Source organism: Spermophilus citellus (assembly GCF_964194105.1).
Source record: "Spermophilus citellus genome assembly, chromosome: 4".
Lineage (NCBI taxonomy): Eukaryota > Metazoa > Chordata > Mammalia > Rodentia > Sciuridae > Spermophilus > Spermophilus citellus.
The window spans coordinates 4,942,410-5,064,305 of NC_138185.1; the positions used below are offsets into that span (position 1 = coordinate 4,942,410).

General features: G+C 52.3%; 2 protein-coding genes across 12 annotated transcripts; both read right to left on the minus strand.

Moving 5' to 3' along the window:
• Positions 1 to 44,674: 44,674 nt before the first annotated feature.
• SLC35H1 (solute carrier family 35 member H1) lies at positions 44,675 to 57,440 on the minus strand. 7 transcript variants are annotated; one of them, XM_081290152.1, is made up of 12 exons: positions 57,389 to 57,435; positions 54,965 to 55,198; positions 54,513 to 54,589; positions 52,610 to 52,972; positions 52,147 to 52,297; positions 51,305 to 51,368; positions 50,547 to 50,619; positions 49,880 to 50,048; positions 49,700 to 49,783; positions 46,590 to 46,765; positions 45,430 to 45,559; positions 44,675 to 45,248 (listed from the first exon to the last, which is right to left on the minus strand). In XM_081290152.1, exons 4-12 carry the CDS (start codon positions 52,727 to 52,729, stop codon positions 45,118 to 45,120), a joined length of 1,098 nt encoding a protein of 365 aa, XP_081146278.1. In that variant the 5' UTR covers positions 52,730 to 52,972; positions 54,513 to 54,589; positions 54,965 to 55,198; positions 57,389 to 57,435; the 3' UTR covers positions 44,675 to 45,117. The 7 variants fall into 7 exon arrangements, with proteins under 7 accessions (XP_081146278.1, XP_081146277.1, XP_081146280.1 ...); XM_081290151.1 differs by having other exon boundaries at positions 52,610 to 52,975; XM_081290154.1 differs by lacking the exon at positions 54,513 to 54,589.
• Positions 57,441 to 58,977: 1,537 nt separating this feature from the next.
• ELMO2 (engulfment and cell motility 2) lies at positions 58,978 to 98,534 on the minus strand. 5 transcript variants are annotated; one of them, XM_081292181.1, is made up of 21 exons: positions 98,446 to 98,534; positions 87,339 to 87,466; positions 87,009 to 87,049; positions 86,494 to 86,566; positions 85,630 to 85,680; positions 81,933 to 82,114; positions 80,253 to 80,346; positions 78,670 to 78,821; positions 75,804 to 75,882; positions 72,515 to 72,565; positions 67,524 to 67,646; positions 67,091 to 67,225; positions 66,426 to 66,530; positions 66,226 to 66,334; positions 65,647 to 65,783; positions 64,650 to 64,813; positions 64,426 to 64,538; positions 64,143 to 64,250; positions 63,337 to 63,419; positions 61,656 to 61,733; positions 58,979 to 60,459 (listed from the first exon to the last, which is right to left on the minus strand). In XM_081292181.1, the coding sequence occupies exons 2-21, from the start codon at positions 87,414 to 87,416 to the stop codon at positions 60,259 to 60,261; spliced, it is 2,157 nt and encodes a 718-aa protein (XP_081148307.1). In that variant the 5' UTR covers positions 87,417 to 87,466; positions 98,446 to 98,534; the 3' UTR covers positions 58,979 to 60,258. The 5 variants fall into 5 exon arrangements, with proteins under 5 accessions (XP_081148308.1, XP_081148307.1, XP_081148306.1 ...); XM_081292180.1 differs by having other exon boundaries at positions 80,253 to 80,352; XM_081292182.1 differs by lacking the exons at positions 87,009 to 87,049; positions 87,339 to 87,466; positions 98,446 to 98,534 and adding an exon at positions 85,287 to 85,514 and having other exon boundaries at positions 58,978 to 60,459; positions 80,253 to 80,352; positions 86,494 to 86,567.
• Positions 98,535 to 121,896: the final 23,362 nt, after the last annotated feature.

Genomic DNA, 121,896 nt, shown 5'->3' on the forward strand with positions numbered 1-121,896 from the left:
ACTTATCAGGTAAACTACTTCAGACCTTGTAGTGATCAATGGGTTAGTTCTCCCTCACAGCTAGCCTTGATCCCTCCAGCTGCCAAGTTCCTCTCTTGTGTCCTGGGAAGCTTCCTGAATCCCCTCAGCCAGATGATGAGCATTTGACACATTTATGGAGCACCTACTATGTGCCCGTCTGGCTTTTAAATACTTCTGATAGGAGGGTAGTTTAGAGGATGTGAAAGACAGTTTTTGCCTTCAAGGGGACTCAGCCTACTTGTGCAGGTGTGTGTGAGCGTGCATTCGCACTCAAACACGTACAGAATTCAAGGGGGAAATGGCAAAACAGTGTTAATGGCTAAAGCTTCTAGAACATGGCCCATCTGCCGGCCATTGTCCACCCTCTGAGGACACAAAGTCTCTTCCCAAGTTTCTCTCTGCTAGATAAAAGTGTCCCGGTCACTTCCGTCAGCTTTTCTAATCGCTATCCTCATTTTCAGGCATCTCCAAATACTTGTGTCAAGATTTCACCTGAAGAGCGCTCGCCTAGCACGTGCGTTCGATCCTCAGCACCACGTAAAACGAAATAATAAAATAAAGGTTTTGGTCCAACTACAACTAAACATTAAAAAAGAAGGATTTCACCTGACCCCTGCACATAGTAGGTGCACCAAAAGTAGATCTTGCATTGATGGATAGGAGAGGACAGGGCCTCTGGTGGATTTGTGGATGAATGAGCATGGACAGATGGGTAGAGCCAAGAAAGAGAGAGGTCCATATGCAGTGGATGGCAGGGGAGTGGATGAGTGTGTGGAGACAGCAGGGTGTGGACCACAGGAAGACGGAGAGTTAAATAGACTGGACGGATGGACGCATGGACGGATGGATGGACGGATCGACGGATGGATGGTTGGATAGATAGATGGATGGATGGGATGGATAAATGGTTGGTTGGATGGATGGATGGATGCTTGGATGGATAGATGGATGGACAGATGGATGGTTGGATGATGGATGGATGGATGGTTGGCTGGCTGGCTGGCTGGCTGGATGGATGGATGGCTGGTAGATGGTTGGATGGATGGACGGATGGATGGATGGTTGGCTGGATGGCTGGTAGATGGATGGTTGAATGGATGAATGGATGGTTGGATGGATGGATGGTTGGATGGGATGGATAAATGGTTGGATGGATGGTTGGATGGGATGGATAGATGGATGGCTGGATGGGATGGTTAAATGGATGGATGATGGCTGCTTGGGTGGGTGCTGGCATTTCGACTATCTCTCCTATTTTGGAGCTGGGGTGTAGGTTGGGAGGTAGAGCACTCTCCTAGTCCAGGGCCTGGGGTCAACCCCCAGCTCCCCCCAGGTTTCCCACGAGTAGACTCCTGTAATTTGGTTAGTGGACCCTGGTTCTCCCAGGCCCTGGCTTGAGACCTCACCGTACTCGGGTCCTCCTCTCACTCCACTGCTCTCCCATGCCCGAGCAGCTCAAGCCTTGGGTCCTATGTCCTTGGTATTTTCCCTGTGGCCCCTGATCTCTGCAACCTCATGCAGCCCTGCCCACTGTCTGCTGGGTGGTTCCAGATGCCCTGTCCCCGGCTGCTTTCCCCCCCTGCCAGGGGCTGCCAGCTCCGCTCGGGTCAGCACCTCCAGTGGCTCCCTGTCGCCCACCTTCCTCAGCCCGCGGCTCCGCATGGAGTCCTGCTGGCCCTCCCTTCTGCTCCTCTCTCATTCCTCCCTTTTGTGTCCTCCGTGCTCTGGTCAACTGGGTCACAAGCTGTCACCCAGACATTCACCAAGCCTCCTCCACCCCCCAGGAAGCCGGCCCTGTCCGTCCACCTGCGGCAATGTCGTGCAGCTCAACAGAGCGCCGTCTGCCTCCCCCTGGGAACCCTCCCTCGTGCCCCTACCTGATGGAGCCCACGAACTAGGCCATCAAGACACACGACTGGAGGTCCTACTATGTGCCCGCCTGGCTAACAGGGCCCTGGAGGCGGGAGAGAGAGAGAGGATACGGGAGGTAAGGGCTCAGCTTGCTTGTGCAGGTGTGTGTGAGGGCAGGCTTGCACACGTGCACACTCGCGCACACACACACACAAGCACACACAAACACACACGGAGTTCAGGGGAAAAAATAAGGGCACAGTGATGTGGCATTAGGGTGCTGCTTCCAGAGCACGTACACAGGGGGCACTCGTCATGGGATCCTCTCAACAAACCTCGGGGTCGGTGCAGAGGAGGCTGAGGCAGGAGGCTGGGTGACACTAAGGCCACTCAGCTGGTGCGGGGCAGGGCTGGGGCGGAGCCCCAACCACCCTGTCCTGTACTCAAGGCAGGACCCAGTGGGGGTGTGTAAATAGGATGGCCAGAGGGGGGTGGACAGAGAGGACTCAGGACCAGGTTCCTACCGCCTGCGCCCCCTCGGCCACACTGTGGCCCCCTCTGCCACCCTCTCTCCCTTCCCTGCCAGCCGGGGTGTGAAGACCCTCGGCTCTGAGGCCCAGCAGACCCTGGGCCCGTCGCCACCTCTCTCAAAGCCTCCGTTCCCCATCTGCACCGTGGGCTGGGCTCAGCCACCGCAGAGCCCCATGGACACCCAACTGCAGAGACCTAAACGCAGCACCCGGGAAGGTGTAAGCCTGGGAGCCTCGTGGCCCTGGGGCCCGGCTGGAGCTCCCTGGAGTCCCCAGAACGCACAGCTTCAGCCCCTGGTCCCCGCAGGCCCCTGCTGGGAGGCCAGGGTCCTAATGTGATCACCTGATTCAGCCCGACGTGTCACCTGTCTGTCATCTGACTGCCTGCTGACCTGGATCCACCTGTCTCTGCCACCCATCCATCAGCTTGCCTGGGCCCGTCCACCCCGTGTCCCTCTGCCTGGTGTCTGTCACTCTTCCTGTCACACACACAGCCCACCTCCCTACCCTCTGTCCACCCGTCTGCGATTCTGCCAGTGCTGCGGTGACAACAGAGGTGTGGCGCGGCCTTCTCCATTCCCCCGGGGGCTGGCGACTGTCTGAACAGTCAGACCTGCCCCCAGGAGCCAGCCGCTCTCTGTCGTCCACCCTGTCCCTCCCCAGGGACCCGCCCCCTCCTCGATGGACCCAAAGGCTTCGACTTGAGCAATCTGGTCAGGGCCACGCGCCTCCTGCCAAAAGTGCCCAAGTGGTCCCCAAGGAAATCGCTGGACAAGTGCGTGAAGACGTGTGAACAGGGATGTCCGTTGCGGAATCATTTGTAGCAAAGAACTGGAAACAACCCAGATGGCCGGTGGCGGGCGGCTGAATGAATCACGGACCAGCCGCACACGGTGAGCCACGCAGCTCTTAAAACTGATGATGTAGATGTATGTTCATCGACACGGCGAGACACTCACGGTACAGTACAGAGGGGAAAGCAGGTCACCCAGGCCACATAGAAAGCAAGGTGCCATTTTAAAAACCTACCTGTGTCAACGAGGATATGCTGGAGACGGTGGCCAACACCCAGAGTGGTACTGTGGCTGATCAAAAATGCTCCCGTACACGCGAACACACGCACACTCACACGCACACACGAACACACACGCACACTCACACGCACTCACACACACACACATACATGCACTCACACACACGCATGTGTACACACACATATAAATTCACACGGGCGCGTGCCCCCCGGCCACTCTGATGGAAACTCCCTGCCGGGCGGGCTCTGGGTTAAGTGCTGGGGCCACCTTAGCAGATGAGGAAACCGGGTGCCCACTAGCTCAGGGCACAGCCAGGCTAGACCCGCAGGCCCACTGGACAGGCTCTCGGTCAGCAGGTGGCCTTTTTGGCCGTGTATGTCTATAGCTTGCCTATTTTTTAAAAAGTAACCTATGTTTACGTGGGTGGTAACGAAATGACAGAACCTACCCAGGCAAGGAAAGCAGGGGGGCCGGGCGCCCACAGGCAGTGTGCCCCCCATGCCCATTTCTGGGCCCAGCCTTGCCTGCCCCCAGCTCCTGGGAGGGAACCGGTGTGCGGCCCGTGCTGGGCACCCGAGGCCCTCTCCTCAGGCCCAGGCTGCGTTCCGTGAGGACCAAGGGGAGGCTGCGCCTGCCTCGCGGCCCCCGGGGCTGGGCTCCCCGACTCGGCAGCCCCCATCCTGGGCTGCAGGATCCTCTGGGGTGGGGCGGGGTCTGTGCACTGCAGGGTGACCGCACATCCCTGGTCTGTCCCCACTAGATGCCAGCAGCAGCCTTCTACCCAGAGCGACAACTGAACACATTCACAGACGTTGCCAAGGGCCCCTCGAGGCGGACACTGCTCTAAGGTGTGGTGGGTGACCGAGGCAGCCCTGGGGACACCGAGGCGTACTGCTCTGCAGAGGAGCTGGGCGGGTGGGGCAGGGCTGGGGTGAGGCGGCTGCCCGGGCCTCACCTGGCCCTGAGACAGGGCCCTCGGGGTTCCTTTCACTCCACTGGCTCTGCCTGGACGCTGACCTCTTCCATCCTCCAGGGCCAGCGCGTCAGGGTGGCCCGTTCCTACACAGGCGGAGCCCACCCAGAGCCCGCATGCCCAGTGCCAGCTGGGCCCACCTGCTCTTGAGACCCTTCCCTGTCACATTGACCATCTCCGTGACCCATGAGACTCCTGCTGTCCCCGGGCCTCCACAGCCACCCAGCCCTCTCAGGTCCTGCAGCCCACCCGGCAGGCCTGGCCACCACCAGCTCTGGCCGGGACATCCCCGCCAACCCATTTTCCATGCGGCTCAGGGGGAGGCTCCTCAGGGGAAGTGCCACCAAGGCCCCTCCCTGCTGAAGGCCTCGAGGTGGCCCTGCTCAGGGTGGCTCCCAGCGTCTCCTGTGGCGTTCCGGCCCCGGGGACTGCCTGTCTCTCACCTTGCCCGCCTGGCCTTCAGCCCCGGGACTCGGAATCCCCCCAATATCCTCCCTCCCCTGGGGACCCGGTACCCCCACCCCAGGCCTGGGCCTGCGTCCCTGCCCCGTCCTTCCTCCCGTCTCCCCTGGATGACTGCGGCTCCACCTGACCCCGCCTGCAGGCTCTCGGCCCTCGTGGAAGCCCCTGCTGCTCTGTCCACGGACACAGGAACTGTCCATTGTGTCCCTGCCCAGGACCCCCAGACGCCCGTGGGCTGGGATCCATCGCTCGCGCCCCGCGTGCTTAGCACACAGCGCACGCTGGACATAAATATGTAAGTAGACGTTTGAAAGTGGAAGCGACCGGTCGGGAGGCCAGCAGGCGGCGGGCGGGTGAGGACGGGGCGCTGTGGGGTTGGGTCTTGAACCCGCTGCAAGATCGCCAGGGGAGGGCCACCAGGTGGAAGGGCAGGTGTGGCTGTGAGGGAGAGTGGGCTTGGAGGCCCAGTGGGGGATAAGGGGGAGGCAGACGGATTACAAGGGCCTTGAGTGTCACTGTGCAGAGGAGCTGGACTTAATTCAGTAGGCGATGGGGAGCCATGGAAGGGTTTTAATCAAGAAAGTGACATGATCCCCACCTGCGTTGGAGAAGATGGCTCTGGCTGCTGCAGGGAGCACGCAGGGGAGGCCGGGGGCCAGGAGGGGCTGCCCAGTGGTGCAGGCCGAAGCCTGTGAGGTCTGAGAAGGGTGGTGGGAGGGGGCGTGGGGGGAACCAGGGTGTTGGGAACCTGGGGGACGCTGTATGACTGAGCAGCCTCCACCCCCTGAGGCCAGGGCCGTCCATGGAGGACCCTGAGGTCAGAAGCACATCCTGGTGGTCCCGACCCCACTCCCCAGGCAGCCAAGGTCATGCACGGAGCCAAACAGAAGTCGCTGCCTTCAGCCCTGTGGGAACTGAGGGTTACAGCCGGGGGACGCTAAGAGTAACAATACCGCTCTGTTTGCAGAGTGTGCAGTGTGCTGGGCGCCGGGCTAAGCACCGCACACATGCTTGCATATTTAACTTCACAATGACCCAGTGAGGTATATTTTCCTTCCACTTCATAGAGGAAGACACAGACTCAGAGAAGTGAAGTAACTTTCCTGAAGTCACACAGCCACCCAGTTGCAAACCGAGGCGGGTCTGACTCTCCAATGCCTCTGTTCCCGAGCAGCTATTGATATTATATGAAGGAAGGAGCTGGTAGCCGGTGGATGGCGAAGGCTTGTGGGTCTGATGAGGAAGTAAGAAGTCCCCAGGCTCATCTCCATGTGACAGCCGGAGGGAGCCCGTTGATAGGGAGGGAGATAACCCTGGGGGTGATGGAAGCTCTAGGTTCCTGCACCTCGGGTCAGACCCAGCTCCAAGGCTGCGTCCCACTGTCAGGGAACTGGGCCAAGGAGGGGGTGTATATCCTCGACCCCAGTCGGGCCACCTTTGTGCTAACTCAAGAAGGCCTGCTTCTCTGAGGACAAGCAGCTCCACAGGCCATGGGTAACACTAGAGGAGGCCTCTTTGCAAATTAAAGAAAGGTGCCCCTTCCTCCGAGCAGAGCTTGCCTTTAGGGCACCTGACTTGTTGAGTGGAGCTTAAAATAGATTTCAGCCACTCTTCTCCTCCTGACTGAGCGCCCTTGGACAGTCAACAACCTACCCACCTGGACATGCCAGCCACACCTCCAGCCTTCCCGTCTTGCACCCTGGTCCCTTAATAGCCACACTGAGTCATCTTCAATGACAAAAACATGCATCCACCTTGCCAGATACCTAGAACACAAATTAGATGGAACTTTCCTGCTAATGCTTGCCTGCCTCACCCATGAGAGAAAAGACAGTCCTTTAGACCCACTGGTCTGAGGGAAAAGTTGAGACCACAACCTGTCCTGACAGCTGGGGTGGGGTGGGGGGCTCCTAGGCTTTCTCTAAAGGGGTCGGAATCAGAACCCGCGGGCCCTAGGAGGCAGACACTTCCTATTAGGAGTTCCATCTTAGGTGCTCCAAAGAACCCCGAGAGGGAGGGTGGGGTGCAGTGCGGAGGGCCCACCACCATCGCTGGGGACCCGGGGCTCCTCTCCCTGACCTGGGCTGGGGCCTTCCTTCTCTCCGAGGAATGATGGTGGACGCCCCACCTTGTCCCCAACCCCTGGCCTGCTCCCCGCTCATCTGGCAGGGATGGGGAAGCCCACCCCCTGGGCCCCAGCCCAGCCACCTCTTTAGGGCCATCTCTACCCTCACAGCCACCTGCCTCCCTCTCAGACCCAGCCCCTCCTCCCAGGCCACACAGCAGCCGCTGCCCGAGTTATGTAAACCGGAGCCATTCCCTCTTTCTCTCTCTCTCTCCCTCTCTCTCTCTCTCTCTCTCTCTCTCTCTGTACCTGAGGATGCATTTCCAAATGGAACTTCCTGATGGAAGGAAAAGGGGGAGAAAACCCGAGAGGAGAGGAAATCTGATTGTCTGACTCCCCTAGCCCAGTGGTGAGCAAACTGGCTGCTGCCCACTTTGCTCGCAGGGAGGGGACGGCCACCTAGAGCCCTGCCCTGAGAGGGTTTCAGAATGCAGCTCCCCGGAATGCAGATCCTCGGAAAAGCAGGGTTTGGGGAGCTGGGGGAGATGGAGCCGTTGGAAGTCCAGCCTGGAGCCTCCGTCCTCGTAGGCCACCACCAGAAACACCCTGAGACCCTCGCACCCTCCCCCTTTACAGAAGGACTGTGACTTGCCTGGGGTCACAATACTCTTTTAGGGACCAAGTTTGTCTTCAGTGTCTGTTATTTAGGTTTCTCTGTCGAAGCCCCGTAGCTGGTTTCCCCTGAAAGCACAGGGGCTGGGGGTGTCTGACTTAAACATCTCAGGCTGCTTTTTTTTTTTTTTTGTACTAGAGATTGAACTCGGGGACACTCGACCACTGAGCCACACCCCCAGCCCTATTTGGTATTTTATTTAGAGACAGGGTCTCACTGAGTTGCTTAGCGCCTCGCTGTTGCTGAGGCTGGCTTGGAACTCCTGATCCTCCTGCCTCAGCCTCCCAAGCTGCTGGGAGGACAGGTGTGCACCACCGTGCCGGCTCTCAGGCCGCTTTTAAGCCTTGTCTTCCTGCACTGCTTCTCCCCAGACCTGCCCATCGCACTAGGACGATGGTGATGTCTGCAAGTCAAGACACCTGGGTCCCGATTTCTGACTCTGGACCTTGGGCCTCTGTTTCTAGTACTTTAAATGGGCAAGAAGGCAGCCCAGGTGCCTCCAGTGTGGTAACCGTCAGGAATAGAGGACTGGTTCTGTCTCCAGGAACCGGCAACAGCGCTCCCAGGAGGAGCAGGGTCCTCAGCTGAGTTCCCAGAGGGGCACATGGCCACTCCCAGGGATAGTGCTTAAAGGTGGCACTGGCCATCCCTTTCAGGAGGCATGGAAGAGAAGCACCAGGACACTGGGAAGCAGAGGAATGGGGGTGAATGGAGTGGAGGAGTGGCTGGGCAGATCTGAGGGGTAGGTGACAGGGAGACACTGAGGCAGGCAGGATGGGAGCCAGATGGAGAAATAATCGTGGATGGGCAAAGACTAGGACACCAACGACGGGTATCATTAGGGCGCACAAGGAAACTGCAGACAGGGCTGTGGGACGGGAGGGATTAAAGGGGCCGGGTGGGCGCTGATGAGCAAGTACAGGGATGTGGATGGGGCCTAGGGGCATGAAGGTTAGGGAGGGGTCCTGGGATTCTACGCAGTGGAGATGTCCATGTAGGGCAGTGGCGCTGACCGGTGGGGGAAGAAGACGATGAGATGGAGCACCGGCTCCTGGAGAGGCCAACAGAGGGCTGGCAGCAGCCAGAGTCCTCAAATGAACGGTGGCGGGTGCTGGGGCACCTTAGCCAATCCCAGGGACCCGGAGGGTGCTGAAATTAGACCCACGGAAATAGAAGCTGGCACCCGCAACCTCTGCGACGCGGGCCAGGGTGGGAGGCAAGGCAAGAGGGCTCCCAGCAGTGCCTGTGGGAAGCCTTCCGCCGGCTTCCTGCCGGCCACCCGGGGGTGCCCCCGCAGCCCGGGAGACCCCGGGGTATCCGGCTCAGCTCCTGGCGCTGCAGCCCCGCCTGGTGGTCTCCCGTGGGGACCCAGCTGAGGCAGGAGCCCGACGGTGCCACAGAAGAGGGAGTGGGGAGATCAGGTCCAGAGGCGCGAGCCAGAGGGGGCCTCGGCGCCCACAGAGGAAGGTCCAGTACTCCGCGCCCACAGTCCACCCTCCGCCTGAAGCGCCCCGGCCCGGGGGCCAGTCCTAAGTGGCACTCCCTTTAGACGTGAGGCTGTCGGGGCCCCGTCCGTCTTCCGTGGCGGGAACAGTGTCCCCGGAGTCAGATCTTAAGAAAGAGGACCTGTCACCCCGACGGCTGGAGGGCGCAGGGTCGCGCCCGTACGAGTCCCTGAGCGCCAGATGCCCGCACCCTGAGGTGGCCGCAGCCCTGCGTGTCGCCGCCGCTGGAGTCCGCCTCCGGGGGACCCCGGACGCGGCCCGACCTCGCGCACACATCGCGCGCCCACGCTCCGCCGTGCGGTATTTCCCGGCCCGGACCCGCCTCCGGGAGGGCGCGAGCCGAGCCCCGGCAGCGCGGGTGGTGGCGCGAGCGCCCGGTCCCGGCCCCGCTGGGCTGCGCGCCGCCTCCCGGCCCCCCGCGCTGCCGGCCCCGGCCTGCGGGGGTCCCCGGGCTCGCGGGCGGCGGCGGCGGGGCGGGGGGCAGCCGGGCCGGGCTGCGGCCGAGGGGCGGCCGGCTCCGCGCCGGGGAAAGTTTGGACGTGGGAAACTCGCGCCCGCCGCCCGCCCGCCGCCGCCGCCGCCGAGGGGAGGCGCGGCCGGCCCGGGCCCCTGCGGCGGGAGGCTCCCCCCCGCGCCGCCGCCGCCGCCCCCCGCCGGGCGCCCTCCGGGCCGGCAGCCTCCCTCGCCGATCCCGCCGCCCCCCCGCGCCCCCGGCGCTCTTACCTCGGGGAGCGGCCCGGGGCTCCCCAGCCCTGCGCCTCGGGACGCTGCGTGCGGCGGGAGCCCGGCGCGGCGCGCGGCGAGTCCGGAGGAGCCGGAGGGAGAGCGGGAGCGAGAGGGGAGCCGCGGCGGCGAGTGCGCGCGTGTGTGTGAGCGAGAGAGCGAGGGAGCGAGGGAGTGAGCGAGCGGGAGCGAGGGAGGGTGCGTGTCTGACTGGGGGAGTGTGCCAGGGACGATCCCTGCCTTCCTCCCGCAGCCTCTGGTGGAGACTCGCAGAATGCAGCGCCGCCGGGCAGAGCCGAGCTGAGCGCCGCGCCGAGCCGCGGGCGGCCGCCAGCCCGGACCCCTCGGCGGGAGCCGCGCCCCCCACCCCGACCGCGGCCCTCCCCCGCCCGGAGGGGCCGGCCTCTGCCTCTCGCCGCCCAGACCCAGGAGCCCCGCCCCCGGGGACGGTGCCCCTCCCTCCTCCAACCCCAGATCTGCGCGAAGGGAGCGCCCCCAGGAGGGGGACCGACTCGCTCCCCGCCTGGCAGCTCAGCTCTCGGCAGACCCGGGAGCCCGACCCTGCTCCCCCACCTGACTCCACTGGGTCCGGTTTCCCTTTCCCACCACCGTGGGAGCCTGGCTTCAGAGGGGACAGGTGCGATGGAAGGTGGGGGCAGGCTCCTCACGCGGCCACCCCTGGCTGCCTGCCTAGAAAGACCCCTTGCACAGGCCAGGCCACTTCAGAAATTATCACTGGCAGGAGGTGGCAGACACTGGTGCCCAGGGCTGTGCGTCCCCAGGCAGGTGGGAGGTCGAGTATCCGGGAAGGGAACCCTGTGGGCTTCTCCTGCCTCTGGACACCGCTGCAGCCAACCAATTGAGCAGGTAGGCGGGACAGCCCCGTCCCAAGCTGAGCACCCTCCCCTTGCCCAGAAACCCCCTGTAACTGGCTCGCCCCTTCTGTTAAAATGCCCCAGCCTGCTGCCTGTCTTTTCTGCCTGGCCCGGTTTCTTGGTCTCTGCCGCACGGTTGTCCTGAGTCTCATCTCTCTGCCATGAAGCCTCACCGAGGAGACGCCTCACCCGGCCTCTTAATTATCAATATGAAGTTGCAGTGGACGAAGACCAGTGACTCCCGTAATTCCACACTTCATCTTGGGTTGGGGGTCCCCCGAGTGGTCGCTCCTCCCCCGTGAATGCCAGATAGGTAGGTGAAGGATGACAGGGCTCAGAAGGGCCACCTACCTCGGCCCCTGCCGCACTGTCACATCTCAACCAGCTGTTGAAGTCCATGCAAAGAGGCAGCAGGGCCTCCAGGTCCCAGCTTCTGAGGCTCCTTAGGACCCACACTGCCCAGCTCATCCTGCTCGCTGTCTCACCTCCTCCCCTGGTTGCGTCCCACCCACAGCCTGGGTCTCCCGTGCTGTGCTCCTGCCCCTCCTGGAAACCCATCTTTGTTTATTTGGAGATGTGTTCCCCACCCGCCCAGCCTGTCTCCTGCCCTGAGTCCTTCTCGGCTGGTCCCCTTCACTGATCCCTCCCAGCCTGCCTTTGTGTCACCCCTGCTCGCACTCTCTATTCTTAGCCTCCACTCTTTCATGCTCTCAGAGGCCGGCCCTTTCAGAGCATCTCTTCACTTTCTGTGTTCTCCTTCCCTCCGACCACTGTTCCCATTTCTCCAGCTCCACTGTCTTTTCCCCTCCCTCCAGGCCCTGGTGTGTGCCGTTCATCTCCAGTCAGACCTACGTAATTGTCCACAGGTTGTTTGGACTTGAAACACTGTTGCTCTCACATCTGCATGCACACAGTAGGTGCTCAATAAATGGGCATCCCTTTGCTCTCTTCTACCCAGAACTCTTTTTTTTTTTAAAGAGAGAGTGGGGAGAGAGAGAGAGAGAGAATTTTTTTTAATATTTATTTTTTTTTAGTTCTCGGCAGACACAACAACTTTGTTGGTATGTGGTGCTGAGGATCGAACCCAGATCGCACACACGCCAGGCGAGCGCGCTACCGCTTGAGCCACATCCCCAGCCCCTACCCAGAACTCTTTATTAGAACACCCTTTCTTCTCCCAGCATATCATCTCCTCTTTCTGATCTCACTTCCACCTAATCTCCAATTCTTCCTTCCTTCAATACATCTCTGTGTGTCCCTGTGCCAGGCACTCTGCTAGGCTCTGAGAACACATTGAAATCGCCATCACTGATTATTGAGCACTTGCTGTGTGCCATGATTCTGCTTTTAGGTCTTCACAACAATCAGATGCTAATGCAAGCCCCATTTACAAATGAGGAAACTGAGGCACAGGATGTTGAAACACCAAGAAGACACATCAGATTGAAACAGGACACTTTGGTCTGGGAGAAAGTAAGCTGGGACTTCTGCTGCAGTGTGGCAGATGCAGCAAGAGACATTGTGGTGTGATAGAGGAAGAACGGGTAGAGCTGGGCTCTGAGCACAGCTCTGCCCCACACAGGCTGTATGATGCATCCCACAAGCCCCTTCTCCCAATATGCAGATAAAATGAGGCAATTTTGACAGTGGCATTTGGCAACCCTATGCCATGTGTCACCTAGATTGTCCCATTTAATCCTCATGGAACCAACATCTACATTTATAGAGGGGAAACTGAGGCATGGAGACGCTATGAAACCTGCCCAAGGCCACACAATTAGTGTGTAGAAGAGCTGGGGTTCCAGCCCAGGCAGGCGGGGCCACACTGAACAGGTGTGGAGTACTGCTTCTGGGCAGGTGACACACCTGGTGCTTTTAGGGGCTTGGCTGTAGGTCTGAGCTGCGGGTTTGTACTATAACATGGAGAGTGTTCACAGAAGGAAGTGCTACTCCTTCCAGGGGCTGTGGTAGGGGTGAGGAGGACGTGGGAGAAAGGTGTGGCTAGGGAAGGACTCTGGGACCAGGAGCTTGTGAGATTCCGCCAGGATGGTACGGTCTGGCACCCTGAGAAGTCCTCCATTTGGAGTGACTGTCTGCATCCCTGGGCCTCTGGGTCCATCCAGCCCAGGATTCCTCTAGCTCCCTCTACTGACATTGGGCCAGGATCCTTTCTTTGCCAAGGGGGCTGGGTGCTTGATAGAGTCTGGGGCATCTACCCACCAGATGCCTACACACACCATCCCCCCTCCCCATATGCAGGTTGTGACAACCAAATATGTGACTCCTGAAGGGCAAAATCAGCCTGCTGCGAACCACTGCTGCAACCCCAGCAGCAGGTCTGCTCCAGGGGGCCGAGAGTTTGAGCAGGTGTCAGCGAAGGGCGAGAGTGTGTGTGTGTGTGTGTGTGTGTGTGTGTGTGTGTCTGCCACACTCCCTGGCTCTCCCTCTCCTTTCCTGCCCTTGCCCACCCCACGCCCAGATCCCACAGGGCCTCACTTCCCTCTGTCATCTGCGACCCTCTTCACCCCTGTCTGGGCCTCTCACACTCTGTCTGTCCGCCCTTCTCTGACTCCCCTCCCCCGTCCCTCCTTCCAGCCGCCCTGGGTCCTTCCGCTTCCTCCTCCTGCCTTTCTTCCCATGTCCTCAGGTCCTGTCGCCGCCTCTTCTCTTCGTGTCTCTGGGTCTCTTTCCATCTCTGCCCATCTCCAGCCACCCCGGGCCCTGGCCCTCTGCCCCATCCTCAGCCTCCCGGCTCCCTACCTTCATTTGGGGGGGGGGGATTCCTCTCCCTTCCCCCTCCCCTCCTCTCCCCTCCTCTCCCCTTCCCCCCCTCCTCCCCTTCCCTCCTCTCTCCCCCCTCCCCTCCCCCCTCCTCGGCTCCCCTCCCTCTTCCCTCCGGCCTCCCCTCCCCCTCGGTCCGTGGGAGCTGGAAGTTAAAAGCTTTTCCGAACTTGCTCTCCAGTCGCTGTCCCCGCGCCTTTCATCTCCCAGCACATTTGTAAAACCGCGCAGACTGAAGGGCCGCGACACGAACAACCAAAGAAATGTCAGCGCGGGGACGGGGCGGGCGGCCGGCGCCGCGGGGCGGGGCGGGGCGGGGCGGGCGAGCCGTCGGGGCACCTCGGCCCCTCCCGGAGGCGGTGCGGAGCGGGACCTGCTCGGCCACACGGGAGTGCAGGGCGGAGGGGAGGCGCGGGCTGCGCCGAGGGGACGCAGCGGGCGGAGGCTGGGGGGCCGCCCAGGGAGCTGGGAGCGGCGCCCTCAGCACCTCGAGGCCCGGGGCCGGCTGTCTGGTTCGAATCCCGTCGCCGCCACTTCCCCGCTGCGCCACCCCGGGCGAGCGGCGTCGCCTGTCCCTCTGGCTTCCTGGTAGGTAGAACAGGGATGGCGACCTCCTCGTGCCTGCTTCAGAAGACGGGGCCAAGCTTAAATAAACGAATCCATGCCAGACGCCCGGAGTGAGTGTTTTCTATAACTAACGGGACGGTGACAACGGCTCTGCGGAGGGGACGTCGTCCGCCCGGTGCTGCAGAGAGGGAAACCGAGGCCGAGGCGAGAGCGGCTGTCTGCGCACCCAGAGCAGGGGGGACAGGATTGGAGCCCGGCGCCCTCCCTGCCCTCCCCCCTTTCTCCTCCGAAGAGGGGGCGCTGGGTGGAACATAAGCTCCCGGAGCTCGAGACTGAGTCTGTTCTGTTCACTCTGCATCCTCTGGAGGGAGCACGTAGTAAGTCCTCAACAAACATTTGATGCGTGAATGAGTGGACGGCTAAATGAAAATGCTGCAGAGGGCCAAGGTAGCAGACTGGAAGGCCTTTGTTTGCGGGGTGGGGTGTACTGAAGTGGGGAAAGGAAGAGCCCGGGGCCTGGGGATGTTTAGGGCCAGGGAGCTCGTGCAGATCCAGGATTTCCAGCGGGTCTAAGCGGTGGCAGCACCATGGACAGCAGACCTGGTCCTGGCCTGGAGTCAGCCCAGGAGTTATCCAGCCACCTGGCCCTCCCTTGCCACCCTCCTGCCACCTCAGTCTGGGCCCCAGATTCAAGAGCGGGGCTTCTCACGGAGAAGAGCAGCCTCCCCCACCCCCTTCCCGATGTCGTCGCCTGCCCTAGCCAGCTTCTGCAGGCCTGAGGCCTGACTGCAGGTGGCTGTGGGGATGTGAACAGTCAGTCCCCCGAGGCTTCCTGAAAGGCTGTGAAGACAGCAGACGCACAGGGCTCCAACACCTGGACCATCCCTGCGGAGCCTCTTCCCTGGGGTGGCAGGGTGAGACAGCCCTGCCACACACCCCTCCAGAACACACTTCAAACACTCGCCTCCCTGAATTATTCACCTGGCTCTCCCCAGGGTCGCTGCAGCGCCCAGCCCAGGTGCGGGGGAGGGAGAAAGCCGGAAGGCCCATTACATCTCCACAGGCTGAGGCCCTCAGGTGTGCAGTTCTATTCCTGGCCCCAGAGGAGCAGCCAGAGGGGACAGGGGAGCAGCCAGCGGAGGCACCCAACACGGGGTGCATGACATACTGAGCACTGGAAGGGCACGGCAGGGTCACTGGAGAGGGCCTTCCCCCCACTGCGGTCCTCCCTCGGTTGGTTCTGGTAAGATGGGGACACCCATCTAGAAATAGCCTCCCTGCAGTACCTGAAAGCCACCAGGGTGGCCTCAGCACAGGGACAGGGCATTGCCTCTCCAGCTTCACCCTTTCTTTCTCTCTCTCTCTCTCTCTCTCTCTCTCTCTCTCTCTCTCTTTTTCTTTTGAGACAGGGTCTCCCTGAGTTGCTTAGGGCCTTGGTAAGTTGCTGAGGCTGGCTTTGAACTTGAGATCTTCCTGCCTCAGCCTCCCGAGCCACTACAATCACAGGCGTGCGCCCCCACCCGGCTTGGAGCTGTCTTCTTGCTGCTCCCTTCTTGCACCTTACATCCTGGTAGTCAGGCTATTTTTTTTTTTTTCATCACAGTCTGAGGTTTCTCAGTGTTGTTCTTAGCCCTCGGAGCTCCATTTCTTCCTTGCTCCTGGAGAAGTCCTGTTTATCCGTCCAGCTCCAGCTCCAGCAGAGGCACACAGCTCTCCCCCTGAGCTGCTCTGGCTGGAGCGCATGGCCCTGGCGCTTCTCTCCTGCCCCGTGGGTCACAGAACCCTCGACTGTCAGCCTCAGAGCAGTGGGAAGAAGCTGAGGGGCTGATCACCCTGGCACCTCTCTCCTCCAAGTCTGAGCTATGTCTCTTGTTTTGGGCAAGTCCCTGGCCCTGTCTTGACTTGGTCTCACTCATCCGTCTCTCCCTTCTTCCTTCCTTCCCTCCTTTTCTCTCTACCCCTCCCTCTCTCTCTTTTTTCTCCCCTCCCTCCTTCCTTCTTTCTTTTGCTGAGGATTGAACCTGGGGGGGGGGGTGCTCTACCCCTGAGCTGCTTTCCCAGCTTCTTTATTCTTTATTTTGAGACTGGGTCTCCCTAAGTTGCCCAGGCTGGCCACGAACTTCCATCCTCCTGCCTCAGCCTCCCAGTCTCTGCTGGGCCCTGGTTTTCTATCCTGTAAACAAATGGGGGTGGGGCTGGGGGAGTGGCTCAGTAGGTAGAGTGTCGCCTCCCATACCCACGGCCCTGGGTTCAGTCCCCAGCACCACAAAATCAGGGTTCAGGAAGCTGCCTTCCCCTGTGTGAACCCTGCTCCAGGACCCCTCAGCGAGGCCTGAAGCGGTCCTGCGCTGCAGCTGGCGGACACTGGCTTATCAAAGCAATTGTTAGTTTTTTCCCCAGGAATTTTGCAAGCCAGTTTTGCAAGTCCTTGAAATTGACCCTGTTGTGAGTATTTACCCCTGAAAATCCACAAACAGGGTCTGTCTCTGCCCTCCCCAGAGCCCAGGCTCCTCAGCCTCCCCCCCTCCCCTGCTGCCCCCTCCCCAGGCCTCTCCCGCTCAGGGTTCAGGCACCAACTCCCGTGCTGCCTCTGGGGCTGGGTGCTCCTTGCTTCACCGTGTGGTGGTCCTCGCTGTCCAGTGCTCACTTTTAGTGCAGCAGAGTTCAACTGGGGGGGATCAACACTTGGAACACACAGATCTGCAGCGTGGAGATGGGCTCCCTGCTCACGGGCTGCCTCCTTGTCTGTGGGGCCCCGGACGAGCTGGGCATGACGCGCTTCCCTGGCACTGCAAGTTAAATGGTGCCACCTCGCCCACCCCCTCTCCCCTTCACCTGGATATTTACTCTCTGAGCTCGTCCCACTTCCTGACATTTACATTGACTTCTCAACTCCTAGAATGAGTGCAGCCAGGGCGGGGACCTTTCCTGTCTTGCTCACCGCTATGTCCTCGTCACCTGGAGAGCTTGGGCACATAGTAGTTACTCAGTTATGACTCTGAGTAAATGACTGCATGACCTCGGGCGACTCACAGCCTCCCTGAGTTCCAGTTTCCTCAACCCCCCACCTAGAAAAATCTCCGTGGGCTGAGCCACCTTCCAGAAGAGCCCAGGACCAGGGTCAAACCCGACGTTGCCACGAATTCACTGTGTCGACCTGGGCCAGTCGCCGCCCACCGGCCCCTGCCTCTCTTGAGCCTCCCCCTCAGAGCCAGGTGGAATGACAAGCTGCAGGGAGATGTCATTCCAGTCCTTGGGCCCATCTGCCACCCCTCAGGTGCCACCCCACCTCTTCCATCCCTTCGACAAGTGTGCCCGAGGCACCTTCCCCTAGACACCAGGAAATGTCCCCGTGAACAGGAGCAGCTCGCCCAGTGACCAGCGTGTCAACGGCCGAGCTATGGGAGTCAGAGAAGGAAGGGCACAGGCGTCTTGAAGGGGGGGCTCCGTTTTAGGACAGGAAGTCAGGGGACTCTCTCCCTGAGGAGGGGACATGTGCAGAAGACACAGAAGAGGTGGCCCTCTTAGAGGAGGGTGGCTTCCGGGCGGAGAGCAACGCAAAGGCCAGAGCAGGTGGCCTGGGGGTCGGTGCCTGTGACTTCAAGGGACCATCAGAGGTGGAGATGAGTGCCCGTGCCTCCCCCTCTCCTTAGGAAGCTGGTCCCAACGTTGGTGACTGGTGAGGTGACGTTGGTGACATAGAGTCTGGAAGGGAGGAGGGGCTCCCGTGCCTCCTCCCTCCTCCCGCGGGGAGCCCCCTGGGGGCGCAGCCTGGACGTCATTTATCTCGGTGCCAGCGGTGCCAGCGGCCTTCCGGAGCCCAGCTCTGCTCAGCTCAGCTCAGCCGGCTCCCGGGGCGCGGAGACAGGTGTGAGGAATTAGCTGTGGGGACTAATGCCATGACAGGAACCGGCACAAAAGAAGGGGACAGAGTGTAATGTTTATTGCGTTGGAGGCAAAGCAAACCCGCGGCCTATTTATGTATCTATGGAGAATTAATTGGCGAGCGGCAGCAAGAAGCAGATTATAAATTAGGATCATTTTCGCCAACTGAAAGCCATTCATCTTGCTTCAGAATGGGCCTGTCACCTCCTCCTGACTAACTCCTAGATTCCTGGCCTTTCCTCCCTAGCCCCGCTGCAGCTCTCACCCGAGGCCTGAACCCCGAGGTCGCCCGCCCCAGGGAAGGGCCGCTCCACCTGGCCTCCGGCAGCCGGCTCCCACGGACCTGAGCTGGGGCTGAGCCGGGCACCCGGCCTCCCCCACCGCGGTCCCCTCTCATTCAGCTCCTCTCTGGCTCTGGTCTGCCCCCCAGGAAGGGGACACAGGCTCAGGGCAGGCAGGTGCAGGGGCAGCGCAGGGCTGCCAAGCCAGGGACCCTGGGGCACAGCTGCGGCTGCTTTTGATTCTGGCTCCCAGCCGCCAGCCTCCGCGGGAATCAAAGGAGCCTCGCTGCTGGGGCCGCGAAGGGCTCTTGCGGGGCTCACCTGGAGCCTGTGGAGATGAAAGGCTAAGGCAGGGGCCAGCTCTGCCCGGCCTGCCCTGGGCTGTGGCCCCGTTAACCCTTCCCGTCCCCCTTCCTGGGCTGCACCCACAGGGTCAGGGGGAAGGCCTTGGGCAAGGCCTTGCGGGGCAGCAGCCATAAGGGGAGCCCCTGGTCGGGGACAGCGCAGCCAAACACCAGGAGCTAATGATGAATGGCCTGGGCCCAGCCCAGGTCTAAATTCAGGAAGCACCCTCCGGGCAGAGGTGGCATCTGCCTGGTATAAAATGAGGTGATTATAACAGAACTGTAACCTGAGCTGGCAGCCAGCGGGCTGGTGGGGAAAGAGCCAGGGACCACATGCTCCTTCCGTGGACCACCCTTGTCCCACAGAGAGGCACCTTCCCTCCCCACATCCCAAAACTCAAGGCTGACTCCTCCGGGCCTTGGGGACCTGCTCTAGCGTGGTCCCAATGTTCTGTGGTCCAGAATGTTCCAAATGACCCGCAGGTGCTGCGCAGAGCATCAGACAGTTTCCATATCCACCTGACCGCACCCTCAGACGTCCGTGGGTTAATACGATGGTGGGTGGACGGGGCCCTGCATCGGCAGATACTCCATAGAGTAGGTATCATGACACTCGTTACTTGCACGGGGTTGCAAGCCTGGAACCCTGCCGTTTACCCCACTCTTCCCCAGCCCCCAACCTTTAAAACCCACCACACACACACACACACACACACACACACCCCACAAACACACACCACACACATACACACACACCACATACACACACACATACATACACACACACATACACACACCACACACACACACCACACACACACACACATACATACACACACCACACACACACCACACACACACCACACACACACACACCACACACACACACCACACACACACACCCCACAAACACACACCACACACATACCACACACACACACACCACACACATACCACACACACACCACACACACACCACACACACACACACCACACACATACCACACATGACCAATAACTTCCAGCTTCCCCCTAGAATGCCCCCCCCCCAGCTGCTGGCCCTGGAGAACCTGTGCTGACCCCTGAGGCCTGCTGGAGCCCAGAGCTGGAGACCCCTCCCTGGGGAACGCTGAGTCTCAGGCACAGCCCTGGGTCCCGGAGGCAGGACCTCAGCTAACAGCCTCTCTGACCCCTCTCCCCAGATCCACACAGCCCTGCATATATAAAGGGCCCCACCATGAGACCCCAGAAAGACTGGGCACAGTCACCACGGGGACCAAGACCCCAAACAGTACTCAAGCAGTTTTCAAGGGAGAGAGAGAGAAAGAGAGAGAGAGAGAAAGAGGGAAGTTTGGCTTCAAAATACAAAAAGAAAACTGCAAAATCAGAATTAATGAGTGTTTAATTAAATGTCCACAGAACCCAGCCTCGAGCCAGCTGGTCAAGGACTCCAGTCACCTCCCTGGAACTCACCCCCAAGAGAGGCCTGAGGCGGAGGCTGGTGCCTTGGATGTGGAGGCGGGTGGCCTCCAAGCAGGGGCGCTCCTGGGTCCCAGCTCTCCTCCTACTCGTTGTGTGATCTTGGGCAAGTCACCCCCACCCTCTGGGCCTCAGGTTGTCATCTGTCAGAGGAGAACCACTTCCTAGCTGCAGAGTGGCTGGGACAGGGTGGGGGTGGGGCGAGCCTGGTTCCCAAGGTCGCGGGAGGAGCTTGCCGAGGACCAGCGAGGGACTTGAACTCAGCACAGGAGTCCCTGTCTGAGTCCTTCCCCTGCACAGGGCTGTGGACAAGGATGACACTCAGAATGTGCAACAGTTGGCTGTGGACGTCTGAGGCTCGGCCAGGCCATGTGTGACCCTTTCACCGTGGGATGCTGGGAAGAGATAGGGGTCCCAGGGGAAAACGGGGGTCAAGGAGGTGGGCTAAGGCCTTGGGAGGTCATGACACAGGGAATCAGCCACTTGCCTGCCAGAATGGTCCAATGCCAACTGGAACAGTGGCCAAGTCCTGCTGGTACATGCCAGCTTGGTGTAGCCTGTTAAGGGTCACCTCCAAGACGGGCCGGGGAATCCTGTGAGTGACATGAGCATTAGAGGTCATTGTACCCCGACCCCATGACCCAGAGATCCCTCCTCCTGAGAATAACTCCAAGTGACATTCTTGGTGTCCCCGCCAGGGACAAGGCTGAGGATGCTCATCCCAACACTGTTTGTACCAGGAGGAGTCGGAAGCAGCGGGTGCCCTCTCTGGGGGAGTGAGCAGAGAAGACATGGGGACACCTGCCGTGGAGGCCCTGGGAGCTGTTAGAGCAAGTCACAAGCGCACGGTGACAGCCACGATGCAGCTGTGAAAGTTGAAGTGCAAGAGTGAGGAGCCCGCGGGAGCCACAGGGTGCTACCGTGTCTGGTGTCTGTGGGTTGACAGTCCCTCAGAGGCTGGGCACGTGAGTCTAGTGCATTCAGACCTAGAGAGCTGTCCACACAGAAGAGTCAGAGTTACTGTGTGACGACAAAACAAGACGAGAGACCTCCCTCAGGGCTCACAGTTTGGGAAGGAGACACACGATTTGAAAGTGGATCCACACAAATGGAGGTCACTCTGCAGATACAATCAAACTCACGGTTCCCAGGACCTGGCCTCTCTGGGAGGCCCAGGGCTCCGGCAGGAAGAGGAAAACCACCCTCCCTCATATCCTCAGGGCTGTGTGCACACATACGGCACCTGGGGCCACAGAGGGGGAACAATGCATCCTGCCTGGGGGACCCCAGAAAGCCGCCCCTGAAACGTGATGGTTGTGTAATTTGAGTCCTCAGACTGCCCAGAAGAGCCCAGGCATCATGCCGTCCCTCCATCAGAGAACAGGCAGTTTAGCCCGTGACCCCAGGGAGCAAAGCTGGACTTGGGGGGGTGCGCAGTCCGACAGGGCCTTTCAGGCTTGTGCCCTATCAGCTCCTGGGCTGGGCCTCCTGTGGCCCCGCTGGGATAGAGTTGCAGGCTGGACCCCCACCCATGGCTCCCTGTGCCAGGGGAGAGAGGCACAGGGATTCTTCCCTCTGTTCCCAGCCCTCCCCCCGTCCTGCGGGCCCAACTCCAGGTCACCTGCTGGCTTGGCCTCTTGGCCCGGCAGCCCCTGGTCAGCCCCTCCTGCCCTGCTCTGGCGTGTCCATCTCCTGCACTGGGAGGCCAGCAGGAGCTCCCTGGAGGCAGGTCCTCTCTGCTCCCAGCAGGTGGCCTTCAGCATGGCCTCCAGCTCCTCCTAGGGCTCCACCCACCCTCACCTGTCCAGACCCCCAGTTCCGCCCTCTTGGCCCTGGGCGTTGGCCGGCTCTCCCCTCCGTCCAGGATCCCAGTTGCTTCCCCTTGTGGCTAATGCCCCCTCCCTCTGGGCTCTCACCTCCTCCCAGAATCCTTCACCCACACCTTGAACACTGGGCCTCCTTGGGGCTCCCCAAACACCCCAATTTTAGCAGAGCTCCTGCTGCATTAAAATTCTCTTTCTCCCTTCCCTGTGACAGGTTTGTGTGATCAGAACGAGCGGCTTCATCAACAGGAGAGGTGCCCCGTTCATGCCCGGCTTCCACCTTGTTGTGACCTGGACAAGTTACCTGATCTTTCTGCACCTTGGGTTTCTCATCTGCAAAATGGGGGTGAAGCGAATACCTACTCCAAACTTAAAGATGAACAATAACAAACAAACGAAAATCCCTAAAGACGAAAGTGCCCGCCTCCCAGGTTTGTTGGAAAAATCAAGGAAGTAGGATGCAAAGTTCTCAGTCCTGTGCCCGGCACTTAGCAGGTGTCAAGGAAGGTGGGTTGTTTTTGTGCAGCTCCCGCCATGAAGCTGTGAGGCCCTGGGGTTCCGGGCAGCGTCAGGCTCAGGTCTGCTTGTGGAGCGGGCATCTGCCGCAGGATGCAGACCCAGCGAGGGGCTCACCATTAGCCTCTCCTGAGCTTGGGTCTCACGTCGAAGCTAGGTCTAGAAGTGCCTGTGGCAGTGAAGAGGCCACCACCTGCCACATCTCTTTCCCTGGCCTCCACCCTGGTCCCTGTCCAGCCTCCCACTTAGCCCTCACCTATGAGTAGCTGGGCAGCAGACAGGGTCCCCGCTATAGGAGCTGTCCCTGGCCTGACAGGCCCTCCCTGGCACCCGGGGCCCATGCCCGCCCCCCCAGGCCCCCAGCGTGGCTGCAGCCTGCTGCCCAACCCAGCTGTCCTTCCTGGGTGGCGGTGGCCTCCCTAGCCGGATTCCTCGGCAGCGTCACTAATGAGAGGGAAGGCGATCAGCGTCATTAACACACTCCAGACATTTGGGCTCTGAGCTCCTGTGGGCTCGGGGTGCCCTGGACAGAGCTGAGAGGGAGCTGGTGGCGGGCCACCGCGGGCGGAGGGAAGGAGTTGGGCGAGAAAAAGCGAAATTTAAAGTGGATGAATTATTTACTGCAGCAAACAATTCCGGACTCACTTACTCTCGCTCGGCGCATCCCCAGCTGTAATCTGCGGCATTTTTCACGTCTCCCCGGGGTGCCGCGGGATTTTCTTTACGATTGGACGCCAGGGCCGGGATCAGCTCAGTATCGATCACCGTCTTCCGCTCCAGGCTCCCGCCCACCCTGGACGCTGCCCCGCAGCCTGGACGACACCCCAGGCGGCCCGGGCTGGGTGGTGGGGCTGACGAGGGGTCAGGACCCTGGTGGGCAGTTGGAGCCCCCGATGGATGCCACTCGGCATCGTTGGTCTTGGCCCTCGGTGGTCACTAAATGAGCCCTGCTACTTTGCCGCGTCTTCAGATGCCTCATGTCATTATCTCAGCAGGACCCTAAGGCGGAGATTATTAATCCCATTTTTCAGACGACCAGAGTAGCTACTCGATACCAGCCCCTCCCGAGTCCTGGCCCAGCCGATGCCTGTGCTTTATCACCTTGTTGTCTCCTCACAGCAGCCTGGTCACTGAGAGGCACAGAGAGGCCACCTGGTCTGCCTGGAGTCACAAGGTGAGTTGGTAGACTTGTCCCCAAGCCCTGCTGTCCTCACTGACATCATGGGGCACACACGGACCACTACCGGGAGCGATGGAGGGGCACCCCAAGAAAAGGGTGAGTACGGCAGGTGCTGATGCTGCCTAGGTGCCCCCCCCACTCCCGACAAGGGTCATGCTTTGCCCTCCAGAAGGGACGTGTCCCCAAGGGCAAGCATCAGGCAGAGCGGGGTGCCAGGTGCCCGGTTGCCCCTTGGGAGCCAGAGGTGGCCTTCAAGTAGAGATGAGGGGGTCTGGCAGGCCGAGGGGACCTCGCTGGGCTGCTGTGCTGCTGGCCCCAGGCGGAGGGATCTCCAGGGAATGAGGAGGAGGAGAGGGGTCCTGGGGTGCAGGCGCTGGGTATGCCCCAGCGCTGCCTCTCCTCCCTGGGGAGGAGGAAGAAGCCTCCCAGGCCCCAGGGCTGCAGGAGCGGGAGCTTTGTGGGCGTCCTGCCTTCTCTGGGCTCCGACTTCCTATCTGCAAAGTGAGACCTTGGTCTTAGGTCACTTCAGGTCCTTAATTGAGGGACAGATGGTCAGGCAGCAGCTGTCTTGGGTGCACCCTCCTCCAGAAGGTCCGCTGATGCGTTGGAATGAGCCTCCGTGCCTGGTGGCCAGCCCGCCATTCTACAGATGAGAAACCTGAGGTCCAGGAAGAGGGCAGAGGCCACATGTCCAGTCAGGGCAGGGGCAGGACAGGCCCAGGCATCCTGGTTCCAAAGTCACACTTCCATAGTGGGTCAAAGGCAACTTGACTCTGCAGCCACTTTTCTTGGGATGGGAAGGAAGTGGGTCTCGTCACAGGGCTGGGGCTCTAGTATCTGGCCACCTTTCTCTGTGAGTGTAACTGTAAATAACGCATCTGGGAGACTCCCGGCGCTTTAAAGTGTTTAACGAGCAATAATGTGTGACCCACACTTTAAGTGGATCTTTTAATAATGAATAAGCATTTATTTAACAAGTAATAACAGCTTTACCACCCTCAGGATCCTCAGAAATTCAAAGTACTGGCCTCAGCTCCTCAGACTAGCATCTTCTGCCTGTATCTTTTGTTCATTTTAAAAATGATCTTTCTCTTATTTATTGATAAATACTCTTTGCATATTAAGGCCATTAACCTTTTACCTGCTATGTGCAAATATCTTTTTCTGAAACTGTACATTTATTTTTTCTTAGATTTTTAGAGATGCTTAAATATTTTATGGAGTAAAATCTGTTTTGGTTTTTAACTTTGAGAGTTGCTTATGAACCTAAGGGTTCCTCTGGCTCCCTTGGGGAATTTCTGGCTAAGACCAAGGCAGAGGCTGGGAGTGTAGGGTCAGTGACGCTCAACAGAGTTCAGGCACCAGAGCCTTGGTCATGGGGTACAGATTGGGTGACTGCCTTTCTTTGGGGGCCTCAGTTGTCCCATGTGTATGACGATGTATTGAAATAGACCTGTTAGCCAGCCCCTGGCTGAATGTCCTGTATCCCAAGAGGGCCTTCTAGGGAGAGCTGCTGTGCACACGGGAATCGGTATCCCACACCAGGTCCCCAGCCCCTTGGCTTCAGGAACTGCCTGCTTTTGTTGAGTGTCCTGACAACCTGCAGAAGGCTGGCTGAGAGGAAGCCCTCAGGAGCCAGTCACCTAACTGACCTGCTGACCACACCCTGGTTGTTCTCCCAGCAGAGTACACGGAAGGGATAAGACAGGGTACTGCATGAGTTTGGATCCTGATTCTCTGTGCTGACTGTGTGACCTTGGGCAGATCACTTCACCTCTCTGAGCATCTCTTTTCTCCTGTGTGAAACTGAGACAACCCTCCAGTGCTGACTCTCAGGGTGAATGAAAAGTTGATCCAGGAGCAAGAAACACGGTACCTGCCGCAGGCACTCTGTACCTCCACCGTGTCTCCACAGCTGCCAGAGTGCATGTGACTTGACGTGACTGACACTGTCTGGGGAGGGTCTTAGTTGGGTTCCTGCAGAAGAAGACCCAGAGGAAAGAGTTCGAGGGCAGGCATTTCAGTAGGAAGTGAAGTCCAGGAGGTACCGAGGGCAGTGGGGGAGGCTGCCCACCCAGGGCCCCCTCTCTGGCCTGCTACCCCTGGGGACGACTGAATGCTGGGAGGCGGTGCGCGGTTCACCCCTGAGTTCTTCTCCCCTCCCTCCCAGGGGTGACCAGGCAGTGGACCTCCAGTTCCTAAGGGTCATCAGCTAAGAGCTGGGTGCCACCCTGGTGGCCAGGTGGCTGACAAGACCCAGGCCCAGAGGTGCAGGCAGCTGGAAGCCAAGTGCACCGACAGGCTCAGGCAGAGACCGGGGGCTGGAAACCCTCCCTGGAAGGGCCGGAGGCAGACGCCCCAGGGGTGTAAGGAGAGGGTTGGGGGCTGAGGGGGTGAGCGGGACCTGGACCTGTTGCTCCCTGCCTTAGACGGAGAGCTGGCACCCAAGGGCAGAAGTGTCGCCTCTCAATAAGATGAAATCTACGTCTCCAGCGAGGAGACGACAGGAGGATTTATGGAGGCCCTGGCAAAATTAACATTTGGACAGGGGACGCGGCCAGAGCGGCCTCCGGGGGGGTCTCTCTGCATTCAGTCCAGCTGGTTCCTGCCAGCGGCTGGACCACAAAGGGCGGTGGGGTCAGCCATCAAGGTGGCCTTGTAGGGGTGGGACGCCGACGGACAGATGCGGACACCCAGGGCAAAAGGAGGCTGCCAGGACACCCGGGGCTGAGTTCCCAGCCCGGGCCAGCTGGAAGCCAAGGGCAGGGTCTCGCGGGGAGTTGGGCTGTGCGGACTCAAACTCTGCTGGTCCCCGGTCAGGGCCCTTCCCCTCTTGGGCCCTGGTTCTAGAGATTTTCTGCTGCTGCGACTTTGAGTCTGATTCTCTCTCCACAGTGGAGCTGCTCGGAGCTCGGGCTCTGCATCCAGACGGCTGCTTTGCGTCTGGGCTCAGTCAGGGCCCCGCGTGGGACGTGCCTGAGTCCTTCATTACGCCTCCGTCTCTTCACCTGTAAAAGGGGCAGCTCTGTCATGAAGATGACAGGAAGTGACAGATGTAAAGGTCCCGGGTCCTGGGAACAGGCTCCTGCCCAGGGCACTACCTGTACCTGGGCTTCACCTGGGGGTGGACCTGGGGAGGGGAGAACCGCCCTCCACTCCGCAGTGTGGGTGGCGGGGCCTCAGGCCTGGAGGGTGCTGGGATGGAGGCCCCCGTTCAGGAAAGGAAAGAGGCCGTTGATGGGGGAAAGACAGGTGTCGGGGGCACGGTTCCCGGCCCCGCTTCAGTGACTGGCGCCAAAGGTACGACCTGAAAACCCGGCCTCACCCTGGAAACGCCGGGACCTTGGGGCGGGAGGGCAGAATCCTAAAGCTAAAGCAGCCCCAGACCAGGTCTCCGCTTCCTCGACTGCGAAATGGGCACCGACAGCCACTCCCGCCTGGGGCTGCTGGGTGGACCTGGGCTTCTAAACTCCAGGCACTTTACAGCCGGGACGTCTGTCTCTCTGTGGGTACTGCCTGGACCTGAGCCCCGGGTGCCCCCTGCACAACGGGCAGAATAACCTCCCTGTACTGGGCCTGGGGCGGGTTAGAGGAGAGGAGTGAGGCTGTGGCCCTCAGCTCTGCAGCTGCACTTGGTGGCTGGGGACGCAGGGAGGGCCTGTGATTGTCCTTGTCACCCCCACACACCCCAGACAGGGAATGAGAGGGCAGAGGATCGCCCAAGGCCACGTGGCAGTCAGTCTGGTCACAGGGACCACAGCCACCCACGCTGAGCCCAGCCCCAGCCCAGGTCCCCAGTGAGCGTCCCCTCCCCCATCACAGCTGCCCCTCCCGCGCCCAGGAGTGAGAGGAGGCCCAAATCCAATTAGCCTGGGAGCCGACTGCAGATTGTCGCCCCTTTAATATCGCCGCCGGAGAAGCTGCAGAGATAAATGGGAAATTAGAATTCTGCTGGGGTCCCCAGGACCCGCCTGCCAGCCTGCCCTGAGCCGAGGCTGTCGCAGTCCTCAGGACCGATGGGACCGTCTCAGCCCTAATGGAGGCCCTGCCCTGCGAGGCCTGGTCTGCTGCCCTGGCTCCCGGCCACCAGCTCCTGCCACCTTCATTCCCGGCTGCCTCACCCTGCCCCCTCCTGCCTCTGGAGGGCAGGTGCCTCGGGAGCAGGAGGGCACCTGCCCTGGCCACCTTCTTCCCTCAGTCTCCTCCAAACCCAGGTCCTGCCCTCCGTGCCTTGGTGTGGACCCAAGATGAGCTGGGCTCTGGGCAGGGCCAACTCCGGGGCCGAGCCTCCCCGGGGCCCGGGGGTACCTCCTTAGTGACCCCAGGAAGATCAGGCTCAGGGTCTGCAGCAGGGCTCCTTCTGAGGGACCCCAAAGAGGGTATGAGGAGGGGGCGCCTGCAGCCTCGTCCCCGAGAGGGCTACGGCTGCCTCCCCGAGCCCAGGCCACACACAGCCCAGATGGGGCCGCACTCCTGCTCAGGCACCCCCTTTACAGTGGGGAAGGGGCAAACATCCGTGGAGGCCCAAGCCAGGGCCTGACACCAAGGCCTGACCCTGGGAAGCCACAGGCCCTCCCGTGATCAACCCAGAGCCACCGATCCTCCCCTGCTCCCTCCCTCGGGGGACACATTTGCTGCTGGGAAAGTTAATCCATTACAGTTTAAAGGCTCTGTTCCTCGCTGGCACTAAATTACCTGCTTTGCATTTTGCAGCAACAACTTAACGGTATTAATTTATTGTGCTCTGTCTTTAACAAACATCATTATCATATTGCCAGCCAGGATTATGCAAATAGAGGGACAAGGGAGAAAGAGGCCGATTCTTGTCCCCAAAGTCACCTTGATTTATTAACTTTGGGGCCCTGCAATTGGCCAGGTCTGGGAGACCCAGGTGGGAAGGGAGGCCCAGGTGGGCAGGGAGACCCAGGTGGGCAGGGAGACCCAGGTGGGCAGGGAGGCCCAGGTGGGCAGGGAGGCTCAGGTGAGCAGGGAGACCCAGGTGAGCAGGGAGGCCCAGGTGGGCAGGGAGGCCCAGGTGGGCAGGGAGGCCCAGGTGGGCAGGGAGACCCAGGTGGGCAGGGAGGCCCAGGTGGGCAGGGAGGCTCAGGTGAGCAGGGAGACCCAGGTGAGCAGGGAGGCCCAGGTGGGCAGGGAGGCCCAGGTGGGCAGGGAGGCTCAGGTGGGCAGGGAGGCAGGAGAACATGGAAGTCTGGTCAGAGTCCTGAGGCCATGGGTCTCTCAGGGGAGTCCCCTTGAAGGGAAGGACTGGCTGGGGCTCAGAGGGATTCCCTTGTCATGTGACTTTGCACAAGTCCATTCCCTCTCAGGGCCTCAGTTTCCCCACCCGTGAAATGGGGCTTGGATTAAGAGGTCTCGGAGTTGACAAGTTGTGAACTTGAGATTCAGCAGTGCATTCGGAGTGATCCCAAAGAGGGGGTCAGTGTGTTGGGGCTGAGTAGGGAAGGACCACATGATCCTGGGGCCAGGGCCCTCTGGGTGCTGCTGCTCCCCACCCCCAGTCTGCCTGACCACTCTTCCTGTGGAACTGGGTCCAGGGAAGGGGAGACTGGCTGCCTGTCGGGCCCTGGCTAAGAGGTTCCTAGACTTAGGCTGCTGGTTGAGAAGGGTGAGCCAGAACCACGCCGGGAGATGACAATAGTGGCATCTCATGTGCCACGGGCCTGAGGGCCAGGCTGGCCCACTGCACTGTGGAGGACCAGCCCCCTGGACAGAGGCTCAGCTCCTTCTGAGTTTCTGAACTGAGTCTCCCCCACCCGCCGCCCCACGAGGCCCCGGTTGCCTGATTGGAGAGCTGGAGGCAGGTGGCCAGGCTGTCCCCTGCCACTCCCGTCCACACCCCTGTCTCCTGGTGTGGGAGAGCTCCCTGCTTACACAGCTGGCTGCCCCGGGCCACGGCGACCCAGTCCCCAGCACCTGCAGCCGGGCTCTGCCAGGAACTCACTGCAGTTGCTTCCCAGCACCCGTGGGCTCTGGCCCAGGTTCCGCCCGGGCCATCAGGGCCTATCCCCCTGCCCTGTGGAGGCGCCAAGGTGGGGGCTGGACAGGGGCCAGCAGGGAGGAGAGGGCAGAACCTGTGGGGCCCAACTCCGGCTTGATGGGCATGGGGCCCACGGGGGACCAGCAGGGAGAGCAGCTGCCTCAGCTGGATCCCCACTGCCCCCATCTCTGCCCCCTGCACCCCCCCGTCTCTGGCCCCCCCCCCCCCCCCCCCCCCCCCCGTCTCCGAATCCCAGCTCCCCTCGCTCCAGCTCCTTCCTGCCTCTCTGTCTCCTGGCCTCTCCCAACAGGGACCAGGACCAGGACCGAGGCCAGGGAGGGGATGGGGAGGTGATTCAATTTCCAGAGTCGTCCTGGCAGTTGGGCTGTCATGATAAGAAAGCCATTTCCCATGACCACACCCGCTTCCCATTCCAAGGAACCTCCTCCCTCTGCCTGTGCTCGCCCTCCCAGGCCAGGGGCGGGTCCACTCCAAGGGCACCACCGAGGAGCATCTGCATGGCTGGGACAAAGGCCCGCCCACGGGGAGGGAAGGAGGCTCCACCTCTGACCCCGTCATCCCTCGGGCTGCGCACAGCTGGGGTCTAACTGAGCCACCACTGGCCCTTGAGATACGCAGGGTCGCCCCCATTTTGCAGATGGGGAAAGTGAGGTTTCCTGAAGCGGTTCCACGGTTCACAGAGGCCCAAGCAGGCACGTAAAGCAAGGGCAGGTGACATGAGCAGGGCGAGAGGGGAGCCCAAGTGTGGGAGAGGAGCCTGAGCCCCGGGTGGGCCTGGGAAGGGGGGGTGCAGGCCGGGAGATGGGCCGGGGAGGGGAGCGGAGGATCTTCCCGGCAAGGAGAGGGGATGGGAGTCCTCCGCCCTCTCTGCTCCCCCTGACCCAGCCAGGTGCCCGGCAGGGAGGACGTCCCCAGCCAGCGGGGAGCTCCGACCTTAGAGACAGCAGCCCTGGGCCTCCAGCCGGAGACTGAGCCTCAGGGCAGCTCAAGCTACCAGGCTGACCTCTGGAGTCCCACTCCTAGCTGGACAGGGGCCTGTGAGATACAGAGCTAGGGAAGATGAGGACAGGCAGATACAGAGGTGCTGGACCAGAGACCGGGGCGGGCAAGGCTTCAGTCAGGGACATAGCTGCCCGTTGGAACCCAGGAACCTGACAAGACCCCACCAGGCCCGGCTCCAGGGGCCATGCGCCTCGCCCAGGAGCCTGCTGGCTCCTTTACAGACCTGGAGGATCCTCCAGCTGGGCTGGGCCGGGGGGCCGGCTGGACCCTGCTTCCTGCTGGGTGCCCCACACGGGCGGGAGGGGGCAGGGGGTGCTGGGGCTGGGTGGACCCTTCTTGCTTGTTCCCCAGGGGCCCAAGGGGGGAAGAAGTGGAGGGGGGAGTTCAGGCCCCCTGCAAGTCCCCAGGATGCCACAAGAGGAGAGGTGGCAATGTGGAAGAAGCTGGGTGGCCTGCGTCCCATTTGCTCCCCTAGGAGGAACATGGGCAGGGGACACAAAGCAAGGGACAGTCCTTGATCTGGGTTGTCTCCCTCGGCATCTCCTCCTCCCCGTTGCTGACTCTTGGTCTGCTGGGGAGAGGTGGCAGGGCTACGAGGCCAGGCAGGACCCTTGTCCTCTTCCCACCTGCCCCTCATGGCCCGGGTTTGGATGGGGGCGAGGGGGCAGGGGCCAGGGCTGGGCCTCCTTGGCTGTGGGAGGCGCAGAACAGCTGGTAGCTGCAGGCTGTGGTGGTGGCGAGGGGACTTGCTCTTGCAGGCAAGCTAATCTCATTTGGTTGCTGCAGCCGCACACCCGTGCTGCATGCTAAGTGGCCTGAGGCAACGGCTGGCCCCAAACAGACCCAGGGGAGGCGCCTAGGCCTGTGTGCGCCCAGGAGAGCTGGAGGCTGCCCTGACTTGGAGGAGAAGCCACATTGGACGGGGCGGGGGGCTGTGGGTGGGAGGGCACATCCTGTGGGGTCTGAGGTAACTCCCAGGGTGGGTCACCTGCCAAAGATGGGGCTCCAGGGTGGCCCAGCTCCTCCCAATTCTCAGACCTCTCCTGTGGGTTCCTGGGTGGTGCCGGTGGATCCCTGAGCACGTGTCCTTGGGCCAGGGCCCCTAGAGAGCAAGGTGGCAGGATCGTGATTGAGGGGCTGGCTGCTGTGGTCACCTGAGCCAGGAGACAAGGAGCTGGTGGGAGGCTCTGGGAGGAGGAGGAGGCCACTGTGGCCGGGAGGAGTCCTTGAGTCTGCAGCCCCATGGGCCTGGCCTGCTGCTCACCCAGCTGCCCTGAGCCAAGCAGGGGCGTGTTTGGAGGGAAGGCCAGGAAGGGCCCAGCTGAGAAATGACGGGTTGGGACTCCTGGGAAATGACCTAAAACATCTTTAGTTTGGGGGAGGGAGAGAAGGGCCAGGGCGAGGCTGGGGGTTCGGGCTGAGCCAGGCTGGGCGCTACCACCCGCCGTGCCTCCTGACGGCAGCTGCACAACTGCTGTCGGCCTGCAGCGCCACGTCCGCGGAGCCCCAGGGCCACCCTGCGCCACCCGCACTGTAGAGGCCGGGGAGAGTCCTGGAGGCACACGGGGAGCCCGCCTGGCTTCGAGATGGGGCGGCTGCAACGGAGGCCGCACCCTGGCAAGACCTGGGGTGAAGCCAGAGTCTGCGAGTGGCTCCAGAGGCCACAGCAGTCATCTAGGTCCCTGCCTGGCATTCGCCGGACCCGGTGCAGCCGAGTTCCCAACCCTGGACTCCGGAGCTCAGGTCTTGCTGGCTCCCAGGGGGTTTGGACGGGGGGTGGACCACCCGTGACGGCCGGGGAGAGGAAACCCTCTCTCCACCTTGTAGCACCCCGAGACCCGCAGCCCCACACGGCCTCTAGAACACCATGCTGCCCTCGGTGCCGTGGGACTGTGGGCAAATGCCTCGCCTCTCTCTGAACCTCAGTCTCCGCCTGGTACGTGAGAACAGTGAGCGCTCACAGGAGACTTGTGAGGAGCTGAGGAGGCAAAGGACACAAGAAGACCATCACTGGAGACACGACGGTGCCGGGCTGCGTGGGTGCTCAGCACATGCCCGTTCCCTCCCGGGGAAGCCACCTGTCCAAACTTGAGCCCTCAGGGGATACCCCGAGTCCAGAGAGGGATACAGAGCCCACCAGGGCCTGGAGGAGGGTCAAAGGTCGCCCGAGTGCGCCTGCTGGGGAGAGAGGAAGACGAAAACTGTGGCCCTTGGTGCCATACTTTGCTGGTCCGGGGCTCTCAGGGCCACAGCTGTGGTCAATGCCAAGTCCTCGGAGCTCCAGGACCACTCTTCGGGTTCACCTGACCACCCCTCTCACTCATGGGGACCACAGACCATTAGATGGAAAGTTCTGCTGCTAAGCCTCAGATGTGGGCTGGCAGCCTGGACTGCTCAGCCCTCTCCACAGGCCCCTCACTGCACCCCTGCCCACAGGCCCTCCCCACCCGTCTGGGTCAGGGCTGGCCCAGCTCCTGGCTGGGGGTCAGTGGACAAGAAAGGAGCTGCACCCCGCCCCCAGCCAGCTGGAGCCTGGGCCTGGGATGCGGTTCCACGGGCAGTTAAAAGTCCCCCTGGCTGTCTAATTTAATCACAGCTGTGTGCACGGTGACTCTATAAATAATTTTTAGTGCGACATAACCATTATTTCACTAATTGCTTCACACGCACCCCTGGCCTGTGAGATAAATTAAAGTTTGCTGAGTCAGCACCTTTGGCCGCTGCAGCTTTGGGGCTTGGGAAGTGCAGCCTGATAACTGAGCTGTCCCCACAGCCACCTCAACCTGGCACCCCGAGAGCAAAGTGCCCCTAGCATGCAGGGGCAGAGGATACAAGGAGCAAGAAGCACTGAGGAGAAAGGAGTGAGTCAGGGTCACCCTGTACGGTTGTGTATGTTGTATCCTGCACAATGGTACTTGCCAAGAGGGTAGGTGGGTGCTGGAATTCAGCCCAAGCCATACCGCATCAATCCAGGTGCCCTGTGCGGGATTGCGTTGGTCCGATGAAGGTGGCGCTTTTTTGTAATTGACACAAAGGTACAGTATGGACTAGCAGCCCCTGAGCTGACGCCCACCTCGCAGGTTGTCAGGGGGAGGACAAGCAGTGTGTGCCCTGAGGACACCTTTGTGTTAGCTGCTGGGTGGGGACCTGGGTTCTGGGTCTGATGCTGAGTGACCTTGGGTACATCACTTTCCCTCCTGCGGTTACGGGGCCCCAGTTGATCCTGTGCTAATCACCTGAGGCTGGGCCGGGAACTCCCGCCACCCTGCCCCTGGGCATTCCAAATCAGTAGGTGGGCCAAGGGCCTCTCCTGTGGCCAGGTAAGCTGCGGACCACTGGGTTCAAAGGTTTCTTTTCTGCAGGACTTTCCACAGCACCGTCCTGTGCTCAAGAGCAGCGGGAGTCTCAGAGGCCAGAGATGCTGTCGCTTTCCTCAACGCACCCGGCCACGCACCACCTGACTCCCCAGCGCCCTTCCCAGAGGGCGGGAGGCGCATCCTGGAGGGACCGCAGCCAGGGGCAGCTGCTGGCCCAGTGGGGACCGTGCACCTGGCCGGGAGCTGGTGCTCTGGAGTCATTACTTCCCCCTCGAACCCTCACCCCAAACCTGTGATGTGGAGAGCACCCCCCATCCCAGAGACTGGGACGAGGCCTGGAGCCGGGTGTGACCTCCTCGACCTCATGCACTCAAGAGCAGGTGGCAGAGCCCGAGCTCCCCGGGGTGGTCTGGCTCCGGGAACTGGCTCACTTCCCTGGTTCTCAGGGGGCTGTAAAGACTCCACCTTCCCGAGTAGCCAGACCCAGGCTGGGGGGTGTGACCAGCTCCTCTGGGTCCAACACATGGGGTCCCTCTGCAGTGGCTGCCTTTGAGACGTCCCCAGGGCGTGTCCTGAGTTTGGGGCCTCTCCTTCCTTCAGTCCCCTGGGCCCTGGCCTCACCTGCATGCTGTTCCTGCCAGAATGAAGAATGGTGACAGCCCTCGGCCGGTTCTCCAAGGTCCCGCTTAGCATCCAGGGAGCCAGAGGAGGAGCTGGGGAGTGGGGGGACGTGCCTGTGACACCCACAGTGGGTGTGCTTCCTCAGAGGCCGCCTCTGAGGCCGGTCACAGTCTGCTCACCTCCAGCTCAGCTCATCCGCCAGCCTGGCCGGCCTGGGGACAGTGACCTCCCTAGACCGGCCTCCCCTTCCAGGGTGAGTCCCTCCCCACAGTCCCAGCCACCCTCCGAGGGTGGCACTCCAGCTCTTGCTCATGGGACTCCAGCCGCCTGGTGACATCTCCTGCCTGTTCATGGTGAGACCCTTGCTCGCCACCTGCGCGTCCGCCTGTCCCAGGCACTGCAGGGACAGCAGGGGACAGAGGAGTGACACCTGTGGAGCTCTGAGAGCAGCAAGTCTGCAGGTACCCCGGGCTGGCTGCCGGGCCAAGACAAGGACTTAGAAGGTGGGGTGCCCAGCCAAGGCGTCTGCAGAGAGAATTCAGGGGTCGGTGAGGATCACACTTTTTGTTTCACTAACCCTTAACTGAAACGCAGTATTTCTCTTTAATTATGAATGTTGGTGACACGTCATGCCAGGCTTAAGAGTGCCTGTGACTTTGTCCTATCACATTAGAGCCGCTGCAGACCTATCAAAACCTCATCGGCCGCCATGGCTGCTTCAGAGTCATGGAAGCTGACGGAGCCAGCGCTAGATCTTGCTGTTGACTGCATCGATAAAGAGGCACGTTGAGTGTCGTGTCACATTGGTCTTGTGACTACGTGGGAGCTGGTTGGGTACAGTTGTCTGCCTCAGTGCATCTGTGTGTGTCCTTCGGGGCAATGACAAACATCATTATGGTCCCTGAGGAAGGGACCATAAGCTTCGCCAAGTGTCAAGGGACCTGGGGCCCCATGGGTTCCCTCCTGCTTGGGCGTGGGTGGGGGGGCAGGTGGCAGCAGAGTGGCCAGCAAGGCTCTGGGTGGTGTCTCATCAGCAGCCCGAGGGAGGCTGAGGGGCCTCCGGAGCGTGAGGATTCCCGGTCAAGTTCACCGCAGCAGGTGGGACCGCAGGGCTGAGGCCTTTGGGTGGGAAGGAGCAGCGGCGGCCAGGGTGGTTGGGGAGTGGCCATGGGGGGAGGACAGAGAGGAACAGGGACCGTGTGACGGAAGGCCCTGTATTCCCAGGGGCCAGGCATTCCCGGGTATCCGTAGGAAGGCTCACTCTGGATGTCGGGCTTCAGGTGACGGGTAAGTGGGAAGCAGGGACACCAGGGACATGGTGGCCACAGTCACACCATGGTCGAAAATGACGGTGGCCTGGAGCGGGGCAAGCTGTCCCAGCCTCATTCCAGATGCTGCGTTTGTTTCTGTCTGGGGACAAGCTCTCCCTTAGTTGCCTAACTGGCCTCAGGCTCACGATCCTCCTGCCTCAGCCTCCCAGTAGCTGTGGCTAGGGGAACACAGGCTCTCACCACTGCACCCAGGAGGCTTTGTGTTTTGAGGCTGAAGTCGTTGGGACTTTGCTGAATGGAGTGCAGGGACCTTCCCCCTGGGCTTTGGTTCCTGCTGCTGCCTGGGATGCGCTCTCCAGGTCTCCGCCCCTGGCCAGCTCTCTCCTCTGACCCTTTGCCCCCATGGTAGAGGCTGCCAACTGCCCCCCTTCTATCCACGTCTCCTTCCCTCCCAACAGCATCTGGGGGAGTAATGTGCCCAGCTTGGAGGCCACACGTCCCAGGCTTCTTTGCAGTTAGGGGTTGCCATGGAGATCTAATTACAGTCACTGGGCAGGGCTTCCAGGATGGGCTTTTGATAGGATGCTGACTCATTCTCTCGTCCCTCTTCTTCCTCTTGCTGACGGCTGAGACCCCCTTCCTCCCTTGGGAACCGTGAGAGAAAGGTCAGGGGAACGGCGCCCTTGACCTGGGGTCCTCCAGAGCAGAACTTCCACCTGGACTTCCCACCCTGAGAAAATAAAGCACGGTGGGCTCAAGGCAGTGTGGTCGAGTCATGTTGCTAACGGTAGAACAAAGCTCCTTCCTGACGTGACCACAGACCCAACTGCCTGTTAGACGCTCCGCTGCATAGCAGACCCCTCAGACTGCACACGCGCAAGGCGGGCCTGTCATCCTTTCTCAGGGTCTCCTCACTGGGAACTCAGACACGTGAGAGAAGAGAGATCTGGTCACTCAAGAGCTGCGACAACCCACCACCACCCACCACCACCCACCCATCCATCCGTCCACCTATTTCTCCACTCATGCATCTGTCCATCCATCCACCCATCATCCATCCATCTACACCTCCCTCCTCCTCTCCCTCTATCTACCTACCCAACCATCTATCCACCCACCCAACCATCCATCCATCCATCTACCCACATCCACCCATCATCCTCACCATCTCTCTGTTCCTATGTGCTCACAGTGAGGACAGAGACATGCATAATATATCTTGTTCGATGCTCATTTGTGTCTGTGTGACAATATTTCTGGAAGGATACACTGTGCAGGGAAACCGGGTACCAGGAGACAGGGATACTTATTTCCTTTGAACATTTTGAGTTCTGTAAAGTGTGTATGCAATCACTATCTAAACATTTTTAATTAAAAATATATGTACATCTCATTTGGATTTTCAGAATCTGCCTTGCTCCTGAAAGGCTTTGAGGCGGGTTACAAGAGCACACAGATGAACAGACACAGCCCTGCTGACAGGGCGGACAGTCTTGCGGGGAAGACAGATGAGTAAACAATCCAGTATCACGTCCTGGGAGGGCGGAGGGGCACGGATGCCGTGCGGCTCAACATGGCCTCCAGTGATCCTGGTGGTGCACTAAACCAGCGTCCCTGAGTGATGGCCTGACACAGCCACCTTCCTCTTGCCCCTGGCTGGGCTTGGAAACCAAGATGTCCACTGCTGGGATGCATGTGGCCACGTCCCCCTCCTCCAAGTTCAGGCTGTGTGTGGAGCTGCTCCTGAAGTCACTGTCCTGTGTCCAGAGGCCGCGCAGGCTGTCTGTGTGTTTACGCCTGGGAGTCCCCAGGGCTGGGGGCAGGAGGCTGCTGTGTCCAGTGCAGCCACAACCCACGACCCCTTCCACAGCCCGAGGCTGCGAGGTGGGACAGCGAGGGTGGGAGCTCAGCCAGGGCACAGAGGAGCGGCCGAGGCTGCGGGGAGAACACGGTCTTTTCAGAGCAGACCTTTGAAATCGAGCAAGAATAACTTTAAACAATAAGATGCTTCTCTCCCCCGGCTGTTGCCCAGGCAACGCCAGAGTGCTCAACAACTATTTAGTTTTTTAAGAAACCAAATCTCCCTCCCTTGGTCAGCTCCCGCCAGGAAGATGAAGAGGCGGTGGAGGCGCCCCTCGCGGCCCATTGTGCGGGAACCCGGGTCAGCCGCCTGCAGCAGTGACATTTAAATCTGACGTTACACATTATATATGAACCCCGGCTGCACTCCTCTGTGGCTGGTGCTCCTGAACTGGGGCGGCCGCAGGCTCCCAGCCCAGACTCTGTGCCCATGTGCTACTTTGGCAGTTTGGGGGTCACAGACCCGGCTGATCTCTGCCCGCCAAGCGTCTGTTAGCTGGTAAGAGTGTGCGGTGGTGACGTGTCCCAGCCCTCTCCATCACTGCCCAAGAGAGTCAGGGGTGGCCTTGTGCAGCTGGGGACTGTGCAGCCCCCAGAAGGGGCCTTGACGGAGAATACCAGCTCCCAAGGCAAACTGGTGCTGCTGTTTCTGGGCTTCCAACAACCTGGCCAGGAGGCTTCTTGTTATCCCCAAACGACACACCGATTAAAAAAAAAAAAAAAAGGTGCCTAGAGTTCTGAAGAAGATGCTAGATGTCAGTACTTCCCAAAGGAAACCCTTGGGTATCCAAGGGTGTAGGTGTCACTGTGAGCCCATTTCTCCAGACATGGAAACAGAGGATCCACTGAGACAAGCTAGAGTTGGGCAGGATTTGAACCCAGCTCAATCTAGCTTCAGGGCCTGGGCTCCCTGAATCTCATCCCACCTTGCCTGGGGAGGCCCTGTGACCTGGGGACAGATGAGCGGATCTTTCCTGGCTCCTGGGGCTTGGCCGGTGGTGCTGTCCTAGAGGGGGCCCACGTCACCTTCATGGAAGGAGGAGGAGGAGCTTTGGCAACACCAAGTTCTGGGTTGTGCGTCCTTGGGTGAGTCGATGCACGTGAAGCTCGTTTTGCTGATCTGCAAGGTGGGGCCACACTCCTTGGGAGCTCGGCAGTGAAGAGGGGTCAGCAGCCACCCAGGCGCTGGTCTCAGTGTCTGCAGTGGTCACCTCAGACACAGTAGCATTGTGACCGTTGTCAGTGTGGAGATGGAGCCTGTGGCGCGTGGCGGTGGGGTCGGACGCTGGAAGTTACCGCTGATTAGCGCAACCATGAGCTCAGGCAGGCCCTGGCACGTAGTAGGTGCAGAGCGGCCGTGGCTCGTGTCTCCCTGGAAGATAAATGGAGGGGCTCTGTCTCCCAGGAAACAAAACATGGGAGAAAGTCAAATTTAGAAAAGCCCAGCCAGGTTAGAAGGAGCGCCTTATCCAGCCCGCAGCGGCTGGGAGGGGAACCTGCTTTAGCTGGGGAGTCTGAGCAAGGACAGGACTGGTGGGGCTGGCCTCGCCTGGGGGGGCTCCCCTGGGGGACTCCCCTGGATCTGGGCCCCTGGCAGGCAGTGTGGGGGTTGCCGCTGGCAGCTGCTGGAGTGGAGAAGCCCCTCACCTGAGACAGATGACCTTGCCCTGTCTGAGAATCCCTGGAGGCTGCACTGAGTCCCCGGCAATGACAGGGAACACAGGCTGATGACAAGCCACCAAGGTGCAGAATAACGTTTCCTCGCTGACACTTTGGCCACCTCTCCCTGGGCCCTCTCTCTAGGAAGCCAGCAGATGCTCTTCCTCCACTTCCCAGCTCCCCCTGTGATTCCTGCCCCCCACCCCAGCACGTCTGGATGGGGGACAGCATTTAGCGCCACTAAATGGCAACCTCAGAGGTGCGGCGGGGGAAGGGCCAGGCACTGAACTCCCATCGGCTTCCTTCGCGAGATCACTGCCTTAATTTACGAGGCCGGAGTCTCATTCCCCAGTGCTCCTTGAGTAATTAACTATTAATAAAAGCATTACTGAGTTAACCAGGGGGCATGTTTAATTCATAGGGCAGCCCCCGGGAACAGGAACAGGACGGAGCAGGGCTCAGTGGGAGATTCCTCCCTCGGCAAAATACTACCAGCAGGATGCCGCCCAGCTAGACCCAGGGCCCCTTGGAGGGCCATTATTCTCATCCCTAACCAGAGGGACGCACCCCTGGGAGGCAGAGCCTGCCCTCCCTTCAGAGCAGGGGCTGCAGAGTGCGGGCGGGGGAGGGGAGGGACTCTGGGATGGGTGGGCCCCGGAGAGGGCTCCCTTGGTGGCTACTGAGGTGAGTGACCTTGGGCAAGTCACTTAGCTTCTCTGATCCTGTTTCTCATCTGCAAACCAGGACCACTAATAACAAGGACTTCCGGGTGGGCTGCAGGAGGACTAAAGGAAATTGGGGTGGGAAAGGAGGTGGCGAGTGGATGAGATGGTTGGTGCTTCTCCTCCTGGCATGGAATTCTCTTTAGGATCAGCCTCCTGCCCCTCCCTAACTTAGAGATACCCCCAGTTGTTAAGTGAGGTGGGGGGAGGGAGGTATACCTGCTTGTTCCAGAGAACCCAGTGGAACAGTCCCTAGCAGGATACCTCCTGGGTCCTGGGGGCTCTTCAGGGGCAGGTGGACCTCTCCACCCCTCTTTCCCCACAGACACCTCCAGCCAGCTGTGGTGAGTTAATTCTTCCCTCCCAACACACTGTCATCTCGGGCTCATCCACACCTCTGTGCCTTGCTTAGCAAACTCCTGTTAGTTCTCAAGACTCAGCCCTTCCTGGAAGACCCCCCACCCATGCAGATAGACCCAGGCAGAATTGATTCCTCCCCTTTCTGTGCCTCCTGGACATTCTTCAATTATGGCATCTACCTGTCCACCCACTCATCCATCACCCATCATCATCCACCCATCCACCCGTTCACCAGCCGCCCCCCATCCACCTTTCCACCCGTCCAACCACCATCCATCATCCATCCACCCATCGCCCATTCATCCAGACTTTCTGCTGAACACCTGGAGTACGCATCTCTGATCCCACTGAACTTTTGGACAAGTCTGGGGCTTTCCTTAGACCAGCGGTTCTTGGTCTTTTGGGGATCTAGGACTCTTCCAGAAAAATACACGTATGTACACACATGCCAGGTGCAGCATCCCTTTTCATGGATCCTGGTTATCTCTGGAGGCAGATTGTGGCCCTGGGTACCATGGACACTGTGGGGCCATGCTCAGACCACCCTTTGGGCGTGAAGGCCTTATCCCCCTGGGGCATGGCAAGGGGACTGTCAACCTCTGGGGGGTTCTCTTGGTTTGGAGATAACCGGCACACCTGAAGTCAGGCCCCCTTCCAGGGGCCGGTCACTGCGGGTCTCCTGTCTCAGGGCACCTCTGCTGGGCCATCCCAGCTGTAGGGCACAACTGTGGGGCTGGGGCCTGCCTTGGGGACGCTCAGCTTCCTCCTCTGCAAGTCCCGTCTTGCTCCCTCTGCGGTGTTTTCCCAAGACCTCTTTGTAGTCAGCAGCCTGCTCTGGTCTTCATCTCTAAGTCTGCTTTCCAGGGAACCACTGGGCTTAAAGGCCCGCAGATGTTCCTTGAGGACAGGGACAGTGGGTGTGTTACTGTCACCTGTCACTGACTCCTCTTATCAACTGCAGGCCCCTTGTAGGTGCTGCAGAAACCTTGTTTGAATACCCGCTAATGCGTTCTCTCGGTCCTCTGTTCTGGGCCTCTGTTGTCTCCAGCAGGGGAGTTCCCATCAGGTATCGGGAGAAAGGGACACCCCACCAGCTGAAGCCAGCAGGACTCAGGGGCCTGTTCAGGAAAATACACTAGTTGCCAACGAAACTGTAAATAACCATGGGAACAGAAGTCAGGCTACCTGGTTACCAGGAAGCAGGGGAAGGGGACTGGCTGATGTCAGGGCTGGGCTGGCAGGAGGGACAGGCTCAGAGGGAAGCTGGGAGGCTGAGGCCTGGCATGAACGCTGCTGGTGGTGGGCACAGCCTCTTCTTAGAGCCCCCGGGTCCCGGGGTGGAACCAGGGCCTCCTGCACGCCGCCGGGCAGGTGCTCTACTGAGCTAAGCTCCGCCCCGGGACTTCAAAGTGAAAACCTAGAAACCCCCCATTTAGTTCCCAATATTGGAAATTCCTTTGCAGAACAAATGTCCAAATGGCTCCTCTTTGAGGCAAGGATGGGGACCATGGTGGTGGGGCCTTAGTGCTGGCCACTCCTCTTTCATGCTGTCACTGGGAACGGTGTGTGACATTTCCACTCCTGATGTTCACTGAGAGCTAAGGAGAATGTGCCCAGCACCGTGCCAACCACTTTGCATATTACTGTGTCTTTACAGCCACTTATAGATTATCATTCCTTCTTTTTTTTTTTTTTTAAAGAGAGAGTGAGAGAGAGGGGGACAGAGAGAGAATTTTAATATTTATTTTTTAGTTCTCGGCGGACACAACATCTTTGTTGGTATGTGGTGCTGAGGATCGAACCTGGGCCGCACGCACGCTAGGCGAGCGCGCTACCGCTTGAGCCACATTCCCAGCCCAATCATTCCTTCTTTATAGACAAGGAAGAGAGGACCAGCAATATGGCCGAGATCACAGGGCAGAGAAAAGCGAATCTGAATCTGGTCGTGTCCCCAGGCTGAATTCTTAGCTGCTCTCATGCCTTGCCTCTGTGAACTCAGTTTCCGCAGCCATGAAATAGGTGCAGCGGTTCCTGCTGCACGGGGCTGCTCAGGATCCAGTAACCTGTGTGAAGGGCCAGAGGGCGTCCAGTGGCTGATCCCTTCGTCCTTCCTTCCCCATTCCCATCTTCTGCCTGTCTCTGCTCCCAGTCTGGGCTGGGAGGAAGGGCAGGCTTCTCCAAGGACAAACATCTCTGTCCCCAAGTCCAGCAGTGCCTGCCACATGGCCAGCACCGTCTGAATGCTGTTGCCCTAAATGGATGATCTGAGGGTCCCCACTTTTGTTTCTCTGCACTGGAAACTTGGAACCCAACTCAATAGCTAGTCCACGTAGCGAGTACCACTGAGAATTCTCCCGCTGCCGTGTAACTACTCTCGGGCCACCGGGACGTCAGGGTTTCACAGCAGATTGGAGCAGATACAGCCGCAGATGATCCGGAGTCCCCAGGGCTGAGGCGAGGACCAGAATGAAGATGCAGGTACACAGGGTCCTGCCTGGTGGCTCAGGCCTCTCCCACAGCACTCTCGAGCTCGCGCAAGTCCCCGCTCCAATGCCAGCTGAGGACGTCCTCATATACTGGGGCATTAACCTTCCTCCCACCGTGGGCTCCTGGAGAGGCAGTGGGCACGTAAGCACTTAAAACCCGAACCCGCAGCTCAGCCCTCCTCCCTCCTCCCCTTCTGCTGGGGACAGACACCACAGCCTGGAGAGACCAGTCACATCCTCAGCTCCTGTCAACCTGTGCAAGCACCGAGTTTCCATGGTGACGCTGCAGCCCCGAGATGCAATGGCTGCAGACGGCACGGGTGGTTGGAGGGCTGAGCCGGGTGAAGGCTGTCTGGCCTGGGAGGCCAGGCGGAGGGGCGGGGGAGTAGGGGAGGGAGCTCTCCTCTAGGCCTGGCTGGTAATTGCTGCTAAGTGAGGGGCTGTCATTGAGGCCAACAGGAGTGTGGCAGGAGCCCGGTGCTGCACCCTGTAATTACTGCACCAGACATCGCTCCCTCGGTGTGGGGGGGGGGTGGCAGGAAGTGCTCATCCACCTGCGCCTGGGGCAGTGGCAGGCACTCCCACCCCAAGCAGCAGCGGGCTCTGAGGCTGAGGCCACCTCCCCAGCAGGCTTACTTCCTCTGGCCCCTGGCCCCCGGAACCTGCAGGATCCAAGGTGGACAGATGGGCAGAAACAGACAAGGGTGGGCAGCCTGTTTGCTGGCGTCAGCAGGGAATGGGAACTGGAGGCTGGTCCTCTATGGAGGATCTGAGGGCCTGTCCCGATGGCCAGGGACCTGGCTCCACACTTGAGGACCCTTCACAGCAGGGTTCAGCAGCCAGCCACTGTCTCAGTCCCTCCTCCCCAAGTCAGGTTTCGTGGGGACACAGCCACACCCTTTTGTTTCTGTATTGGCTCTGGCTTCCCTTCACGCTACAACAGAGTTGAGAAGTTGTAACAGATGCCATATGGTCCCCAAACTGAAGTATTTACCATGTGTCCCTTTACAGGAAGTTTGCAGGCCCAGGCCAGTGAGTTCTAGCAGATTCAACAGGGCTAGCCTTTTATAAGAGCCCGTCCTGGTCCCCACTAAGTCGCCTCCTCTGGACAGAGGTGGCAGGCCTGCGGAGTGCTGCAGCCAGTGCAATGGCGCCACCTGCTGTGAGTGCCCAAGCACCCCAGGGGAAGCCCTGGCTGTAGGCCTGGGGCTGGGAGTCACAGGTATCAGGCTGGGGCTTGCTCCCTGCCCACAACACGAGGACTGCACAGTGGAGAATCCTTGGCCAGGTGGATGGAAGTGCGTGGAAGGCGGGCCAGGGATCCTCACAGGAGGCAGCACAGGACCCGGATGGAGGTGCAGGCCCGCTGCTCACTTGGCAAGCTTTGTCTTTTCTAGGTCCTGATCTCTTGGTTGATGAAAGGTTTAAAACAATAAGCCTAAGATTTAAATCTGTTACAAATACTGGCAAGAATCTTCAGAAAGACTCACATTACTTCCATTTCACAGAGAGGTTAAGTATTCACTTAAGGTCACGTGGAAAGGGACAAAGCCTGGATTCAAATATAGGCTGTAAAAAACATGTTCAGCTCCAGGGTGCTGTGCTCAGTAGGTACTCACTTATTCTCTGCCTGCAGGTATGGGGGGCCCTGCAGAGGGGCAAGCAGGAGATGCAGGAGGCCAGGATGGGCCTGGTCACTTAGGGAAGGCCCCAGCAGGGACAGAGAAGGTGAGGTCAGGCCTTCACAGCCCTCCCTGCCCCCACTCCCCTAGGCAATGTGAGTGGCCACTGGACCATAAACCCATTTATTTCCAAACTATAAATAAATCTGCTGAGAAAGATGCAGTCCAGGTGATGAGGCCCAACATCGTCACACCCCCACTGCCCTGCAGTCCAAAGTCAGCCCCCCTAGACGGCCGCTGTGCTTCTGACATCAGTCTTGGGCAGGGCCTGGCCAAGGGCCTAGAAGGACCCACCACTTTCGTCTCCACCAGGATCCCAGCGCAGCGTGGGCGAGCTCCAGCCAGGCCGAGGCTGGCCTGGCGTCACCCTGTTGACCAACCTCTGAGGGAGGGGTAGGAGCCACAAGCCCCTGACCTAGCCCACCACAGGTGACTCTCAGGCCACTGCTCCCAGCTGCTGTGAAGAGCCACAGGGCCCTGGGCTGCTGCCAAATGCTCAGAGAAGCGCTGGTCACAGAGCAGCCTGCACCCAAGTTGCTCCGTTGGCCTCTCACTGCTGCCCCTGGGCCATGAAGTAGTCTTCCTCCTCGTTGTCCTCATCCTCTGGCTGGCTGCTCCGGAGCAGCAGCTCCAGGTCAGGGCTGGAGCTCAGCCCCTTCAGGGGTCTGGATCCACCTTCACCTGGGGACAGAGATCAGTTATGGACCCCAAATGGCACACTCCCTGAGCCACAGCAGCAGCCAGGAAGGGAGCTGAGCCAGGCCCTTCAGGGCAGGCAGGGCTGGGCAAGGGGGAATCAGGGGTGCCAAGAGTCGCAGGGAGTGACGTCAGAGAATGGAGGCCTCTGGAAGGCTCCAGTTACCTCTGGAGTGTAGAGTTTTGAGGGCCACGTGCAGAGATATTCCCGAGAGGCAGAGGGCGAAGCCCAGCCAGTTCAGGAGGCTGATCTGATCGCCCAGCAGGTGAGCTGCCAGCAGCAAAGTGCAGACTTCCTGTGGCCAGAGAAGTGGGCAGGGGTGGTCAACAGGGGGCACTCCTTCTCGGGGGAGAGAAGGGCAGGGCCTGCCTAGCTCAGACTAGATCCCAACCCTCAGGACTCCTGGCCAGAGCAGGCCTGGCAGGCATGGAGGGTGAAGAGGTGAGGGACACGGCATTCCTGCCAGCCCCACTCTGCTACTGAGGCAGAATGTCACAGAACTCTGCTGGGAAAAAGAGGGGCACAACAGACCCAGGGTTGGTGTGGAGCCTGCGCCAAGGGCTCAGGAACAGGGTTAGCTGCCCTGGCACGGGCACTTGTGGATGGGTAGCCCTCAGCTCCTTCTGGCAAATGCAGGGTTGTGCTGGGCTCTGAGGATACACTGTCCCAGGGTCCTTCATAAACAGTGACTGCAGATGGGACCTGTAAACAATGCACTCTGAGAACCACAGCTTATGCCTCATCCCTTGGCTGCCAGCCAGAAGGCCCTCAGGGGACCTCATTTCTGCTCCAGTGTGGGGTCTGCCTAGTCAAAGACAAGACCCCTCCTGGTCCTGAGCAGAGAGCTGCAGCAACGGTGGGGGAGGGGGAGGGAGGGAGAGCAGGGAGGGCTTCAAGGCACCAGAAAAGTTTAAGACTGGCAACAGGTGGCACCGTCGCATGACACAAATCCTGCAGGGCCCATGGCAGACACTGCCAATCAATCATGGAGCTCTACTGATGAGTCTGGGTGGGGGCTTCTCAACCCACGGCTCCAGGACACTGCCACACGTCCAGGGCTGGCACTGGAGTAAAATGTAACCGCAGCCCAGGTCTAGAGGGGTCTGTCTGGCCCTGAGTCCCCACTGTGCACCCTTGGCTGGGAGCAGCTCTGCAGGTCTGAGGGGATGGTGGAGAGGAGAGATAGGAGCACAGGGCCTGTCACTGAACGGGACACTCTGGTCTCTTCTCCAAAGGGCCCAGGAGTGCTGGAGCTGGGGTGGAGGCTGGGTGGGGAGCCTTTATGGGCCCTCTAAGGGAAAAGAAGGTCACTTCCAAGTCTGTACCTTAAAAATGCCAGCAATGGAGAGAGTGAGGCTGGAGGTTCGGGAAACCAGGAGGAACTCCGAGAAACCCAAACCGAAGGCGAGAATTCCGCCAAGGAAGAGACTCCCAAGTACCCGCAGGAGCAGCCCCGTGTCCTGGAAGCGGAAGATTTTCTCAGATGTGGACAAGTGCAGACCTGGAGCAACGCGGGGAGAGAGAGCGGGAGGCCGAGGCCGGGCCAGGGCCACCCTGCCCAGCAACCAGCCTTGTCATCACTGAGGTGGACGACATGCGGAGCCCCTGCTGACCATCCAGCTGGGGGAAAGAATGAGGGGTACAGAGTAATCCCACCAAGTGGCTGAGATCCAGGGAGACTGGAGGAGTTGGAGCCCCAGGGTAATTCAGGTGGGGTCCCAACAGGGAGTGGTGTGGACTGAGGGCTTCCCTGGAGGGTGCGGCTGGCGCTCCTTCAGACAGTCTGCTCGGCCTTTTTTTTTTTTTGCCGTTTTGGGGACAGCATCCAGGGCCTCATGGATGGTAGGCAAGCGTCCTGCCACCAAGCCCAAACCTAGGTCTGGCTAGTACACAGCTGTGGGACTTGGGCCAAGATGTTCCCTTTCTGGACTTCAGTTTCTCTGCTGATAAAATGACAGGATGGAACTGGACTGGAGTTTCCCTAGCAAGCAGCGCCATCGGGCGAGCTTCACTCCCTCCCTCCCTCCCTTCTTTGGGGACCAGAGATTGAACCCAGGGTACTTTACCACTGAGACACCCCCCAAGCCCTTCTGATTTCTTTATTTGGAGACAGAGTTTTGCTAAGTTGCCAAGGCTGGCCTTGAACTTGCAGTCCTCGTGCCTCAGCCTCCCCAGGGCTGATGAGCATTTCTCAAAAAGAAAACATTCACCTATGTGAACAGATGACTACACAAAACCCAAATTTTGCCTAGGGACTTTTAGGAGTCCCTCCAACACTGTCCCTCTGAAGGGACAATTCTCCGGGTCCCCAGCAAGATCCCCATGGTGTATCAGCAGAGGGTGGAGTGAGCTCTGCACTAGACACATGTGGGAGCTGGGCACTGACAAGCCCTTGGGCATTTTGGAAGGAAGCACCGAAGAAGTAGAGGACGGCCCACCCCTGTCCCCGCTGGCAGCCAGTGGACTCACAATGCAGGACATCCAGCTTGGGCTGGCTCCGCAGGGCTGCCAAGGTGCAGGCAAATGGAAGGGAATTCGGGGAAGAGCAACATAAGTAATGAAGGCGCTTGGGGGATTAATTTACCAGAAAAGATTAAAGGAGCTAAATCCATGCAGCTTTGCTAAGTGGCGACTACCAGGGGCTTTCGGATGAGGGTTTGCAGATGGGGGAATGGTGCAGACACCCAGGGGGGCCGGGAGCGTCGTGTTTGGTGCAGGGGGCATAATGAAGGAATGGGGAGGGATTTTAAAAAGGAAAAACATGAGGCTCTGAACAGAAGTCTCCTGGACAACGGGCTGCAGAATAATTTTCTCAGGGAGGTTGGAGATGCTTCACTGCTTGAAACTTAAATGGATGTGGGACAGAATTTTCTGTAATGACCCTGAGGACAGTCAGGACTCTGGGAGGAAGAATAAATAGAGGACAAAGACTAATCCCAAAAACTGGGAAGGAAGGTGGTGCTGTGCCGCCGCCCTCCAAGTTCTCTTTCCTCCTCCTCTGGAAGCCCCAGCCAACCCCAGGCTCCTGCACGCTGGCTCCTGCCCAGCCCATCCCACACAGTTACAGGCCAACATGTGAGTGAACCTCCTGTCCTGCTTCCCAGGACACCCTGCCTGCCTTAGTCCACCCACTCCTCTCATCCGCCAAAATACACGGATGGTCTGGGGAGCTTTTCTGACTCGCTCACTCCACCCTCCTAAAACAGGCGGTGACTCTGCCCTCCTAGGGGCAGCATGCAAGGTAGGGAAGAGTGGGCTCAACGCTTGAAGCCAGGAGGCTGGGTCCAAATTCTGGCTTCCTTGTGAGCTCTGGGACCCTGGGCAAGCTCTCTTCCCTTCTGAGCCTTAGTTTCTTTCATTTGCAAAACCAGGTGACAATTACAGTATCAGCCAGTTTTTTGAGAGGACTTAATAAGTGTTTGACACACACACACACACACACACATATATCTATATACAATATTTATCTCTATATAATATATACATGTATATATATAAAACAATCATCTCTTCAGAAACTAATACCCCTACCCAGTCCTGTTCTACTCCTGTGAGACAGCATTGATCTATTTCTGAAAACGGAGGCCCATGATTTAATCACCTTACACTAGGATCCACCCCTGAAGCTTCCAGCTCCTCAACACTGCCACTTTGGGACCAAGCTTCCAGGACATGAACCTTTGGGAAGACAAATCACACCCAGACTATAACATGCACACTTCCTATTGTGTATATGCCAGGTTACTTTCAATGATACACTAAAGTAGAAATTTGTAGGTAGGGAACCCAAATCTTAATTTTACTAGATAATGCCAATTATTTTCCAAAAATGATTATTCCAATTTACTGACCTACAGGAAATATGAATGTTTTCTGGCATTTGTATATAGATTTTTGCTATTGTGTAGTTTTATTTCTTATTGAGTTGTTTGACTTTTTAAAATAAATTCATATATTTTTTTCATAAAAAAAATAAGTATTTGAAATAATTAAAATAGCCAGGCGTGATGGTGCAGGCCTGTAGTCCCAGCTACTCTGGAGGCTAAGGTAGGAGGATTGCAAGTTTGGGGCAAGACTGGGCAACTTAGTGGGACCCAATCTTCAAATAAAATATCAAAAGGGCTTGGGGTATAGCTCAGTGGGAGAGTACCCCTGGGTTCAATCCCTAGTACTGGAAAAAGAAGAACAAAAAAAGATGAAAATAGTCCCTTCAGCATTCTGTACAGTCATTACCATCACTGTCCTTATGTTTTACACTCTTTCTGCAGCAACTATCAGACTGGATTCTAGCCACTTGCTTCCAGGTCTATCCAGTCCCAACATGGGTACAGGGGTGGGGCTGCGTCTTCGATGTTGGCACCCTCTAAAACTAGCACCACACAGGGATCTGGGATTAGCTGATCTGAGGTGCCCCGAGGTGGCTGGCTCAACATACCTTCAAATATGGCAAACAGAGGGAAGAGCCCCAGAAACATGAGTGGCTGCAGGTGGAACATGGTGTCGATGGGGTTCTGGAGGCCTGCAGGGCAGGACACAGAGGTCAGGAGGTCTGGCCGGTGCTTGCACAGCCTCCAGCCTGCCTGCACCTGCCCCGCCCAGGCTCGCCCAGGCTCACCCAGCTCAGCCTTCTGCAGGAGCATCTGGGTGAGGGTCCAGCGAATTCCACCAATGAACGAGGCCCCCAGCACCAGGGAGAAGCCCTTCACGTTGAACTGGGTGGACTTGTAGGTGAACATGAAGAGGCCCCCAGCGATGAGGAGGACCACCAGGACCAGGGCCGCACGCTGGGAGGAGGGGAGCAGGTGCAGCTGACTCGGGGGTCCGCCACACCCAGAGCCGGGGGTCAGCATCTCCCCTGGCTCCCCCTGGGGCAGGAGATCTTCTACCTCAACCCTCCTAGGGAAGTCGCAGACAGCCCTTGCCCACTGACGTATGAAGGGTTGACAACTGGCATGTCCTCAGTATCCCTTCCTATTCTAAAATACCACAGTGCTTTCTGAGAGCTATTCCAAGTCCCGAGTGGCCTCTCCACCTCCTTGGCCTCCAAATGAGGACCACCGCTTTGCACAGCAGGGCTCTCCAGGACCCTCCTGATTTCTTCTGTCAGCTGCTGACACACTTGTTTCTAAATACTCTGCATATTGTCCCTATGCCTAGGTCCCTTCTCAGAAGAGGGAGTTATTGCCACCTGGGCTGGGCCTGTCTCAGTCACCGCTCAGATTCCCTCTTCTACTCTGGGCACACTGCGGGTAGGAAGGACAAAACAGATGCGGGGGCCTCACCAGCTCCTCCAGCTTGAAGATCAGAGAGAAGATCAAGATGAACAGCACAGCCGAGGACTTGGTCATTGTGTACCTGGAAGTGGAAATTACCCACACTGCACTGCTGGAGTCGGGGTTAGGACCCGCCACCCAGAAGAGAGCCCAGAGCACAGATCAGCAGGCTGGAAGGGGGAGGAGGCTGACTTTCCAGAGAGCAAGTGGCGCTGCTCAGGGCAGCAGGGCAATCTGGGTACAGAAGATCAAAAGGAGCCTGCCTGAGTCACCTGGGCCGATAAGGGACCTGTCATCGGAAGACTCTCTGAGGCCCCCGATTATCACTGGGAGACAAGGCTGCGTGTCTGACATCGAGGAGTTCTATCCTTTACCTAGCCCTTGGCCAAGACCAGGAAAGGAAGAACAGATGAGACGAGAGGACACAAAGAGGATCGTGTCCTCTGAAGCCAACGCGACACAACCAGCTATCACCCAGCCCTTGCCCACACTGGGCGCTGATGTGGCCAATGCTCTGTGGCCAGCCCCGTCCTCGGCTCTGCTGTTCTGTCCCTGCCTCGACTGCAGTGCTCTGTCCGCATCCCCTGGCTTCCCCCGCTGCCCGGCAGGCACAGCGTCCCCTCTGCGCTGGGCTTACGGAAGAGGCTGGAGACTTCTTGGAGAGCTGCTAGGTGCCAGGGAGGAGCTGAGAGAGCAAGGGCTGGTCCCAGAGAGTGATGGAGTGGCTGGCCCATCGGCCAGGTGCGCAGACAGCAGCCGGTACTCACAGCGAGACGGTGATGTAGAGGAAGCTCCAGTTGGACAAGCCCACGTCAAGTGCTGTTGCCAGTGCTGTGGAGACAAGGGGCGCCCGGGGCTGAGGTGGCACAGGAACATCCAGCCAGGTGGCCGCTACGTCCTGGAGGTGGCTAAGGAGCCCATTTTGCCCCACTCTGGCTTCCTCTCTGGGAACCCGAGGCTTTCCTTTCTACCAGCAATTATATGGTTAACATCTGGCTAAAAAGTGGGGCCACCGGGCTGGAGTCCACCCTGACTGAGGGGTGCTATGCTCATGTGTCGACTGATTTCAATATCCTTGCCCCCACTAGACTGGAACCTCTCAGCCAGTCAATCCTCTTGTGAAAACCCTTCTCCCTGGGGACCAAATGAACTCAACAGGGCACCTGGCCCTCCAGGTTCTCGGATGGCATCGAGTGGCCTTTCTAACTTCACACACTGCTCGGTGTGTGACACACCAGCACCAGCTGGTGCCACCTGTCCTTCAGTACCTGCCTACTCACACCTGACCTAGGACACAGATGACAGGCAGGCCCAGGTCAGGCTCCACTCTCAGTGCTCTGGGGCACCTCTGACAGCCCACCACGGGGCGCGGGGGCCAGGACCCTGCCTGTGAGGCGCACGCACATGCTGTAGGCTCCCTGCCCACCGCAGGGCTTTCTGTGTGTGTGGCAGGAGGGGAAGTCGGGGAGAGCTCGAGAGATGGTGGGGCGAGGGGAGGGAGACAGAGGGAACGAAGAGGTGTGGGGCGGGCAGAGAGGGGACTTGACCTCGAGGCCCAGAGGGCTTCTCTCTGGTCCTCTAGCAGCCCTCCTTCTGCTGGGACACGTACCTGTGGGGGCCACTCTTTTGAGGTAGTCGGTCCAGCTCAGCACCACGCGGGCCCTGTGGCTGGAGCACTGAACCAGCGTCCTGGACAGGGCGGAGAAGAGGAAGATCACGGCCAGGTGCAGCATCGTCATGAAGAGGGGGAAGTGAAAGCTCTGCAGAGCCCAAGCAGACACCCCGCGCCTCAGAGACCGCCCTGGGCTGGCGCCCCCTCCTCCCTCCAGCTGCTGTCGGGTGGGAGGGGCTCTCAGCTGCATTCCAGTCAGACTGAGAGACCCTTTGTCCCCACTGTGGAGGTCCAAAAGAGAAGTGGCACCCTGGGGCTCACTCCCAGTTTGGTGCTGTCTCCACTCCAACACCCGCTGGCTGGTCCATCAGCCTTGCCCAAGAGCCTCTGTGGGCCAACAAGGCCATGCCAATTGTGGCACCTTTGACCCAGCACCCTGCACTGGTGAGGCTTCAGTTACCTTCGTCAGCCATTTGTTGTAGAAGGTGATGCCGATGGAGAAGCAGTAGTAGAGAAGGACCAGCCCCAGGGTCAACACTGCCTTCCACACAAAGGCCACGTCAAGGGCCCACCTCCCCATCCGCGGAGGCTGCGTGCCCCCGCTCCTGGGCCACGGGACAGCACCTCTCCTGAAGACAGCTCACAGAGGAGCGGCGCTGGACCACTTTCAACAAGCAGATGCCCTGGCTGGAAGGGCTCTCTTCGCCTCCATGTTTGGAATGGTCAGTGGAGCCCCCGTGGAGTCCTCACCTAAGGGGCTGGTGGCCCAGGCCGACCTGTTCCATGGTTAGCTGGGTGCAGGGCTCAAAGGACCCCAGTTCTGCTGCTAGAAAGATGAGAAGAGAGCTGTGGTGGCTCTGCGGCTCCCACACCCAGCCCAGCACTCCCAGAGCCCTCGTCAGTCCACTCCCTCGTCACTTCAGGCTGTTCTCCGTGGGCTGTTATCAAAATGACCTTTCAACACGTAAATCTGATTGTGTTGGACCAGTGCTGTCTCACGGACAAAGGCCAAAACCCTTTCTGGGGCTCCCAGGGCCCAGATCTGGCCTTGCAGTCTCGCCAGCCTCAGCCTCACACTTTCCAGGACGGGTCCAACTGGCTGCCTTTTGGTTCTCCCAACACACCGGGCTCTTTCCTGCTGCCTGGAGGAACGAACGCCCCTCTTCAACCATTCCTCAGTCACCCTGCTTTTCTTGGGCACAAAGGTCCTGGGGATGTCCCCACCCACCAGTCTTGAGATACAGGTGGTTCTACTATCCCTTCCCAGCACTTCTGCGGGGTGTGATCTGAGTAATGTCTGGTCCTCTGCAAGGCCAGGAACTTGAGGACAGACAGAACCTGACCACACCTGACACTGGGTAAGTTCTCCATTCGGTCTGACAACTCAGCGCCAGACAACATGTATGTCATTTTCAGGGGACTGATCTCTTCTTCAGGGGTTGAAAGTGGATCAGGAAACCTGTACCTACCTGGCCCTACCCTCTACCAACTGCTCTCAGAGGCACAGGGTCCTGCCTAAACAAACCACTCCCTGCCACCCAAGCAACCCCGCAGCCCCAAGGAGTGCATGAGCATTTGTGGCTGGAGACGGTGGACCCACCTGTGCCTGGGGAGCTGGGGCCCAGCATCACACCTCTGCTTCAGCTGTGTGTCCCCTCCTCGCTGCCTACTTGGGAGAGGCCCCACCTGCTGCAATGCCATCTCCTGGAAGCCTTCTTAGAAGGCTGATTCCCACCCCAGCCCAGCCCGGGGTCTGAAGGGAATGACCACACCTGATCTGATCTCAGGTGTTCCTCCTGCCCGTTCCCAGCACTGGACTCTTGGAACCAGTGCTATCGCTTCCCCACCCGCAAGGCAAACTGGGCTCTAGGGCTGCAGTTCTCTTCAGAGGAACTTTAGAAATCTGTAGTGGTGAACTGGGGGATACCGGAAGCATATGGGGAGCAAGGACCAGGAGGCGTAGCCCACAGAACCAAGAGTCATTCTACAATCTGTATGACTTTGAGGTGCAGGTGGAAGATTGGCCTATGATCACCTGAACCCAGACCCTAAATCAGGCATAGGTGTACACACGCAGCATGCACCGAAAATTCCCAAAACTTAAACCACTCATGGTTTCTGAGCTGTGGCACACCATGGCTGTGTGAGGGTGTGTTTGTGGCTACCTTGTCCCTAGGTGTTCTACAGAGAAGGGAGCAGCTAGCCACTTCACCCTCACTCTGGTTCTGTGCCCAGGAACCTCCACGTAGAAACCCATTTCATTGTCAGTTACGTTCCCTTTGCAATATGTTAGGACACACTCATTAAAAAAAAATATATATATATATATATATATGTGAAGGGCTGGATTTGGTGGCACACACCTGTAGTCCCAGTGACTCAGGAAGCCAAGGCAGGAGGATTGCAACTTTGAGGTCAGCCTTGGCAATTTAGTGAGACCCTGTTTTCAAAATAAAAAATAAAAAGGGCTGGGAATGTGGTAGCTCAGTGGGAAAGCACCCCGGGTTCAATCCCAGTCCTGCCAAAGAAAAAAAGGAACATGCTGGAACCAGTCTAAAGCTGACATACCTCCCCAGTGTGGACCCCAGCTCTGATTCACCATGAACCTCAGAGGAAGAGCAACTGCAACCTGACCTCTTTACCCCGATGTCTGATCTCAGGTGTCCCTCCTGCCCTTTCCCAGCACAGCAGGCACCGCCACTCTCCTCCTCTGCTCCTCTGTCCCCAGCTCACTCAACCCCTGGCAGCTCCATCTCTGCAAATATCCCCAATCATCGCATCTCCTGACCTCCACTCCCTCCACCCCAGCCCCTACCTCTCTCCAGATGACTGCAGCAACCTCTTGCAGTGGCCTCTCTGCTCCTCCTGCCACTCGCAGCCAGACTCCTGCTTCTGTGACTGAGTGGGGCAATGGGGCTTCAAACCCACATGGTGCAAGCTTGAGGCCCACTTTCCTCTACGCCAGTTTCTCAAACTTGGTGTCACTCATGTTTGGGGCTGGATAAATCCTTGTGCACTGTAGGATGTTAGCAGCATCCCCAGTCAACACCTGCGAGATGTAGGAATATCCTTAGCCCCTGCTACACGTAACAACCAAAATTGTGTCCAGACACTGCCAAACACTGCCTGGGGGTCACAAGAGCTCCTGGTTGAGAGTCGCTGCTTACGCTGCACAGGCAGTTGCAGGGCATGTTGATACTAGAGGGACTTTCTTCCTAGCACTTGCTCCATGGGTCCTTCCAGTGGCTTCCAAGTTAGGGCCATCTGTTTCCCTTTCCGGGATCAACCTGCACCTTCTGCTTACACTACAGTGCCTGCTCAACAACGTAAGGTCCTCCCTGGGCTGTTCCAATCATGCCTTTCCTTCCAAGAGCTTGTCCAAATCCCTGTAATACACTCGCCCCCCACCCAGCTCCATCTCAAAGTCAGCAACACTGTTTCTTATCAGCATTCAAAAGGTAATTCACTTACCCAAAACACAAAGACTCATGTCAGCTAGAGGGGCCAGCCAAAATCACAGAGCCACATACTCAATGTACATTCATGACTCACTACTATATCGGAGCACTGGAGATACAGGCATGAAACTCTGTGGTAAGGGAGACCAGACTTACGGGGTTAAATGCTCTTTTCCAAATTTCACTTGCCCAAGAGAGGAATTCCACAGTGTGCCTCACTTTCCCTGGGGTGCAGCAGCCACAGTGGGGGTAGGGCTGTGCACTGTCGTAGCACCTGGCTGCCCTCCATTTTCCCAACCTCAACACAGCGGTGCAGCTTAGTGCTTAAAAGTACAGGTTTGAAGTTGGAGACCTGGAGCAAATCCTAATGCTTCTACTCTAAATGAGTAGACTCTGGAACTCAGTTTTTCCAACTATAACGGGAGACAGAACCATCTAGCTCCTGGGAAAGGAGTCAACAGCATTAGGTACATAGAGCACTGATGCTGGATGGTGTACAGTTACAGCAACACTTCCCCGGAGGCCCTGCACTGACAGCTCACTCCTACTGACCTCCTCTCACTTCCTGTCCCGACTGCTTCTGAGTTACGACACCTTCCTCCAGTTGCCCCCTCAAGGGCCAACTCTCTGTTCTCCTCTTATACACTGACCACTTCCTCTTTCTACAAAGAGGACTCGGACGCCAAGACCCTACAATCTCTGGCTTGTCTTCTGCTCTTCTCTGCTCCTTCTTCAGTCTTCTAGCTGACACCCCGTCTTCAACTCAACGTGTAAGAGTTGGCACCTGAGGGTCGGATCCTGGCTTCTCTTCTTTCTTCATTCTCATCCTAAGTACTGCACCCAACCCAAACCACTTGCCAGTGATGTCTTTACATCAGCCAAGCTTTCCTGTGAGTGCAGGCTTGTGTATCTAAGTGTCCTTTTGGTAGCTCCACTCCACACATCTAGATCTTAAGATGCCCTAAGAATACATCTAAATTACTCCCCATGCCCCCAACCTACTCCGAAGTCATTTAGTAAGCGCCAGTGTAATGCAGTTACTTAAACCAAATGCACACATCAGAGATGAGGAACACTTGACCCCCTCTGGCCCTCAGTCCTCAAATCCTGCTCTGTCAGCTCCACCACCAATGACTTCTGGACCCGTCCACTTTTCTTCACTTCCCCTTCCACAACCACAGTCTCAGCCACGTTATCTTCCGTTATCGCGGAGCTTCCTCTTTTGTCCCCGCAGCCTGGAGTCCACGAAGCAGCCAAAGGGGTGGCCTACACACAGAAAGCAGACCACGCCCTCCGAGGGCGGACCCTGCTCCTCCGCTCTGCCCGCAAGGAGGCCGCTTACCACCTGGCCTCCGCCGACCTCTGCAACCTCCTCCTACCGCTGTCCCCGGCCCCCGCCGCCCGGCTTCCAGCGGCTGGTCAGGCACATCGAGTCCGGGTCCTCCGACTCCGCCAAGCGCCCCCATCCTCCAGACCTCCCCACCAGCTGACGTGGCCGTGTTGGCTCGTGTCTCCCGCGGAGCCCGGCCTCTGCGAGCCGGTCGGGGTGTCGGCTCCCGCCCGGCGCAGGGCCTGGCACCCTGCAGGTGTTCCGAGTGCCAGCCGAGGCGGCGCGGCGGGGCGGGCGGGCGGCCCGCAGGAGGCCGGGGTCCCCGCCCCTCCGCGGACCGGGCCGGGCGCCGGGGCGGCAGCAGGAGCGAGCAGCGTGCAGAACCGAGGCGGGACGGCCCCCCACGCCAGCCGGACCCCCTCCCAGGAGCTCCCGCAGCGCGCCCACTCACCTCCACCGTGGCGCTCGCGGCCGCGATCCTCCCGCCGGAAGTGCGAGCCGGGTTCCGCCCCCGAGCCGCGGGAGGGGTGGCTTCCGCCGGAAGCCGCCGAGGGGCCGAGCAGTGAGCGGGCGGAGCGGGGACCATGTGCAGAGGCTGGGGCGGGAGCCGCTGTATTGGCTGGGGGGGGGGGGGGCGTCCTCCGCGCTCAGCCAGACCCCCGCGGTGCCCTCGTGCGCTGGGCGCCCGCGCCCACCTTTTGTTCAGCCCTGTATTGTATTGTAATCGCTTGTCTCCGGCGCGCAAGCGGCCACTTGTGGAGCCGCGGTGCCTGCTACTGTCCTGCACACAGTGAGCACCCCCACGGTGGTCACCTATTTACCTTTGTTAAACAGACGGTTTATCTACATGCAACCCAGTGTCAGGCAAGCATGCAGCTTCTGGAAGCTGCAGCCAGCTGGGGAGTAATGTCAGGGACACTGAATTTTTACTTAGAAAGATACAGAATAACATTTGTGAAATATTTCGTCTGAAGCCTTCTAAGAATAATTTCAAGAGGTTGAGTAAGAGGAGAGTATCCCAGAGGAAATAAGAACCTCAAGAGGGGCTGAGAAAGTGCCACGCTTGCTGGGAGCTCAGGTGGTTCAAGAAGGTAACAAAAACTACAGTGGTTCAAGTAGCCAAGGGACAGGTTGCAGTGGCCCCCAGACGCCGGCCAAAAGCATTCAGATTTGATGCATCTTGTGGGATGGGTCAAAAGGGGCAGTGTTTATGGACAGTGAGAAACACTAGGCCCGGCAGGTGAGGGCTGCACACCAAGACCCAGTTTTGTGCTTTTTGCTCTACTCCAGTCTCCTGGGCTCTGCACTGTGACTGGCTGCAAACATGGATCCTTGTGACTCAGCTGGGCTCCCAACCCCTCTGAACAGAAGGCTCAAGGCCAGAGTGTGAGCAGAGCTTCCTGCAAACTGCTGCTGTCTCCATTGCCAGCTGGCATCACTTCATTCAGTGCTTACCAAGCACCTACAATGGTACCCGTCGCTGCCCCAGGTCTTGGCTTTATTCAGTCCGCAAGGCCTGTGTGGCATGTACTTTCTATGCCTTTTGAGAGAACTTGTTCTCATCCCCTCCTCTTTCAGAGGTGAAAGAAATTAAAGTATCTATTTTCATCATTACTGACATTCATGCCACCAAAGCTGTGGACTGGAGCAACAGCCTTAAACACCAGCTGCAAGGCTGGGCACCAAACACAGGTGACACAGGGTGAAGAACGTCTTCTTTGTAAGGCAGAAGTGCTCGAGCTGTTCCCTGGCAGGGGGAAGAGGGAGGGTGTGTTCATGGGGGTGTACAGTACTCCTTTCCCTGCTGTACAGAGCCACACGGAGCTGGAAACACTTTGTCCCAGTACACAGTCTGTGAGAGTTCTTCACCAGCAGGTGTGTGCTGGGGGGCGTGGATGAGGAGGAGGAAGGGATTTTGGAGTGGCTAATGGCTCCACCTGGAGTCCTGTAGCCTCCCAGGTATACTAAAATGAAGATGGCCAAGTGACTCCACCCTCGGGCAGGGAGCAAGTGCAGGGAAACAGCTGTTAACAGGAACCACAATTTGTACATGAAAGAGTATTTATTGAAAACCTGGTTACTGATGGGAAGCTCCTGGCTGTTCTCTGGTTACTCTTGGCTCACAATTGGGAGTGTTACTTTTTCCCCATTTTACTGCCCTGCAAACATTCCGTCCTAGGATAGGTAGATATTATATAAATATATATACATGTCTGTATAAGTATGGCCTATAGTAAAGAAAATATATAGTACACTCTTCATTGGGTAGTACCTACCATGCCAGGGTATCAATACTGAATGCCACTGTGTTAACGGGTCCAAGGGGAGAGGATGTGCATGTGGTTCAAGTGCTGAAGCACCAGGGAAGCCCCGTAGCACAGCTGTGGCCTTGGCTGACCTCAGCCAGCTCCCTGAAATCATGGCCAGTGGCAGAAACCACAGCACTAGGAAGGAGAGAAGGGAAGGCAAACTTCCTACAGTCTGGAGGCCAAAGGAAAACAAACTGGAGGGGCTGCAGTTCAAGCCAGTAGGAGATTTCTCCAGGAAGGAAAGATAAACGTAGGGGCAACCGGGGGGAATCCTGTGACCACAGTCAGTCCTGACCTAGGCCTCAGCGGGGCTTTCCCTGCAGTGTTCCTGAAACTAAGAGGGCAGGACTTGGACTGGAGGTCTCTGCCTGGCCAGAAAGAGACGGAGAGCTTGTATGGAGGAACATCCATCTGTTCTGATACCTTCATGGGCAAGAGAGATCTGATAGCTCTGGAGACCAGAGATGTTAGAGCCAAACCTCAGAAGCAGCAACATCTTGGCACCAGATGAGGCTAGAGTGAGCCCTCAGGAAGAAGACAAAGCAGAGGCACACGGCCTATATTCAAATCCACCCAAAGGCAGCCACTCCAAGGCTCTCAACATGCCCGGATTACCTGTCCTCTGCAGGCAGCTTTTCCTGAGCCATCTCTGGCTCACATGGGATCCAGCCAACAAGAGCAGCCTCAGGAAGCAAGGTGGGTGGCTGCTGTTAAACCCAGTTCAAGACAACAGTTTCTAGGCTGGAAGGCAGGGCACCTATCATTCATTCCTCATGGCCCAATCCCAGGCTTTGCAGTGATGGGAAGGCAAAGCACCCTGCCTCCATGACTCCTAGTAGGCAGGGACCAGGAAGAAGCTCTGTGTGGTCTGAGGTGGGTTTGAGGAGTGGCTGGCATTTACTGGCCACCACCATCACTGTAGTTTCTGTACAAGCAAAAGACAAGGCACCAGAGCTGAGTGTCTCTCCTGGGCCCAAATCCCTCCTGGGTACTGTGGTCTTTGGCTCCAGGTTCAGCCGTAATGATAGACAAAGTCATAGCTGCTGGGCTCCTTGGGGACTGGTGGCGGTGCTTCAGGAATCTGGATGTTTTCCAGGTCCAGGAGCCGCAGCTTCATTTCCATGCTCAGCAGGGTATCCAGGTCACTTTTGGTCAGCTCACTGGACATGTCCTTACCCAGAAGGGCACTGAGGCCATCAATCCAGATGCAGTACTGTGGGGAGCAAGTTGCAAAAATGTCACATGGTAGCCATGGGGCCACAAGAGATCCTGCCAGAGTCCCTGTTCTGATGGAACTTACCACGGTCCCTTTTGCATTGTTTAGAACAGGCAAAACTGGTCATAGCAAAGATAAAGTGGGAAGTGATCACACTTTTAATTACTAATTCTGGTTTTTATGGAAGATTTACAGTTAAACTCCCTAAAATAATATGAAATGTGGCCTAAAAATAATTAATGAATAAAGCAAAATGAGACCTAAATCTGGAGCAACATCTACCTGAAGTTGGGTACAGATCTGTCATGATTATGGTGGTCAGTGAATGCTAGTCAGTCCCCAAAACTGGAGGCATATGGGGCAGAGGGTGTTAGGTGGATAAAATAGGACCCATACAGGAATATGGAAGTATCTCAGTTTTATTTAAAAAAAAAGTAAATTAAAAAGATCAGTCAATAAATGTTAAAAAGTAAGTACTTAAGAAATTGAGCTGGAGGTGTCAAGATGGGAGGGAATAACTTACAATTCTTCCCAACCTCCCCCCTGAAATCTTCCTGTATTCTCTGCTGCCGTTTTCCTGCCCTCCTGCCTTGTTCACCTGGCTCCCCGCCTGCGCATCCTTCCTTTCCTCCCACCTAAACTCTACTGGCAGCTCAGACCCTACCAACTGTATGTTCTTCTCAACACCTGGCCTCTGGTTCTCGCTGATGGCTCTCAGAGGTCACCAGGCACATAGGATTTCAACTGCATTTACTCATTTAATGTCCAGCACCTTCCAGAGCTGTGGGTAGAAATGCAGGCCCCTTGTCAGAAGAACCAGATCCACTGGCTTCAAAGCCCAGGCTGGATCCATGATGACATGTGACTGGGAGCCCTGAGTAGGGACGACCTGTCAAGTCAAATTTGTATTGGGAACCACAGAAGAAATGAAAAGAGAATTTTTCTAGGCCCAGGTGAATACGTTGTCCCTAGTTGGCCCCATGTTTCCAATATATGGCTATTGCTAAAGAATAACCTGGGAAGACCAGTACGCGGTGAAAGGTCCACGGTGTGGCAAATTCTCAGCATCTGATGGACTGCATGATCTGCTAGGCCACCTGCTTTGAGATGGATGCTCCTGTTCTGCCCCTCCTCCCCCCGCTGCAGAGTCCCCTCGAGGGCTCTGCTGTTCCGGGCAGCAGCACACTGCTCACCTCATATTTATTAGGAGCGATGAAGTTTAAGGTCTCGTCAGGGTCATACAGGATGGAGAAAGCCAGTTCCAACACCTCCTAAAGGAGAAAGGGTGTCAGTTACTTGGAACAACAGAATGGCCCGGGCTCTGCACATCAAGATCTTGGCCAAAGTCACCAAATGCATTGATTTAGTTGTGATATCCCAAGGCCTGTAGGCATGCACACAGGTGTGGCTAGAGATAAGGCCAAGTGGTCATCGACTTTAACTCTTCACCTAAGTCCTGCCTAAAATGTGGTGATACTTTTAAGATGGGACAAGTCATTTCAACACTCGGAACCCTTGCATGTCAGAGTCCTTGACTGTATGTTGTTAAAACTTTTTTATTTTACATAAAAAATGACTGGTTTTCTCTTTCTATCATGCTATAATTAGCACAGGGAAGTCTTCACAATTTTTTAAAAATTACCAAAAAACAAACTGCAGACAAAGACAATTTGAGCATCAATAAAATAACTGCAATGGACTGAATGAAACAAATATAAATTGCTTATATCCATGACTTCATAATAACACTAAAAAAACAAAGCAAAATAGACAGAAAATTGGTTATTATTGAATGATAACAGGGCACTCACTGTCTTAAAAGTACGTACATAAGAAAAAAGAATCAAGCATGGATCTTCCTTTCTTACATGAACTGTACTCCTAGGAAACCAAAACTAAATAAGGGCAAACTTCAGACAGAGAAGTTCAGCTCATAAGTGAAAAAGGAATAACTACATTGGGACGTCCCTCGTTTGCAAATCTTAACTTACTAAGGACGTGGGCACCAGCAGTGAGTCTGCTGATGTGGCCCAAAGGAGACACCAGACCTTAGGAGCCTCCTGACAGATCACAAGACAATCTGTGAGGGGTCTTGCCAGAAAAAGGACAAATGTGAACCAAATCAAACCTCTAGATCCCTCTACCAATTTACAGATCTGGGTCAGAGGAGCAAGTTAAACTAGACCACAGGGAGACATTAAGCAAAATTCAGACTCTGGGAAACTACCAAACAAGCAACCTGATTTCTTCAACAAATAAACTAAAACAAGGAAAAAAAAAAGATGAAAAATACAGCAGGGGAACTTATGAATGAAAAACCTTAAAAAAAAAAAAAGACTTATTATGATGTATAGACTTCGGATTCTGATTTAAATAAATTGGCTATTCTGGGCATGGTGGCACATGCCTGTGATCCCAGTGGCTTGGGAGGCTGAGGCAGGAGGATCATGAGTTCAAAGCCAGCCTTAGCAACAGCGAGGCGCTAAACAACTCAGTGAGACCCTGTCTCTAAAGAAAATACAAAATAGGGCTGGAGATGTGGCTCAGTGGTCCAGTGCTCCTGAGTTCAATCCCTGGTACTGCCCCACCCTTCCCCTGCCAAAATGGTTATGAAGGTGTGTGTGTACGCATCTAAACCTTTACATAAAGAAATTATGACATTTATAAGACAATTGGTGGACATCCCAACATGTAGAAAGTATTTGATTAGAGGGTTCTATCTATTTTTTTGTATGTTCAAAATTCTTACTAGAACATTCAAAAATAACTTAAAGAGAGGGGAAGAGAGTGAGCATGTAGCTAAACAACACCCCCCACTGGCTGCACTCTGTAGGTATCACTGTGCCGGCTGCTCAGGACTGTCTTTCCACTCACCTTATTCTGTTTCAGAGCACTCTTCTCTTTCATGTGGGGACAATCTTTCCCAGTGACAATGGCCTTAATGTCTGCAACAGGAACTGATAAATGGTGGGAATTAGCATCTGGAGGCTGATGCTGCAGGCTGGTCAGTGCTTGCCTCAGGGCTGGAAGGGAAGCCCTGGGCAGAGTGCCAGGGAGCTACAGATCCCAGACTTGAAGGGCTCTAGTGCCTCAGGAAGAGTGGCTGTGGACCATGGCCTTGCAGTGTTCCCTCCTTGGTCACTTTCCATAGACCATGGTTTAGTGAGGCTGTCTCACTGGGCATCACTGTGGGGCTCCTGGTTTAATTCCCAAGGAGTGGGGCCTTGGGCACTTCACAGAATGAAGGTGACAATGCCATCAGAGCGAAGGTCAGTGGCAGCTGAAGACTGGGCTAACTGCCCACCAGCCATCCCTCACCACCCATGCAGACCTCTAGGAGGGTGACCATCATTACCATTTTACAGAAACACCCAAAGCAGAGGGGAGAGTTAACTTGCAATTAATCAGAATTAATCACTAATTAGGGGGAGAGCCAGGATCTAAATTCAGGCTGTCCAGCACCAGAGATTTTTACAACCTACAGGGCACGTTCACATCTGTGACCTCATCAATTTCCCAAACAACCAGAGAGGTGGGCCAGGCAGGTGATCTCTGGCAGATAAGGAAACAGGTTCTGAGCGAGCTTGGGCCCAAGAACAGACCTCAAATAGCCAGGAATAGAGTTCAGGTCTGCTGTCAAGTCTAGCTACTACAACACATCAGCAGAGAAATGAACCTACTTTTCTCCTGCAGGGATTCAAATGTCACCTCTCCTTGAGGGTTGTCATCCAGGTCACCGTAGTGCAGGACCTTGTGGTTCAGTGCTAATCGGCAGTACCAGAACCGTTCTGGAATACAAGGAAACCAAGCCGGTGGACTGGGACAGTACTGGGAAAGGCCTGGGCCCACAAAAGACAGAAGGACAACTGGCCTGCCTGCTCCCTCCAGGGGCCACCAGGCAGCCTCCTCTTGGCCGCAGGGAGTCTGCGGGTGAGGACCAGCCCAGTGTTCCTGTCTCCTCACCTTGCCTTCGGCGATTCCCTATCTTTCGGAAGCTGCTGCCTTCACAGAGCCTGTTCAGGCGCTGCTGCTTGATCAGCTCAAGGATCTCAGGCTGGATCTTCTCCCTCAGCTCCCTAGGGTGGACACGCACTGAGTGAGGAGAAGGTCATGGGGATGGTGGTGCTCCTGAGGGCACAGCTGGCAGCTGTCCCTTCCCTCCCAGGCTCCTCCAGGACAGCACTTACACAATCGGCGGGGACTGGAAGTCATCCTGACTCATCCTCTCAGACTGGCGCAGTCTTAGAATCTCAGAGTAGCTTAGGCTACGCAGTTTGCTCTTGAACTGATCCAAGGAGTTGGGTTTGGAGGGCAAAGCTCGTGTGATCTGCTCTCGGACGACCTGCATAACCTGAGAGGAAAGAAGGCAGCAACTCATGCCACTGCTCTGATAAAGGGACAGGCTCTCCTCAGCTCCTGAGTCCCGAGTCCTAGAGATACCTGCTGGGTGACTTTCTAAGGGACACCTTTTAGTGGCTACTCAGGTCAAGTGACAGATGGTTAGATGGAAGGCAAGCATGGTGCCTGGCACACCGTGGTGTGCGGATGGTCTGGCTGCCCCACTGGGTGTGCGGATGGTCTCACTGAGGATGGGAAAGCTGTGGGGAAGAATAGGGCACATCGCAGCAGTGGCTGGTGCTGGGTGGTGGAATTATAGGTGACGTTTTCTTCTTTATACTTTTCTATTTTTTAAATGAGATGATTAACTTTAAAACCCTCATCTCCTAGAGTGTCAGCATGCAAGGGCCTGGCACAGTGCCAGGAGTGGGCACCCTGAAAGCACCAAGGGACGATTATCAATTAAAACCCATGATGCCCAGAGGATGCCTGTGGCCTCCTGACGTCTCTCTACATCGGCAGTTCAACAGCAACCACACGCAGTGCACGATAAGCCACAGCTATTCTGCTATGCTAATTTTCCTGCCCCTAGCCAAGGGAGATAGGAGGGGCAGGTGCTGGCTTCCCTGGGCAAATGAGGGCCTTGGGCACCAAGACTCCCACTCAAGGTCACAGAGGAAGTCACAACCAGATGAGATCGAGGCTCTCCAACACCTCAGTGTTGTGACTCAGCACTGCAGACAAAGCTGGTTTTCTCTCTCAGGGGTTCCCCAGGCACTGGCCAGCTGTCAGAGACCGCTGAGCGATAATCTTGCATGGGCCTCAGAGCAGCTTGGTGACACTGACCTTGTTGAAGTCCTCTGCTGTTGCCCTCATCTCTTTCCAGGTCTTGTTCAACAGCTGGATGCAGATTCCAAAGAGCTCTTCAAATGCTCGGTCATGGGTAAAGAACATCGGGTGGTAGTCATTGCGCCCTTCGTTTGCTGCAGGAGGAGAGTAACAAAGGCCAAAGGCTCTGTCCAAGGGGCCTGGGAGCTCACATTCAGAAGCTTTGGTTCTCTGCACCAAAGTTCCAAAGAACCAGAGCAGACCAAGAACCAAGGCTGCCAGGGAGCACGGGTGGGCCTTTCTCCCTCCCTAGCTTTCTTCTCCAGGCTGCTTTTCCTGGTTTCCTCTACCCTATTAGGGCCCAGTTACCTCTGACACACAGTGCTGCACTTTCTGATTACACCTCAAATTACCAGCTTAAACAAAGCAATGACCATGATTCCCACAAAGATAAGACGGATGACCAGCTCAGGTAGTAATTTAAAATACCCCAAGGTTGTCCAGGACACTGACATCTAACTGTTGACAACTTGCAGTCTCAAAAGGTTCCTGGCAACAACACTGGCTAAAGGAGGAGAGGAAGCTGCAGAGACTTACGCAGTTCCCCAACCTGCAGGATTTCACAGAGCATTTTGGTGAGCTCGATGGCACTACGCCCAAATGGGCATTCGTGTTTGTCTTCTCGGCTGCTGTTCTCCAAGACAATCTGTGGGGAAGACACAAAGAAGGATTAGGGAGGTGAGGGAGGAAGACAAGAGATGGGCACTGGGAGCAAGGCCAACTCTTGCCACCTTTACCCGGATGTAGGTGTCCTGGTGGACTTTAGCCAAGTACAGCATGTTGTCCAAGGCCAGCATTCCAGGAGGAGTCTGGGTAAAGTCCAAGGCTGGGTTGATATGGTTCTGGAGAAACAGAGACAACTGGTCTAAGACTCAGCAGTGCTCCCATGTGTGCAAAGACCTCAAGGGAAGCCCTATGCCCTCCCTGTGTCTGCTGCCAGCACCTCATGCTTTCTACCTTGGTCCTAGCTCTTTTTGCATTCCCATCTCTGTGACTGAACTGGGAGCGCTCACAGAGCTGGACTGTGGCTGCCTCATCGTGCATCCCAGGGCCTAGCTGCTGCCAGGCACTGAGCAGGTGTGCAGCAAATCCATAAACCAACTCCACCCTACAGTCATGTTCTACCATAAAATTGTCATGATAGCTTTGCAAAGAACCTAGCTGTTTAGGGGACAGGTCCCCATTCTACCCACTGTGGCGGACCTCCTGGGCCCACCCCCTGATGAATGTGTTTCATGGGGCCAAATGTTGCACAAAAACTTGCAAACTTGCTACCACCAAAGCAAACCAAACATCAAGACCCAAGGCTACCATTATGAAGGAAGAGTTATCAGCCTGTCTAGATAGACCTTCTGACTTCCTGTCAGAGGAGAAAGCCTACCATCCTCTATTCTTTACTTACAGTAAATCCCAACATTTTGTAGTCCTTGGTGTACATGGCTTTGCGTTTTTCAGTCCCACTCCCAGGAACATTGCTAGGGTCAGATTCAGCATCAAACGCAATCCTCCTTAGTTCAAATATAATATCTCTTTGAGCCTGACAGGTGAAGAGACAATCAGCAAGTGAGTCAGTCAGCCAAGGGAAGGAAGAAGGGAAGAGTGGGGCAGGCTATCCAGAGCCAAACTCTGGCCCCAGTCAATCTCTTGGGAGGCATTGCCTCTACCCCAGCAGAAATAGGCAAGGCCCAGAGACTCCCTTAGTAGGCAAACACCACACTACTTTTCAGGGAAGATAAAGACCACACACAGTACCTGGCACAGACCAAAGGGATGCACAACAGGGGTAAGAAAACAGCACTTCTAAGCAGGAAGGCACTATCCCACTTAGCACCTGCCTGGTCATTAGGGTCCATCTTGGTCATCATCCTTTCTTCCAGAAGGTTAAAGGTCAGGACTTGAAGGACATAGAGCTGATGGGCCATCTCTGTTTTGATTGGGCGGTTCCCTCGGATCACATGCTAGAAAAGGCAAAGGCAGAGAGCAGGGGGCTGAACTGTCTCTGTTTCTGAAGAAGTGCCATAGACATGCTGGTGAAAACAGTGCACCGCAGGGAACAAGCTTCCTCCGACACCCAGGGACTGCGTGTTCTGGAAGGAGGCACAGTGTGAAAGGGCTGGAGTCAGGCACCTGAGGGAGGCTGAGGGCGCCCGCCCTTCCTCTGTACTCCGTCCACGGCGAGGTGGAATGGAGGGCAGAGCTGCACCTGCTTCAACTGTGCCTGCCATGGGGCCACCCATCAAGGTTAGAAGATGGGGCCTCAGGGCTGGACCCTACTAAGTCCAGGGCAACAGACAGGTCATGGAAAAAGGGTCACTTTTTCCTTAAAAATAAATGTTTCCATGGCTTCACCCAGTAGAGAAGCTTTAGGAAGATCACTTTCTTCAAATGCTATTGAGACTCTTCACAAATGAGGAGCATCCACCTTTGTCCAACTCCTTACACTGCCCTGTCCCCTCCTTTCTCTCTCACACCTGTGCCCCTCTGTCCCATTATCTGTGTAGGTCCTGCTCCTATATCCCCCCAGGTCCTTTGTCCTCCTCTGTCCTCCCCCTCGGTGGCCCCACCCTCCCCTCATCGCCTCTCGCTTTGATCCCATGCCCGCCCCACTTCAGGTGCCCTCATTCCGTGTCCGCCCGTCTTTCTCTCGCAGGTGTGTCCGCCTGTCTGCCTCTCACCGTCCTGTTCTCCGACCACGAAACCCTCCCTTTCCTCCTGGCTCCCTGTACCTTCCGCCCCCACCCCCTCCGCTCTGTCTCATCCACCATCCTGAATCCTGTCACTGGGGTTCTTTCTGGTTCACATGAGCCTCTGTCAAGTTTCCCACATCCCTCCACTGCGTCTTCAGGGTCTCTTCTCAGCAGCCCTGTCTCCAGAGCTGTGCTGCCCAAAGTGCTGGTTATTTATATTTAAATCAGTTAAAACCTATTTAGATTAACAATTCTTTGTCTCCCCAGCCACTGTAGCTAGTGGCTGCCGGCAGGTGCCACCCCTTCTCCAGAGGTCTCTAACTCTAGACACCTATCTTTCCAAGCTCCTGACACTTTAGGTCAGTTCTCTGTAGAGCTTGCTCTGGCTCTAGCTTGCTCTGGCTCTAGATTAATCTCCATAGACCTCTGCAGTCCAACTGTGGCCACTAGGCAACAAGTGGCCATTGAACACCTGACAGGTAGCTAGTCCAAGCCATGTGTTGTGTCAAATGAGTACCACAACTTGAAAACTTAGTATGAAAAAAAAAGTAAAATATGTCATTAATAATGGTTTATATTCATTACACGTTGAAATGATGTTTGGGGTATCTTAGGTTAAATAAACTATATCATTAAGCTTAATTTTCCCTATTCCTTTCTTCTTTGCCAAACTGGGATCAAACACAGGGTCTTGAAAGTAGTAGGCAAGTGCTCACCACTAAGCTATATCCCCAGCTCTTTTTAAATTCTTTCATTTTGAGACAGGGTCTCCCTAAGTTGCTCAGGCTGGCCTTGAACTTGTGATCCTCCTGTCTTAGCCTCCAAGTGACTGGGATTTATAGGCATATGCCACTATACTCAGTTTTCCTTACTCCATTTCTGGGGGCAATGGGGTGGGGGGGACTGGGAATTGAACCCAGGGGCACTTAACCACTGAGCAACATCTGCAGCTCGTTTTTAAGTTATGTTTTTTTTTATTATTTATTTTGAGACAAGATTTTGCTAAGTTGCTTAGGGCCTAAGTTGCTGAGGCTGGCTTTCAATCTGTGATCCTCCTGCCTCGGCCTCCTGGGCCACTGGGAATATAGGTGTGCTCCACTGTGCATGGCATCCCTTACTCCTTTTTTAATGTTGTAACCAAAACATTTAAAATTAAATATGTGGATAAACTTTATTTCCACCAGCTGGGCTGCTCTAGACCTCTTCCCTAGCTGTGACTCTGTGCTTTCTTCCTCATCTAGATGGTGCTATCCAGTAGAGTTGCCATAATCAGAGTATGAGTATTTAAATTTAATTGAAATTAAAATTATACATTCATTTCCTAGCCACACTAGACTCATTTCAAGTGCCAAGTGGCTACCATTTTGGACAGCAGTTCCATAAACTAGAGCAGGTGCCAATGCAGTTGAGCCAAGTCTTGCCTCACCCTCCCTCTGAACTGGGGACTCCTTCTAGCCCTCTATCTCCCCAGAATGCCTGTGCCCAAGCTGTCTCCTTCTCTGCTCTCATGGCCCAGACTCTCTGCCCTGCCTCTGCCGTTTCTTACCCCCTCCACACCTCTTCTGCTCACTGAACCTTTTCTTTACTGTTCCCTCTTGCTACTACCCTGATTTCTCCGGCTCTTGGTTTTCATTCACTTTAATCCCCTTTCTCAAACTAAAGAGACACCATGATGGTTAATTACTCTAGCCAGCGAAGGCCTGGGGAAGTACAGCTGTAGCTTTGGAGGTCTTGCCTGAAGGCTTACTCGGCTTACTCCACTGCCAAACTATCTAAATCCCTGGGCTTCAGTGAGCATGCATTAACCATTTCCTGGCAGGTCATTTAAGTCCTGATGCTGAATCATCTTCTGTAGTGGAATTTTTGCTTGTTCACAAGATTTGTCCAGAAATGAGCTGATTTTCTAAGCCTATTCAGGAAAAGAAGTCTCAAACATAATTAATTTCCCTGGCGGGGCACCCTCAACCCCACATGAAGATGAGGGTGCCTGGAGAGCTGCTCAGAAGTGTTGCCAGCCATGCATGAGTACCTGTGCACTCCCAGTCACTTGGGGGCTGCATTCCAGTATTAGCTGGAGCCCTTCCTCCTGGGCTGGTGGCTGGGCTTTGACAGCAGGGAGGAGCAAGTTCTGCAAGGTGAAGCTTGTAGACTACAAATTCAAAACAGCTGACTGCTCCTCTTCATAGGTGCTCAGGGCTTACTTCCTGAGTTCCATCTCCCTTGCATCCTGTTCTGCCCATAGAGTGGAGGCTTACCAAGTGCCAGGCACCCTGCTGAGCACGTGTATGTCTGTGTCTATGTGTGGACATGTGCAACTCATTTAGTCCTTGCATCCAGATGAGCAAATTAAAGCCCAGAGAAGTGAAGTGAACTGTTCAAGATCAAAGAAGACTGGAAAATCACAGAGCAGGGGCTGATCAACTCCAAAGTCCATGTTCAGCATTATTTTTTTAACACTTGACTCCTGAGTTTTCCTTTATTCCCTTCATTGTGGTCTCTTGTTTTTGATAACTAATAGAATTGCTTCCTTTTAATCTAGATCCCTGGCTCTCCTTCCCAGCTCCCGGCTCCCCTACTACCCACTCTGTCCTCCTGCACCTGACATCACCACCACAGTAACAGCACAGGACCCTCCTTCCAGCACCCTGCCTGGCAATTCCTTCTCTCCTCTCCTCTCTTCTTCCCCCCTCAGGAAACAACACATCTCTTTCTTGTGGTCTTTCTAAAATGCAAACCGGCTCTCTTGCCACTGAGTAAATCCCCTCAATTGTCCCTAGACTAAGGCCTTCCTTGATCTGGTCCCTATGCTGCTTGCCCTCGCCTGCGCTCAGTCATACAGTGCGTGATTCCAGATGGAATCCTGTTCTTCCTGGTGTGCCTACTTGTCCTCCAGGGCTTACCCAAAGACACTCCTCCCTCTAAAAGCTTCCTGACACGCTGAATCTAGGTGAGGATTCATTGTTCCTGTTGTCCTCTCCAAGACCACAAATCTCTATAGAAGCACTGACCACTGTTTTTCCTACTGACCAAAGACCTTTGAGAGCATGCACTTATTCATCTCATCAGTGCCCTACATGATTCAGGCTCATAATCAGTGTGAATTGCTTTCCTCTTTTTTTTTCCTTCTTCTTTCTTTTGTGGGGATTGAACCCAGGGCTGCTCTACCACTAAGCTACATCCCCAGATCTTTTTATTTTGAGACAGGGTCTCGGTAAGTTGCCCAGGCTGGTCTTAATCTTGCAAACTTTCTGTCTTGGCCTCCCAAGTCACTGGGACTCTATGTGTGTGCCACCACACCCAATTATTGTGCCTATTTTAACATACACCCTCTGATGAACATTCTGGAGTTGTAACAAGTAGTCAAGCAGTAGAGCTGGCCTTAGTCTCTTCTTGAAGTGCTGGAATTCCTAGTGGGATGGCTTCCCAGAGACAACTCTGCTTACAGAGGATTATATGAAAATCTTAACAGTTTAAGAACAGTGTAGTGGGCTGGGGATGTAGCTCAGTGGTAGAGTGCTTGCCTAGCATGCATAAGGCCCTAGGTTTGATCCCCAGCATGATAGAAAAAAGTGTTCCGGTTTAGATATTAAGTGTTTCCCCAAAACCCAAGTATGAGACAATGCAAAGAAGTTTAGAGGTGAAATGATTGAGTTATGAGTGTTTTAACGGGATCAGTACAATAGTCTCCAGATGCGGATTAAGTGGATGGTAACTGTAGGCAGGTAGGGTGTGGCTGGAGAGGTGGCTCCCTGGAGGTATGCTTTTGGGGTATACATTTTGTCCTTGCTGAGCTGAGTGCTCTCTCTCTGCTTCCGGATGTGATATGCTGAACTTCTTTCCTCTGCTACGTCCTTCCACCATGATTTCTGCCACACCTTGAGCCTTTGGGGATGGAGTGGGCTGTCTAGGAACAAGACCTCCGAAACTGTGAGTCCCCAAATAAACTTTTCTTCCTTTAAAATTGTTCTTGTCAGGTCTTTTGGTCAGAGCAGCAAAAAAGATGACGAAAACAAAAGGTTTAATATCTATTAAGTTCCCTCTGTGTACCCTAATACGCAATAGTGATTTTAATAATAATAATAACTATAATGATAGTTATAATTGCTAGTAATAGTAACAAAATGTGTTTAGGGACTTACATTCAGGATTATGGATCGAAGGTGCTTCTGTGCAAAGGCATTGGCCATATCCTGGGGGAAACAATAAGCAAATGTAAGGAAAGATGGCATGCACACATGTGTGATGAGTAACCAGAGGAAGGTGATGTCAGCTTCTCTTTTCCCCTTTCTTAAAGTTTTCTCCCCTTTCCAACAAAATGTGGGTGAGAAGAAAATCTACTGACCATCAAATGTATCTTACACTCTATCAAGAACCACCCTCCCTTTTTAATGAGTGCAAATCAATTCAAATAGAACTTTCCACCTAATGGCACAATCAACCACATGTCTTCACAGAAGGACATGGACGATGAGACACTGTGTTACAAGGATGCTGGGCAATGGACATTGCACAGAGCACGAGCAGCATGATGGTTCCCGAACTATAGGCATCATTGCAGGCCACTGCCCAGGCTGGACAGGACTCTGCAGAAGCACCGACTCCAGACTGAGCAAAAGGCTAGCCCCAGCCCCTCCTCCAGCTCCCCAACAGTCAGGGCTGGGGATGGGTGCCCCAAAACAGACAGTAACCCCATCGCTTCTCTCTTACTTAGAGAGCAATGTGCTCTCATAATAGGTTCATTTACCTTTTTAAGAAATTATTATATTTGGCTTAGATTTTGACAGTGATGATTTGCTTATTTCGCATGCCCAGGAAATAAAGTATCCTACACAAATGAACCTTCCAGGGAGCAAAATCTTAAGGGTTTATTATACCATTCTTATGCAAATCTTTAAGAATATATACATTCTTTATTCTGAAGAGCCTACAATGGTTATAATTTAATCTTTGCCAAGGACTCGGCTTTGTCAAAAACAACAGTGATTATTCTCTGCTATGACACTGTATCACCCTGAAGAGCTATTGAAATGCGAAGCTATTTTCCCCTAAACAAAATGGTCCCAGATTACAATGCTTTTAATTTTCCTGACAGCTTTTCACAATAGTGCCGTTCCTCCTTCCAATGTCAGCCATCACTTCTTCCCAATGTTAATTAGTATGATTTCACTTTCTAAGCTGCTGCCTTCACTTAATTTTATAGATAATTCTAAGTCAATGAGCCTGAAGGAGATGAACACCTCTCCTGTGGTATAGTATCTATGATCTCTGTCATTTTCCCTCAAGCTGAAAGGCCTTCCTCTTTCCTTTCCAATTTCTACTCATGACCCAGATGACTGACACCGCCAGGAGCTCTACGTTTTACTTTGCATGCCTTGAGCACGTACTGCTGGCAGAGAGGAGAGTGGCCTAGAAACTTCCTTGGTATCTATAGGAGGTCAGTTGAGATTTAACCTTGCTGTGGTCAGTAACGGACTGTGGCCGGGAGCTGGAGTACAAGCCTCACACCAAAGCCTCTCCTTGACGCTAGGGAAAGGAGCACTCATTGTCTTTGGTATCTCGTAAAGCTGGCCTCTCGAAGCTTCCCTCTAACCAAGACATGAGCATGTGGGATCCCTTTTGTCAATTAAGTCTTCTTGAATTCCCCAAAGCATGTGGATTGACCTTCACCCTTTTGCTATAGCAAATTAGGAGGCGATGCTTCCATGGCATCCTCTGGGTGAAAGTCACAAGCTTTTTTTTTTTTTTTTTTTTTTTAAATATTTTTCGTTGTAGATGGACACAATATCTTTACTTTATTTATTTATTTATATTTATTTAGTGCTACAGATGGAACCCAGTGCCTCACACATGCTAGGCAAGTGCTCTACCACTGAGTTACAATCCCAGCTCTTTAAAAAAAAAAAAAAAAGATTTTTAGTTGTACATAGACACAATGCCTTTATTTTATATTTATGTGGCACAGACTACTTTTGAATCTGACCTTCCTTTGCTGACCACAGAATGTGCAAAGCAAATCACAAAGGAAAAACTGGACCTCACTCCCTGAGGCAGACCTGCCTTCAATCCTTCCTATGATGCTGAGCGTCCTTGGGTCCTGACAAAGGAGATTTATAGCTTTCAACCTTTCCCTAGGCCTTGGCATAGCCTGAACATCCTGATCCGCCCACAAGATTCCTGCCCAGCTTTGACCTCCCCACCTGGAAGACAGCCAGGGTCCCTTCCACACAGCGGTGCTACTTACAGTGACAGGCAGGTCTAGAGGATTAAGGTGCTTGTCCTGCCGGCAGAAAGCAAAAAGCACAGAGAGAAGCAGACGAATGAGCTTCAGCTTACATTCAAACAAGGAGGACTCAGAAGGAGGAGTTTAACAGAGCCACACCATCCAGGACAGACAGGACAGACAGAACCACAGATGTTTCTGCTCCTCCCTCTATAATCTATCAAGAGTTTGGCCATTCCACTTGGACTTTCCTTTATGGAGCCCATGATATTGACAGAAAACTAAAAAGCCTTAGTTCTGTACACGAGTTGGGCATTTATCAGAGAGACCTAGAATGTTTAGGGTTGGAAGGGCCCTCAGAGATCATTTAATCTGGCCATTTCATCTTACAGGAAGAGAAAATGAGACCCAGAGAAGTTAAAACATTTGCTCAACAAAAGGCAGGAAAAGTAGTTGTCTCAGGCCCCTTGACTCTTAGGTAAGTGCCTGTTCTACTGCCCGGATGACAGCAGGTTCTCTCATTGTATAACAGGTGTCTACATAATGACATCCTTATGAGGTAAACGCGCGGCTGCTGCTGCTCTGCTACAGGGGAGGAAATAGAGAGGCAGTGTGATTTGCCTACTGTCACACAGCTAAGCAACAAGGAAAGAGAGACATATAGGATTTGGATCAGAGGACCTTTAAACAGAAAACTTGGTGCTAAGTTCCATTTGTTTGAGACTCCTCAGAACTCAACAGAGGTGCCAAGAGGGTCTTGCCCTTCCTTATTCTTGATCCTCTATCCCAGAAGTTAGCAAACTAGGGCTATACCAGACGTGTTACACGCCTGTCTGTGTAAATAAGGTTTCACTGAAGACAGCCACACCATTCATTTACCTGCCCCCTGTGGCTACTGTGGCTACAAAGGCCAGGCTGGACAGCTGCCACAGAGAATGTATGGTCCATGAAGTGGGAAATATTTACTCTGGCCCTTTAGAAGAAGAGTTTTCAGGCCCTGCTGTGATCTAAGACCCAGCTCCTTTCCCCTCCTGGTGCCTTCCCAGGGCTTACTTAGCCAAGCCACCCTGCTGGGTCTGACCACAGGGAGTTAGGAGGAACTCCTGGGGAAATGGTTGCATTTCTGTTGTCTAGAGAGCAAAGACTGGATAGAGTGAGGATTCTCTCAGAAAAGCCCAAATGGAAAGTTTGGAAAGGCAGCCACAGACCTGTCGCTTGTCCTCAGGAGCCTTCAGAAAAAGTGCATTAATCAGTGCGATGGCGTAGGTCTGAATCTCCTGGTTGGAGCTGTGTCAATGGAGAAAAGAAGCAGAGAGAGATTACAAGACCGAGATCATACTCACAGATGGTTCAACACAATCACTTGTAGACTGTAAACAAATCACAATCTGGGGCTGAGTTTCAAAAGCATTTAAACTGGGCATATTCATGATCCAGCAAAAGAAATTTATGCAAAACAGTAATCAAAATTTATTGATCAGGTGTTTTACTAGAGAACTATTAAAAATCAAAGAATGTTAAGCAATCCAAATATTTCCAATAGCAACTCTGTTTTATATAAATGAATCCTGAGTAGTTACTAAAAATCATGCTTTTGGATAAAGGTTCTTTTTTTTTTTTTGTCTTTTTTAAAAAAATTAATTCACATAATGGTTTAGAGGGTTGTTTGGTTGTTGTCTTATAGCACTACAGATTGAACCCACGGACACTCTACCACTGAGCCACATCCTCAAGCCTTTTAAACTCTTTTTATTTTGAGACAGGGTCTCACTAAATTGCTAAGGCTGGCCTTCAACTTGTGGCTACTGTGGCTACTGCCTTAGCCTCCTGAGTCGCTGGAATTATAGGAATGCGCCACTATTGTCCAGCAAAAGTAGATTCTTAACCTTGAATTCAGGGATCCGCTTAGAGACTGTAAACCCCAGAATGGCACAGAAATTATTCTATGCATTTAAGTAAACATATGATACTTTTTCCAAAGAGAGAAGAGTCCATAGTTGGTATTAGATTTTCAATGGTGTCTGGGATGCAAAAAAGTTTTAGAATTATCCTTTCAAAAGAATCTTTGACATGGAAAAATGTTCAAGATATTATTTGTTTAAAAAAAATTACCAAGGTACACATAATATGCGTAGTAAGACCCCAATTTTATTAAAAATATGGAAAGAAAAAAACCTAGAGGAATATTTATTTATTTATTTATTTATTTTTAAAGATTTTATTAGTTGTTGATGAATCTTTATTTATTTTTATGTGGTGCTGAGAATCGAACCCAGTACCTCACACATGCTAGGCAAGTGCTTTACCACTGAGCCACAATCCCAGCCCCCTAGAGGAATATTTAATACTTAACAGTGGTTATGTCTAGAGTGGGATGGTTGGCCAAAAATGTACTTTATTGTGCTTTTCTAAAGTGTGACTACAAACTTATCCTACTTTATTAAAAAAAAAAAAAAAACTTGGGCTGGGGATGTGGCTCAAGCGGTAGCGTGCTCGCCTAGCATGCGCGTGGCGCTGGGTTCGATCCTCAGCACCACATACCAACGAAGATGCTGTGTCCGCCGAAACTAAAAAATAAATATTAAAAAATTCTCTCTCTCTCTCTCTCTCTCTCTCTCTCTTTCTCAAACAAACAAACAACAAACTACACCCATTTTTGGAATCTTATAATCCCGACACTTGACATCCCCTGCCACGTTGTGGAAGCATCCTGTGGCTCTTTTTCCAGTGGGGCTCATGGGCTTCCTGGTTAGGCAGGGACACCTCAGGACTCTATTGGAGGCCACTAAGTGGCCCCTGCCCACACAGCAGAACGCAAATGTGCTGATTATCAGCCATGGGCTGAAAGTGGTCATGACAGATCTCTAACAAGTGCCATGGTCCTCTTTCGTCCTCAGGGAGGGAATTGGGGATGTCCCCAAATCACACACAAAGAAACAGAGAGGTAGGTTCAAGGTCACCAGAAAATCAGAACTTGATCCAGTGCCCTTCATGTTCCCTCCCCCTAATCAACCTGTTGGCTCTTCAGGTATGAAAGTTAAAACTGAAGAATTCCTTAAAAGTGACAAGGTAGAATGAGAAGTGCAAAGAAATTACTGTGCTTTTGTTTTACTTGGATTAGGAAGGAAACATGGGTCAGGAGCATAACTGAGTAAAGATGGGGCTGCTGTACACTCCCAGTGGGGAACCATGCCTCCATCGGGGTGCAGGGAGTCTGCAGCATTACCCCCCTGGCATTGGGAAGTCCACCCCCTTCAACTGTGTAGCCTGGATCAAACTGCAGAAAAGGAACAGAGAGCAAAGAAACGGTCCTCCCAAAGGTTCATTTGCCATCTGGTTTTATTATCTAACAAAATGTTTTAGGATGTAAAAAGCCTCTTAAAAAAAACAAACAAAAGCAAAACACCCTGAATTTATTGAATACCTAAGATGTGCTGACCTCAATACTAGGCCTTTAAAAAATCTCCTGTGTCCTCACAGTCTGGGAGATGGGGACTCTAATCTAGAGATGAGGAAACTGAGGCCAGAAGAGACTAACTAGGTAATTTGCTGAAGGCAGAGACCTTTAGGCCGCAGAACGTGGTGGATCTCTACTGGTTCCTGAAGTCACGCCTTGTTCTTTCAGCAAGCATTTACCCAACAAATACTGAGCTTCTACTTAAATCAAAGCCAGGGACACAAAAATGATCAGTCCTTGTTCTCATAAAGCTCCAAGTGTAAGATAGAAAGCAGATAATAAAGACATATATATTACATATAAATATAACTATCATAGGTACGAACAGAGCCCGTTAGGTCCACAGGAGAAGCAGCATGTAATTCTGTCTGGTCCCCAGGTGGTCCCCAGGGGAGACTGGGAGAAGGTCCACTATGGCCTTGTGGGGCAAGGAGTTCAGACAAGCGCATGATGTGATCAGGCTTGGATCATGAGGGGAATCTGACAGTCCTGTGGAAGAGGTGATGGATGAAGGATGCGCACAGCTTGGAAGACATGAAAAGCAGAGGTGGCACTAGAAGACAAAAGAGGAGGGACGAGAACAAACAAGTGGGAAGAGGCAGGGTGGGGTCTCTTACACCTGCAGGTGCGAGATGAGCTGTCCCACGGTGATTTCCTCTGCTATCTTCTGGTACAAACTTTGGCTGTTCAAGACCATGCTCTCCAGGATGGCCAGGGACCTCTGAAGGATTGACACATCCACCATGGGCTGGCTCACATACCCTGCAATCTAGATCCAGAGAGGAGCAAATCAGTTGGGAAGCTCAGGGCCCAGGAGAGCTGAACAGCAGAGCTGAGCGGCTGAGGCACCTTCCTTGGGCATGCCTGTATTCGGGCTGCTGTGGCCAGGTGGACAGTTGTATCCGGTTTATGGTACCCTGGCCAATGTGCCAGCATTCCCTAGGCATGAATATCTTAATGGCAGATTATAGTAGTCACTCAATTATGTTTCCTCAAAATCTAAGAGCTCAATCCTTTTCTTCAAAACAAGGATTTAGGTGTGAGAAAGCTGAGCAAGTTGAGTGTGGAAAACTATAAAGATTTACTGATGCTGGGATCTCATTTTATCTCATCTACTCTACTTCTGACATACACTTTCCCCCTATACACATTCAGAACATCACAGACTTTGAGAGGCAGAAAGGACCTTGAAGTCTTTTAATCTAATCCCTCTTTTCAACCCCCATTATAATATCCTTGACACATGGTCATTTCACTTTTGCTCAAATGCCTCCAGTGTTTGGAAGTTCCCAATGTCCCAAGCCAATAATGGGGGAAATTCTAGGTCAGCGGATATATTATTCATTGGCTGTAGTTCAGTTTTCTGAATTGACACTGACCCCTGTGGTAGAAGAAAGGAGGGTAAAACCGGAAGTACCCCCCTTCTACCCACAGTCTTCAATCGGACAATCCAAACAGGCTAGCTTGCAGATTTGTAAATAGAAGGCAAGTTTGCAAATGAAATGCACATTTTCTTTTTCAAAGAGAAGGGAGAACCCAGAGGGAGAGGGTAAGAACACTCGGACAGCACCAGTAAACTGGTTGGTTTATTCTGAGTCTCAATGACAACCAATTCTACTTGGACCATATTCAGTTCTGAGATGCTGGCCCCCTTTTCAACGCAGGCCCTGAGAATACACAGCCCTTGACTTACAATGATTCAAAGTATGATTTTTCAATTTTTCAATGGTGCAAAAGTGATATGCATTCAAAAGAAGTAAACTTTGAACTTTGATCTTTCCCTGGGCTAGCAATGACAGTACTCTCTCTCTCTCATAGCACTGGGCAATGGAAGCAAGTTGCCACAGCTTCCAGTCAGTCACATGATCATTAGGTAAATAACTAAATCTTTACAGTGTACTGTGTTGCTAGATTCTGATATTCAGCAGACTCAGCATATTAAGCGCATTTTGGCTTTATAATATTTTCAACTTACAAAGGGCTCATCAGGTTGGAACCCATTGTAAGTTGAGGAACATGGTGTAAATTTATGAGGAGTCAAAAAAAGATCAGAGTTTGATGATGAAAAAATCTGGCCACAGGGAATACAAAGCTGATCCTCACCACAGTGTAGAGGCTGTACTGCCTGTATCTCCCCTTAAGCCCAGAGGATAACTGGCAACTGAGGGAGAAGAGAGAGACAGGATTTTGGAGGCCTCACCTGCTTAATAAAGGTGACTGAAACCATGTCCCAGGAGACAATGCCATGGTCCATGAGCTCTAAGAAGGCAGTCAGGGTGAATGCCAGCATCTCACTGTAGCTGAGACATGTGCAACACACACACACACACACAAAATAATACAAAGATTCAGATCCAGAACACAAGTGTGAAGGCAGGCACAAAAGGGACAGATTTCAATGTAAACACCCCAGGGAAAATCAGCTGAAGGAGCTGTAACTGCCTGCATGCACACCCAGCCAGATGTGGAGCAGAGTCAGCCCAGGTCTCTATCGGCAGGGGAGAAAGTGTAGCTGGGTGACTGGGCTTGCCTTCTCTGTGTTGCTTCGTCTCAGGGACACAGAATCACTCATCTATTTCCCAAAACAAAAAAAGACATCAGGTCTTATGTCCCATGTTAACCTTCAGGCCAAAACAGGGTGCAAGAGAAAGAGCCCAAGGCCTGGACGTGGGTTCAGTGCCTGCTTAACAATTTACTAACATGGACATTTTATTTTCTCAAAGTTCAACTCTGTCCTCTGTAAAACTGAGTTAGGCTCCCAGGGTTGTGGTGAAGGCAGCGGATACTGTACACAGAGCGTTACAGTAGTGCTGGTACAGAGTAAGAACTCAACTGTTCTTTCTTTTGTCTCTCCTTACACATTTAATCCCCCATGCACCTCTACAGCGATCTCTAGTTAGCAAACCATCTTCCCGTTTACCAGGCATGTTCAGACACATTAACCGTAATACTCCTCAGACTGCTACCGGAAGGCAGGCATTATCCCCATTTTGAAGAGGTGGAAATTAAGGCTGGTCTACCCTCTACTCTCAGGAGGCTGCAGAACTCCTGCGTCAGTGCTTATGGCAGCCAAAGGCTTTAGGACTCTAATGCAGCTGGAAGATGAAGACTTACAACAAATACCTATGATTAGTCTCTCAGTTTGACAAGGAATTTCAGAAGCTGATCCATCGCCTGAGAGAAGATTTCTGACTCCCTGTATGCCAGCTCAGGCTCCGCAGGCTTAGCTGGAAACCCAAGCATCTGTCCTTCACTGCTGAGCACAGGCATGGCTCCCCACCACATCTGCCTAACTCTGGAGGACTGTAAAGATCTCGTGGTGAGGTGGAGTTCTGGATCTCCTGCTCCCTAGGAAAGTGTGGCAGGAGATGGCTAATGGTAGGGGAAAGCTGTGGCAGACATGAAGGAAGGCGGTGTGCTTGCGTTCTCACATGGGGACAGGGTGGGAGGTGACTGGAGAAGGAGGGAGGCAGGCAGAGGGCTGTTAAAACAGTCATCCATCCTGGGAGACAAGGGGCAGTCTGGTCTGATCACTACCCCTCATTAAGCCAAGCATGTCCCATACATTAGCAGGTCTGTCATGGGCAGATCTCTTCCTTCTTGGCTTCTGTGGTCCCTGTTTTGACAGTCCCTTGGCATAGTACCGTTTTGTACTGTTACTTAATTTGTGAGAGCACAGCCAGGTCTGAGATGTAGGATCACAACGGTGACTCAGCCCTCTCCGTGTGGACTCTAGTGTCCGGAACACTGCTCTGTGTGCAAAGGTGGTGGTAAACTCTTACCTCACTCAGTGAAATGAGAACAGGAGGCCCTGCAGTGTGGCCCTGCAGTGTGGTAAAGCCTTTGAAATCCCTTGGAAGACGACAGTGGTAATACTCACTGAGACAAGAGCTTGGTTCCACTTTCCACGAGCCTCGTCAGCACAACAATGCCATCCATGTTGATGAACTCAGTGGCAAAAGTCACGTCAGCCGAGAGCTTGGCCAGTTCCTTCATGGCATCCAGCCGGGTCTCCATGCTGGATGACTGGGTCCTCTCCATCAGCTGGCGTGCAGCCCGGGACTAGGGGACCAGGGACAAAATACATGCCATCTGCTCCTTGTGGCAGGTGAGTGCTCTGTGGAGAGCTCACAGGGGCTTTTCTGTAGACATCTGAGCCCCCAGCAGAGTTAGTTTTTCACACTGCTGAATATATGTTCACAGGATCAGCCAGGGAGTTCCAGCATGCAGCAAGCCGAGACCAATCTGCAGTTATCTGTGCCTTTTCTGTACCACCTTGGTCAATGGATTTTTAAACAAAAACAGCCCTACCAAGGAAATACAGAAAGATCTGGGAGATCTACTTACTATGGCAAGATGCAAGAGAAACAGACACTGGTTTAATATTTATTTTTTTTTAGTTCTCGGCGGACACAACATCTTTGTTTTGTATGTGGTGCTGAGGATCGAACCCGGGCCGCACGCATGCCAGGCGAGCGCGCTACCGCTTGAGCCACATCCCCAGCCCCATTAATAGGAGTTTTCTGTTAATTAATGTTGTCAAACAGCAGAAGAGGTTTCTCAGAGGAACTAACTCCCTGTCACTGGAAGCAATCGATGAGAACCTGGACGACCATCTGTCAGATATGCTATAGAAGGAACTCGCACACTGGGTGGTGAACTGATCTGATGATCTTTAAGGTCTCTTAATCCTAAAATGTGATGAGCCTGATATTTTTTCTTTTTTTCTTTTTTTTAATATTTATTTTTTAGTTCTCGGCGGACACAACATCTTTGTTGGTATGTGGTGCTGAGGATCGAACCCGGGTCGCACGCACGCCAGGCGAGCGCGCTACCTATTGAGCCACATCCCCAGCCCCTGATATTTTTTCTTAAAAAACTTTGCCTCAAAGTCCATGATCATTCCCCACAGTAACAGTCCTAGGAAAACAAAGAATCCAAGGAGTTGGATACCAACAACTTCAAAACAGCTTTGGAAAATGATGCCGGTGAAGACAGCACTCCCTCCGCCACACCAACTTTTCCTAGTGGGACCTGCCTACTTGCCAACAGCCACAGTTCAATCCCTCTTCTCCGTGAGCTCACCCCTTTCCTTGAGCTCGACTTAACAAGTTCACAGTCTCACCTCATCATTCTATATTTTTAAAATCTAACCTTCTCTGCTGGGAAGGAAGAGTCTGGGGAGCCAATACGCCCCCAGTCCTTTCCCTTACGCTGTTAAGCAAGTGACTGAAGCCCCGTTCGGCCACCAGCTAGAGTCAACCCCCCCCCCCCTTTGCCTCTCCTCTCGTACTGTTGAAGAGGGCCCAGAGCAGCATAGCGCTCTCAGTGACACACAAATCCTCCAAATCCTACGGTAGAGAGAATGTGCTCTACAAGAAAAGGTCACAGGATAGAGCAATCTGAAGAGCACTGGTCTGCATCACACTTAGAAACTTCCAGCCCAAATGTCAATTTTCCTCCAGAGACAGCATTTCTGGGCTCCTGCTCCAGAGAGATGAGCTTCTGGGAAAGTCACCTACTCCATGTGAGGTCTGTAAAATGCTTTGGTACCTCCAGAAAAGTAACTCCCAAACTGTCATGTTCAATTAGCAGAATTTAGGAGGGGAGAATGAAGTTCTTAAGCTGAGAAGAGCTCAGGAGAGAAGGCAGAAAAACACGACGGTGAAAAAACCGGCCCAGAGTCACACAGGGAAAGAGCCAGCTGGGACTACTTTTTAGCTGTGTGACAAGTGGCAAGTTATTTAATCTAAGTCCTCATGTCCCTGTCTGCAAAATAGGCCAATCTCATTGCTATTAGGATTAAATAACATGACATACACAAACCATTATCAAAACATAGGCATTCAGTGTTCGGTGGTCTCCCTTCACACACCCCCCTCCTCTCAGGTGGACGAGGCTCTCCCTCACCGTGAAAACAGGCTCCATCACACCCTTAATTTCCTGGAAGCCCTTCTACAAATGTGACCAAAGCTGCATCCCTGGGAGGTCTTTTTCGTGGGACTGGCACTCAGGGTGGTTCCCTCCAACTGGGTTTTAGGTCCTCAGTGTCCTGATGTAGGAAGGTCCTATCCTGTTAATTACCCACTCCTTCCTGCATCTTCAATCTTCCTCTCTCCCATCTTAACACCATCTCAAGGACACAAAAAACTGCAAAGGAAATCAACAGCCTCAAAGGGTCAGAAAGGTGGAGAACTAGGTATATTGGGTCCAAAGTAGGAGAGAGACCTTCCACTAGATCTTTGTCAAACTATGATTTCTGAAACATATTAACCTTTTACCTGTTTTTTGAAAAGCATGTCTTTTTGACTCCACATCCTCCTTGAGTTACTGCCTTCTCCAGCTACTTCCTTTTAAAACCAAGCCTTTTAATACAGCAGTGACTCCAGGTCTTAACCTTCTTACCTTTCATTCAGTCCACTAATCTGGCCACCAGCTCTTCCCAGTAGAACTGTTTCTCACTTCTTTTTTTAAACTCGGTATTGAAAAACCCAGGAGTCCTTAATCACTGCCCTTTTATTTTTTGTTTTGAGACAGGATCTTGCTAAATTGCTTAAGGCCTTGCTGAGTTGATGAGGCTGGTCTCGAACTTGTGATCCTCCTGCCTCTAGCTCCTGAGCTGCTGGAATTATAGGCGTATGCCAGCAAACCTGGCTGGAACAGTTTCATGAAGATCTTATGTGCGCTTGCCCTCCCAGGTCTGTTCTCAGTGTACCTTCCCTCTCTGCTTATTACCAACTGTAAACCACACCTTCCCACATCCTGACTCTCTCCCCTGCCTTCAGCTCCTGAGTCACTTCACGATCCAGGTTTTCTTTCTTCTCTTCCGGTGGCTTTTTTAGTTACCTTTAAGGGCTGCTCTTGCAGAAGTCAGGGGTCATCTTGGATTCTCCCTTTGCCGTCTATATCCAGTTTTTCACCATAGTCATCAGGGTTGTCTCGTGAGTATTTCTCAGGTCCCTTCATGACCAATGGCCTCACTGGGATACTAACGCTCCTCACCAGCCTCTGAGGTGCTCATCCTCCTACCAGCCTTCCTTCTTTTAGCCTATCTTCCACACTGTCATGAAAGTCGTCCCTCTAAAATTTAAATCTAAGTAGAATGTACCTTCCATCCTAAAATCCTCCAGTGTCACCACTTCCTTCTAGTGGACCATGGGCAGGACATGCAAGAGCTTCAGTACCTGGCTTCTCAGTGAATGCCACAGGCCTTCAGCCACCTTCCCGAACACACCTCTGTACTCTGACATCCTGACTTCTCTGCTTGGAAACTTTCATTTTCTTCTTTCTCTGGCAATTCTAGCTTATCCTTCAGCATCTCAGCTGTGTCCCGTTCTCTGGGAAGGCTTTCTGGAAACCCTCAGGCTGAGAAGGTGGTCTGAGTTCCCACAGTTCCCTTAGCAACTCCCTCCTGAGACCCTTGGGAGAGGTACATCCTATTCGTTTGTTTGCTGTCAGGAGGCTGTGAGAGCAAAGATCTACTTTTAATTGCCACAGTCCTAGATTCTGGGTCAGTCTGGCCTGTGGTGCTCATGACTGTTAAATTAATAAACTCTTAAAGAGGGAAGAATACTTACCGGAGATATAGCCAATTGTAAGATTGTCCCATTCTTAATGTCACTGCGAGTCTGGAAAGCAAAGAAAAAACAAGACAAAAAACAATGAAGAAACTATATCAAAATAGCATAAGCAACCAGAACCGACAGGAACTTCTGGTCATCTTTAAAGTCTAGTCAGTTCTCCTTCCCACAGGTTCCACATCCATGGATAATTGGAACAATAGAAATTCTGAACAGTGGGATTTTTTTCCTTGTCATTATTTTCTAAACAGCATAGAATACACCTATTCACAGTGTTGCCTTTGTGTTAAGTATTATGAGTCATCTACAGATGATTTCAAGTATGAGTGGTATGGCCAGGCATGGTGGCATGTGTCTATAATTCCAGCTCCTTGGGAAGCTGATGAAGAAGGATCACAAATTTGAGGCCAGCTTGAGCAACTTAGTGAGACCCAATCTTAAAATAAAAAGTAAAACGGGCTGAGCATATGGTTCAGTGGCAAAGCATCCCTGGGTTGGATCCCTTATATTGGAAAAAAAAAAAAGTACGAGGGGATTGCCTAGTCACATGCAAATACAGTGCCTTCTGAGCATCCACAGGTTTGGATATCCCTGAGGTCCTAGAACCAGTCCCTTGTGGATACTGAGGGATGAATCTAACTGACACTGATGCTTTTCAGCCAGGCTCTCTCCTCTTGCTTGTTCCTTCTGAGAGCCTCTTCAAGCACCCTGGACTCTCAGAAGTCAGATTCACTTTTTCCCAGTCACTGGAGGAGAGCAGGACTGGTGCTGTCGCTTTTACCCAGGGAATAACGCTTTACCCAAGAAATGGAGTTACCCGGATGTTAAGACCTGCACTGCTTCAGTCCTCCCTGTACTAACCTGTTCTGTGATGTAGAGCTGGGGACCATCTGCATATCGCAGGGTGTAGTACTCCGGGTTTGGCAACGACCACCTACACAAAAGAAAATGGCGTATCTTACTTGGTCATTCCTTTGGGCCTATCCAGAAGCTGCAAATAAATAACTTTCAATAGAGTTGCTTAAGGGATTAGGTGTCTTGTTTGGACCACAGTGGAATTAAAATAAAGCTTTAGGTTGAGGGGTTGAAAAATAACCTCCTCCGCCTTTGGTAAAGGGTAGTATCACAAAAGGAAGTGCACACCGCTGAGGGTGGCCTTAGACCCATGGAACACTCCTTCCATGGAACACTCTGCACTTGGGAGAGCAAATGAAGATTCACAGCAGCCTCAAGGAAGCCTCATCAAGCACTCTTTCTTGGTAAGACAAGACAGCCCACAAGAGCCCACACAAGGGACTGCCAACTGGATACCCTGCAAAGTCCCTTTAGACTTGGTGCTCTTTAGGCTTTACCCAGAACAAGAAGTTTTAACTTACCCATCACAAACCTCCTTAATGATGGATGCTAGGGGCCGTTTCTGAAAGAAAAAGAGAGAAAGGGAGATCCTTTACCAGCAATCATGTGCTAGTTGTGCCAGGCTCTGAGAGGAGCTGCCAAGCAGGACCAGGTTGGGGCACGGGAATAATTTCCTGACAGCTTTTGTGGAGGAGAAAGCCTCTTCCAAACTGTGACCCACTTCCTTGTGGGGCCAGGCGGAAAGCTCAGTCTTCCTGTTGCGTCCTTACCCTTTAGGCCTAAAGACACCCTCTGCCACACACCCCCAGGTCCCTTTACTTGCAGCGCTGCGTCTCATTTCTGGAGCATACCTGGTCAATTTCAAGGAGCTGGGCATTAGCACCTGGCCACTCGATGGCCACTTTGACGATGTCAGATGGTGGTGGCATCGTTCCCAGTGGGCCCTACTTCTCTAAGACACACACACAGACACGGCTGTCTGGGGAGAAAGAATAGGGAAGAAGGAAAAAGTCAGAGTATGCCTTCATTTTCATTCTTGTTATCTATTTTGGAGATACCGTCTGAAGTCACATATGGAACTACTTGGTTTGAATTTTTCTAGATCGTACCAAAGCTCTCCTTGGGCCTTTGTCTCTTCAGATTAAATCAGCAAAAGAACTGGGACAAACCTATTTACCACCTACGGTTCAGCCAGCAGCACTATCTGCCAATGTGACACTTCAGTTGAAGGGTCAAGAGGATTTGGTGATAGAAGAGCAAATTTTCCACAAATTCTTGTCTTGGGACCTCGGGATAGAAAAGCACATGCTCCAAGACAGACCAGAACAGACAGGCTCCTCTTGGTCGAGTGGTTGGCTGAAGAAGCCAGGCTACTTCTGTTCAGCAGCATCCTGGAAAGACCCCAGTTCAGGAGGGCCCAACCACACACTCTCTGGTCTCCTTCCTACTTATTGCCCCTACTTAACTGCCACTCCATCCCCCTCAAAGGACACAATGTGGCACCTCCTCTGCGTAGGATGATGCAGAGTTCAGAAAATGGGGAAGAGAACTGGGGCAGGAAATGCTATTTTAGTCCCTACTGCCAAGGGCAAGGGCTGCTGAGGGCTTAGGCACAAGGAAACGGGAAGGATGCTTTCACACAAAGGCCCTTCTATGGGAGGACAAAGCTTTGGAAGTACCTCTGACCCCCCCCCTCCCACTTCTCTCTAAAATAAAGGAAAATAAATCATTTTGAGCAAGTCTGGGAGATGGGCCCATGTGACTGGTATCCTAGGCAACTCTGATCGCTTAGTGGTATTCTAAGCAGTAGCTAGAATCTCTCTCCAAGGTCTGACGAAGGGAAGCCTTGGCTGATGGATTATTTCAATGTATATTTACACTGCCTGCCTACAGATTCAGGAGAGGCCGCTCTCTTAATGAAAAAGACCTTTCTGCATCTCAAGGTTGAGCCACTCACCCGCATTTCATGCCTCACTAATGGGGACCACTCGCCTCTCCTGGTACATGCAGCATAGATGTTGCTAAGCTGTTATTCATGTGGGCTATCAATTTTTCAGCCCAAACAGATGATGGTTCTCACAGCCTGGCACCTACAAATCTCCCTGGTGAAAAGGGGTAAAACCCCATTCCCTACACACTACAGGCTTCAGAAAGATGGAGGCTTTCACAACCATTTCCTGATCAGGGTGGGCTACTTCAGAAGCCAGATGTCATATCAGCATTTCCAAGACTTGGCCATGTCAAATAAGTGGTTTTCAGAATGCTTTCATTTATTTTGTTGAGTGTTCCCCGTAGCCCACGCAGTAGGCAGAATAGGGCTATTATCCCCATTTGAAGATGATGAAAGAAAAGCTCAGAGTTCTGTTCAGCCAAGAACGCCCAGTTAGTAAGTGGCGAAGGAAAGACAGAACTTGGGAGCTGACTTGGCCAGGGCTCTTCCTCCTCCCCTCAGCAGGCCTGAATTCCTGTTCACTGGGAATCAAGGCTAAAGGTTTTGAAATGGGCTGACCTGATGGCCCCCAAAGCTTCCACAACTTCTGCAGCTCCACGCAGACTTTTCGTGTGGATTTATGTGCCTAACATACAACACACCTCTGAAAACAAACTGACTCATTAGTGTAACTTCCAGCTGAAAGGCTCTGCTCCAAAGCCAGGGCAAGGCAGGAAGTTCTCACGCTAGGTGTGGTGCTGGGACTCTGGGTGCTGCAGGTGGGCTCCTATGCTTACTGTCCGTCTGCTGTAATTGGGTGGCATGACTACACAGTAGTGAGGTCATTTCTACAAACTGAGACACATTTACATACAATAAAATGTCACATGCTTAAGAATATGTGTGTGTTTACACATATACAAAGTAGAAACACAAAAACACAGACCTCCCTACAACTACCTCCAATGAGATACTGGACATTTCATTACCCCAAAAAATACTCTGGAACCTCCTTCATGTCCTTTCAAAGGCCACCTCTTCCTGGTTTCCATCACCATAGAGGAGTGGTGCCTGTTTCTGTACCTCACATATGCCTTGTACAGCATGGCTTTTTAGACCATTTGTTACTTAGTTTGGTTTCTTCTTTTAAAATTAAGTAGACAGGGTAGGAATAGAGAGCACTAGGCTGGGATGACTCTCTCGGCTGAGGAAAGCAACTGGATTTACAGCCCCAGGACTTGGGACCTAATCCTAGTTCCCTCACACTGCGTTCAGGTCCCTTTACCCAGGTCTCCATTTTCTTCTGCAGCAGAACTGTAGTTCTCTAGTGTAGAACTAAAGCATGTCTCAAGTGCTTCAGAGTCTAAGTCCATGATTGTAAAGCAGAACTTAAAAAATCCAAATGAAGATACCATTGTAAAGTCCTTAACCAAAAAAAGAAAAATAAAAGTGAAACTCCTAATTTAAGAAACTGCATATTTTTAAAAACTCCTTTCTGAATTCTATCTTTGGAGAAAAATAAGCTAAAGCTCAGTACTTTACAGATATACTTTCTCCTTGGTCCCATATGACATTCCCTGGGATGTCTCATCATTTGTTAAAGCTAGCACTAAATGGTTCTTAGCAGTTCTGAAAACTCACACCCATGTTAAGTCAGAGATCTGCAACAACCCAGATTACCCAAAAGATATTAATAAGCTCCCATTCTCCCAGAAACCCCAGGCAGCCTACCTGGGCTGCACAAAACTATCCCTAGCCCTGCCAAAGCTGCTGGGACTAAAGAGTTGGAAAAAGCCCTGCCTAGTGACTTTCCAGATTCCATGGCTGTACTTCCTATGCTCGGGCTACCTGATATTCCTGACATTCTATCATCACAACTCCTTAAATTAAGCTAGTCTGTGTTTCTGTTTGCTGCAACTAAAAAGGCGAAGAGCAAGACTGACCCCAAGCTCTGAAGAATTCTGAAGTGGAGGTAAGAAAATAGAGCAACATCACTAGCATAAGATAATGACACTGAGTACGCACCTAATTAACACTAAACTGATGAGAGCAAAACCCACTTTGATAAGTCTGGCTTGTTGCAAACAGATCAGTTACACGGTGACTTTGAAGTACTCATGTTATAGCATTTTATAGTTGATCTCACAAGAACCCTGGAAAACATTCCCATTTTACAGGTGAGGCAAACAAAGTTGAGAGGGGTTGAGAAATTCCTTGTCAATGTATCTCCTTTCATGCCCTCCTCCAAAGAAACCAAACAGTCCATCATAAAAGAACTGGGTCTCAAGGTTAGGTCTTGGCACTACAGTTCTCTACACAGTAATACTTCCTTTGATGATGACACTAACTAGGTAACAATTACACAATGCTCAGCACTGCTCTAAGGGCTGTACATATATTGATTCACTTAATCCCTGATGCACCCTGTATGGTGTGTTGTTATCCCCACCATACAGAAAGCAGATAGGTTTGTACCTAATCCGCAGTAGGTACTCTGTAGAGACTTCTGGTTTGTGTATCTAAAGTTAAAGCACAATGACGCTAAGAGACCTGTATGATAAGGGTTCTCTGTTGTAGCAGAAAGGTCCTTGATGGCCTAAAAACATTACTTCATGCAGTGCTCAGTCTGCAATCTAGTCAGCCTTTTCCCTGGACCACCTGCGATTTCTACAGGCAGGCCATGTTCTCTTCTGTACCTCTGCACATTTTCTTCCTTCACTGACTACCAGAGATGCCCCTAACCAAGCTTCAAAGTCCAGCTCAGATGGTACCTTCTCTTTGTAACATCCTTAGCTTTCTCTACCTTTCTCAGCAAAGCTAAATAAGATAGGGGCCTCTGTCCCTGCTTCTGCGAACAGCCCTGTAACACTCAACAAGACATCGACATAGCTCTCCTGTTCCCTAGCTCCTCCTCCATGTCAGGTATACCTGGGTGGTCTCATGAACTAGCATGGCACCTGGTGAACAGTGAAGGTGCACAAACACAATGGCTCCTAGGAAACAGGTCTGCTTCCCAAGGGAAAGAATGGCAGGAAATGTTCGAGTAGTTCTACTCCTGTACCTCTGTGTCCCACTGCCTTCCAGCTGGCAGGGAACAGACAGAGGTGAGTGATGGGAGCATGAGGTAAAGGGAATAATTCTGTAAAGTGGGTCCACTGTGCTGAACCCCACATGCTGTTTTTAAAAAAACAATTTACCTGCAGCCCTGTCTGGTTTAAGTTAACAGGATATGTTACATTCCTTTGCAAATAATCTGCAGGAGAAATGCAGGCCCAAAATGCCAGGTAAAAAGAATACAGGTTATCATGAAGGGGAGACTTATGTGATCCTTACACAAACCAGATTCCAGAATTCAGGGATTTAAAGATAATTCCCATTAACCATAAAATCTGTAAGAACAGGTTCCAATCAGAACTGATCAGCATGGGCCAAAGTGATCTAGAGTTGTCATGCACAGCAGGGTCTTGAAAGCCTGATGTCATCCTGCTGTCAATCAAAAATCAAGAGGTAAACCTGGGTAGAACTTTCTGGAAACTTCCCTGGGACCCCCAATAAAAGAGGAGGGCAGGACAGGCATGTCACCCTTCTCCTCTGAGAGCGTCCCCCTTTCCCCTTTCCTATCTATCCCTTCTAATAAACTCATGCCTATTAGTCTGAGTGACGGGTCTCAAGTCTTTCTGGCATGATTTTAAGTATACGAGTGAAGGGGACCTTTGCAGCTGCTTCGGTTTTGCAGAAGGCCCACACCTTATAACACAACCACACAGTATTTCCATGTTTATAATTTTGTTTTCTAACATTAGAACAAATTTTACTTGAGAATCAGTCTTAGCATCCCTGACTTTGTTAAAACAAAGAGGGAAATATCTTCTGCTTTTCTCTCTATGGAAACCTTAGGAGGTATGAGAATAGAGTAATATTTCTCAGATAATTAATATTCCTAGGATAAAGGGTTTCCTTGTTGGGAATCCTTCGAGCACGTGCTTGCTTACTCTTTTCATTTTCATTTTATAAAGGAAGTGGAAATTAGGTCGAAGCAATTCAATAACATTGCAAAATTCTCAGGATTATAAATAGCCTCTCATTCTACCACTCAGCAGGACTGTAGTTCAATAGCAAATGGCCAGGATTTCACAGCTCTTCTCCCTCCCACCCTCTTTATTTATTTATTTGTTTGTTTTGTGCTAGGGATTCAACCCAGGGACTCAAATGCCAGGCAAGCCCTCAATCACTAAGCTGTAAGCCCAGTTCCCTCCCCACCCCTCCCGTTTAAAGCATTACATAAATAAAGATGACTTGGAAAGTTAAAAAGACCACAAAACAAGAGGCTGAGCTGAAGATGAGTCTACTGTGAGGTATGAGGATGAAGCTCTGCTTTTCAACAAAGTTGGGGAGACAGACAATAAGAATAGCAGTGTCTCCAGTGGAGCCATCTCTAAGCAGCTTCTGGAAAGTGAGCTTATAAAATCAGCACCATTACAAAAGGTCCCAGGGGCTTTATCAATCACCCCTACAGTGACTGCTTCATAGAACTGGAACTGCAGAAGGTTGGAGAGCCCATCTTTGGGTAGGAAGTGAAAGATGATCTCCTCCCGAAGAAGGAATTCTGGATGAAGAATGCCAGAAGGCTTCCAGCTCCTCTCCCTCCCCCACTCCCTTAAGGGTAAGGATGATGAGTGCTTTTTGTTCTGTTCTTTGGCTTGTGATTCAGTGGGGGAGGCATGGGTAAGTTTGGTTTATGTTTCCTGCAACAGAATACAACTTCACCAGGAAGGCAACTGGAGGTCACACCCTATTTTCTAATCAAGAACACAATCTCAGTAGAGGCTTCCCCTCTGCAATCTTCTCATCTGAGAAGTGACTCAACTTCCCTTAGTCCACACACTGCATGAGCACAATGTGCTGAGGTGCAGAGGGGGATTCCAGGTCAGAGACTCAGGTCCTGACACCACTGCTAGAAATCCAGGGAAGAACCGCCACACCACAGGCAGCTGAGGGTCTCCTTTGTATTGACATGTGAACTCAGGACTCACCTGATATGGTTAAAAACCATTGACCTGCACAGAGAAAAGTGTAGAGAGAAGGTTGTGTGAACCAAATACTGTGTGGCTTCCCCCCCAACTCCTACCCTAAGAGCCCCCAAGGCTCCTCTCCTCCTGCAGACTGTTCCTGTAACACTCCCAAGCTTAGAGAATAGTACTGAGGCTCAGGACAGCATCCAACTTACTCCAGTTTCACCATAGCTTTGGGGTGACACTAGCTTTCAGACTCACGCTCGCAGACACCAAGTCCGTCTCACCAGGCCACCTGTCCCTCAAACACCATGTTCTTCTGGGCTGGACCTTTGTAGTGCTGAGTTCCCTCTGCCTTGTTCTGCTGGCAACATGTTGCCCAGCCTTCCAGGCCCCGCTCAGGTACCACTCTTCCTTGTGGCTTCCTGACCCTTTTACCTCAGGGACAGCTACCTGCACCCTCATCTGTGCATCAGTCCTCCATACAGGCCTTCACTGGGCCCATTACTGTGATTCTCTATGTGCAGTCTTCCCTAGCTACTAAAACTGGATCTGTATGCCAGCAGCGGGGGCATCTCTGGGGCTAGTACCAATGCAGAAGCACCCCTCTAGCCCAGACCCCTGACTCAGAATTTGCCAACACCACCCCAGTGTTGGAAAGTCTGGGAAGCAGACCCTAGACTAGTAGTAGGTCAGGCACAGTGGTGCACCCTGTAATCCCAGCTTCTTGGAAGCTAAGGCAATAGGATTGTAAGTTCAAGGCCAGCCTGGTCAACTTAAAGTGATCCTGTCTCAAAATCAAAAAGGGGGGATGGCAAGAAGTAGCTCAGTGACACAGCCCTTGCCTAGCATGTGGGAAGGTCGGGTTCAAACCCCAGTACATACCAAAACAAAAATAAAACAATCCCCCAAAACTTCCCCAGATGATTTTAATAGGTCCCAGGATCGAAACCATGCTCCAGGAAGGTGAGCAACCTGAGGGCAAGACTCTGAAGCCTGTATCTACTCCCCACTAAACTGTCCCCCGAGCCTTCAACACAGTACCCTACATACAGCTGTGTCCACAGAATTCCATACCACAAATATCCTCTGTGCTCTCCCCAGACCTAACTGCCCTTAGAACACTACTGATAGGGTTATCCATTATCTAGGCCTTTCCGAATCCTTAACTACAATAACTGAAAGTTTAGAAGGGATTTGTAGACTACTTGTCTCCACTTTTGGAAATAAGAGGAAACAGAAACCAAGACAGAAATACAGGTGAACTTTAAGAAAACGTTTCCTGCCAGGCACCGTAGCACACACCTGTAATCCCAGGGGCTCAGGAGTCTGAGGCAGGAGGATCATGAGTTCAAAGCCAGCCTCAGCAACTTAGCAAGGCCTGTCTCAAAATAAAATATTTTTAAGGGTGGGGGAGTGGTTGGGAGTGTGGCTCAGGGGTTAAGTGTCCCTTGGGATCAATCCTCCATACAAAAAAACCCTGTTTCCTGATGAATGTAGTGGTACAAACTTGTAATCCCATTTACTGTGGAGGCTGAGACAGGAGAATCACAAGTTTGAGGCCAGACTTAGCAACTTAGCAACACCCTATCTCAAAATAAAACAGAAAGGTCTGGGGATATAACTCAGTGGTTTGTTTGTTTGTTTATGGTACTGGTTCAATCCCCAGTACCATAAACAAACAAACAAACAAACAAACAAAAATGAGAGAGAAAAATCTTTCCCTTCAATAAATTACCATGGTTGCACAAGGAGATGAAGCCTGAGTAGGGAGAGGAGGTGGGAGGCTGAGAAGAGGCCTGGGTTATGACTGAAATCCCAGGCTGTGAGTCCAACTCCTTTAATAGTGACCATAACAACATAGCACTGTTCTCATAAAATTAGGCCAAGCCCTCTAATTTTATAAGGGAGGGAAGTAAGGGACAGAGCCACTGGCAAGGCCACATCACACTACCAGTTAGAGACAAAAGAAGACCTAGGCCCCCACTCCTGGTTCAGTCCTCCCTCTGCAGCACAGCTTTGCCATAAACACAAGCCTCTCTGGATGGGCTCTACACGTAGGGGCTGGACTAGATGTTTTCGAGGTTTCTACCAATGCTTGAACTGTGAGGCAATGCAGGTTAATGCTAAGGCGCTTGTGTTCTGGAATGGAAAAGACCTGGATTAACAACTTCCTTATCTGTAAAATGGGAATGAGAACCAAACCTACCTTACAAAGTTGTGTGACCATTCAACAGGATAACATATATAAAGCATTGAGCATAATATCTAGCAGAATTCTAGCTGTGTGAACTTGAAGAAAAAATAAAAACTGTAACCATGTTTCCCCAGCATAAAAACAAACAAGCAAACAAACAAACCCACTGCCAGATTGTGACAAAATTAGAGAAGGTATATGATGGCAATCAGGGAGAAAAATCAGTCTAAAAGGCAAGGCATCTGTAGATGTTGTTGTTATTATTATTATCATTATTATTATTCCTAGTGGAAGAACCTTTTATTTTTATTTCAGTTCCAGAGCAGAGGCCAATACAATGCCTGACACACAATTGGTAATGGAAAAACATCTTCTAATGAGTCAAATTAAAGCAGCATGCCTAATGGGGTTCTAAAGTCAAACGCTTTAAGCAGTCAGACAGGTAAGAAGATAAACCAACAAACAGCCTTCATATCGGAATTGAGTAAACTATATGGAACTGCCCTGACTAGAAGAGCTCAAATTCAATTTGTGCTTAAAAATACATCATGCAGCTTAGCCACACAACCACTTTGTAGCCTCTAGCAAATCAGATTCTGGAGCTGCACATCATTTAGTTATTTGATGTGATTCAGTCTCGCCCTTCTAAGTAGAAATGTAAGCATCTTGAAGATGAAGGCTGCGACTTTCACTGTCTAGTCACCATTGGCCTGGAACAGTGCTGGCCTCATGGTAGATACTCAATAAGCAACCACTGAACTCAGACTGTAAACTTAAGCCTAGTATTCTCAGCACCTCTGAAATGCTACAAGGTATAGGTTTTCTACCCAGCTCCCGGGATCGGGCTATTCGTGCAGCTGGGCAAGGTATGGTGACTGAGTTAGAGAAGGACTGCCTTGTAGGGTATTTTTCTTCAACTGTATCAACTGTACATACTTCTAAGCCACCAAGGCAGGTGCTGCTAATACATCCAGATACCTTACCTTGGTATAGAACGAACTAGAGTATGCTGTATACTGGTGCCATTGTTTCTAAGAAGTTTGGTTCCCACTTCCTGTACCTCATAACTTCCTTGGCACTACCACGAGGTATAAAAAGAGTAGCTAGACTCAATACGGAGGTCCTGGCTCCTCCATTCATGAACTCTGCGATGATCCCTGGCAGATAACAACTTTTAGGAGCTACATTCTTTTTTTTAATCAGTAAAATGCAGATACAAATAGTTCCCTCAAAATACTCTGGAGGGAATAAAACACTATGAGGTATATAAAGTGTCTGGCACTATACAGCACAATGTAGCAGCCACTAGCTATGGAACACTTAGGAAGTGGCCACTACAAAGTGAGATGGGCTATCCTAAGCATAAAATGCATGCCAGAGTTTAAAAATTAAGTACAAAAAAGTAAAATATCCCGTCAACACTATTTAATATGGATCACATGTTGCAATACTAATATTTTGGAATATATTAAGTTAAGTAAAACATTATTATTAAAATTAATTGCACTTGTTTCTTTTAATTCTTTTTTAATGTTGAAACTAGAAAATTTTGAGCATGTGATATGAATTATTTTTCTATTGGACAGCATCACTTCAGCATCCAGCCTGGTACACAAAACGTATTCCAAAGTTGGTTTCCATTTCCCACAGGTAGAGGTCAGGGACCACAATCCACACCCCCTTCTTCAATATATCTAAGCCCTGCACTCATTTATTTAGTAAATATCTAGAGTGCCTTAAGGGCACCAAGGGCAAAACCCAACGTTGTCTCCTTCCTTGTGGGCCTTACTATCTGGTAGGACAGACAGACATTAATACTTTCTTAAATAAATGCAAAACTGCAGTTGGGCAAGTCTTGTGAAAGAGAACACAGGGTTTTCAAAGTGGGCCACTGACTCAGGGAGTCAGGGACCAGGGACGCCTCCTCTGGGGAAGTGATACTTGAGGGAAAATTTGGAGGATGAACAGTTTACTAGACTCCAGGCCAAGGAGAAGGGACACTCAGAGAAAGCCCCAGAGGACACCAAGAGCTGCCGAAGGAACAGAAAAAAGGCCTGTGCGGGGACAGTACTGGGACACGGGACTGGGACACGGGACTGGGGAGAGACGGAGCCAGATCTCCAGGGCCTGGGCGAGGGCCCAGTGCTGACCCTGCGAGGGTGGGTGGGAAGCCGGCCCGTCTCAAGCCCAGGGTCGGACCTGATCTGCATTTTGAAACAAATTCCCCCGGGCCCGACGCGAGGCCGACGGGAACCGGGGCTGTGGGCAGACCCGTCGGTCACTGCAACTGTCCGGCAAGAGAGGGGCCTGAACTGCGGGGGAACCGAGGGGAGAGTGGATGGGTGGGAGCCGGCAGGATGGACGGGGCGGGGTGATGCACCAGGGAGCGGCGAGGCCGAGCAGACCCGGGCTTCCGAGCGCTCCACCGGCCCCAACGCTCCCGGGCGCCTTCCAGTCCCCGCGCGTCCCCTCCCCCTGCCTCCCCCTCCCCGGGCTCCCACCCTCCGCCCTCCGAGCGCTGCCCGGCCCAGCCCCGGCTCCCCGCGCCGGCCCGCCCTCTTTCCAACCCGGCGACCCTTCCCCGGTGAGGCCAGCTGTCCCTCCCGCCCGGCTGGCCCTACTGGGCCGCGACCCCGAGAGGCCTGAGGAGCCGGCAGGGTCCAGCCCAGGCCCGCCCTCTCCAACCTCTCAGCCCCCGGGGCAGAAGCAGGCCGCAGCCCCGAACCCCGTTTCCGGACCCGCCTCTCCTCCGTGCGTCCCTCCGGCCGGCTCCTCCCGGCAGTCCGCGCACACGGACCCGGGGCGCACCCCTCGCTCACCAGGGCGCAGACCTAGGCCCAGCTCCCGCGCCCGGGTCCCGCCGCCGCGGGTCCTTCGGCCTCCGCCCGCCCCGCCTTCTTGGGACTCCGCCCCTCGCAAGCCGGCCCGGGCTTCTATTGCTCCGTTTCGCAGTCACGCTGAGCTCTCTTCCTTCAATTGGAATGCTAGTCTGTCACTCAATAAGGGGCGGGTCTAGCTGCCGGCGCGGGAGTGAAGGATCGCCGACAGTCCCCGCCCCCCAGCCAAGGCCTCTTAAAGAAACAGGTCTCCTTTCTTCGGCAAGCTCTCTGGTCTGGAGGAACGTGATTTCCCAGCAAACGCCAAGAGGAGCAAACGCAAGAGGTAGACTCCCCCCACCAACTTTTTTTTCCTTCCTTCTTCTTCTTTTTTTTTTTGTGCACATCCCAAGAATGGAGAAAGAGGCTCTGATTCCTTGTGACACATCAAGGGTTGTGAGGACTAAGCTGTTTTCTGGTGGCACTCAGTTCTGTGCCCAGTGGGCACGTGACACACTTTCAACAGTGGGGATAACTGGTTTGGAGAACTGAGTGGGAGGTGACAGTCGTGTCAGCGGCAGTGAGCAGCCGCGGCTCACTACCGAGATGGAGCTAATTATACCGGCACCCAGGGCTGACCGTGGGCGCTGAGCAGAGGCAGAGGGGTACAGCTCAGCTGTACTGTTGGTAGGGATCCGGGGGAGGTGGCATTCGTCACCGCACCTGCGAATCGGAGCAAGGCCGGGCACTTCGCCAAGGACTCTCTCCTGCTACGTCCCACAGCGCTCACTGCAATCCCGTAGGGTGGAGAGTGCGCTGATCCCTTGTTGCAGATGAGGACACTGTGGCCAAAGAGGGTCAACATTCACAGCTGGAGATGCGCAGCCGCTCCTTGTTTGAGTCCGAAGTTTATACTTCACTTATTTCCTCTCACAATCCTGGGAGGTAGGCATTTTGTTGTCCAGAAACCCATACTCAGCAAGGGGACTAAATAATGACCACCGTTTATATGGCACTTTACAGTCTGTGAAACAGTTCCTAATGCGTTGTTTCGCTGGATCCTCTAAACTCCTTGGAACTGAGGTTGATTTTTATTAGCTCTGTTTTACTGGTGAATAAAGTGATGCTCAGGAGGCCAAGGCTCAGCCATTACTAACTTTCAAACTTCCCTTTAGGTCCAGGTGCGACATACGTGTGGCCACAAGTCTCCATCATGTCTGCTCAATTGCTGTGGGGGGACACGCACACGCACATGCACGCGCGCGCGCACACACACACACACACGGCTGTGTTCCAATGAGACTTCATTAAATAAAGCAGGGGATGACTTGGGACAGTGGTTCGTCCACACCTGATCTGTCGCACTTTGCTGGATGCCCAAGCCTTTCAAAGACATTGGTTTGTGGAAGCTTCACAACAACCTTATTGTTATTATTACTTTATTGCTCAGTATTAGTGCATTATTATATTAATGATGTCGTTATCACACTTATTTTAAAAAGAAGGAATCTAAGGCTTGGCAAGATTAAGGATAATCTGAGGTCAGCCCAGAAGCCAGACTCAAACCTGACTTTCCTCTGCCTCCCATCCTGTTCTGTGAGCTTCCACGAACATTCCACCTGATCCAGCCCATGTCCTTCCTGCCACTTCAAAATATGACTGGCCATGTCTTGGCCTTCCTTGGCCCCTAAGCCTCTCAGTGGCATTCCCCCATCTCTCTGCCTTCCTGGTTTCCTCCAGTCCGTGAACACCCCTCAACCCCCACAACACTTAACTCAGCAGCCTTTATTCAGAATAGAATCTTCTGGAAAGTAGGCTTCATGGGAGCAAGGACTGCCGCGGAGATGGCTAGCTATCCACCAAAGTCCCTTCTCCCCTCCTTCCAGGGCCCCATGGCTACCCAGGTTGTGTTTCCCAGGTGCAGAGGCCGGGAAGGTGTGGTGGGTAACTAGTTCTTGCAGGTGGGGTGATGCGGGAACCTCGGGCCAGGGTCTGAACTCAGCGGGCTGCCTCCACCCTGCCCTTTCTCCTCCCCAGGCGAACCCAGCCCTGACCACATGATGAGGAGGACAATGAGGAGGACGATGTGCAGGGGGAGGACAGAGTCACGGCACAGAGGGTGCCAGGGTCCCCAAATGATCACTTGGGGCCGAGAGCTCCCTACCACCCTGCAACGCTCATTTCATATTTTAATATGAAAAAGAAATAATCTTTGCTCTTTGAGACACGAGTATTTTGGAAGGAGGAGGGGGGACCCTGTTTTCACTCCTTCCATTTTGTGTCCTGGGTGCCTCCCTTGCCTCACCCCAGTCCCGGACTTCACCTTTATCCAAGGGTCACTTCGGTTTTACAATTCTTTGTCTCCCCTCTGCTGTGCCGATTGCTGGTCCTTTGATCCTGCCACTTAGTCTTAGGAACCAATTCTGGCTCCTTTAGAAATGAGGAGCTCACGGGCAGGCCGGGGGTAACTGATGGTGAGGACGGGAAGTTGGAGAATCAGCCTTAGGAAAGGACCGAGAACACAGATGCTTTGGGAGTTTAGGTGGCCAAAACATACCAGTCTCCTCCCTTTCTCCCTTTTTATTTTATTTAGGGTCTCTCTAAATTTCCCAGGCAACTCAAACTCATCATACTCCCACCGAATGCCCAGAGTAGCTGGATGACAGCATGTACCATTTCGCCTGGCTTCCTCTCTCCCCTCCTTGATCAGAGTCCAAGTCATTGGAACAAGAGTCTGATGGACCAAATTTAGGTGACGAGTCTTCCCTTTGGCTAAGAAGGGCAGCTCCTGGATTGACAACTCCGCTAACGTTGCATGTGCACAAGTGAAGAGCTCCAGATCCTTCCACCTCCACCCCAGCTGCTACTACTGTGCAGTTGAGGCCAGGCGCCCTGTTCTCAGGCTGGGACCTAGTAGGAGGAATACCCGAAGCTGAATGTCAGTTACATGATCCCAGCTTGGTGTGTGGCATATGGTGGAGCATGGCAGTCAGGATCCTGAACTTTGTGATCCTGCAGACCTCTCCGCCACTTATCAGCTCTGTGTCCTGGTAAGTTACCAGATCCCTCTGACTCTCAGTATAATGGGGAAAATAACAGTTCTAACCTTAACGGGTTATCGAGAGAATTAGATGAGATATGGTAAATAAATGAAACAAAAGGTATGTCCAACACAAAATAAGTGCTCAACAAATTAAGTCTAAAAGTTTTCAGTAAGTATTTATTTTGGGAGTGAAGTATTTATAGTATTTTGAGTTCCCCTAAAATGATATCTGAAACCGGAACTGGTAGAAATACCCCTCCCAGTTCTCTAATCCATGTGATGATCCACATTTATGAGGTTTGTCACCCCTTTGTGAGTTCACTTCCCTCCCTGCCTACTAGAAGCCCAGCTCAGGGCCGGCCTAATCACTCCCTTCTCTTCTTCCTCAACTCCCACGCTCTCTTCTCCTCTTTATCGAGGTGATGCTGCCTCCAACAAATCTTCCTGACTCCTAAAGCCCGCCGCCACCAGTTCCCTTCTCTTAACTGCTCTGTGTCCTCCTAGCAGTTGACATCACATCGCTGTATTGTTTTCTGACTTCTGCATTAGTTTTAAGCTTTGTGACAGCAGAGACCCCAACTGTCTTGTCCATAACTATATCCCCAGCACCTGAGCATGCCTGGCACATGATGTGTGCTCAATATCTTGTTTATTACATCTTTGGATAAATGAATAAAAATAAGCCACGGGTAACCAGAAAGTCTCTAGGGCTTAGGGCTTGACTAATGTTTGAACTTTTCTAAACACTCATATAGGTTAAGTGTGTGCCTTCTCACATACAATTATCGTCAAAAAAACCAATTCCTGCCAAAACAGGAGAAGGAATTCTGGTATGGTAGGTCTTAAATGTCTTCTAAAAGAAGCAGAATCAGCATTTATTGTGAATCTACTGGGTGTCAAGACTTACACTGGAGACTGTTACATACATTATACTTAGAACAGCCAACTTTCGATGGATATGAGTGTACCATTTTACAGATAAATAAGACTGAGGTTTAGAATTGCAAAGAAACTTGCTCAGACCACACAGCCTGTCTGGTACTCAAATCAGTGTGACTCAAGGGGTATGTCTTTCTCTTTATACTACCCAGTGGAACAACATACTGTGGCATTTCATCCTTGGATTCGCTCCTCTTCCCCCTCCTCCCCTCCTCCTCCTCCTCCTCTTCCTCCCCTCCTCCTCCTCCTCCTCTTCCTCCTCTCCTCCTCCTCCTCCCCTCCTCCTCTTCCTCTTCCTCCTCCTCCCCCTCCTCCCCCTCCTCCTCCTCCTCTTCCTCTTCCTCCTCCTCCTCCTCCTCCCCCTCCTCCTCCTCCTCCTCCTCCTCCTCCTCTTCCTTCTCTCCTCCTCCTCCTCCTCCTCCTCCTCCTCCGTGCTGGGGATTGAGCCCGGGACCTCACACATGTTAGGCAAGCTCTCCATCACTGAACTATGTCCTCAGCCCTTTTTGCACACTTTCCAAGCGCGGATACAGATGAGACTAAGTGCTCAGGTCTTTCTGCGACTTACTTCACTTGATCTTGTGAAGCATAAACTGCTGTCATTCTTATGTTACGGCTGGGGAGCCTGAGGCACAGGCTGTTCAGACATTTGCCTTGGGTTATTCATTGAGCAGCGGAGCCAGTACTCAAGTCCAGTTCTGTCTAACTCCAGGCCTGTGTCCATTCTGCAACATCACTCTGTCTCCCTTAAGACAACTCTCTGCCTCCGATGGAAAGAGAAGAAAAATGGCTAAATCAGGGGAATAAAGTATTATTAAGAAAATTCATGGTGACGTGGTTCTGTAAGCGGGAAGCAAAGGGCAGGAGGCAGACAGCCAGTCTAGCAACAGCTCCCACGGGCCGGGGTTCACATAACTCACAGTAACTTAATTTGCCAAGATCCTTCTTCCAGGAATGGGGGGAGGGTGTTACATGTATTTATGTGGGGGGCTGGAACTAGAGACCCCCAGCCGGACTGTCAGCCCCACCAGGGCGGGGCTCAGCCTGCCTGCGGGAGACCAGTGCCCTCTGCTGGCCCAAGGGTCACCTTCCAACATTCAAAGCTGCGGAGTGTGTGTGTGTGTGTGTGTGTGTGTGTGTGTGTGTGTGTGGTGGGGCAGGACTTGGGGGAGCATATTCAACGACCTTTGCAAAATTTCGAGCACACACAGTAAATAAAAATAATAGCTGCCATTTGCCAATAAAACATTGGGGTGGAGGGCGGGCACTGTTTTAAGGACTTTACACACTGCATCTAATTGAACCTTCACCCCAAACCTCTGAATTAGCAATTATTATTATTACTCCCGTTTTTCACAAGAGGAAACCAAAGCACAGAGAGATTAAGTAATTTGCTATACAGCCATTAAGTAGCAGATCAGGGCTAGAACTAGTGGACTCTGACCTTGGGTGTCAGCTCTGGAAACCTGAACATTGCCATTCTTTAGGTCTGCAGCGCCCCCTGGCCAGTTGGCTACATAGAGCGGCACTGGGAGCAGGCGGCATTATAACGTGCTGGGACTTGGTGATTGTGCTGCTTCTGCGAGCACCTTGGGGACTCCTCTGGGTGGCTGCACCTGTCTGAATAAGAGAGAAGCCCCCCAGCCAGCTCTAGACTTGTCCCCGGGATCTGCTTCTCCAGTAGTAAGATCTGTTACAAGGGAAGCAGACAACCCTGATTAATAATGTAAAATATTTAGTAACCCGTGAAGTCTAACCCCTGACAGATCAGAGCAGACAGCCCCCGGAGCAGGGTCCCAGGCAACCCTCCCCCACCCCCAGTATGACCAAGGTCTTGACCTGTTAGCTACTAGAAAGTGGGGAGGTGAAGGGTTGGAGGGGAGGAGGAAATCGGGACTGTGGGGAAGGGGGGACAGCACGAGGGCTGCCAGTCACCAACAGGTACGGGAGAATGTCAGTCCTTCAGCAAGGGTATGGCTGCGCTGGCTGAATATGGCCATCCTTGCTGTGGATCCTGGGGCCAAGGGCTTGACCTCTCTGAAACTCATTACCTTTATCTGAAAAAATGGGGTTAATCATAGGAGCTGCCGAGGGGGCTGCATGGAGAACACAAGTGAAAGTCCTGCTTCTACCCCAGGGAAGGCATTCAGCCAGTGTTAAAAAGGCCAAATAGGTGTATGTGTGTGTGTGTGTGTCTGTCTGTCTGTCTGTCAGGTGGCAAGAGTGAGATGGCTGCCAGGACCATCCTGTCTTTCCTCTGGGGACCAGAGCCTGGTGGGGACTTGGCTCCTCTCCTGGGCTCTGCCTCCTTGCTCTGGTGGACACCTCCACGAGTTTTATTGGACTGGCCTGGATGTCCAGAGCAGCTGCCCATTTGTTGGAAATCTGGGGCAGCCATTCTTGAAGAAATGAAGGCCCACCCTTGCCAGACGGCCTGACCCAGGGGGTCTGGCTGTGGGTGGTGGCCATGTGGCTCTCGTGTATTGTAGGAAGACATCCTAACATGATAGATTGTCTGTTCTTTCCACAAGTGTTTGTTGAATGCTCAACGTATGCCACCCAGCAGCTCCTTGTGGGTGAGCAACCAAACATGGTCCCTGACCTCAGGGCATTCATGTCCTCTCAGGGAAGATGGCACAGAAACAAGCACACAAGAAACAAGTGTAATTCCAGACTGGACAAGTAAGTATCAGAGGAAATGATCAGTTCACCTCCCCATATTCCAGCAAATGGGGCGGAAGTTCCGCTCTCAGGAGGCGGAGATGATCTTGTGACCTAAAAGATGAAGGCTTTGGGGGTAGAGGGTGAAGGATAGAGAGTTCCAAGTAGAAGGGATAGCAAGTGGAGGTTGAGAAAGATCACGACATGCACTGGGTGGTTGGAACACAAAGGCAGAGAGAGGAGAATGGAAGGCCGAGGTGAGGAGTTTTAGCTTTAGGCCATGTGAAGGAGTCCCTGAGGAGTGTCGGGGATTGTTAGCATGAGCTGATTTGAGTTTAGACAGAGATCTGCCTGGTTCCTGTGATTAGATCACGCTCCAATCCTAGCAGGATACAAAGATGGGAGCAGGAAGCCGCGGGGGAGGGGGGGCATGAACATCAAAAGCCTGTGCGCTCCTGGGAAAAGACTGATTCCCCAGGGCCCAAGTAACAAGTAGCCACCAGAACCGGCCTAAACCTGTCTAATAGGTTCATGGCAACTGGACTCACTGAACCTGCCTTTGGAGCCAACATCAGTGACAGTCTGTGCTTTGAATATCAGCCCAACTGCAGCAGATCCCACCGTGAGCAGCTTCGCAGGCCTCGCCGACCCACCCTCTGCTTGGGAACTGATCCCAAATCGATTCCTTCCCCCAGTCCGTGCAAGACAAGTGCTTGCTCTGCTCAGCCAGTTAGGCCTGACCATGACCGGGCTCCTGGAGAGCGTGGCCCTCTCCTCCGGATGTTTCTAAACAACCAGCGTTTGTTTCCCTCAGTTCTGGAGCCCGGGAAGTCCTAGATCAAGATGGCCATCTTCGAACAGCTCCTCACATGCAGGAGGGCAAAAGAACCGTCTGAAATTTCTTTTATAAGGGAACCAAAAAAAAAAAAAAAAAGGATAAACAATAAGGGCGCCAATCCCATTCACGCGGATTCTGCTCTCATGATCTACTTGCTTCCCAAAGGCCTCACCTCCAAATCTGTCACATTGGGGGCTAGGTTTCCATATTGGAATACTGGAGGGACACGGCCTTCAATCTGTAGCAGAGGTCATTATTACCTTCCAGGCCATGGGTGCAGCTTGCTGTCTTGTCACTGCCGCAGATGCCCTGCTGGGGTTTCTGCCATTGACTCTCCCTCTCTGGTCCAGGCCCCTGTGGCTGAGCAGCCCTCTTTTGAAGGACTCTGTCTTCCTCTGGAGATTTTACGCTTTGTTTAGGTGTTTAGTCTCAAGCTCTTCAGTAGGATGCTCTAACCTTTCCAATGGACGTGTGAGTCAGGGTCCAGTCAGGAGAGAGAAACCACACCACTGATTTGAACAGATAAATCAATATAAAGAATTGCTCCCTGGATTGAAAGGTGTCAACCTAAAAGAGGGTCAAAAGTGAAAGAACGATAGCAAGCTGGTTTCAGAGACACCCAGATAGGAGAGAGTTTGATTGGACTAGGAATGAAGAATGGAATTGAGGGTATTAGGTGCAAGACGGGCTGGTCTGCAGGGCATGCCAAACAAAGTTAGCTGCAGGATGACCTGGCTTCTCAAACCCTCTGTCTGGTTCTTTGTCACCTGTTTGCTTCAAGCCCAAACGCCCAAGTCCCCTGCTCAAGGCTGAGCACTCAACCCCCCCTTGTGCCAACAAGGCAGCTTGCAGACCCAGAGACCCCATTAGATTTGGACTATAAAAACTCCCTGTGCCTGTTACTTCCCTTTATCATAAAGTTCATTCAGACTCAGGTGGGTAAAATTTCTAATCAAGCTTTTAACCAGCTTCTCCCCAGGAATGACCAACTCCTGGCTACTGATGACACCTCCAGTCGAGACCTATGCCCAATGGACTGTAGTCATCATGGATCTATGGTGGCAAGGAACCTTCGTTGATCTGGTTCCTGAAGTTATACCAGTCCTCTCTGCCCTCCTGTGGGGGGCTCCCTACTTCCTTCCTATTCTCCCATGCCGCCCCATCTCAGCAGGAAGCAGCTAGAATGATTCTACACCCACTCTCATTTAATAACAAAGAGGAGGGAATGTTGGGAGTCGACCGGCTTCAAAGACTAATTTCCCCATCCCCCAAGAAGAGCTGTCCAATGGTGAGCCCTGCTGGCTCACATGATCCTTACCCACCAATCAGACTAGCCCTGCTGGCTCACATGATCCTTACCCAATCAGACTAGCCCTGCTGGCTCACATGATCCTTACCCACCAATCAGACTAGCCCTGCTGCTCACATGATCCTTACCCACCAATCAGAAAGCACCCCATGCCACTGTCAAACTGTTCAACAATTTAACTGTCATAACTGTCAAACCACCCCCGGCTCTATAAATATACAGAGCTGTTCCTCAATAAACAGGTATTTTCTCCGAAGATGAGCCTTGTTCTTTCTTTCAAAAAGAGCTCTCTTGACGGAGTGACTGCCAGCAGCATCCACCAACCCCAGGACTGAAAGAAACACAGGAAAGACATTGGAATATTTAGAAACAGGTTGGCGGGTGTCAAAAAAGCTGCAAAGTAGATTCAGCAGGTGTTACAGGAAGACACATCCACTGTCATGGTGGGTAGGAGATGTTGGGAGTGGTGCCCAAGGAACCCATAAAAGGCAAGCAGGAAAGGGTAAGTCCAGACTCATCTTCTTCCCGACTTACAGCCTCCCAAAAGCCTCTGCATAAGAGGGAGATGCTGGCCAAGCGGAAGTGCAGTTGTCAGAGTCCCTGCTCCAGTGCCACATGGCAGGGTAGGTCCAGTGGGAGCTTTCCAGTTTCCCAAAGTCCACGTGCAGGAAACTTAATCCCCAAGTTCATATGTTGATGTGATGGCTTCCGCCATGTCAGGATGCCCCAAGAAAGCTCTCACCAGATGCTGGCAATTTGATATTGGACTTCTTGGCTTCTACAGCTAGGAGAAATAAATCTATTTTCTTTATAAATTACCCAAACCTGTGGTATTTTATTACACAGCAGAATTTTCCCAGAATGCTGTGCAAAAAAAGAAAAAAATGAACCAGCTTTAGGAGCCATGGAGGGCAGATGTAAAGTTTTCAGTGTTTCCGTAGGAGAGAATAAAACTAATGAAGGAGAGTCCCAGAAGCCAGGTGATAGTTTAAGACAATATCTTGGAACTTAGGGACACTCCTATTGGGAGGAGCTGGTGAATATTCATAGGAGGAATGTAAAGAAATTGATGCATGAGCACATCATATGAAATTTTAGGACACTCAGGAAAGAAGAAGAAACCCTGACTGTTTTCAGAGTAGGAAAATAAATGACCCAATGAACTTCTACACTTCCCCTCCAGACCCTCTCTTGTTATAGGTTGGTATTCTCATATCAGAGGGGACATTTGCTCTTTGATTTTCTGGCACTGGCTTATTTCATTCACTTAGCATGATATTCTCCAGGTCCATCCATTTACCAGCAAATGCCATAATTTCATTCTTCTTTATGGCTGAGTAATATTCCAGAAGGGTAGGGGGATGGGAATAGGAAAGACAGTAGAACGAATCGGACATAACTCTCCTATGCTCACATATGAATACATGACCAGTGTAACTCCACTTCATGTTCAACCACAAGAATGGGATCAAAATTGTAATGGGTTGCACCCCATGTATGTATAATGTGTCAAAACACACCCTACTGTTATGTATATCTAAAAACAACAACAACAAGAGAAAATAAATGACCCAAGGTGGAATAAGAAGAAGATTGATATCAGACTTTTCAATTACAACTTGTAAGTAAAAAAAAACAACAAAATACTATCTTTATTTTTTTCTGGTAGAATATTTGTGTTTTTGGGATTCTTTCCTCAGCCAAACTATTAAGCAAATGTGAAAATATCATAAAGACATTTAAAGATATGAACAGACTCAAAAAGTTTATAACTCACAGTTTGTGTAGCATAGCATTTTTCTACAGGTAATATTAACATTTTGGGTAGAACAGTTCTTTACCAGGCAAGACTGATCAACACTCTGCCAGTTTCTCAGTGTCCCTGATCATCATCCATTACATAGATGTTAGTAGGTTTCTTCTCACTGTGACAAAACAAAACACACGAAGTGGGAGAGGTACTGCATCGCCTCTTGGTGAGAACTTGCAGGTATAGAAAACATAGTCCATCAAAGAGGAAATAGATCTGGGGAGAAAGTATGAGACATGAAAGGCACAGGTGAGCAAGGAAAGTCTAAATAAATATCTATGCTTATAATAATGAACAAACATCTGATAATAATGTGGGACCGAGTGTTATAAAGTCCAGAAAGAAGAAAGGACAATGAAATAAAAGCATGTTAAGAGTCTCTTTTACATTCTGAGAAGATACAAAACTTGAGACAATGAATAATATGATCATGTGTGCCACAAATATAAAGGGAATAGGAGCAGAACATATAAGTTCCAAGTCATTAGAATGAAAATTAATTAGGAAACCAAAAATCAGCCCATAGCTAACCAAAAAGCAAATATTAAAAAGAAAAATTAAAATGGCATGTAAAATAGAAAACACAATGTAAATTGGTAAGAAATGTACAAACTTATCAATGATCACAATAAATATGAATATATTAAATTTACCGTTAAAAGACAGAGACCCTTGAACTAAGTGAAAAAAAAAAGTTCCAAACTGTATGCTGTTGCATGAGACTGCAAAAATAGAATAACTCAGAAAGATTGGTATTATTGAGATATAAAAAGTTCTAGAAGGCCAATGTCAGCATAAACAAAGCAAGTGGCCAGCCATCTGAGCATTAGGTCAAGCAGATTTTTTTTTTTTTTGGTACCAAGTATTGAACTCAGGGGCACTTGACCACTGAGCCACATCTCCAGCCTTATTCTGTATTTTATTTAGAGACAGGGTCTCACTCACTGAGTTGCTTAGTGCCTCGCTGTTGCTGAGGCTGGCTTTGAACTTATGATCTTCCTGCCTCAGACTCCCGAGCTGCTGGGATTACAGGCATGTGCCACCATGCCCAGCAGTCCAGTGGATTTTAAGCGAAAATAATCAGTATTATTTGAAGAGAGAAAAAATAATATTTTGCATGATACAATAATCTACCAATAAGTTTAGACTTGGAGGCTTGTATGTGCCTAATATGTAAATACTAAAACTGATAGAATTATAAGGAAGAACCAATAAATCTGCAGCTTTGGGGAAATGTTAATGCACCTTTAGATTAAAGAACAAGTAGTCAAAAAATCAAGTGAGGAGCATAAAGGATTTGAGTACCATGATTAATAAGCTTTATGGAGTGGCTTTATATTGAGGTAAACATATTCCCTTTTTAAGCACAAATGATAACTGCCGCAGTCTGGCTGGGCACAAGATCACGAGCCACTCACAGCTTTGTCGATTCAAACAGCAATTCTTTATTCCCGAACTCACACCGGCCTCTACACACACGTTCCGGGGAAATCACAGTTCTGCTGCCGCCCGATTCACCTATTCCACGAGGCTTTTTTTCCAATTACTTTCTGAATCTCACGAGAACTCAACGGGAGCTCAGGCAGCAGGAACGTCCTATTCCCAGTAGCAATAATCTTCAACCTGGAACTTCCCTAAAACCCATATTGTCTTAAACCGGGAACGCCCTAAACCCAAGGAGCAGGATACTTCCTCAAACCTGCAGGATACACCCTAATCCTGGATCCACCCTGGTCCTTGAGCAGGGTCACCTTTCTCAAACACACATGCAATGTCAACAGCGAAATTCCAAGGCAAGTCCATTTAACATGGGGTACGCTGGCAAGGAAATTTTGATGCGTCATTCCTACTTGGCAATGGCCCTCAGCAGATAACCTTATAAAAATCACCTTCCCTTGAACAACAGCTTTTTCTTTTACCTCCACTTCCCCTTCTCTCCATTGTACCCCCATTTCTCCTGCTTCCAGGAACCTTGCTAGTAAAGTGATCATGTCCTTCTTTCTTTAGAGTCATAAATCCTATCTAGTATACACATACACGTAGATGATTCTTGCAAAAATTGAGCCAGGGTTTATTAATTTCTCTACATCTTACAGTGCTCTACAGGCAGTAGAGTAGATAGGTTTTAAATTACTGTTGTTTGATAGCTGCATGAAGGGCCATGATGCAAATGTTCCATAACCTTTTCACCATCTCTCTCCCTATGGGACATTCACCCCGTATCCAGGATACCCCTCCACTGCAGTCACCGGCACTGGTGATGAGACCGCTGCATTCAGTGCACCTCATGGGACAGTTTCTCATGGGAGGACTGCAGGGTAAAAGAATGCATGGGGAGATTCATTCTGATGTATGCTACCACGTTGCTTTCTAACAGGGTCCTAGCCGCTGGCGAGTAGGTGGAAGTTGGTGTCATCAGGCTCTGGGTTTGCTAGTTGGATGTGAAGAAAGTAAGATGTCATTGTTTAGTTGGCATTTTCCCAGCTGTGAGGGAGACTGTACGTCTCTTTACCTTTATCCACCATTTGGATTGGTTCCTCCTTCTCATGATTTCTCTTCCAACACTTATTTGCCAGAGCTCTCTGTGTATACAGGAATCAGACCTGTAGCTGACGTCTGATTTGCACGTAAATAGGAAGAGCTCACCGAGGGCTAAGTTGATAGACTGTCATGTTTTCTTCTAAAATTAGAATGGCTTTGTTTTTTAGATTTGGGTTTTTAATTCACCTGGAATTTAGTTTTTGCTTAGATGATATGAAATACGGTCAACTTTATTTCTTCTGTGGTTGCAGTGTTCAACACACTTGCCACAGGCCACATGTGGCTATTGAGCGTTTGAACTACCACTGGCCTGAATCGAGATGGATTGTAAGGATAAAGCATACCAAGACCTAGTTTGAAACTAGAGAGGGTAAAATGTCACATTTATAACATTTATGTTTATATGCTGAAATGACAATATTTTGGAGAGGTTAGATTAAACGTTATTAAAGTCAATTTTACGTATTTCATTTGACTCTTTTTAATGTCGACGTCACACAGAGCTCACGAGGTATTTCCTTTGGGCTGCTCTATTCCAGGTAATAAGTTGGGCCAGAACTTTTTTCTTAATGGTCTTTGTTCTCTTTGACTCATCTTTTATCTGCCTCCTGAGGGGTGAGTCTATTTTATTTCTTAGGCTAGGCATCTGTCTTATTCAGGCTTCTCATCACCTTTGGAACGGCCCTTTTATATGGGGGAAAATTACAGTCCTGACTCCCGTCTCTTCTGTCCCCCAGAGAAGACATTAGACCTCAAAGTCCTCACCCCCCACAGTTAAGATGCACATGTTTGACTTTTGGGGATGAAGTGGAAGTGAGCGCTAGGAGAGCTCGACTTTCCCTTGGCTGTGGAGAGCCATTCTGACACGTGATTGGGTGACTCCCGTTAAGGGTCTGAGGCGCTCTGGCTGTGTCGGAGCTTTCCCGACCCTTTCCTGATGAGAGAGCCCATCCGTGTGGGGGTGTGCCTGACCACTGACCCCAGGGTCCCAATCACTGACCCTGACCTTGGAGTGCAGCCCCCCCTCAACCTTCATTGGATGGAATTCTCCCCTGAATCTCTTGTTCCCCTAATAAAAGGCTACTCCCAGGCATGTTCGCTCTCTCTCTCTCTCCTGCTAGCCCAGAGTAATCCTCGCTGCCCTGCTGGGCGGCTGGAGGCGGGAACCAGGGAGGCGAGCCGTCTCGGACCTAGCAATGTAAAATAAGGTACTGGTTTGTGTGTTTTATTTCGATCTCTTCTAACTAACTTAATGCCTAGAACCTCATTAATGAAACCACTGCGCAGGCCGCGTGGTAGAATTGGCGCCCAACGTGGGGCATTCTGAATTAGTTAGATTGAGTGGGAGCGCACGCTAAAAAGATAAGGGAAAGAAATAAAGATAAAGGAAGATAAGGAAAAAGAAATAAAGAGGAAATAAGGAAAATAAGGAATAAAGATAAAGATAAAGGAAGAAGTGACATTTGGGTCACAAAAGTACCGGGAGATATTGAAGGAAAGAGACGTTAAATTACTTAAAATGGGAAATTCTACTTCTTCGGATAAGGAAATGTATCTGACTATTTTAGACAGTATAATTAATCAGAAAGGAAAACAGATAAAGAAAACTCAGTTATTACAATTCTTAAAGATTGTAGGTGAATATTGTCCTTGGTTTTGTGACCAAGAGTCTCCAAATTTACTTACTTGGGAAAAATTAGGAAGGAAGTTACAGAGAGTCTGTCTTTCTACTGAAATACCTGGAGGTATAGAGAATATACAGAAAACTTGGACAGCCCTAGAAGTCTGTCTTTTTGAATATATGGGCCAGAGTTCGTGGCCTCCTGAAGACCTTTTAAAAGGCATTCAAAGAGCTATTAGGTCTATTCAAATGGAAAATCAGCCTGAAGCTAAGTTAATTTCCTTTCCCTTGAGCCGTTTAAAAACAAAAGCGCTAGGAGCTAAAACAAAGGTTAAAATTATGCAGGCTAGCCCGCAGGCAGATTGTACAGAAACATCTCTAACCTTAGAGAGCCCTCCGGAAGAAATAAGCGATCTTCCTAGAGAAGAAAATACGGAAGAAACTCCTAGAGGGGCTCAGGTTTCTTCTCAACCACGTGATTTAGAAACCCAAATTCCAAATGGCGATAGTGCAGAGTCTAACTGCAGCTCACAATCTGAGGAAGAAGAATTAGACATAGAAACTTAGGACTTAGAGAGAAATTTTAATAGACTGCATTTAGCACCACCTGCCCAAGCTTTTCAAATTCGGCCGGTACCTGCTAGAAGGACCAAATTTAACAGGTATGCTGAATTAAAGATGACTTTTCTTACCCCAGTTCAGCAAGGTATTAGGAAGGCTCAAGAAATGGGAGAGGATACTACTGGTTTTCACCTCTTTCCAGTTTTTGAGCAAACTAATGAGCAAGATCAGAGAGTTAAAGTTCATGCTGTAATCCCTTTTAAAACTATCAAGGAATTGAAAAATGCATGTGAAACGTACAGCCCAAATTCGCTTTTTGTTCAGAGTCTGATAGAAAATATTTGCTCACAACCCCTTCCTCCTAGCGATTGGATTTTTTTAGCCAGATCTTGTCTGAGCGGGGGAGGTTACTTGCTTTGGAAAACTTATTGGACTGATTTTTGTAATGAACAGGCAGAAAGAAACAGAAGACAAGGCATCGAAACGCCAGTAACGAAGCCCCATGCGGAGAATTCAGATGGCGCAGATCAGCCCGCTTTCTCACCGCCGCCGGCATTTCCTCCTAGCGGGAGCCCGGGAATTCCAGGGGAGGTCGCACAGTGTGACATCATCGCGCCGGCCATGGGGGCCACCATCTTTAGATTTACCGGAGCAAAACAAACAGTTTCCGTGCCAACCATGGGGGCCGCCATCTTTAATTTTACCGGAGCGGAACCACAGTTTCCGTACAAACCCCTAATGATTTTCAAGGCTTTTAAGAGAGATATTTTAGCCAGAATGGGATTGTTATTAGTTACTCCAAATTCTATAAGATCAGTTGAGGAAGTTAATCAGAGGTATTTTCCTGGAGATGATAAGGAAACCTTTCAGGAAGAATATCTGTTTACAAGCCAGTCTCCACGACAAAGATTAGTAAATACTCCAGACCAAAATTTTTACTAGGGGCCCTGAGTACTTCCCAGATCCCTAAGACAGCTGAAAAAATCACGTGGCTCACAGAGGAGCCTATATGGATTTCTCAGTGGCCCATCTCAGGGGAAAAGCTTAAAATAATTCATAGATTAGTTGAGGAACAACTTCAGGCTGGTCATATTGAACCAACACTTAGTCCTTGGAATACCCCTATTTTTGTTATTAAAAAAAGTCAAGAAATTGGAGATTACTACAGGATTTAAGGGCAATAAATCAGGCAATTCAGCCTATGGGATCATTACAGCCAGGACTTCCCTCCCCCACAGCCATTCCTTTAGATTATAGCTTGATGGTAATAGATTTAAAAGACTGTTTTTTCTCTATAAGGTTACATCCTGAAGATTGTGAAAGATTTGCTTTCACTGTCCCAGCAATTAATTTTAAGGAACCTGTTAAAAGATATTGTTGGAAGGTACTTCCTCAGGGAATGCGTAATAGCCCTACACTGTGCCAAAAATATGTTGACCAGGCAATAGATCCCATAAGAAATAGTTTTCCTAATGCCTATATTATTCATTTTATGGATGATATACTATTGGCTCATGCTAATCCAGAAGTACTTTCAGAAATTTTTACTCAGTTAGAGACTTCACTTACAGCAATGGGTTTATGTATAGCTCCTCAAAAAATTCAAAAGGTATCTCCTTTTCAATATCTAGGTCAGATAATTCAAGGGAGTACAATCCGTCCTCAAAATCTTCAGATAAGAGTTAAGGAGTTACATACCCTTAATGATTTTCAAAAACTATTAGGAGATATTAACTGGCTAAGACCATCTTTAAAGCTAACTACTTCTGAGTTAAGTCCTTTATTTCAGATATTACAAGGAAATCCTTCTCCAACCTCTCCACGTCAACTAACTTTAGAAGCTAAGGCAACCTTAAAGAAAGTGGAAATTGCAATTAAAAATGCACAGCTTACTAGAATAGATCCTAAAGAAATAATGTATTTATTAACATTTCCAACTGAGCATACCCCAACAGGAGCCATATGGCAAAGATTAGGAGTTATTGAATGGATTTATTTATCCCATTCTCCTCAAAAAACATTAATTCCTTTTCATGATTCTATAGCTCAATTAGTAATCAAAGGTAGAACTAAGATTTTACAATTAATTGGATCTGAGCCTGATATCATAATTATTCCATTTTCTGTTCAACAGACTAATTGGCTTTTTCAAACTTCTACCTCATGGCAGATAGCTTTTGCAGATTTCCCTGTCCAGATAGATAGCCATTATCCTCGTGATAAGATTGTACAATTTGCATCATTAACGTCACTTATTTTTCCAAAGATTGTACGTTCTCATCCAATAGAGGAAGCTTTATCGGTGTTCACGGATGGTTCCAACTCTGGTAAGGCAGGTTTCTTCAGCCGTGTTCACACAGAGGTAATACAAACTACTTATACTTCTGCCCAAAGAGCAGAGCTCCAAGCTCTGATTTGTGCCTTAGATTATTTTTCAAATGAGCCTATTAATATCTATTCTGACAGCTTATATGCAGTCGGAGTTACCAAAAATATTGAAACCTCAGTTATTGGGTTTACTTCATCACAGGAGTTATTTAAATTATTTCATAATTTACAAAAGACAGTGCTAATGCGAAAGTACCCGTGTTTCATTGGACACATCCGTGCCCATACTAACCTTCCTGGACCTCTAGTTGCAGGTAATGACAAAATTGATAAATTAGTAGCTTTTTGTCAACAGATGTCTTCGTATGACTGTGCACTAGCTTCCCATTCCTTGCATCATCAAAATGCTTCTAGCTTACGTAAAAAATTTAGTATTACCAGAGAACAAGCTCGTCAGATTGTAAGCCAATGTCCTAAGTGTGTTATTCACACTCCATCTCTGCCATCAGGGGTAAATCCCCGTGGATTAAAACCAAATCAGATATGGCAAATGGATGTAACTCATATTCCTCAATTTGGTAAGCAATGTTATGTACATGTCATAGTGGACACTTATTCTAGATTTATTTTTGCCACAGCACGTACTAAGGAAAATACTCAACATGTAATTTCTCATTGCTTAACAGCCTTTTCCGTTTTAGGGTGCCCTATGCAGATTAAAACAGATAATGCTCCAGCTTATGTAAGCTCTTCTTTTCAACAATTTTGCCAAGAGTTTAAAATTAATCTTAAAACAGGAATCCCTTATAACCCCCAAGGTCAAGCCATTGTAGAACGAGCTCATTTATCTATTAAGCTTCAATTACAAAAATTAAAAAGGGAGAATAAGATAGTGACTCCCCAAAATAGCCTTAATCATGCCTTGTTTGTTTTAAATTTTTTAAACTGTGACACAGAAGGTCACACTGCTGCTGAGAGACAAATGTCTCCCTCAGTGACAGGCCCCTTAGGCAGAGTTTTGTGGAAAGATTTACAGACTAGTCAGTGGAAGGGTCCAAACCCGGTAATAATGCGGGGAAAAGGCATGCTTGTATTTTTCCAGAAGGTGCTTTCCGTCCTATTTGGGTGCCTGAATGTGCTATCAGACATGGAGGAGATAGAACCCAGACTCAAGTGACTGAGGATCGACCCGGAGGAGCCACTACCCAGAAGGAGGAGATATCGGAAAAAGATGAAGAAAGACCAGATTGAACCAGCCGAGAAGCTGATTTCGTGGAAAGATGTGAAGAAACTGACAACCCAGGCTTCCCAAATACTTTGACGCCTAGGAAAGAACAGGACCCCAGTCTTGATGGTAGCAACAGTAATTGCCCTACTGGGCTGTCAGGTAAAAGGGAATCAAGTAGACACTTATTGGACATATTTCCCAGATCCACCCCTGGTACACCCAGCTGTGTGGACTGGAGAATCTATTCCAGTATTTACTAATGACTCATTCATGATGGGAGGATTTACAGATACTCATATTACTCCCAATCATGTAACTAGATTTAATTATTCTGGCTACAGTGCCCAATTACCTTTATGTTGGTCACATGATAAACATGCTGGCTATCTAAAAGTATCATTCGAAGAAAAGACAGTGATCGGTAAACCTAGACTGACAAATAATTCTATTTATAGGGACTTAAAACCTAATACTAGATCAGTAATTAAGATGGGACTTTCCCATAACAAGCCAGTCATTTCTGCAAAACCTCCACAGATACCCCACTGTCCAAATAGTTCTATAATTGAAATTGGCACCTTTCCTAAATGGATGGATTGTGTAAATACCTTTCCTGTACAACATAAGGTGTCTAAAGCTAGTGGGTATATTTTAGACTGGTCTCCAAAAATTGATAAGAGACAATTACGAAGAAATTCTGCTATGACACCTGCAGGATTTGTTAGTAATATTTTGACTTATAGTGAAGGAGGTATTCAAAAAGATATTTGGCGTTTAATTGCTGCCTCAGAGTATTTACATTTTACAGATAAACCTTTACCAAAATTTGTCGGCAAGAACTGTAAAGAGGGATCTTGCTATGGCTTAAGAGCCTGTGTCCAATCTCCTTATGTTTTAATTATTGGAAATGTAAAAGTTAAATGGATAGATGACAGATATATTGTTACTTGTAATAAGTGCAACCTAACTAATTGTGTTTCTAGGTATAATGGAAGAAAAGGAGTGCTGATACTTCATCAGCCCTCTTTTGTTTTATTACCTGCTAATATTTCAGAGCCATGGTATGCTGATGCTGGTTTACAAGTCCTGCAGCAAATTCATGCCCAGCTAACAAGACCTAAACGTGCTATTGGAGTCATAATTGTTGGTGTCTTAGCACTGGTCTCATTTACTGCCTCAACTGTCTCTGCATCTCTGACATTGTCTCAGAATATTCACCATGCAAAATTTCTTAATAATTTAGCTCAAAATACTTCCAAGGCTCTGCGTAATCAAGTAAATATTGATGAAAGGATTGAGACTAAATTAAACGCCTTAGAGGCGACTGTCATAAACATAGGTAATGAACTTTCAGCCTTAAAATTTAAGGAAAGGCTTAAATGCCATGCTAATTATAAGTATGTATGTGTTACAGCTGCCAAGTACAATGCTTCTCTCTGGGATTGGGAGAAGGTTAAAAACCATTTATTAGGTATTTGGCAAAATAGTAATAATAGCTTGGATATTCTGGAACTTCATCACCATATCCAAGACATTCAAAATAATAGAGCTGATTTTTCAGATCCTTCTTCTTTGGCTAACCAAATATTGAAGGAGTTAAATGGATTCAACCCTGGAAATATTCTTAAACACTCCGCTTGGTACATTATTGGATTATTCTCCTTGCTGTTAATTCTCTTTTGTATTGTAACTATAGGATGGCGAGTCTTCCAATCAAAAATACGGGGACTCCAGAGAGTGAACCGCCGCCTCATTGTTAAGAAAAGAAAGGGGGAATATGTGGAGAGCCATTCTGACACGTGATTGGGTGACTCCCGTTAAGGGCCTGAGGCGCTCTGGCTGTGTCGGAGCTTTCCCGACTCTTTCCTGATGAGAGAGCCCATCCGTGTGGGGGTGTGCCTGACCACTGACCCCGGAGACCCAATCACTGGCCCTGACCTTGGAGTGCAGTCCCCCCTCAACCTTCGTTGGATGGAATTCTCCCCTGAATCTCTTGTTCCCCTAATAAAAGGGTACTCCCAGGCGTGTTCGCTCTCTCTCTCTCCTGCTAGCCCAGAGTAATCCTCGCTGCCCTGCTGGGCGGCTGGAGGCGGGAATCAGGGAGGCGAGCTGTCTCGGACCTAGCAATGTAAAATAAGGTACTGGTTTGTGTGTTTTATTTCGATCTCTTCTAACTAACTTAATGCATAGAACCTCATTAATGAAACCACTGCGCAGGCCGCGTGGTAGACTTGGCGTCTGTTTCCAAGGCCCAGGTGGGTGGGCGGGAGCTTAATGGTGCCCACTTGGAAGAGATTGTTGCCACATCAGGCTCCTGCCAATGGTGGGTGGAGACAGGGGCGGCAGTTTCTTCATTAGATCAGCACCCAGGACAGTCTGGGGCATTGCTAACCCTAGAGTCTAGCTTTTCAGCTTTTCCAACAATTCTAAGGGGGTCTGACTATCTTTTTGATAAACTTGCTCTCAGCTCAACCAGCTTCTGTCTCTCGAATATAGAACACTAAGTGATTTATCAGGGGATTTTTTTTCTCTCAAAGAAATGCATTTTAGATTTTTTTCCCTGCTATTCCCCTATTTCTAAAATATTGTCTTCTATTTAAATAAGTTCCCTGTTCCTACTCCCTCACCCTCAGATTATTTTCTTGTTCTTTTCTTATTTCTCAAGGAGACTATTGTCTTGGCCTGGGTTCCCCAGGAAACAGTCCATGACAATCACGTGGGTGATAACACCTCTTTGGAGAGTACAACCTCAGAGACCAGGCTGAGGGGAAAGGAGAGGCCAGAGAAGAGCAAAGCAAAGAGGCATTATTATTTTGAGACAGGGTCTCCATAAGTTACTTGGGACCTAGCTAATTGCTGAGGCTGGACTTGAACTCGTGATCCTCCTGCCTCAGCCTCCTGAGTCTCTGGAATGACAGGTGTGCACCACTGTGTCTGACATCAGGCATTAAATCTTCAGCATGTCCAGTCTGTATTACGCTTCTCCCAACAGCACTGAGGAAACCAGAGCCTCTTAGGCCAATGTCACCAAGCAGTGGTTGGTCTCTGCTTTCTGACAGTGGAAACGTGAGGTTGTTCCATGTTCCAACATGGCGTAACAGGCGCATCTTCTCTCTCTCCGACTTTGGTCAACTCTGAAGTGGAAAGTTTCATAGCTCCTCATGAAGGTGGCTTTGTTTTTATTAAATCTGAGTCATCGTCGGCTTCCACACTCTGCCTGGTCCTTCTTCAATGTCACAGATGTGGGTCCTGAGAGCCCTCCCTGAGCAACTCCCTCATGCCCAGCTCTGTTTCAGGGTCTCTCTTGGAGAGAAACCGTTAGGACACTATTCTTAGGGAACGCATGTGTAAATGTGGAGGAGCAGAACACTGTTAACTCATTCCCAGTGATTTTTAAAAAATGTGTATGTATGTATGTAAAAAACCAAAAAGAACAGAAAGGTAAAGAAAGGGAGGAAAATCTTAAGTGGTGAATGCGGACAGTCCGTGTATGAGTGTTATCGCAGCATTCTTAGGCCTTTTCTGGGGATTTGATATTTTACAAAATAGGAAGGTAAAAATAAAATCCCTTCCCTCTATTTTAATAGGTTTTCTGTAGGAACAAGATTAGACTTTTATGCTCCATCTGCTGCTTTTACCTGAGACCTCTTCATGCTTTTTAATTTTTGTTTTTCTAATAGAGTAATTTAGATTTGCTTAAATTTGCATTTAGTCACAGCTCATAGATTTTATGTTTGGTGCTTTTATTGTTATTCATGAGAAATAATTTATGATTTCTACTTTGATTTTTTCCTTTAACTCCAGGGATAATTAGAAGAGTGAGTTGGGACATTCGTGTCCCTGGGGTTCTGTGGGGGCAGGGACGTTTTGTAGTTTGGCTGTTCTTTGGGTGACTGCCTTTAGTTCTGTTGCGCGGGTCTGTGAAGAGGCCTAGCACAGTCCTGCCTTTTGGAGAACAGGGGCATAGATGTTTGCTGGAACCCACCCTCGCTGCCCTCGTCCTTCAATTTAAACCAGCTCCCGAGCCTCTGGTGAGCCAAGCAGCTTCTGGGGTGAGGAACAGCAGTGAGATCCAGGACATCTCTGGGGTCCAGAGGGGGTGCTGGGACAGATAGCCTCTGCCTTTGAGTCCCCTGTGTACTCAGGGACCCAGGGACAGGAGGAGTGGTCCAAAGAAAAGCAGTGAGATCTGGGAACACTTCACTATGGAACAAGGGCTCCTGAGGGAGAGGCTGCCCCTGTGTACGTGGGTCTTCTTTGGGCTCATCGCTACAGACTTCAAAAAGACACAGGGGAGAGCAGGTATGGGGGCACATGCCTGTAATGCCAGCAGCTCGGGAGGCGGAGGCAGGAGCATTGCAAGTTCAAAGCCAGCCTCAGCAAATTAGTGAGACCCTGTCTCAAAATTAAAAATAATAAGGGCTGGGGATATAGGTCAGTGGTTAAGCGCCTCTGAGTTCAATCCCTGGTACCATAAAAGAAAGAAAGGAAAGAAAGAAAGAAAGAAAGAAAGGAAGGAAGGAAGGAAGGAAGGAAGGAAGGAAGGAAGGAAAGAGAAAAGACACAGAGGAGTAA

What these genes read in the sequence shown, in the direction of transcription:
- SLC35H1 (XM_081290153.1), bottom strand. Translation starts at nt 52,729, where the DNA reads ATGGGGAGGTGGGCCCTTGACGTGGCCTTTGTGTGGAAGGCAGTGTTG. An exon ending in TCTTCAAGCTGGAGGAGCTG is followed by an intron (nt 50,049 to 50,546) that starts GTGAGGCCCCCG and finishes CCCTCCTCCCAG; the next exon opens with CGTGCGGCCCTGGTCCTGGT. An exon ending in CCATTGCTGGCATTTTTAAG is followed by an intron (nt 45,560 to 46,589) that starts GTACAGACTTGG and finishes CTCTGGCCACAG; the next exon opens with GAAGTCTGCACTTTGCTGCT.
- ELMO2 (XM_081292180.1), bottom strand. Translation starts at nt 87,416, where the DNA reads ATGCCACCACCATCTGACATCGTCAAAGTGGCCATCGAGTGGCCAGGT. An exon ending in TACAATTGGCTATATCTCCG is followed by an intron (nt 82,115 to 85,629) that starts GTAAGTATTCTT and finishes CTGGTCCCCTAG; the next exon opens with TCCCGGGCTGCACGCCAGCT. An exon ending in AGATGGACCCTAATGACCAG is followed by an intron (nt 67,226 to 67,523) that starts GCAGGTGCTAAG and finishes TTCACCTGTCAG; the next exon opens with GCTCAAAGAGATATTATATT.